Source organism: Chelonia mydas, chromosome 21, assembly GCF_015237465.2.
Source record: "Chelonia mydas isolate rCheMyd1 chromosome 21, rCheMyd1.pri.v2, whole genome shotgun sequence".
NCBI lineage: Eukaryota > Metazoa > Chordata > Testudines > Cheloniidae > Chelonia > Chelonia mydas.
The window spans coordinates 979,346-1,123,524 of NC_051261.2; the positions used below are offsets into that span (position 1 = coordinate 979,346).

Below are 144,179 nucleotides of genomic sequence, written 5' to 3' on the forward strand. Positions count from 1 at the left end.
GAGGGGCTGGGCCTGGGGCGGCCAGGTGGGAGGGGACAGCCGCCCGCGGACAGGCCTGAGGGAAGAGCCTCTCCCCCTCCGCCCCTGGACCGGCCCGGCTGGGCACTGCCCACCCGCGGGGCGGGACCTGGCTCCGGCGCTGCGGGAGAGCGGAGAAGGCCCCGCCTTGCGCCGCTGCCCGTCACGCTCTGTGCCGTGGCCGGGCAGCCTGCTTCCACCCCGCGAAGCTGATTGGCTGCAGCCCCTAAGGGAGCCCATGGCTCAGCCAGTCGGGCTGAAGAGGGGAGCCTGGCGAAGAGGAAAGGAAGCCCCGCCCCTCGTTGCCCCGCCCCTTTCCGCGCCCGCTCGCCGCCGCCGCTGATGCCGAGCCGAAGAGCGAAGCAGCTTCACGGCGCCTCCTTGCTCCAGCCAGGGAGGAACGCTGTGCGCAGGCGCCGCTGCTGCCCAGGGCCATGCCGTACGCGCTCCCTCCAAAGTCGCGGGCACGCCCGGCACGCTGTGCGCGTTCCCTTGAAGTGGCGTGTCGGCCGCGCGCTCCACGCTGCCCGCGCTCTGTAGCCGCGGCGTGTCGGGTGCGCGCCTCGCTCGGCCACGTGCCCAGCCCCGCCTGCTGCGTACCTACCGGGCGCGAGCACGCAGCGTGTGCGGGAGCCCGGTGACGCGGGGCGTGCGGGCGCAGGCGCGGAGCTGTGCGTGCGCGGAGCGGGGAGTCGGGTTCAAAGGAGGAAACATGGCGGAAAACAAAGGAGGCGGCGGGGAGGGGGCCGCGGAGCCCGGCCCGGACGGTGGCGGCCAGGAGCCCGCGGCCGCGTCCCCCTCCGGCTCCGCCCCGCCCGCGCCCGCCGTCGCCCCGCCCGAGGAGCGCGAGAGCCCCGGGGCGGCGGCCGAGAAGGGCCCGGCGGAGGCGGACGCCGCGGCAGGCCCCGGCCCCAGCCCAGTGCCCCCCCTGCCGGCGGCCGCGCCGGGCCCGCTGTCGCTGCTGGACACCTGCGCCGTGTGCGCGCAGAGCCTGCAGAGCCGGCGGGAGGCCGAGCCCAAGCTGCTGCCCTGCCTGCACTCCTTCTGCCGCCGCTGCCTGCCCGAGCCCGAGCGCCAGCTCAGCGTGCCCGTGCCGGGCGGCGCCAACGGCGACATCCAGCAAGGTGAGGCCGGGCGGCGGGGACCGGGCGCCTCGGGCGGGGCGGCGGCAGCCGGCGGGACGGGGCCCGCCTCGCCCGGCGCCGCTGGGGCTGGGGCTGGGGCTGGGGCCGGGCGGGGGCCTGCTCCGCGCCCTGCCCACGACAGGCGGCACAGGTCGGGGTTGGGTTCTTGCCGGAGGGACCGAGCCCCGGAGCCCCGGGCTGGGCATGGGCCCGGGTCCGAGCTGCCGGGAGCGCCGAGCCTCCGCGAGTCCGAATTGTTCCGCGCTCTCTGGGAAGCGGAGCGCCCGCGCCCGGTGTGCGGAGCGACTCCCGCAGCGCTCTCTGCCTTCCCCGGGCACCCCGCGCTGCCGCTGTGCCGTGAACTTGGGGGCCGAGGCGGTCAGGCTGAGCCTCCCTGAGCAGAGGGAGAGTCCCGAATCTGGCATGTGAGCCTTTGGGGGCTTATTAGCTGCAGCTCTCTTGGGAACTACCCACGCATAGTCTCGAAAAATAGACTCGTTTAAGAAACCTAGAGAGCTTCATGGAGCCCTCCCCCAGTTTTGTCTTAATTTAGTTCAGTTTGGAACAGCCTTTGTTTGCAAGTAGTGGTGTAGGATAAGAATTAAAATCTATGTACCCTTATGCCGTTGATTGGATGTATTTTGTTGATTCGATCATTTTAAGAATATGCTCTAATACGCAATACTGATTTTGTGGTAATTTTATGTTTGGTTTAAAAGGTGGTTTGGGAAGGATTAAGTATGTATTTGGGCTACCTTTAGTTTGCCAACCTGTTCATTCACAGTCATGCTAAAATTGCATCTTTGTGTTGTCATCCATTTTGGCACAGTTAGATGGAATGAGGATGGCAAAATTCATGTAATATGTATGGTGGTTTTCTTACGTCTACCTCTTTTTTGAATGGTGTCAGAGTAGCAGCCGTGTTAGTCTGTATTCACAAAAAGAAAAGGAGTACTTGTGGCACCTTGGAGACTAATAAATTGGTTAGTCTCTAAGGTGCCACAAGTACTCCTTTTCTTTTTTGAATGACCTATGTGATAGTTCATATGACACTCATACTGTATGTTCCTGGAAGATGACAGTCTTGGCCTTGTAGTTAAACAGACACTGAAAACTTTCTTGGCTAGTCTTCTCAAATAATTTTGTCTCTGGTAGTTATAATGTGAATGCCAACAACAATTTGGAGAACTTAACTTCATTTGAATCCTGGTTACTACTTGGTTTCTTTCTAGAAGAATCTGCATGTGCATGTTAGAGATGCTGTGTCCATTGGTATAATATTTCCATGTTCAATTGGGATACATAATGGGATTTATTTCTAAACTTGATTAAAACTGAAAGTTAGCATATGTTTTGAAACTTTCAGGTTTTTAGATATTTAAATTACCATTTTAAAAGCAGTTTTTACAAATAGTTATTTTGGATTGGTTATAAGGAACACTCTTGGGAACATTTTCATGAAAGGGCCCCTTTTCCAGTTTTACAACTGTTTAAAAAAATTTGCTCATTTAAATGAAATGCACTTAAATGCAACTTTTTGTAAAACGCTATTTATTTTCATCAGTATTAAACAATAAGAAATAATGTAGGGCTGTCAAGCGATTACAAAAATTAAGTGCGATTAACTGTGCTGTTAAACAGTAATAGAATACCATTTAAATATTTGGGTGTTTTTCTACATTTTAAAAAGTATTGATTTCAGTTACAAAACAGAATACAAAATACAAAGTATACAGTGCTCACTTTATATTTATTTTTGATTACAAATACTTGCACTGTAAAAAACAAAAGAAATAGTGTTTTTCATTTCACCTAATACAAGTACTGTAGTGCAATCCCTTTATCATGAAAGTTGAATTTACAGATATAGAATTATGTACAAAAAAATAATAGCATTCAAAAATAAAACAATGTAAAATTTTAGAGCCTACAAGTCCACTAAGTCCTACTTCAGCCAATGGCTCAGACAAACAAGTTTGGTTACAATTTGCAGGAGATAATGCTGCCTGCTTCTTGTTTACAATGTCACCTGAAAGTGAGAACAGGCGTTTGCATGGCACCATTGTAGCTGGCGTCGCAAGATATTTACGTGCCAAATGCGCTAAAGATTCATATGTCCCTTCATGCTTCAACCACCATTCCAGAGGACATGCGTCCTTCCAGATGACAGGTTCTGCTCAATAACAATTCAAAGCAGAGTGGCCCGAAGCATGTTCATATTCATCATCTGAGTAAGATGCCACCAGCAAAAAGTTGATTTTCTTTTTTGATGGTTCAGGTTCTATAGTTTCTGCATTGGAGTGTTGCTCTTTTAAGACTTCTGAAAGCATGCTCCACACTTTGTCCCTTTCAGATTTTGGACTGCACTTCAGATGCTTAAACCTTGGGTCCAGTGCTGTAGCTATTTTTAGAAATCTCACATTGGTACCACCTTTGCATTTTGTCAAATCTGCTCTGAAAGTGTTCTTAAAACGAACATGTGCTGTATCATCATCCGAGACTGCTATAACATGAAATATATGCAAAAAGAAAAGGAGTACTTGTGGCACCTGAATGCATCCGATGAAGTGAGGTGTAGCTCACGAAAGCTTATGCTCAAATAAATTTGTTAGTCTCTAAGGTGCCACAAGTACTCCTTTTCTTTTTGCAAATACAGACTAACACAGCTGCTACTCTGAAACATGAAATATATGGCAGAAGGTTGGTGAAACAGAACAGGAGACCTACAATTCTCCCCCAAGGAGTTCAGTCACAAATTTAATTAACACATTTTTTTAAATGAGCATCATCAGCATGGAAACATGTCCTCTGGAATGGTAGTCGAAGCATAAAGGTGGCATACCAATGTTTAGCGTATCTGGCACGTAAATACCTTGCAATGCCAACTACAAAAGTGCCATGTGAATGCCTGTTCTCACTTTCAGGTGACATTGTAAATAAGAATCAGGTAGCAGTATCTTTCGTAACTGTAAATAAACTTGTTTGTCTGAGTGACTGAAAAAGGAGTAGGACTGAGTGGATTTGTAGGCTCTAAAGTTTTACATTGTTTTGTTTTTGAGTGCAGTTACTTAAAATAGTATTTTTCAATTCACCTCATAAAAGTATTGTAGTGAAATCTCTTTATTGTGAAAGTGTAACTTACAAATGTTGATTTTTTTGTTATCTTTTTACAGTGCAAATATCTGTAATTAAAATATGAAGTGGACACTATACACTTTATATTCTGTTTCAGAGTAGCAGCCGTGTTAGTCTGTATCTGCAAAAAGAAAAGGAGTACTTGTGGCACCTTAGAGACTAACAAATTTATTTGAGCATAAGCTTTCGTGAACTACAGCTCACTTCATCAGATGTGTAATAGAAATCAATATATTTGAAAATGTAGAAAAAATTCAAAAATATTGAAGAATAAGTTTTAATTGGTATTCTGTTTAATAGTGTGATTAATCACGATTAATTTTTTTGAGTTATTCGCATGAGTAACTGCGATTAATTGACAGCTCTAAAACAGTGTCATTCTTTTCATCACTGAAACTTTTCAGACATTTGTGTTCGCAACTCAAGCTTCTTCTTTTTAATAAAACTTGGTTTGGCCTTAGTCTTCAATCAGAATAAGTGCTTTTGGCAGGTTTGAAGAATTTTAGGTTAGAAACATCATTAGATATTTGTTTATGGTCTGCACATGGTATGAAATACACTCTGAGCTGCAGAGCTCCAGCTATGTACTTATGATCTAAACAGTAATGGTTCTCAATCAGGGTTATGTGTACCCGTGGAGGTACACAAAGGGGTATCAACTCATCTAGATACTTGTCTAGTTTTTACAACATGCTACATAAAAAGCACTACCGAAGTCAGTACAAACTAAAATTTCATACAGACAATGATTTGTTTATACTGCTATATATACTGTACACTGAAATGTAAGTAAACTATTTATATTCCAATTGATTTATTTCATAATTGTATGGTAAAAATGAGAAAACAAGCAAGTTTTTAGTAATATGCTGTGACACTTTTGTATTTTTATCTGATTTTGTAGGCAAGTAGTTTTTAATTGAGGTGAAACTTGGGGGTACGCAAGACAAATCAGACTCCTGAAAGGGGTACAGTAGTCTGGAAAGGATCAGAGGCTCTCAACTACAGTATAAACCAATTAATACAGTAGTTCACCCTTTGTTTGCCAGCTGGTCCACCTTAACCTTGCCTGTTCTTGACACTGCCTATACATCTGTCTCATATTGTTATGTGAAGGCACTAATTTAGCCCTCATTCATTCTATGCTTTGTGCTCTTGCAGAGTGCACAACTTGAATTTGATATCTTTGGGGGATACTGGAAAAGAGTAGAGAACACATCAGATGTTCTAGCAAATGGTATCAGAAGGTCCATCTTGAAATGAAGGTTCATTAAATCTTATTTGAAGGATTCTGACACATCTGTTGGCGTTTTGCTGAGGCCAGATTCTAAATCTTGCATGCTGTATAGGATGTACTGTACTAAAGGATGTAGAAGATTATCAAGCCAAATTTTGCATGCTTTATCTAATAATGGCATGTTCAGATAAACAAGTGTCCCAAGTATAGAGAATTAGTAAAGAGTAACTTCTGCAGAAAATAATTAATTTAAGGATGGAAAACAAATTCCGGTAACATTCTCTCAGGGGCGGCTCTACCAATTTTGCTGCCCCAAGCAGTCGCCGCCGAATTGCTGCTGCTGCAACAGCAGTGGGGCTGCTGCCAAATTGCTGCCGCGCCCGGAAGAGCGGCGGAGCTGCTGCCCAAAAGCTGCGTGGCGGAGCTGCCGCTGAATTGCCGCCGCGGGACACGGAGTGCTGCCCCGTTCTGAATGCCACCCCAAGCACCTGCATGGAAAGCTGGTGCCTGGAGCCGGCCCTGCATTCTCTTAAAGAACACTAGGCCATATTCTGTGCTGATGTAAAAGACACCTTACCTGTTTGACGGGGCAGCTTAGACACCTAACTGATGTGTGAATTGAGATGTGTAAACATCCAGTACTGTGGTTCATCTGACTATGGGTATTTACATTGATGCCCATGGATGGCTCTGAAAAATGCATCAACTGTATGGGCAAGGAAGTATTATAGCCCTGTTGGAAGCTGTGGAGGACAGTGTGCAGCATTGAATGGTCAAACTTCCATCAACCCAGCAGGTTCCCTAGGAATTGAGTAAAACCAGAAAGCTATAGATGTTTGAACAATACTGGTGTTCAATGGACACATATTCCTACAAACTACAGCTGGAACTAGCTAGATGGCAAGAAAATCATGGCATTTGTGGGAATGGAACATTCTTGCACCAGAGGCAGCTACAGCATTGCTGAGCAGTGTGTGGTGCAATCATGGGCAATGTAAACCACAATGTTTAAATTTTCCTGCTTTCATTACTGCCACCTTTGCAGAAGCTCCTTTTCTTTCATATATAATTCTGCAATCCATATGGCCTGTTAGCGTGCCATGAGCAACTACTTTCCCTGTCAGTCTTGATAGTTAGCCATGCCCACTGATACGCCTGAAGCATCCTGTGCAACTGCAGGATACTACTTTCAGATTACATGCTCCATTGTTTTTATTTTACATGTATTTTAATTTACATCACGCTTAGATTATGTTTACAAGATTGTGCACACCTACGCTAAAAGATTCTTAAGGGCGAGTGAAAACTATTGGTTATATATTTTTTTTCCTTAGGAAGAGTGGGGTAGAGTGACACTTTTTTTTTCTGGTAAATTTGTCCTGTTACCGTTGCTAGCTCGTTAATCTCATTTTTCACTCCTTAGATTCCTTAAAGGATCTGGAGTTTTAAACATTAAGTAGGATATAGGCCCATAATTTCACAAATTGGCCACGGGGCATGAGGGAGAGTGGGCTGGTTTTACTCTACCCTGGAGTATAAACAAATAGTGTAAAAGAGCCATTTTCATGTATTTCTGAAAATGACTAACATGGGAGAGTTCCATTTTATTATCTAGATGGTAAAACAATTCTGCTGTATTAAAGAAAGGAGTGCTTTGAAGCATGCTTACCTTTGTCCTTCAAGTGATGCCTAATGCTCAGTGAAATACTTTTGGGGGTTTAATATATTTCACAATTGACAGTGAGTTGAAGATATTTAAATGATGGTTGAGTTTCTGTAGTTGTTTTTACTGTCCAGATGGAGGCAGTTTCCTGCAAGGCTGGGTTACTGGTCATCTGCACAACCGCTTGTTTACGTTCTGACAGTGAAATTTTAAATGTGGAAAAATAGAAACTTTTTTTCAAATGAAAGCTTAAATTGTCAGGAAAGGAGATATCTCTAACACTTTAGGATCCACTTTTTTTTTTCTTGCACCCATGATTTTCTTCTCTCCCTGAGAAGATAGGTGGTTCTGAGAATTTCGCAATATTTCAGTGAGGTATTTGCAATCTGTTAAGGAGATTATCCCACTATGGAGAATGTGCAGTTCTCCTAGCCCCTTATGAACACCACAAAGGGTCAGGACTTCATTAGGCTACTGAAATCTTAGCCAGTGAGCCCACAAGGAGAAGTTTTCTGAAAACTTTAGGAAAACATAGACATAGGGTTAAATGGAAGTGTGCATGTAATCAGATGCATTAATACTTCTTGTGGTTTCAGAGTAGCAGCTGTGTTAGTGGTGAATGCTGTAATGTGCAACATAGCTAAATTATAATTGGTCTAAGAACAGTTACTTTTAATTTCTTCTCTTGTGTACACAGTCCCATTCATAACATTTCATAGACTTTTGCATTTAGGGCATTTATATGACCGTGATGGACATCTAAGAAATGCGTGCAGTATCCTTTTGTTTAAAAGGAAGACAAAAACTGACTGCACGTGTCAAGCTATCATAGTTATGAATGTGATGTGACCCTCAAATACAATGAACTGTTCTGTCAGCTTATATGTAAGCATCATGCATTCAGTAAAGTAAGATGCAAAGTAAAAACTTCTGTTAAATAACAGACTGTTGAAACTGTAGAAGTGGTTATAAATTAGTTTACTCCGTTTATTTGCATTTCATTTAGCTCAGACACTGACTCAAAGTATGCCTGGGTGGACAGACGAGCTAGCTCTGCCTGAGCTAGAGCACTAAAAAAATAACAGTGTGGACCTGGTGGTGCAGGCAAGCCACCTGAGTGTAAGCCTGCCTGAACCCCTAGGGTCATACTTGGGTGGCTAGTCCATACCAGTGCCCTTGCCTCAGCATGCACACTGCTATTTTTAGGGTGCTAACTTGAGCAGAGCTAGCATGTATTTGTCTCCTTGGGCTGGGAGGTAGGTTCCCAGCTGCAGTGTAGACATACCCGCACTTTCTTTCTTGTGCATAATTAGGAAGGTGGTGTGTGCAATGTTGGCTAAACATTCAGTGGAGGTTTAATTCTAAAAAGTGTTCAATGAAATTCCTTCTTTTAGGTTTTGTATGTTTTCTTATACTGGTGAAATACAAATTTCTGAGCTCTTTCAATTTAATACATTTTCATACATGAATCTGATTATTGTAACCTGTGTTGCAAATAATGTCTAAGATTACTGTGAATTACAGGTTCCCATATTTTTTAATAAGTAAGTGTCTTGGGAGCCACCAGTCATCGCATTGATTGATGTGTGGACAACAGCTTCTCCTGTTCACGATCACATAACATCCTTGTGGCAACTGCTTACATAAATAAGTGATATGAGAGAGAATTTCATGTTTCTAAGCGTCTTTTAATGAATTTGGCAACTGGAAATTAGGGGGAGCAGCCAACAGCACGTGACCAGTCAGCCCCCTATCTATTGATGACACTTTGGGAACTTCTGATATAACTGAGGGATTTTTCCCCCCTGTCAGTTTACTTTATATATTTGACAGCATTGTACACCTAGTCAGTTTTGCTATTTTCCATTCGGGTCCTAGCCTCAACTGGGCTTTCTAAGAGCCAATGCGATATCACTTCTTCGCTTTTTTGGCAGGTCTTTCAAACAGTTACAAAGGAAGATAAACCTTTTTTTAAAAGATCAATTGCAATACCATGAATATTGCCAGAGACACTTGGATGTAGAATTTTAAATTACTTTAAATTTTGTTTAGATGTCAAGCTGATGGTGGGACATTCTAGTGCCCTGTGTGGGTTTATTTGAATGTCTAACCAATTCAATTAGCCACACATCAAAATACCTGTGCTATCAGATATGTGCGTTGGATGAGCCTTGAAGCTGGTGAGGGAAATGATGACTATTATTCATGTGCAAAACTACTTACTCATTTTGGCTATCTCAACCAATATATCAAACTTGGCAAAATACTCATTCTTCAGAGGGCTATGTGTATGCCAAGTTTCAACTTTAAAACGGAAGTTTGAGTTATTAGAGAACACAAGTGTTTGAAAATATTTCCTGAAGTGTGTGACACTATTTTTATCATGCTTATAAAAAAGTAAACAACTGAAGGGATTTTTTTTTAAATATTGTGAGGAAAAATTCATCTTTGGGTTGAGAACAAGCATGGGACACTTCAAAAGGTAAATTTTATTACAAAAACTGGTTAAAAATAGAAGCTTAAAATGGGGGCTTTTGGATACACAGCTATAGGTCTTTAGGCCAGTGTTAACTAATGTGGCATCTCCTATGTATCAGTGAAGAATTCTAGTAACTTCTCTAAAGTGAAGGTTCTTGGGTATTTGCTATATTAAGTCAGTCCTGAGAATAGGTCTCTTCCAAAATGTGTGATCTCATTTGTTTTCCTTTTTTTCATTTTCACATTCTTGGGTTTTGGTTTTTCATAAAGTGCTACAATGAAGAAACATACAAAGAAATGTTATTCATTTTAACTTTTGGCTTGTGTGTGTGTGTAAATAATTACGAAGAATAGGTTACATAAATAAGCCACATTATTCAATAAAATAAGAAATTTCCTTACTACATATAAGTAAAATGCATCTTTATGCAGTGGAGTCCAGGCTTGAATTCTGGATAAGCCTTATAAAAGTTACAAAGCTATCTCTTCTGACTGGCCATACCATCTCTGGCTATGATCTCATCTGAATCAGTGCCTAAGCATGATGCTGAAGGGTATGTGTTCTGCTGGAGAACATAAACTTTCTGCCAAGATGTCAAACAAGGCCCTGACCACATGTGACTGTTAAAGATAGTTTCTTTTTGTAAAGAGAAGGAAATGTTAACTCTGTTGTCCTGCCTCAGTTTATCGTCTATTTAGATGTAATAGGTGTAATAATACTGGTATGTTGAGGCTTTATGTTTGTAAAGGATCTTGAGGTCCAGAAATGCAAAGCACTTGTGACAGTGCCTTGCAGTCTTGGGTCCTCTACATTGTGCCTACAGTAATACATCCAAGAACAGGTTGCAGCATTCTCCTTGCCCTTTCCCCAAATGCATACTCTCACTTTACCTTTCTTTGTTTTTTAAGAGGTCAGATGTGTGTCCTTTGAGTGCTCCAGCTGGTATTATTCAGGAATGTAAATCAGTGTCAGTTCTTCTTGGATTAAATAAATTTCTTGTCAGTTTACAGAAAAACACACCTGATACATATGTCATGAAGTTTTAAGTGGAGCTGCATGTAAATTAGAGTATAGGTATATGTTCTATGGTCCAAGGAATATTTCAATTCCCTAGCAGTTGCATGTGTTTTCTCCATGTTGCAACAAAGTGTTGCTCTGCAAGGCTGGATTTTTCCTTCCCGACACTTCTCCCCCTGCTCCCCAAAACCACCAACGGCTGTCTACACTGGCAATTTACAGCGCTGCAACTTTCTCGCGGTGGGGTTTGAAAAAACACCCCCATGAGTGCAGCAAGTTTCAGCACTGTAACGCGCCAGGGTAGACAGTTCACCAACTCTGGGAGCTATGCCCCTCGTGGAGGTAGTTTTTTAACATTGGCAGTGTAGACAAGTCCTAAATAAGTAAATTCCATTGTGGGTGTTGCATACAATAATGTTAAACTAAAAGACGTGTTAAAGTTGGCACTTCCTCTCTGGGATCATGGGTTAGAAATAAATGTCAATAAAGTGATGCTCTTTGGCTTATTGCTGCTGTGGTAAAGGGAGGATCTCAAACTCTGATTTTCCCAGCTGTCCGTTAAATGTTTTTTGATGGAGATGTAACATCAGGTCTTAGACTCTTTCCTATGAGAGAGAAAAATTAGTTCCTTTAATCCTCTGAGTTAGAGGAACAACTTGAGTTGCTCCTCCTCTTTAGGGGAAAACTGACTTTGAATTCTGTTATGACCCTAATTGTGTCAAGAGGGAAAACTGGGAAGAAATTCCACTACAGGTTACTAGTTCATGTAACCATCACTAAATGGCAGTGTCCATCTGTCTTTGATCCAGTTATGCAAAAAATTATTCAGAAAATGTATTCAGTAGGAAAGTGGAGTTCTTACCTGTTCAGTTGACTGAGTCAGACTGACCCATGGGTCTGACTTTTGGAACTCTTTCAAAGCCATGTCCCTCTCTTATGGCACTGAACATTCTGTGCAAGGCTGCTTAAAGCTTGGACTGGCTAATAAGACTTAAGAAGCTTCTGTAGTGGACTGTTCCTGGTGACTGTGAGAGACAAGAACATTTTCTTGATTCTCTTCATCTATTATATTTATGCTTGTTAAGCTTCTGGTGATTAGATTTGAATACTAAAACATAGCGTAATTTTTATGTGGTGAAAGAGAATAATGGATATGTGTAGTTAATTAGTTACTAGGGAAATACTCTTCCTTGAATGCTCTAGTAACGTTAGGCAGTGGCTATAGTACGCTAGTTGGAGCTGGTAAAAATGTGGTATACTTTACCCTGATACTTTTTAGAACAACAAAAGAAAAATGATAAAGGCCATTATTACTGGAAATATGCCATTATATATTTACCTGTATGGTTCCTTTGTCATACTTTGGTTTCTGATTCATAATATACTGCTTTATGCATGTTCATGTCTAAAGTGAATATAACTGCAGTCTGCTATTTCATGTTACTTCATCCTGTTTCAGGAATGGGGAAATCTGAAACATAAAGAGGATCTGACACCATTTCATTAGATTGCAGCTAATTAGCCGTTACCCATTATATTTAGTATTAACATCAAACTTAATGTTGAATTCTGTAATTTAAGCTCTTCCATCAGGGAGCTGTAAACATGACGGGACACCTGCTGTACAAAGTGAGATACAAAAGTCTAGTATTGGGGAACACGCTAGTGAAGTTCATGGGAAGTGCTGCCTTTGCTGCTGTTAGTGAGTGTGAGGGTTTTAAAGAAGGATGGTTCAGTGCCTAGGGCATTAGCTTAGGACTTGGAACCTAGGCTGGGTTTAAGTTACTGCTCCACCAGCTTTCCTGTGTGACCTTAGCAAGTCAATCACTCTGCCCCAGTTGCCCATCTGTAAAATGGGGATGATAGCCCTGCCCAAATACATGAAAGGTGGTGAGGCAATCAGATACTGCAGTAAAGAGCTACCATACAAATACCGAATACATTTATAGCAGGGTGCTGTCTTTGGACCCTTTTTAGGTGCTCCATCTTTTACACCAAATTCTGGCTCAGAGGGTCTGAAATCTGAAGTTCCAACCCCCCTCCTTCCTTCCCCCCATTCTTGCCTTTTCAGCAGCTAGAGCTTTATCTGCTCTCCCATCTTCAGAGCCTCTTGGCTGCTGTCAGAGGGAAGGGAGGAGGTCTCTGCTGTACCTCTTCCTTAGCAGACATTGGAGCTGCTTTCCCAAGTAGCAGCAGCAGCAGTGTGTGAAACTGACGACATCCTTGACATTTTCACTGGTGTTTGAGAGAGAAGCCCTAGGGTTGATCAGAATAAACTTCATTGAAGCAGGCTGTGCACATGCCACATACACTGGGTACTGTCATCATCTAGTGCTTGTATAGGTCAGGTTAGCAACATTTTACAGCTGAAAAAAAGAGGCAGAGTCTTGCCCAGTGCCTCAAGGAAGTTTGTGTCCGTGCAAGGAGTAAAGGGGTTTCTAATTCTTGGTATAGTACTCAAGCCATCAGATTGTTTCTCCTCTTCCATATGTTTTTCATTGGCACTGGTGTAATAGGAGCAGCTGAAATTATTTCTGTAGTGACTCTTTATATTGGACAAAATCTGTTGGATAGAGAAGTTTTGTAAAATGCTTTTTTCCTTTAGTCTAGAATTGTAAGTACTCTTTGGCAGAAGTCTTCTTTTACAAAGATGCGCTGATGTACTGATAATGCAGTCTGTTTGCTGTTGGATCAGATATCACTCTGGCTTGCTGAATCACAATAAAAATAATGAAATACAAAGTTTTGTGCTTCTGTTTTAAGTGGCAGCAGCCTTAAAGGGGAACTGTCACAAAAAGTGTACTTTCCAGTTGAATTTCCAGTGTTTCTGTGATATTTCCGTTATGCTGTTAAACATTTAGTGGAGCTAAAAATTGAAGTCTCATCTAAAAGTAATTAAACTTTTAACATGTACTATTCGTGTGACTCGGATCTCAGTGGTGCCAACTGGCAGAGGGCACAGAAGGGGAGTAGGAATCCCGTGCGTTAGATGTATGCTTAATAGATCACCAAAAGGTGATGAGGTCTTACTGAAAGCCAGTAGCCCACTTGTCGTCATCATTGCAAAATGTATGTATAGATAATATTTAAGTTATGTATCTATATCGAAAATTATGTTCTTAAGGTCTTGGAATTAAGGTAGGTCACCCAGAGGTGACATGCTTCAGAAATGTATCTTTCAGGCAGAGGTAACAGATGCTTATCTCCCTGTCTGGTCATATGTGAATTGTGTATTGTCTGCCTCACAATGGAGGCCTATTTGCATACTGCCTCTGGTGCTAGCCAAAAGGCTGCAAAATCTACAAGAGAAAATCTATAGGAAGAAACAAAAGGGAATGGGGGGGAGGTCTGTGTCCCTCCTGTCCCCTTTATGCATGAAAACAAAGGCTGGGACTTGTTTATCTTGGGAGGCAAGGGAACATGCTGGGTCCTTCACCTAGAACAGGGGTTGGCAAGCTTCTGCACACGGCCCATGAGGGTAATCCACTGGCAGGCCATGAGACATTTTGTTTATGTTGACCGTCTGCAGGCACGGCCCCCCCATAGCTCCCCGTGGCTGTGGTTCGCTGTTCCCAGCCAATAGGAGTGCGGGAAGGGGCGGACCGGTGCTGTGAGCTGTGGGGGGCCGTGCCTGCGGATGGCCAATGTAAACCAAATGTCTTGCGGCCCATCAGCGGATTACCCTGATGGGCCGTGTGTCGAAGGTTGCCAACCCCAGACCTAGAAGGAGACAAGCTTAATTGTGTGTCTGTCTCATGAGAAGAGGCTCACAGCCAAGCCTAGCTGTAAAGTTCTTCAAGGACTTTGGGTATGCATTACTGTAGCAGACATGAGTATCTAGTTAATTCAGACTAGGTTCTACAATGAACGTTATGATTTTTATTTTATATGTAACCACACCTTTGTTTCCAATACTTCTACTTACTTTCAATACTTGGGCTTATCGCTAACCTATCAAGAAGCAGCAGAGCGGGGCTTGTGAAGCCTTGAGGGGAGTGTGCATGTTACCCATGGCCACTAGGGTTAGAGAGCAGACCCCAAGCCCGCACAAACAAGGCTTCTTTTTGCTAATGGCAGGTGGTAGCAAGGTGCCTCACAACCCTGGGTATACCCCAGGAAGTATCACAGTGGCATAGTTGGCAGGAACTACACCCTTGCTGGTTAGCCAAGGGTCACGCTCCACACATTTATATACCAGATAACACAGATACAGAAAGATTTAAAAGTGAGAAGGTTAGAAACAGGTAGAGAAAATGATTTTTGTTTATTTTGGGTAAGGGAAATAGAACAAAGGAGAGGACAGAATGGGTAAGCCAGAGACGCATGCTAAGCATACCAGATCCAAGTTGGGAAAAACTGTGTGCAGACCATGACTTGGAAGCTACAGGGAAAACCAGAGAGGGGATGAAATCTCTACTCATGGAATATGATAAACATCTGGGACAACTGATTAATTCATTGAAAGTGCCTGTGGTTGAGGGAGGCCTTGGCTTAGGAAACCAACGTGGCACAAGTCCCAGTGGGGCAATCCTGCCATTAGAACTGGCCAAGATAGAGATCCAAAAGCTGGAAATAGCAGAGAGCTAGAAAGTGGGGGACCAAAGCTGAGTGCCCAGGACAGGGAGGGAGATGCTAGCAGAGAAGCAAAGGTGACAGCCACAGACCAGGCTTCCTCAAGCTAGGGGCACATGGTAGCAAGGTGCCTCACAATCCTGGGTACCCCCGGGAAGTTTCAGAGTTCAGAGTCAGTTTAAATGGTCTCATCTAAGTGTTTGTATCAATTCCAAACTATACTCTCAATTGTTTTAGTGGGCACTTCACTAATTTTGGATTGGGTTAGTGCTGTGTTCTGAATCTTTTTGTAAGTTTGCTCTTGTGATATGGACAGTATTGCTTTTCACATGGAAAATTCATTACAGTTCCCCAAGTTTAGGTGAATACTGTTGTCAAGTATGTTTAGACCGTAGTTCCTGCTGAACACATAATGGCAATTAGAGTAAACATACATATCTAAATTGTTAAGGATGAAACTCTTTAATAGTAAATAAGGAAGATAGTTATGAGTTGGTCCTCTCTAATATAATTGAGAGGTTTAAAATGTAACAATAGTACTATGTCAACACTTAATGCATCCTCGGCCAGAATTGTCAAGGAGGAAGCATTCGTTACCTAGCACAAGTATAAATCTACTCTGTGTGAAACATAGCCTTTGTTAAAAATGGTAATTATATTGAACAGGATGGACTCTGGTGCAGATGTATGAAAATTATTTGGTGCTCCCTAAATTTGCTGTTCTCTGAGCACTCTGAGTAGGCATTCTGGGAAGCAGCACCTTCTGTTACTGAATCAGTACTGCTAATATGAAATGCATTGTTTGCAGCAAAATTGGCAGCTCTTTTGCAGCCATCAGAGCTTGTGAAGTTCTGAAGCTTAAGTAGATGGTTTTAGCTGAGAACAGTGAAGTTTTAATTTAATCAATGTAAAATGTAAGCCGATCTTTCAGCTTTCTAATTGTGTTTAATTTTTGTGATTATGGGACTTTTTTCCATCTTGGATATTATGACATCTTGCTTATAAGCAAATACGTAATGGCCATTTATTCACATTTCTTTGTTTTATTTTTAGTGACATCATTTTCAATACATTTTTCAAAAGTTTAATCCAAGTTTAAATGTCCAAATAAAAGCAGTTTAGCCAGGCTTATATGCTCAATGTTTGGACTCTGATAATTTACTTTCTACACCCTACTTCTATCAATATAGCAAATAAGCGCATTTTGTAGCCAGAGCGCTTTTTGTTCTAATCTAGTTTTGCTTTTAGTAACAAGAATTTTTTATTTTTGATTCTTCTATTTGCACAGTAAGATGAGTATTTTCCTTAGCAACACACTTAAATACTCCTCCTCCTCTGGGAACAAGCTAGGGTTTGAATTTTACCTTTCTCTGTAGCATATAGCAATGGTTTTACTTTGGGTTGAATTGTGCATTTTGTCTGGTTTAAGTTATAAGTAAAATTAGGTTTTTAAATAGAGAAAACTAGGTACCTTTAAGTTTGACTGACGTTGCTCTCATAATATTATCAATACTACACATTCTGTTGTCAGCTGGATAATCAGTTGGATCAAAAATGAGTCTAGGAGCAAACTTTAAATAAAATAACCAAAGCTGCAAGGGAACATGGGAAATTTATCAATATTGAAATCATCTAGGGAAAAGAGAGGAAATGGCACAGTTCTCATGATCTGTTCTCACAGGAAACAGACTTATGGTGTTTATGGTTGACCAAAGTAATTTAAAGGGAGAATTCCCCTGAACAAGAAATTTGTCAAGGCACATGGTCTTGGAATGGGGGAAAAGCATCAATTTAAAACTAAAAATGGTCAGACTTAACCTGCTAATCTTCTTATACTACATTTATGGTCAAAAGGCTCTACTATGATGAGAAAATTCAGCAATTATTTTCAAACTACTTCTCAAATAATCTTGTGCCCATTAGGCTAAAAGTCCTCTTTGTTCAAGGTCTCCTAAATGTTCACTGGCTAAGTGGGCAACCTCTTTCTGGGAAAAGAATCCTTGAGTATGCAAATTTCTAGTAAAGAGATGAGGAAATCTTGTAATGAATCTTTTTGCTCCAAACTTTTTAAGAGGCTTTTAGCAAAAATTCAGAACTTTTCATGAAACAGAACACAGAAAATGGGATTTTCAGCTGAGTTATCTTTCCAGTGTCCATGAAACAAGACTCTAGAAATCCTACTCATACTGATTATTCTCAAACAGCTAAGATGGTCCTGGCCCACACATTTATTCTTGGACTAGCCTGCCTGAATTGCAGCTTCTCTAGAAATCTTATTCACATTGGCTTTGTCTATGAAATCCTATTTGTTTGCCTTGATTTACAGATTATGAAAAGCCAGGACAGATGTGGTGGCCGCGCGCGCACACACACACACACAGTTATTGGATAAAATGTATTCAAACAGAGCAAGGTGTGCTGGTTTGGATTACTCCGTTTGTGGACTGGAATTCTTTTTTCTTTTTTTTTACATAGTATATATTTTATTCTATTTTTAACCATATATCTATTCTGAATGCTATGTGTTCAGTGCTCTCAAGTGTTACAAATGTATTTAAACTTCCCTAATATTTTTGAATGAATTATAATTCATGATCATGGCTCACATCACTTAGTTTCTGCAAGTGGTATTTTCTGCATTAAAAAGCTATTCCGCATTGAAAAACCCCAAAATGAGTAATTTCAAGTTCCAGTATTGTAGTAGGTTTCAGAGTAACAGCCGTGTTTGTTAGTCTGTATTCGCAAAAAGAAAAGGAGTACTTGTGGCACCTTAGAGACTAACCAATTTATTTGAGCATAAGCTTTCGTGTATTGTAGTAGTTTCAAAATGTTTGTGTCCTTCAGATAAACTTGAATTGTTTGTATCAATTCACTACATGAGTTACAAGGTTTATTCATGTTTGACATGGGTGTCTCCTTTTCGTACAAGTGTTTTACAAATGCCTTAAGTAAGAGCTTGACTCTCTCCTTCTTTTCCCCCCCTCCACCCCAAGTCAGAACATTGTGCTAATTTGATAATGGGCAGGAGACTTACCCTAATAAATGCTGTCTTGAAAAGATTTAGCTAACTTTATCCCACAATACCAAAAGTCTTTGTAGAATTCAGCTTTTTTTCTGGCTGTTTTTCAGATCTTCTAAAGTATTAAAGAAATAAAGAGAACTTTTTATGAAGTCATGAAGAAGGCAGAATCTGAGTAAAGAGTTAGATGCAGTTTATTTAAAAGGACAAAGTTACTTTGAATTATAAATTTACTAAATTTCAAATTAACTTTGGGTATTATACTTGCCACCTCTATGGTTTACATAATTACATTTTTCTATTAAAAAATTCTCTCCCATATTGTGTGAAAGACCCTTGCAAGCAGCCATCAGGGGAATCTGACTATTCTGGGAAAACATTGATGCTAACAAAAGGCAAAATACTCATGTCAGATCACAAAATAAAGTGAAAAATATGGTTAAAGACATTTTAGATGTTACTTGACAGTGGTAGGTAAAATTTCAGATGGGCACGGTTTTTATGTCAATGTATCTTTAATACCTTCCAATATAGGTTAGTGTGGAATTTTAGAACCTATTGTAGGGGTTAATGATCTTTTTTTCACTTCTATGAAAATAGGAATAGTGACTTTCTTTACTGTTTGGAATATTTTTGAGTCCTTCTGTAGTAAAGCCAAGGTTTTAATTTAATATACTTTGAGTTATCAGAGTTATAAACAATTAAAATGGCTCCTTAAAAAGCTTTCTGCATTGACATTCTCTTAATAAAATCTTTTTTACCCCAACAAAATGAATGTGTAACATGAACTCTAAGCAAGACTTGACTTTCCAGCCTTTTTGCAGTTATCTAACAATGTAACGCTCCTGGTGTACAGTAGAGCTACTGCTGCTTGCATCTGTTCCTTCATCTCAAGAAGGCTTTCCTTCATCTGGGTGTTCTGTCTTCTGTTTCAGTCAAGAAGGTGAGGAAGTAACTTCTGTATCTTAAAAATAGCATTCAGATAGCTGAAGAACTGTTAAGATGTCCTTGCTTCTCACTCTGCAGTTTCAAGATTGTAATTCATTGTCTGATTAATGGAGGCTCAAATTCCCTTTCTTGGGTCTGGCAGCTGACTAGAAGGATAGTGACAATTCTTAGAAGGTGACAAGAATTCCCTTCATCCATCCTACTGTGGATTCTTTTTTTGAGTAGTTTTAATTGTCAATATGCAAAATCTACAGAGCAGTTACACAGGACTGAATTCCTTCATTAAACACTATATACTCTAGTTCTTCTCACTCACAGGTGCTTCCTTGACCACACAGTTTTAGGGGCATATTTTCCCACCTTGCCTTCTGCCCATATTAGCGTGTTAGGTTAATTACTCCACCTATTGGGGTCACCTGACCCTTGTTAGGAACTTGTCACAAGGGATCTGGGAGTTTCTTTTCTCCCTCTGTTGCAGGAAACACTCTCTCTCCTGGTGCCATGACAGGGAGGAGTGGCTCATGATGTGAGAAGATGGCAAGTGAAACCTATCTCCATTTGAGTGTGGTTGACAGTGCCAGGCAGGCTTTCCCTACCTGCTGGATTGGTGACTCAAAGCAAATTTTCAGGTAAGAAGTTATTCCTGCTCCTTGATTAGATCAGATTTAGCTAGGGTTACAGGAGAGAAACAAGATCCACTATTATCTGTGGTGCTAATTTACATAGCAGCTGTGTGTTTTTGTGTATGATGAAATGCATTCTTAGTGTATATCTACACTTTAGTGTAAGCCCAGGGTTAGAGGGACTCAACCCAGCTGACCCTGGGTCAGAGAACCCAGGGCTTTAGGGTCTACACTGATTGTTAACCCTACGTTAACAAATTTTCAACCCTGTGCTCAAACCTGGGTTCTGGCATCCACACTGCTGCACGCAGACCCAAGTCAAACCGGTTATATCCCAGACTACCTAGTGGCTTCCCAGCATGTGGCTGCTCTAGCTGTTTGACCGTGGTGCACTGCAGGAAAACTTCACTGACCACCCTGCACATTACAGGAAGTTTGAACAGCCTGCTAACACATTCTGCCAAGCACTCAGTTTGGTCTGTGGTAGTTATACCATCATCAGCTAGTTTGAGTCCGTGTCTGTGTTCTGCTCCATCATAAACTCTGTTAGGTGCCTTGGGTGGATCAGAAAATACCACCAAAATGTCCACCAGCACCTCAGGGAAACTGCCTGTTGCCTCCTGTTGGAAGACTGGAAAGGAAAACCTTCTTCTGTTCTTCTGGCTTCATGATTAAAACATTGAGCCATAGGTAGCTTAACTACAAAAATACACTTGTTTTTCTGTTAATTTGGCTACATGTTGTGGAAGTTTTGATGGTAGTGAGCAGTTCCTCCTGTTCTTTCTTTTCTATAAAATAACACCATTTCCACATTTTTCTCATGCAGAAAGCTTATCAATGATGTTGGGAAAATGGAACGTGGAGTATCAATAGTTAAGATCATGCACAGGGTTACGGGTAGATATGTATTCTGGCTGGAAGAACATGGGACACAGGGTGAAGCATTTTGCGTAATGCACAGGATATATGAAAACCACTATCGAAAATAATGAAATCTGAAAAACAAAAATGACAATGTGCAGGCTGAGAAGATAAACTTTTTTTTTAGAAGGATTCTGTAATCCACTGAGTACATGAGTGCGCTCTTACTCTGGCTCTAATGAACATAATCAGGAGTATAAATCTAGTGTTTCAAGGAAAGTTCTGATATACTCTCCATACCCATTACTTTGGTGTGGGCACTTTATGTGCAATCAGTCACATCTTTGCTTGCTGTACAAGGTCCTTCTTGTGATCTGAAATTGTAACTTGTTTCTACTGTCTTTCATAGGTGTTAAGTTTTTTGTCTCTTCTTTTCAAGACTTTGGCTTTCTGCAGGTCACCCTAAAAATAGTACGAAAATAGATTTTTTTCACATGGGATCTCAAGAAGTATTTGGCTCTTTTTGTGAAAAATCCTTGAGGTACAACTGTTTTTCTTGAGTCTTGTGATATCACCCTAACCAAGATTACATATTTTTAGATGGCTAAATGCTCTAAAAACATTTGATGCTTGTTTACTCCTCCCTCATTTAATTTTCACGGTGAGAGCCAGAGGCTGTTTTTCAAGAAGTGAATTAAAGCTATGGGACCTGACTTCAGAGAGATCAGAGATTTTAGACCTCTGGTTTTATTAGTTTTTCTTCCACTGTCCTGTGGTTAGCCTAGGAGAACAACTGTAGTAAAAACGAGGAGTGATAAGTGATCCGTTTCAGTTTGTCAAGGGGATTGTGTTCCACTGAGAATACTTGTAGTGGTAATTGTTCAGTGAAACCATTTTTTTCCTCTGTATATCTAGACTCTTGGCTTGTTAAAGTACCTTTTTGGAATTCTCACCTGGTTGTCCGTAATTAACAGAATCATAGCTTTTGATATGAAGCAAATATCAAGGCTCTCCTCACTTTGGAGACTTCGTTATATAAATAAGTGAACGCTTGTATACCTAGACAATATGAAACCATTGGTTATTTCTGCAAATCTAACACTTGTGCCATAAATATAAAGGGAAGGGTAAACACCTTTAAAATCCCTCCTGGCCAGAGGAAAAACGCTTTCACCTGTAAAGGGTTAAGAAGCTAGGATAACCTCGCTGGCACATGACCAAAATGACCAATGAGGAGACAAGATACTTTCAAAGCTGGGGGGCCGGGGGGGAGAAACAAAGGCTCGCTCTGTCTGTGTGACGCTTTTGCTGGGAATAGAAAAGGAATGGAGTCTTAGAACTTAGTAAGTAATCTAGCTAGATATGCGTTAGATTCTGTTTTGTTTAAATGGCTGATAAAATAGCTGTGCTGAATGGACTGTATGTTCCTGTTTTTGTGTCTTTTTGTAACTTAAGGTTTTGCCTAGAGGGATTCTCTGTTTTGAATCTGATTACCCTGTAAGGTATTTACCATCCTGATTTTACAGAGGTGATTCTTATACCTTTTTTCTTCAATTAAAATTCTTCTTTTAAGAACCCGATTGCTTTTTCATTGTTCTTAAGATCCAAGGGTTTGGGTCTGTGTTCACTTATGCAAATTGGTGAGGATTTTTATCAGGCCTTCCCCAGAAAAGGGGGTGTAGGATTTTGGGGGGAAAGACGTTTCCAAGCGGGCTCTTTCCCTGTTATATATATTTGTTAGACGGTTGGTGGTGGCAGCAATAAAGTCCAAGGGCAAAAGGTAAAATAGTTTGTACCTTGGGGAAGTTTTAACCTAAGCTGGTAAAAATAAGCTTAGGGGGTTTTCATGCAGGTCCCCACATCTGTACCCTAAAGTTCAGAGTGGGGAAGGAACCTTGACAACTTGCAACAGTCCTGAGTTTGGGTTGATGTGAGATCTGGTCATCCTAGATTATTTTCCTGAAATAAGTGTAGTTGCATATCTACATAATCCCAATTATACATATGAAATGATGGGGTCTAAATTAGCTGTTACCACTCAAGAAAGAGATCTTGGAGTCATTGTGGATAGTTCTCTGAAAATATCCACTCAGTGTGCAGCGGCGGTCAAAAAAGCAAACAATGTTGGGAATCATTAAGAAAGGGATAGATAGAGATAGAAAATATCATGTTGCCTTTATATAAATCCATGGTACGCCCACATCTTGAATACTGTGTGCAGATGTGGTCACCCCATCTCAAAAAAGATATATTGGTATTCGAAAAGATTCAGAAAAGGGGAACAAAAATGATGAGTATGGAATGGCTTCCGTATGAGGAGAGATTAAGAAGACTGGGACTTTTCATCTTGGAAAAGAGATGACTAAGGGAGGGAATATGATAGAGGCCTATAAAATCATGACTGGTGCAGAGAAAGTAAATAAGGAAGTGTTCTTCACTCCTCATAATACAAGAACTAGGGGTCACCAAATGAAATTAGTAGGCAGCAGATTTAAAACAAACAAAAGGAAGTATTTTTCTCACAATGCATAGTCAACCTGTGTAACTCCTTGCCAGAGGATGTGAAGGCCAAGGCTCTAACAGAGTTCAAAAAAGAACTAGATAAATTCATGGAGGATAGGTCCATCAATGGCTATTAGCCAGGATGGGCAGGGATGGTGTCCCTAGCCTCTGTTTGCCAGAAGCTGGGAATGCGTGACAGGGCATAGATCAGTTGATGATTACCTGTTCTGTTCATTCCCTCTGGGGCACCTGGCATTTGCCACTGTCGGAAGACAGGATACTGGACTAGATGGACCTTTGGTCTGATCCAGTATGGCTATTCTTATGTACATCAAGAATTCTGAGGCATGACCATTAATCTTAAACTAATCTGAAAGTTACTCCCTCAAAAGGTAGATATAATAAAGTAAAGTCATGGATTTCAAGGCCAGAAGTGGGGAGGGGGGCATTGTGATATTCTATTTTGACCTTCTGTCGGGCATGGACCATCGTACTTCCCCAAAATAATTCTTAGAGCATAACTTTTAGAAAAACATCCAATCTTGATGTAAAAATCGTGAGTGATAAAGAATCCACCATGACCCTTCGTAGATTGTTCCAGTGGTTAATGTGGTTAGATGTTTGGCTACATGTGTGTGTTCGCCCTGTGTGCTGTCCCAGCTCTGCGCAGACAGCTGGCACAGCGCGCTTCGAGCGAACCGCCCAATGACCACAAGATGCGTTAAAGTACAAAGGCGCCAGGCCAGGTTTATTGTCGACAAAGCACGGTAATAGCACCTGGCAGACTCTACGAGGATGCTAAGACATGTATGCACATGACAATGGATGCAGCTCAGTGAATGGCAGAACTTTCCATTCGCCCCTCAGCTGGACAAAGATTCTCCCTTGGAGATGCATCTTTATACCCTGATACAAACAAGTTAGTACTGCCTCCTGATGTGGCTAATTTTTACCCATCACCTTGTACATGGTGGTTCGATCAAAACATCTCTACTACATACTGTCATTCTGACCTGATCTTTTAGGAGAGGTCAATGTGTTCCTGTTATCCTTGTGGAATGTTTTTATACCATCCTTGATATCGGGATGTGTTTGTGTGAGTACTGTGTGCTTAGCACTTCTAAAGAATGTGTGTTTCTGCAGTATTAGCCATGTTCTTGCTAGATTCTGTGAGCAGGTCCTGCGTCATACCCAGGCCTCTGATACAAGGCCTTATGTCTCAGGCTGTCTTCCTACCACATTCCCCTGCTTTTTGTCTTTTTATGGGGAGAATGTTTACCCTATTTATTTATTTAACCAGTTTATTAAATACTAACACAGCAATATTTAATATTGATACCCAGACACTGAACAAGGTTGTTTTGAATAACATGTGCCTTACTTAGGATGCAGTGTTACTGACCCCAGAGTGTTTCTGGTACTACCAGGGAATTTGTTTACCCAGTTTGTAGTTACTATGTAACTGAATTTTTTTACCAATTTGGGGTTGGGTTTTTTGGCCGTTATGTTGTTTGCTGCCATTTGCTTGTTGATATTATTTGTGTGTTTGGTTAAACAATTCAGCAATGTTATGCACATTGTAAATGGTGTACCACAATGATACGGCAATACAACCAGAATTGCTAGAAATAGGTCATGCTAGAGAACATCTATTCTTGAATTTGGGTGAAGTGTTGTAATGCCCTACAAAGTTCCTGAAAACAGTAGTTTACTAATGTGACACCAAATTATCTAGCTGCATTCCCATTTAGTTTAAATACTGTATCTTCCAAAACCTTGCTTCCAAGTGCTTGGGCTTCTAGGTTCTGTTCCTGATGTCTTTCTGCTGTGGCAGTGACTTAACTGGTCTCCACTGAAATAGCATCATCTTTCCCTGAAGTTCCCAGCTCTGTTAAATACAAATTTGCCCACTTAAATATACAGGACATTTCACCTGAAAATTCTTCCATCTAAAACATGAAATAAAAATATTTAATTTTTTGGATGGTCCTGCCTCAGGGTCAGTGCTTTCTTTAAGTACTAACATTACGTTATGTAGGGGACACATTTAGTCTGCTCTGAGATCTCTTTTCTTTTTCTGGTGGTTTCATTGGCGTTCACACTAATTCATTGTGTAGAACATAGCAAGACTAATAGAGCTAGGGTAATGGCTGGCTTTTGTGCTATTAAGGAAAATGCTGGTTTTGGTTTAAAAATCAAAAGGTTTTTAGAATATCCCCGTGGTACTCTGGTAAATCTTAGTGGAAGCATGTGATTGAGTTTCTGTTGCCTGCAATATTGCAGCCAGGAATGGTCTGCTGGAGTACATTGTAGGCATTTAAAATCCTGAATGTAGTGTGGAATAATTGTATCCATATGACAAGAATTCAGATTGGAGAGTATGGGGACAAAGTCACTTGGGGCATGGCTACACTTGCAGATGTAAAATGCTTTGAGTTAAACCAGCCTTCGTAGAGCACAGAGGGAAAGCGCTGCAGTCTGTCTACACTGACAGCTTCAAACGCACTGGTGTGGCCACATTTGCAGCACTTGAAGTGGCGTTGGGTGCGGCGCATTATGGACAGCTGTTCCAGCATGCAAGTGCATGCAGTGTGCTTTTCAAATGGGGTGGGTGGAGTGTGACAGGGAGAGTGTTTATGTGGGGGAAAAGAGTGGGTTTTTGGGGAGCTGAGAGCATGTCAGTGTTAGGGGGCTCATTCCTTCACCCACTTACTTCCCTGGTCCTTCTCGCATGAACAGAGAGCAACAATACCCGATGTCCAAAGGAGCAAACTATTCGATGTTTATTGGGGTGGACTTCCAGCAAGCATGATTCCAGTTTCCTTCCTTAGTGTCCCCCTTCCCAGCTCTGACACCACAGAGCCTTACACCTGTGTCCCTGTTCCCATTCCTGCCCTTAGCCAAACATGATTTTAATTTCCCCACCCCCATTCCTTGTTCCCATTTCCCCCACCCACACACCCACCCACACACCCACTCACTTCCTGATTAACTGCAGACTATATAGTAAAACCTGAGTTCTGCTTTGCTGTACCTTAACCAGTCATTTTCCTGAAACCAATCCTAACATATTGTAAAATGATTATGTAACCAATTATATCCCACCACCTTAATTAGTTTACACCCAGCAAAATTAATTATACAGCAGACAGGAACAATCACAGAGCCAGACAGAGATTATACAGACAGACAATAGCAAAGTGGGAACTATAATGACAAAACAATACGGAAGTGAGGATTTCACATCCCAGCTATTGATAAGTGACAGGATGCTATCAAACAAAGTTTCCTTTTACATTTTCTAGGCACTTCCCTTTCTCTGGAGGTGATCGGCATTATCAGGACAGGATTGTATTCCTAACAGCCCAATAACACCTTCTTTCAGTGTGACTAGTTTGGAATGTGAGGCTGTGACCATTCGCTTCCCAGCTTATGGCTGCCTCTGCTGCTTAGCCTGAGCATAGGGCCTCAGACTGTCACAGTAAGAGAAGGACCTTACACTGGCAGACAGTGATTTTGATTCTTTCTTTTATACCCCTAACTAGCCAACTGATAAGAATACACCTAAATTCTTAGAGTACAGGCCTGAATATCTATATCCTAACAGTCAGCATGCTGTCTTGTAAGTTCAGACAGCAGCAGACACCCCGACACCCCCTGCCCCCCCTCCCCCCGGACAGCATTCCACAGTAATGGTTGCTTTGTCGTGGAGCAGATAAGCATGCCGGCTGTCAGAAACGGAGCTTTCAAAGGGCATATCCGCGTTCCTACAGTGTTCAAAAATAATGACGAGTGGCCACTTGACTTAAGGGGATTATGGGATGTTTCTGGAGGCTGATCAGAGCGTAGTAACGCAACACCTTGTCCCCACTGGTGCTGCGGCGCTTCAGCGGGGGCGCAGCAAACGTTATTCCAGTCACCAAGGTGGAGTACCAGCAGCGCTGTAGCTGCGGAGTGAGAGCACTCTATGTGCCTTGCCATTGTGGACGGGTAGTGAGCTAGTGTGCCTGGGGCTCCTTTATTGCTCTGCAACTCACAAGTGTAGCCAAGCCCTTGGTCTTAAGGCTGCTTTGACATTTAAATTTGTGTAATGGATCTGAGGTGTAGGGAAGGGATGCAATGAGTAAAATAGTTAACCTTACTTAGAAAGAAAAACCCATGAAGCCAAGACCACATAATTTAACTAAACGACATACTTATACTTGGATCTTGTTGGGAAAGTCTGTGAATGATTGCATCACAATTCATACCAACTGGGCTTGGCCCCCTGAAGGGAGGAAAGTCTCTTTAGTGGTGTTTAGTCATTCATTCTAAAGGTTTGGCTGAAACTTCACCATGTTTGGCCCAGTGTGGGTTTGTTGGGGTGTTGCTATTAATCCTAGAGTCTTGTTTTCACTTACCCAATCACATTAAGCACTCAGAAGATGGTTTTCTTTGTTCATTCTGGTCACTTGTCTTTTAAACCCACTTGATTCTAGCACATTACTGTTATAAATTTGACTTTCATCGTTTTGTTTCTTGAAACCAAGGGAATGTAAAACATTTCTTTTGTGTGTTGCAGTTGGTGTGATCAGGTGTCCAATATGCCGCCAGGAGTGCAGACAGATAGACCTGGTGGATAACTACTTTGTGAAGGACACTTCGGAAGCACCAAGTAGCTCTGATGAGAAATCAGAACAGGTATGGTTTTCTACTTTTCTTACTGCAAGTTAGGTACTATTTGGTGTATGTGCATCTTGTGTATATGTGATTGAGCATCTAAAGAAATAAACACTTTTACTGGACTTTATTTACCTGCATATTAAAGCCCCACAGGGAATTTGAATCTTTGTCAGTAACTATGTTGACTTGTTTTGTTCCTGCTTTTAGGTGTGCACTAGTTGTGAAGATAATGCTAGTGCTGTGGGCTTTTGTGTGGAATGTGGGGAATGGCTGTGCAAGACATGCATAGAAGCACATCAGCGAGTAAAATTTACTAAAGATCATATGATCAGAAAGAAAGAGGATGTCTCCTCAGGTAAGTTTGTTGATCTTTTGCCCAACCCTACCTGTAGCCTAGGAAAAAAAACTACTTGGAGGTTCCTGGTGTGGGTGAGTGTGTGTGCCCATACAAACCAAGAGAGGAAGGATGAGTATGTACTTATCCTTAGTTTGTGACTTCCCTGGAAGGTTTTAGAGAAAGATGGGGGCAAGCCAACATGCAATCAGTGAGCCTTGAAAGTGGAAGAAACTTGTACATGTTAAATAAATTAAAATGGCTTGTTCTGGTAATACTTAATACAGTTAAAAGGATCTGTGAAGGAAATGCATGAGCACAGAACAGAAAAACAGGGAGAGGCTTCTATTTTTGTTTGGGTTTGTTTTTTAAAAAAAGTGAGTGGTGCACCACCTTAATCGACAGAACTGATGTGTGTATTCTGAATCATACCTGATTTCCTTAGTGACAAATGTATTTATTAACACTGCAGAGCTAGGTCAGATATGGGAGAGTGAAAAGGATTTTGTTTTGGCTTAAGTATCAATACAATTACTAAGTTCCAGTTGTAGAACCTTTCTGGTTCTCTCATCGCTAGTAACAGAGCCAAACTACATTTCTAGATCCTAGGATGTATTTTCAGGGCTGGTAGTTTAAAGGGGGTGGGGGTGGAGGGTGTAAAACAGGTGTCAACTCATCTGGTGGAAAGGACTGGAATACACCTTTAATTATGATCTGTGGACCAAGGCTATGAAGCGTGTCATACTGTACCACCCTTTATTATACGCACCAGGGCCCCCACAGGAGGTTTACATAAAGATTGAGCACAGAATATGGCCCTTGTACAGGATGCCAAGTGATTATTGCATCAGTATTACTAAGTGGGGATGCAATTGGCAGCACATGTTCAGGACCATCACTGTTTCTGCTTAGTATCTTTCACCAATTACATATGCAATTGGACAGTTTGCTGGCACTACTGTGGTAACTGAGTGCACAAATTTGGTGTGAAATTGCACATCTAAAGTATTGAGAAATTTGGTCCTTAAATTGTCATCATTAGGCTTTGCAGTTCACAACCTACTGAAATAAATGGGGACAGGTCACTCCTCTTAGAGCTGTTTTCAGGGTATGTAAAACTGCTGCGTTTTCATTTGGAAGGTTTTCTTTGCAAACGAAGGACAAAAGGTTTTTAAATTGAAGCTTAGTTTCTGCAGAATCTATGTCTGTTGTGGGCTGGTCAATTAAGACAGACACAGTTCTGTTCACAATAGTGATATCGAATAAGTTGAGAGTATGTAACTAGGAACCTCGTGATGGCAGTTTTGGTCCCCTTTTAGTGTAGTTGCACTGTAAGTGCTTTCCAGGAACTCCTGGTCTATGCTAAAACTGTATTATTAATGACTTATAATGCTTAATATTAATGAAAATTGGTTTGATTAGTCCAAAAACTTGTAGTTCTAGCAGCAAAATTAAACTTTAAGAGGCTTTTTTATTTCTGCTTTAAATTTGATGTCATTTACTAATTCATAAGGTCTTACATTGGTAAATTTTAAACTTCTGAATCTAAGTAGGTGGCAGAGTGTCCCGGTAAAGCCACAACAGCATAGCTACTTTAAAAATGGCATAATTCTTAATGGAACACCATACGAATATCATGACTTTGTCAGGATGACAATACGGCCAGATTTACCCTTCAACGCTTTGCTGCGAATGTAGTGTGTTAGAAAATATCACTTCTATATTTATGACTGTTTTAATGCAGTAATCGTTCCCTAGACACCGAACCACATAGTGATTCTTAGTGATGTTATCAGCTGTGGTAAATTATTTACTCTTCACGTACTTGGAAGAAATTATCTATTATATGTAATATGTTTGATGGTTTGTTAGGCCATGTGAAATATATCCTGAATACTTGAAAATTTCTTTAGTGGAAGACCCAACTTTGTATTCGTGTATGCTGTCTTTTCTTACAATAACTTGCTTCATGTAACAAGCTTCAGACAGTACTTGACAATACGGGAAAACATCCACTTACTACTTCTCTTTAATCCTTATCTGCTTCATCTTCCAAAAACTGCTTTTCCTCCACAAGTGTCTTCAAAGGGTCATTGGGCAATTTGGAATCCCAGAAAGAATTTTTTTGTTTATCCTTCATTTGCTTGTGTGTAAATTTCTATTATCCAGCCCAACTGCAGCTCAAATGACTAGATGTTGACTAAAATGAAATTCCCTAGTAGTGGTGGTGGTGTTTACTTTGTCAGGTTTTTAAAGAGGTAATTTAGAAGATCCCTGGGTTCTTGACAATTCAAAAGTTTGAGGGGTGTTTGAACCTTCTGACAGTGAGGCGGCGTTAGGGTGGGGTGAAACAACATGTGGTTTTATAATCCAACAAAATAGCTTGATTTGGGGTTTTTTAAGGCAGGGAAGGGAAAGCAATCTCCACCCTTTTTGCTTAAAAGTAACACGCCTGGAAACTTTCTTGATAAACTACTGACACTGTAAATGTTTTAATAAGTACATATTTACAGGAATAAGCACTGACTTATCTGAGAGTAGGTTTATAATTATCCTTGCCTGACTTCTTAAGTCTTACCCAGCATGGCAGTTAGAGATTTTGCTCGTCAAACTTTATTTTAAAATGCAAAAATGGTTTGTTTTTAAAAACAGAGGCCGTGGGAGCATCCGGTCAACGTCCTGTTTTCTGTCCTGTCCACAAACAAGAACAGTTAAAACTTTTCTGTGAAACATGTGACAGACTGACATGCAGAGACTGTCAGTTATTGGAACACAAAGAACACAGGTACAATTATTAACATGTCTTACCTCCTGTGGTGCATTTTCTCAGAGCAGGAGGAAGTGAAATTAATCTCAAGCATTTGTGTAATTAAATATTGCTGTATTTACTGTTGATTAGACTGAAATGCTCTCTTGGTGAGGGGAAGTCACTAGGCCTCCTTTAAGGTCCTGAGTTCTACAGGTGAGTTAGGTCGTAAGTACAAATGAATATTTTAGTCTCATCCTCATCTGTGGTGGATACTTATAACAGTCACACAATGCTACATGACTGGCTGCCTGGTTATGTCTGGTGTAGCAAAGGGTGGTGTGACTTGTAAGGGTGGTGCATTGGTAGAGCTATGTGGGACATCTAGGACTAGATTCAGAGAACTGCTGGTCAGGGCTTGAGGTGAATTGACAGTAGAGGTTAAGGTGTAAACTTGCCTGGTGCTTGTTGGAGCTGCCACTTTAATGTGTACACAAATGAAATATAATAAAACATAAAACTGGCACAAACCTGGATTTAAAAAAGTGGTGCTTTGAATGAGTGGAGGCTATAGTAGTGAATGATGTGTCCGGTAGTAATTTTCTGGAAAGGTCATGTTTTAATATGATACTGTGTAACTTTTAGGCTAAATCACAAAGCTTATATATAAGGTTTGCATCATGGATGAATGTACTTGCCTAATACAGTGGGCTGAAGTTTGATCCACTTGTCTTGGTGTGTTGCTTGTCTGAAACTTACCTAATTCCAGTTAAAAATGGTGAGGCTGGTAACACACAAAGAATTTAAGTTTTCCTCTCATTTTGTATTAGTCTTAAGAAATTATCTGATCCATGGGAGAGAAGGAGCTGTTGAAGAGCATAAAGTCTTTGAAGGCTTATGGTTGTGCAGTGATTTGAACGATGCTGTTTGGGAATTTTGGTAAGTCGTTCTGCAGTGGTGGTGTAAGGGTTCTAATGTGCAAATATATATTTCAAGTCATCTAAAACTCTGCACGTTGGGAGCTTTAGCAGACCATTGCAGAACTGCTTCCTGCAATCTGCCTCCAGACAGCACTTCCCGGGAAAGCTGCTCTCTCCGTGTATTTGGACACTGGTTTGAAACAGCTGATCTAGCCGTTTTTAGTACCTTTCCAGCATCGTCAATGACTTCATAGAACATTAAAGCAGCTTAATAGAGAAAACTTAACTTCTTTAACTTCTAACAGTTACTGACAGTTTTATAATGTAAGGAACTGAAACACATGTCTGGCCCAGGTTTTTTCCATGCTCTTTGATTGTAAATAGCCTCAAAAATACAATTACCAAGAATATTGACATCTAGGATTTGTTGATGAGCTTTTGCTTGGTAGCCTGTCTTACATTTCCACCTGTTGTGCCCTTGACACTAACTGATTAACAATCCATAAATAGATGCATCTTGTTCTACAGTGTATTCTCTTCCATAAGACTTCACTAATAACCTGCTTTCAGGTGCCACTAAATAGAAACTTTTATTTAAAATCTCTTGTGTGCAGCTGTAAATTACAGATGGACAAGATGTCTGCCTTGACTTTCAAATTAAAACTGGGATTTTGTTTATGGAGCTCTGTAAAATGTTTAAGCAAAATCATGGCAGGTGAACACACACTGTTTTTAATCTCCTTCTTATTCCTCACCTGAAATCCTAATCCTTTGAAACACAAGAGGCTGTTGAATCACCATCTGAATAGCCACAGGGCACACTATTCAGACTCCAGAGAACTTTGAGGGAAGGAGCTTTTGTGGATGCTTTAGAAAGCTGAGATTGTCTTGTGGCAATAGACTGATGTGGATTAGTTGGTTTATGTTCCTTCCAACCCAAATATTAGAAATTAGAGTAAAATCCAGTCGTTCTAGATAATTTACCAGGACTGTTGTGCCAAAAGCTTAGCAATAAATAAACTCAGTAAAATCTGTTTTGCTAAAGGTGATTCTCTTAATCTTTTTATCAGATACTGCATGAGAACAGACAGAAAATAGCATGCAGATTGAGTGATTTTTTGGTATCTGTGGGACTTTAATATATATTTCAGGACTCGTTACGTTCTTTTCCTTGTATATGGAAAGTAAAGTTACGCTGATTTTGAGGGAGGAGGCTTTTTTAATTCAAACCTGTCCATTGTTAGTTCAAAGTGGGTAGTATTTTGTCAATACAAGAACAAAATATACTGGTTTAAGTAGCACACTCCTTACTGTGGTTTACTGCAAAAACATAAACCAGAAAGAGTTGAAGCAAGAAATGGGGCTTGTGCATACTTTAAACACTAGATGCAGACATTTCTCTGAATTGTTTAGACAGATCAGTTGCCCTTCTAGATTTCAAATGAGGCTCATTTACCCTTTCAATGGTAGTCTTTGAGCAGAGTATAAATTACTTTTGTTCCATCACTAGAGCTCCCTGACCTCTTGAAGAGTGCTGTAATTGCCTCTAGAGAGGGAGGGGAGAAGCATATTCTGGGGTTCTCTTGGTTAAGTTTCCTAATGCTGTTGCTAAGCTGCACTTCAAAAGCGTGGGATTTATATACAACTAAGCCACAACAGAAGTAGCAAGTGACCCTCTGGCCTGTTTTGTACTATGAAGTTAGGTTGAGGTAAGTAGCCTTGCACTGACCTATTTGTGCTTGTATTGATGCTCAAATTTGTCTCTGTCTTGACATAAGTGCCCTGTTAAAATGATGCATTAAAACCACCTCCCTGAATGGCATACAGCTATTTATAGTCTGTGCGTGCAGACACTGCATGGTCTGTGTTCGCCCTAACAGACCTCCAGCAGCTGTCCCACAATGCTCCGTTCCTTACAACAATGACTGCAGTGGTCACAAGGTTAAACTCCACTGCCCAGGAATCAGAGTCTGGAAGGCATGCCCTTTAAGCTCGCCTGGGTGGTGTTGAAGTACCTTTTCCTGATTGCCCCCCTTGATGAGCACACCTAGCGGTTCACCATTGTGTGCAGCTGCTCTGCTGACCATGCCAGCTCTGTGCAGACAGACAGGTACTAGGAGCTCTCCTGCCTGGAGTAGACAAAAAGTAATGGCTCTCTTGGTCCTGTGGGGAAAAGATGCTGTGCAAGAACAGCTATAGACCAACCACAGAAACGTGAACATCTACTAACAGACTGCACTGGGGATGCAGGCAGAGGGGTATGACAGGGGTCTGCAGCAATGCCATGTGAAAGTGACGGAACTTCGCCAGGGATACCACGAGGCCAGAGTGTGCAACAATAGATCTGATGCTGGGCCTCAGCCCTACCACTTCTACAACCAACTGTGTGTCATACTTGGTAGAGACGTCACCAGCACCCTGTCCATCACTGTGGATACCTTGGAGGATCCTGACACAGAAATCGCTGCCATGAACAGCAAGGAGTAGAAGGAAAAGACAATGTGGGACTCCAGCCATGCCATGAGCCTGGACTAGTTTGAGACTGTACCACAGTCTAGCCAGTCAAGTGCAGATGAGGCTGAGGAAAAGGAAGGGGACTCGGGAAAAGTATGTGTATGCCTTTTTCCTTAAAATGTTAGTTATAGATGGCTTCTGGCCCACCCCCCAAGTTAACAAGATACAGGTATCAACTTTTCGTTGTTTTGCTTGTATGAGGAGAGGTAGATTTGGCATGTGATTATCATTCTCTGTATTTGGTTACCTGGGATATGTAGAATAATTTGTTTAGGTACCTAGGGATGTCCTTTGTATCCTCCTAAGAGATCTCTGTGGAACTTCCATGGAAATGGTCTGCAGTCCTCTCCTGAAGGTTTCTAGTGATGACTCCCTTGTTTCTTCCTCCATGGTAATATGCTTTCTTATGGTATCTGTGATGAGTTTGGCACCATTGCAGTAAACAGGCTAGCAGCACGTGAGCCCAGGCAGCTTCAGGATACCAGTAGCAACTGTGTTTTCTGTGCCTGTCAGCAGTGAGATATTCCCTAAAATCACCACAGCCTGTGGAAAATAGTGCCAATATTCAGTGCTGTTGCCCTGTAATTGTACCCATGGAATAGGGACTGAAATTTTATAACTTCATGCAACAGGAAATCCTTCCATCTCCTCACCCCCCTTTGTCTCTAGCGGACTATATTCACAATGGCCGGGGCTGGAAAGCAAAGCATTGTCGAGGCACTCCAAAGCCAAAGTGTCATTAAACCTGTCTTATTAAAAGTGCTTATGAGAATGAGGGACGGGAGTTTGGAAACTTCTCTCCCTTTCCCTTTTGACTGTAAATCCAATGATACATCTATCTGTTTTTATCAGTACTTGCTGCTGTTGCGGCCTGGAGGGGTGCCCCTCCACACCCAAAGAACACTTCATCTCAGTGAGGTGGAGAAAGAAGAAGACTAAGAGTGATGCACTCTGCGAGAACCTGCAGGGCAGCGCTGCATTGGGCCACAAACAAAGGACTTGGAGCTATATGACCAAGAACATGAAGAAAGACAAAGAGGACAGGGAAAAAGGCCTAGGAGTCCTAGCAGGAAAAGGAACAGGAAATGCACCAGGACATAATGGGTCTGTTTACGCTACAAGTAAACACCTCTGGCTGGCCTGTGTCAGCTGATTCAAGCTATGGGTCTGGTTAATTGCTGTGTAGACATTCAGGCTCGGGCATGGGCCAGACGCAGGTGTTTAATTGCAGTGTAGACATACCCAATTGGTCTCCTCAGGCAGCAAACCCAAATGCTGCAGATCCTGGTTGACCTACATGTCCAAAAATATCGGACTGTCCACCTTTTGCCGTCATTGGAGAACTCCATGGTCACTGCTTCCTACTCTCCCCCCACCCACCCACCCACACAACATACCACATGGCATCACAGGGCCCATCGTCATCACCCTTATCACTCCATGCTGGGGGACAACAAGGAAAACCACAGCTCCACATATGCTGACCTGTGAGGACCCCGGTTGGTGTGTGTAGCCACAATGGGTTACATGTGTTTACTCAAATAGACATAAATGTTTACTTCTATAATTTTAAATTTTCAACCTGTTATGTTAAAAACTTGTATAACACTGCTTCTTGTTCGGGTTTTTTTTTTTTTTTTCATATTGATTTTCTACATTGCTTTTTCTACTCAATAAAAGTTCTATTTTTGGAGAATCAAATTATCTTTATTCCCAACAAATATTGCAGAATGCATTACAGTTGTCAAAACGCACCAAGCATCACATAATTCATAGCTTCAGGAAAACACGCAGTCATATTTATCAATGTATAGTAAGTACTACACAGTTCTTAGCAGCACCCCAAATGTTCACCACTTTGCCTCACAGCTATTATGCAGGACTCAACGAGCAGCTATAGCCATTGGGATATTTTTCTCACCAAGATCCAGTCTAGTGAGCAGATCAGCCAGTGTCCCTTCAGTCTACCATTCTGCACCTGCTGAGCCAGTAGTTTAATCTTTCCTTGGTGCTGTCTGGCTGGCTGGTGTATAACTTCATAAGCTAAGGGAGCAAGGGGTAGACTGGGTTCCATTTCAGTATTGCCAACGGTAGTCTGTTGGCTGGGAAAGAACATCCCTGCTTAAAGCTTTGTGAACAGTCCTGTGTTCTCTAGGATGCAAGCATCGTGCACCTTCCCTGACCAGCCAACACTGAAATCACTGAAGCGTCAATGATGATCCAACAACTCTTGCAGACTATGGAACAGTAGCCCTTTCTGTTGATGTACCCTGTAACCCGATGGGCTGGTGCCAAAATTGGGATATTCCAGCTGTCTGTCACCCCAGTGCAGTTCAGGAACCTCCTTGCTGCAAATCCATCTACTGTGTCTTGCACATTGCCAAGAGTTACAGTCCTACATAACAGGAGACAATTAATGTCCCTACACAGTTGTATGAAAATGTCCCCACTGTGGGTTTTCAACTCCAGAATGACTTCCCACTGACTAGTAGTAATCCAGCGCTGCAAGTTTCCAACATGCAATTTACCACTTCTCCACTGTCCATGCAGTTATTCTGGTGTCCCAGGGCTGGGGCAAGTCTGGCACATAAATCCAGGAATGTCACCTTTTGCAGTCCCACCAGTCTGGGCTCGTTTCTCAGGCCCAGACAAGATATTTCCATAATCTGCAGCTGCTCCCTGAAAGCCATCAACAGCCTTGAATTGTTTTCTCGCTGTGTCCCTCATCAAATTGTCCTTGAAGAAATCCTTGTGTCCTGGATGTTGCTGCACTTAGAATCATAGAATAACAGAGTTGGAAGGGACCTCTGGAGGCCATCTAGTCCAACCCCCTGCCCAGAGCAGGACCAATCCCAACTAAATCATCCAGCCAGGGCTTTGTCAAGCCTGACCTTAAAAACTTCTAAGGAAGGAGATTCAACCACCTCCCTAGGTAACGCATTCCAGTGTTTCATCACCCTCCTAGTGAAAAAGTTTTTCCTAATATCCAACCTAAACCTCCCCCACTGCAACTTGAGACCATTACTCCTTGTCCTGTCATCTGCTATCACTGAGAATAGTCTAGATCCATCCTCTTTGGATCTACCTTTCAGGTAGTTAAAAGCAGCTATCAAATCCCTCCTCATTCTTCTCTTCCGTAGACTAAACAATCCCAGTTCCCTCAGCCGCTCCTCATAAGTCATGTGTTCCAGTCCCCTAATCATTTTTGTTGCCCTTCGCTGGACACTCTCCAATTTTTCCACATCCTTCTTGTAGTGTGGGGTCCCAAACTGGACACAGTACTCCAGATGAGGCCTCACCAATGTCGAATAGAGGGGAACGATCACATCCCTCGATCTGCTGACAATGCCCCTACTTATACACCCCAAAATGCCATTGGCTTTCTTGGCAACAAGGGCACACTGTCAACTCATATCCAGCTTCTTGTCCACTGTCACCCCTAGGTCCTTCTCTGCAGAACTGCTGCCTAGCCATTCGGTCCCTAGTCTGTAGCGGTGCATTGGATTCTTCTGTCCTAAGTGCAGGACTCTGCACTTGTCCTTGTTGAACCTCATCAGATTTCTTTTGGCCCAATCCTCCAATTTGTCTAGGTCCCTCTGTATCCTATCCCTACCCTCCAGCGTATCTACCACTCCTCCCAGTTTAGTTTCATCTGCATACTTGCTGAGGGTGCAATCCACACCATCCTCCAGATCATTTATGAAGATATTGAACAAAACCGGCCCCAGGACCGACCCTTGGGGCACTCCGCTAGATACCGGCTGCCAACTAGACATGGAGCCATTGATCACTACCCATTGAGCCCGACAATCTAGCCAACTTTCTGCCCACCTTGTAGTGCATCCGTCCAGCCCATACTTCTTTAACTTGCTGACAAGAATACTGTGGGAGACCGTGTCAAAAGCTTTGCTAAAGTCGAGGAATAACATGTCCACTGCTTTCCCTTCATCCACAGAACCAGTTATCTCATCATGGAAGGCAATTAGATTAGTCAGGCATGACTTTCCCTTGGTGAATCCGTGCTGACTGTTCCTGATCACTTTCCTTTCGTCTAAGTGCTTCAGAATTGATTCCTTGAGGACATGCTCCATGATTTTTCCGGGGACTGAGGTGAGGCTGACCGGCCTGTAGTTCCCAGGATCATCCTTCTTCCCTTTTTTTAAAGATGGGCACTGCATTAGCCTTTTTCCAATCTTCTGGGACTTCCCCCGATCGCCGTGAGTTTTCAAAGATAATGGCCAATGGCTCTGCAATCACATCCGCCAATTCCTTTAGCACTCTCGGATGCAACGCATCCGGCCCCATGGACTTGTGTACGTCCAGTTTTTCTAAATAGTCCCGAGCCACTTCTTCCTTCACAGAGGGCTGGCCACCTCCTCCCCATGCTGTGCTGCCCAGTGCAGTAGTCTGGGAGCTGACCTTGTTTGTGAAGAGGGACAAAAATAGTATTGAGTACATTAGCTTTTTCCACATCCTCTGTCACCAGGTTGCCTCCCTCATTTAGTAAGGGGCCCACACTTTCCTTGGCTTTCTTCTTATTGCCAACATACCTGAAGAAACCCTTCTTGTTACTCTTAACATCCCTTGCTAGCTGCAACTCCAGGTGTGATTTAGCCCTCCTGATTCCATTCCTACATGCCCGAGCAATATTTATATACTCATCCCTGGTCATTTGTCCAATCTTCCACTTCTTGTAAGCCTCTTTTTTGTGTTTAAGATCAGCAAGGATTTCACTGTTAAGCTAAATGGTCGCCTGCCATATTAACTGTTCTTTCTACACATCGGGATGGTTTGTCCCTGTAAGCTCAATAAGGATTCTTTAAAATACAGCCAGCTCTCCTGGACTCCTTTCCCCCTCATGTTATTCTCCCAGGGGATCTTGCCCATCAGTTCCCTTAGGGAGTCAAAGTCTGCTTTTCTGAAGTCCAGGGTCCGTATTCTGCTGCTTTCCTTTCTTCCTTGTGTCAGGATCCTGAACTCGACCATCTCATGGTCACTGCCTCCCAGGTTCCCATCCACTTTTGCTTCCCTTACTAATTCTGCCTGGTTTGTGAGCAGCAGGTCAAGAAGAGCTCTGCCCCTAGTTGGTTCCTCCAGCACTTGCACCAGGAAATTGTCCCCTACAGTTTCCAGAAACTTCCTGGATTGTCTGTGCACTGCTTTATTGCTCTCCCAGCAAATATCAGGATGATTGAAGTTGCCCATGAGAACCAGGGCGTGCGATCTAGTAGCTTCTGCGAGTTGCCGGAAGAAAGCCTCGTCCACCTCATCCCCCTGGTCCGGTGGTCTATAGCAGACTCCCACCATGACATCACCCTTGTTGCTCAGGCTTCTAAACTTAATCCAGAGACTCTCAAGTTTTTCTGCAGTTTCATACTTGAGCTCTGAGCAGTCATACTGCTCCCTTACATACAGTGCAACTCCTCCACCTTTTCTGGCCTCCCTGTCCTTCCTGAACAGTTTATACCCATCCATGACAGTGCTCCAGACATGCGAGTTATCCCACCAAGTCTCCGTTATTCCAATCACATCATAATTCCCTGACTTTGCCAGGACCTCCAGTTCTCCCTGCTTGTTTCCCAGGCTTTGTGCATTTGTATATAGGCACTTGAGATAACCCGCTGATCGCCCCTTGTTCTCTGTATGAGGCAGGAGCCCTCCCCTCTCACACGCTCCTGCTCGTGCTTCCTCCTGGTATCCCGCTTCCCCACTTACCTCAGGGCTTTGGTCTCCTTCCCCCGGTGAACCTAGTTTAAAGCCCTCCTCACTAGGTTAGCCAGCCTGCTCGTGAAGATGCTCTTCCCTCTCTTCGTTAAGTGGAGCCCGTCTCTGCCTAGCACTCCTCCTTCTTGGAACACCATCCCATGGTCAAAGAATCCAAAGCCTTCTCTCCGACACCACCTGCGTAGCCATTCGTTGACTTCCACGATTCGACGATCCCTACCCCGGCCTTTTCCTTCCACGGGGAGGATGGACGAGAACACCACTTGTGCCTCATACTCCTTTATCCTCCTTCCCAGAGCCACGTAGTCTGCAGTGATCCGCTCAAGGTCATTCTTGGCAGTATCATTGGTGCCCACGTGGAAAAGCAGGAAGGGGTAGCGGTCCGAGGGCTTGATGAGTCTCGGCAGACTCTCCGTCACACCGCGAATCTTAGCCCATGGCAAGCAGCAGACTTCTCTGTTTTCCCGGTCAGGGTGGCAGATAGATGACTCAGTCCCCTTGAGGAGAGAGTCCCTGACCACCACTACCCGCCTCCTTCTCTTGGGAGTGGTGGTTGTGGAACCCCCAACTTTCGGACAGTGCATCTCATGCCTTTCAACTGGTGGAGTCTCCTTCTGCTTCCTTCCCCCAGACGTATCATCTGGGCCGCTCCCCGCAATGGTACCTGTGGAGAGAACATGAAAATGGTTACTTGCCTGTATCCGCGTTGCTGGTACATGGACGTTCCCCCTTCTTCTGGAGGTCACATGTTGCCAGATTTCTTCACTGTCCTCCTGTCCGCGCTGCGCAGCCTGCTCTGAATCTTCAGAACCTTGTGCCTGTAGAAGCATATCCTGACGTCTGTCCAGGAAATCTTCAGTTTCTCTTATGCAACGCAGGGTCGATACCTGTTGCTCCAGACCTTGAACCTTCTCTTCCAATATGGAGACCAGCTTGCACTTTGTACACACAAAGTCGCTTCTGTCCTATGGAAGAAAGACAAACATGGCACATCCAGTGCAGGTCACAACAGTTGAACACTCTCCATCCATATTACCTTCCTACTATGAGCTTCCTCAGGAGATGCAGGAATTACTCAGAGAAGTCGTTAGGCTGTAAGACTCAGTGGGCTCACTTCAGGCCAACTCCCAGGCAAACTCCTGCTGTTTGCTGCTCTGCTGTCCCCCGTTGCTCAGCTGGTTCCCCGCCGCTCAGCTGGTTCACGGAGCGCCGGCTTTTTTAAACAGCCAGGCTCACCTGAAACAAAACACTTAAGGCCTGGAAAGACAGGAGAATCATGCACCCAGTATTTGCAACATTCATGAGGCTAGCTCTGTGGTTCCCACACTTCTGTCAGAGATTGCAGACACTGAAAAGGGCCATGTGGGTTCATGGGATTTTTTTTTTTTAAAGGTGCAAAAATTATGGGCTGTGTGGATGGCTTTATGGGGTGGAGAAAGTTACATGCTGGGAACTTGACTCCTAGCTCTCGGAGATCCCTGGGCACAAGTTATTTCTGTCCCACAAAACATGGCAAAAATGTCCCCCAAAGGCATTGCATTGGAAGGCAGTGTGTATCTCACTGGGATACCTCATGGTGTATTGTATTTTACATCAACCCCAAGCACTTCTGATGAGTACATGCAGCACCAATGCAAACAGCTAAGTATGCACGCACCCAAGTGATATACAAATTCGGCAGGTGTACACTAATGTAACTTACATCAACCAATGTTTGTAGTGTAGACATGGCCTTTGTAATGGGACTTATTAAACAGAATCATGGAGGGTGGGGAGGAAGATACCTTAAGGAGCTTGTTCACCTGATGGGAAAAGATCACAAAATCTTGAAAGTATTTCTTAAATTCTCCTTGCCAGTCTTATATTAAGTGTTCTGCTTTTTATGTTGTCTATCTTATTTTGCCGTGCTCTGCACTAAGAAGTGAAGCATTCCTAGTTTCATCCAGTCTGATATTACAGCTTCTTGTATTCTTTTTAGGTAATACTAAGTGGAGGTGCTTTAGAAGTGGTGTCTGTTCAGTCAGAGATTTGGTGTATGGGGAGTTGTGAAGTAAACAGATCCAGAAGAACCAAACAATTAAGCTGTTAGAATGTAACTGCTTTAAATTTACATTACTGTCACTGAATATGAACGACATAGTGTAAAAGGTGAAATTACCTGTCTCAGGTGGAAGTCTATTCTAGCAGTCAGTATATCTTTAATTTTTGACTGGTCTTTATGCACTGTGCATCTTGTCCAAACATATGTTTTCTTAATAATAAAAGAAAATAACTTAAATTTATTTCCCACAGAATAAACTTTTCAAGGCGTTTTTTTCAAATATTGACAAACGATACAATTGTTTATTATGAGTTTTTCTGCTGTGTTCCGTTTACAGTAATATCCTGTAGCTTCTTATCTTGTGAACAGTAATGCGTCTCATCTTCTCCCAAAGTATAGAAAATTTAAAATGGTGCACAAATGACTTCTAAGGATTCTCTTTCCTTGAGAACTTTATTGTACCATTATCACCACTCAAAAGTATTGTAAATTGAGCAGGTTTTGGCTTAAATGACTACTTTCCACTAATGCTTCCATAATTTGTCACACTTTTACTAGCAAATGTAGGTTTTAATCCATACTGAGAAGTTTTAGTTTCCATGCACTGCTCCACAGTAATTGGTATCTTGTTTTGTGGCTTGAAAAGGTATCAGTTTTTGGAGGAAGCTTTTCAGAATCAGAAGGGTGCAATTGAGAATCTGTTGGCCAAACTTCTTGAAAAGAAGAATTATGTTAATTTTGCAGCTACTCAAGTGCAGAATAGGTAAGTACCTACAGATAATATTCAAGTGTTGATATTGTATTGTGCATTTAATAAAGCCTATTGTTCATACTTTTGTAGGCTCGTAACTCGTTTAAATTCTAGTTGGTCCCTATGTCAGTTATACTGGATTTATAGTTGGAATGCTTTATACTTTATTATGCTTGTCCATGGCACACTGTTGCAACTATATAAATGTCAAAGTAGATGACCCTTTATGGAACTGCTGTACTGTCAAAGGTGTGGCATAATTTATTATAGAGTAAAATAACCTCTACTGCTCTGGTCTTTGTCAGTGAGAACTCTGTGGGGGTTACAGACATACTGGCCATACAGTTTAATATACACATCTTTCAGATCAGAAAAGACAAGAGCTGGAGATATTAAAATAAGAAAATAGAAGCAGAGAATTAATACTTCACACTAATTCAAGCAAAACATGAAAGAGCAGTTAAACATAAAAAGGTGGACAGAAAAGTCAGACAATTAAGTCATCAAATCAGGGTCAGACTTTGTGTAAACTTTCTCCTTTATTTGCCAAGAACTAAATTCTAGACGGTTTACCTGTAGCACTGGGTTAGCAACTTTTTATCTGTTAGGTAGAAAGTAAATAAGCCATACAATTCTGCGTTTATCAAATAACTTTAAAGAAAGTTGCTTCTTTATTTTTTATGGAAGAAAAATGACTGTGTAGTATTTGGAGGCATAGTATAAAGTAATTGCCTGATCATACATTTCTCTTTTTTAGGATAAAAGAAGTAAATGAAACTAACAAACGAGTAGAACAGGAAATCAAAGTGGCTATTTTCACCCTCATCAATGAAATCAATAAAAAGGGAAAATCTCTCTTACAGCAGCTTGAGGTACAGTTAAGAACAAACAAAAAATCAGTTCACAAACTCGCTGTTTCAAACACCTATTGAGAACTTGCTTTCCATACTTGAGTGAGGAGTTTATTCTCCTCACTCAGGGGTTTCAGTGGTATGCCACTCAAGTATGATATGCTTAGAGTTAAATCTCCTGTGATCTTTTCATTGATCTAAAATGCTATGACTTTCTTAACTTGTACATCTGTCGTATAGCCCCATTTTAAACTTGCTCTTTATCATAGATAAATGTCTGGAAAAAGCCGTTTCTGACTCAAAATGCCATGTTCCTACCCTAAAACATACTACTCCTGAAGTCTGTAAACTCTTGTCCTTTTTTAAGAGGCTAATGTGTACAGACTGTGGAATTAACATGACTCATAATATCACTGCTCATTTGCTTGCTTTTTTCACTTCCTCTCCCAATGACTTGTCTAGGAGTCCCTCTCTTTAGAATGTCAGCTCTTAGAGGCAGGGATCTGCCTTAAGTTTTTCAGACAAAAAAAATAATTGGTACTGTATAAATGGCAAATATTTGCTAATCGCCTGTTTGCTCTGCATTTTGTGTGACTTAATGCAGTCAGAACCGGATTCTCCCCTCTCCTTCTGCTCTTGTGAGATGGTAGTGGCAAAGGAGAGGTAGCTCAGAAGACTTCTAAAGTCGTCCTCCTTGCTTGAGGCTGTCCTTCCCTACTTAACCTAACTTGAGCTTGTCAGTATACCTCTGAGTGGATAGTCTGTGGCTGGGTCTCAAATTATTCTCACTCCATAAGGAAGTAGTTGAATGTGGCTGAAATGTGATTCCTCCGTGTTCATAAATCTCCTTGTCTCCATCAGGAAAGCTTGTCACTTCAGCTTCAGAACTCCTATATATGACAGAATGCACTGCTTCCTCTTAAGCTATCTCATAGTTGTGGCTTGTTACATACTTTTAAATTGTGTGTGCTGACAAAAGGCTGTTTGAAAGACACCAATAAATATCTCAATAAATTGTAATGAAAATTTACCAGCCCAAGCAGGACCTACTTGTCTACTCTTACAACTCTGATGGCAAATTAATATTTTCACTCAGGGAACTGTTTTGGGGGCAGAGGGATGCACAGGGAAGGGAGACAGACTAAAAGTAGGATTCTGCTAGTCTACATTGTGTAAGGCGTGCTTACTGCTACTTTGTACTGCAGTAGAGGTCTTAATATCAGATTATGTACCCTTGGAGTTGTGAAAGTCATTCTTCAGAATTGACACTGTAATTCCTAATAACTAAAAGAGCTGAGACATTCCAAATAATGGCTTCAGAAATCTGGTAGGATAGGTATTGCATATTTTTACATAAATGTGTAAAGCACAAATCTTAAATTACGTAGTTTAATTAAACTTTTAAAGCGCATGATGCATTTATAGAATCATAAAAATGTAGAAGTGGAAGGGACCTCAAGTTTTTCCTCCTAATCCAAATCTCCTTTGCTGCAAATTAAGCCAATTGCTTCTTGTTCTACTGACAGTAGACACGGAAAACAGTTGATCACAGTCCTTTGTAATAATCCACCCTGTTATCCAGTGCTCCTGTATCCCCCTCCCTATTTTTTTTTCTCAAGACTAAACACACGCATCTAAACATTTTATCATTTTTGTTTCTCTTCTCTGGACTCTCTCAGATTTGTCCACATCTTTCTCAGGTGCAGTGCCCAAAATGGACACACTACTCCAGCCGAGGCCTCAGCAGTACTGAGCAGAGTGGGACAGTTGCCTCCCATGTCTTACATATGACAGTCCTTTTAATAAACCCCAAAATATTAGCATTTTTTGCAACTGCATCACATTGACTCATTCAATTTTTATGATCCACTATAGCCTCTCTGTCCTCTTTAGCAGTACTTTTGCCTATTAGTTATTCCCCATTTTGTATTTGTGTATTTGATTTTTCCTTGCTAGTGGAGTACTTAGCACTTGTCAATTGAATTTCACCTAGTTGCTTTCTGACCAATTCTCCGGTTCATCAAGGTCATTTTGAATTCTAATTCTGTCCTCCAAAGTGTTAGCGACCTCCTATAGCTTGGTGTCATCTGCAAACTTTAGAAGCATATTCTCCACCCCATTATCCAAGTCATTAATGACAACACTGAATAGTACCAGACCCAAAGAAGACCTACTAGATATGTCCTCCCAGTTTGATAGCAAACCATTGATGATTACTCTTTGAGTACAGTTTTTCAATGCGTTTTTCACCCCCACCCTTAAAGTAATTTCATTCAGACCACATTTCCCTAATTTGCTTTTGAAAATGTCACTTTGGACTGTGTCAAAAGCCTTATTAAAGTCAAGATATATAACATCGACTGCTTCTTCCCATCCACTAGGCCAGTAAACCTGTCAAAGAAGGAAATTAGGTTGGTTTGGCATGATTTGTTCTTGACAAAATCCATGCTGGCTATTTATCAACTTGTTGTTCTCTAGGTCCTTAAAATTGATTGTTCAACAATTTGTCCCAGTATCTTTCCAGGTATTAGGCTGGACTGGTCTGTAATTCCCTGGGTCCTCTTGTTCCCTATAATTCCCTTCTCCAGTTCTCTAGAACCTTACCTAATGGTCGTGAGACTGCTTCAGATAGCTCCTTAAACAGTGTTTTGTATTAATTTAAATGGAATAGATAGGCCCAAAGACTCAAAGATGTTAACATGACCCCTGAAACGGTCCAGCATAAAACAGTTTTTTAAACAAAGTTTTGGATTTGATATATAGAGATCTCAGCCTGCTTAGCACCGTGGCAAACACCATTAAAATCCTTTTTAACCTTTTATTGAAGATACAGAAAGGAAAGAAAAACAGTGATAGCATTTGAAATGTAAAATCTCAAATAAGGCTTTCATTTTAACAACATCCCTTGTTCCCTTTCCCTTTAACCCTTTTGGAAGGAAAAGGGGGAAATAAAAACAGCAAAGATAGAAAATGCAGCTTCTGTCTCTGGTGTTGATTCACTTGCATCCTCACTGCTGGAGAAACACAGGCTGAGCATTCTGTCTTATCAGCCACTCTGAGACCTGGCAAACTTGTACCAGTATTAGGCTGTTTAGGGCATTGCTTTTAGCTGCCCCTTTCTGGTCACAGGCTTGACAACAGTGTTGCAAAATGTACAGCCGTGGCTGGCTGAGCCAGACTCTTAATAGATAGAAGGAAAAAGGAGAGATAAGATAGAGAAGAAATAAGGTAAGGAAGGAAAAGGACACACTGGAGGTGAGCGGGAGGCAGTCTCACATACGAGGTAGTGGTTGGGATTTAACCAGAGCCAGTGGAGGTGGTGATGTCATCTGGCTCCCACTCGCTGGCCCTCTCTGATCAGAATGATGCAGGTAGAACGATGGTGCCTTGGATTCCAGGGTCCCAAAAGACAGCAGGGGTGGCAGCCATGATGGTGAAGCTCACTCCTTCCCCTTTCAGTCAGCCAGTATTGCGGTAGCCTGTGTCCACCTGCATTATCCCCCAAAGTCTTGCTTTTTTAAAGAACCCCAGAAGGGAGTGATGGGTGGAATAGCCCATCCCCTCATTATTTTGTTCACCAGTTAGGCCTAATTTCCGACACACCAATTTTGGTCCATTAATTTCCTGTCCCACACTTCTGTTGTTTACCAGGCACGATCTCAACACAGACCTTGAATTAGATCAGTAGGCCTTTTTGTTTGAACTAATTTAGTCTTTTGCACATTTTCCCATCAATGTTTATTATAGGTTGTGACATTTTATAAACATCATCCTAGTTTTTACAGTTGAGCTCACAATTAGGGTAAATTTTTAGGCCCAGTTATCACAATGGGTACCCTGTGATGAATTTAATCAGGCCCTGCTCACATGAATACATCTTTCACCTGTTTTTTCTCTATTCCGGCTTGTATTCCTTCTCCTTTGTTAAAATTATTAGTGACCTGATGCTGGGACTGCGTGCTGTAGTTATGGGGGATCCTCTGCCGAATGTGGTGCTGAAATAAGCCCCTGGGGCCATTTGTTGCATCTGGGGATGTGGGTTGTTGGAACTGGGGGGAGTCCAGCCTTGTTCTCTCTCCCTCTCCTCCCCCAATCACTACTGTACAGCTCCTCTGGCTGTAGCTTGGCTGGCTGCTCCCTGGGTTCCCAGTACAACAAGTGCTTTGGTGGCAGCATGCTATCAAAATGTTACTGACAAGTCAGGGAACAAAGAGGAAATGACAATTTGCAGTGGTTCATAACTCTGCTAAACCCGAATGGAATTTTGTGGGACCTAAAAGGTGGTTCTTCCAACCTCAGGGCTTTTTCTCTCCTGAATTTTGAACACCTGCTGCAAAGAATTGGCAGTGTTAGTACTTCAAGTGTCTTTCATAAAGGAAAGTGTTAAGTAACGTAACAATGTCACTGCCAGCTCCTCCTATAATGTATATACGTATAATGTATATTATTTTAATTGTGTGCATTTAATTGTCTGATATCAGTCTAGATGATTTTTAAATCTAATAACCTGATTGAGCTTCTGTTTCTTTGTAGAATGTGACAAAGGAAAGGCAGATGAAGCTAATACAGCAGCAGAATGACATCACAGGGCTCTCGCGGCAGGTGAAGCATGTGATGAACTTTACCAACTGGGCCATTGCAAGCGGTAGTAGCACTGCATTGCTGTACAGCAAGCGGCTGGTAAGGAACCCTGCCCCTTCCGGAATTGAGAGTAGAGTATAGCAGAAATTTTGGGATCTTAGTATGTTTGCGCCTCCAACCTTGACAGAAGAATTTTCAAGACATGGTTTAGTTTCTCCAGATCACTTACAAGGAAAGGAGAGCCAGTTAATCACACTCCATCTAAAACTGTTGGCTTCATGATTTAATAGTAATGAAAAAGGGTTTGCCAGCGCAGTGACCTCTCTCTCCTTGCTGAAAGAGTTGGGGTGGATAGTTGTGTGGTGGTTTCTTTTGTAGAATTTTGTGCCATCAGTGTTGTCACAGTCCCTGGGTAAACTGCCCCTTCTTGAGACCCTTTTCCAGTCCCGAGTACACCTTTTGAAGTGGCAGGTCCATGGTTCTAGTTTTTGGAGTGGGATCCTGTGAACAAACCATATCAAGTTACACAGAGTGGTTGCCAGCTGTGATACTTAAGAGGCCCAATGGTCTTGATACGTGTGAGTGTTTTCCTTCAGGAGCCTATAGATGATGATGATCAGTGACACAGAAATGGTTTCTTCAAAACAAAGGATGAAGTTTGCCAAAAGATACACAGCAGTAGAGAAACTAACTTAAAACGAGATACATATAAACATACTCTTACCTTAACTTGGCATTCCCCTTAAGCACTTAGGAAGACATAATTTAGTCTTTCTGCCACGGGTCCTCCTGCCTTCTCTTGGGCACCAAGTTACAGCCTGTTTGCTGCATGCATGATGTGGAAAAAGCTAATGTACTCAATGCTTTTTTTGTCCCTCTTCACAAACAAGGTCAGCTCCCAGACTACTGCACTGGGCAGCACAGCATGGGGAGGAGGTGACCAGCCCTCTGTGGAGAAAGACGTGGTTTGGGACTATTTAGAAAAGCTGGACGAGCACAAGTCCATGGGGCCGGATGCGCTGCATCCAAGAGTGCTAAAGGAGTTGGCAGATGTGACTGCAGAGCCATTGGCCATTATCTTTGAAAACTCATGGCGATTTGGGGAGGTCCCGGACGACTGGAAAAAGGCTAATTTAGTGCCCATCTTTAAAAAAGGGAAGGAGGAGGATTTGGGGAACTACAGGCCAGTCAGCCTTACCTCAGTCCCTGGAAAAACCATGGAGCGGGTCCTCAAGGAATCAATTCTGAAGCACTTAGAGGAGAGGAAAGTGATCAGGAACAGTCAGCACGGATTCACCAAGGGCATCATCTAATTGCCTTCTATGACGAGATAACTGGCTCTGTGGATGAGGGGAAAGCAGTGGACGTGTTATTCCTTGACTTTAGCAAAGCTTTTGACACGGTCTCTCACAGTATTCTTGCCAGCAAGTTAACGAAGTATGCGCTGGATGAATGGACTATAAGGTGGATAGAAAGTTGGCTAGATTGTCGGACTCAACGGGTAGTGATCAATGGCTCCATGTCTAGTTGGCAGCCGGTATCAAGCGGAGTGCCCCAAGGGTCAGTCTTGGGGCTGGTTTTGTTCAATATCTTCATTAATGATCTGGAGGATGGCGTGGATTGCACCCTCAGCAAGTATGCAGATGACACTAAACTGGGAGGAGAGGTAGATACGCTGGAGGGTAGGGATAGGATACAGAGGGACCTAGACAAATTAGAAGATTGGGCCAAAAGAAATCTGATGAGGTTCAACAAGGACAAGTGCAGAGTCCTGCACTTAGGATGGAAGAATCCCATGCACTGCTACAAACTAGGGATCGAATGGCTCGGCAGCAGTCCTGCAGAAAAGGACCTAGGGGTTACAGTGGATGAGACGCTGGATATGAGTCAACAGTGTGCCCTTGTTGTCAAGAAGGCCAATGGCATTTTGGGATGTATAAATAGGGGCATTGCCAGCAGATCGAAGGACGTGATCGTTCCCCTCTATTCGACATTGGTGAGGCCTCATCTGGAGTACTGTGTCCAGTTTGGGGCCCCACACTACAAGAAGGATGTGAAAAAATTAAAGTGTCCAGCGGAGGGCAACAAAAATGATTAGGGGACTGGAACACATGACTTATGAGGAGAGGCTGAGGGAACTGGGATTGTTTAGTCTGCAGAAGAGAAGAATGAGGTGGGATTTGATAGCTGCTTTCAACTACCTGAAAGGGGTTTCCAAAGAGGATGGATCTAGACCGTTCTCAGTGGTAGCAGATGACAGAAGGAGGAGTAATGGTCTCAAGTTGCAGTGGGGGAGGTTTAGGTTGGATATTAGGAAAAACTTTTTCACTAGGAGGGTGGTGAAGCACTGGAATGCTTTACCAAGGGAGGTGGTGGAATCTCCTTCCTTAGAAGTTTTTAAGGTCAGTCTTGACAAAGCCCTGGCTGGGATGATTTAGTTGGGGATTGGTCCTGCTTTGAGCAGGGGGTTGGACTAGGTGACCTCCTGAGGTCCGTTCCAACCCTGATATTCTATGATTCATGCCCCTAGGTCTGTCACTCTTTTAACAGAATATGGTCTTTTGATCTCCAGATTCTCAACGATGGCAAAACAGCTGTGTCACCAGGATTGTATCTCAGGTGTGATCATAGCTAAAAACTTGACTGTTGTATACTCAGGTGTTTTCTAGGACACTTTTTATATTTCCTGTTTGGTTTCTTTAACAACCCCTTTTGATCTAACTCTATGCATTCAAACAGGGTAATATCACACATACACAGAGGCATATATGTTTATAAAAACTAATATAAATATTTCCCAGTTTTCCACAAGAATCATGGATCTACATTTTCTTCAGTAGGAAATGCCTACTTTCTGACTGGAAAACAAGTTATTAAATGTTGGCTTTGGGAATTATGGGACAGTATTGTGTTTAAAGTTGTCTTTATGAATGAAGAAAGTCTGGTTCTGCTGGGAATTCATTTCCTAAGTTTGACTAAAATTATGTTGTGCTTTGTACTAGATGCTAAATTATTCTTGCTATTGGAAGATCAGATGGCTAAATAACATGAGAACGGCCATACTGTGTTAGATCAACGGTCCATCTAGCCAAGTACCCTGTCTTCTGACAATGGCCAATGCCAGATGGTTCAGAGAGCATGTCTTTTGCTAGATACTCTTCAGATTCTTTTTTCACCTGCCTAATTATACTTTTACACTTGACTTGCCAGAGTTTATGCTCCTTTCTATTTTCCTCTGTACAATTTGGCTTCCAATTTTTAAAGGGCGCCATTTTGGCTCTAACCGCTTCTTCTACTCTGTTTAGTTAGGGTGGCATTTTTTGGGTCCTCTTACTATTTTTTTTCTTTAATTTGGGGTATAAATTTAATTTGAGTCTTTAGTCTGGTGGTTTATATAAAGTGTCTACAGGTTGCAGGCATTTCAGTCTTGTGACTGTTCCTTTTAATTTCTGTTTAGCTTTGTCGTTTTTGTGTCGTTCCCCTTCTTTAAGTTAAATGCTACTGTGGTCGGCTTCTTTGGTATTTCCAACCCACAAGGATGTTAAATTTAATTATATTATGGTAGCAATTACTGAGCGGTTCAGCTACATTCACCTTTTGAACCAGATCCTGTGCTCCACTTAGAGCTAAATCAAGAATTGCCTGTCCTCTTACGGGCTCCAGGACTAGCTGCTCCAAGAAGTCGTCATTAATGGTGTCTAGAAATTTTATCTGTGCATTCTGTCCTGAGGTGATGTGTATATGGGGATAGTTGAAATCCCCCATTATTATTTTTCTATTTTTATAGCCTCTCTAATCTCCCGGAACATTTCACAATCGCTGTTGTCATCTCGGTTAGGTGTTCAGGAGTATATTCCCACTGCTATATTGTTGTTCAAGCTTGGAATTTCTATCCATAGATATTCTGTGGAACAGTTTGATGTATTTATGATTTTTACTATATTTGACTCTGCTTTCTTTCTTATATAGTGCAACTCCCCCACCAGCATGACCTACTCTGTCATTCCTGTATATTTTGTATCCTGGAATTACTGTGTCCCATTGATTATCATCGCTCCATCAAGTTTTTGTAATGCCTATTCTATAAATATCCTCATTTAATATCAGACACTTAAGTTCACCAATCTTCTTATTTAGATTTCTAACCTAATGGCAGAAAGCATATCTGCTGTTTTATTGACTTGAAGAGGGGGAGATGCTGTGGAGCGCACACCTTTTTAGTCCATTAGCATTGGAGTAGGAATTTCAAGGTGAACTCATTTATATGAATTCCCAGAACTAGTTCTGTGTAATGTTATTAAAAGTTGTATTTTCTGATGCTATCAAAGGGTTAAAGTTCTTTAAATGATTCAACTGAAGATAGTTAGAACGTGTTGAGTTTAGAAAAAGTTCAGACTAACTGGCAGTATTCTAAGTAATTGTTACAGATCATCAAGCTGAATCATCTGGATTTATAATTTAGCATAATTTATTTCTAAAGCAAAGAGATGCGTACATTTTACTTACAAATGTGAGTAATATTTTCTAAGAGCAGAATACAGGTGAGTCTCATCATATGCACATTTAACTTATGCGAATTCAACTATACGTGCTCGGCAAAAAAAAAGAAGACTAACAAGATACCTGTAAATAGTGTGGGCGCTTCTGCCCACCATTCCACTCATTGAGTGTATGCCCCGGAGTGAGCATGAGATGGAAGACATGAATCTGCTGTTCCCTCAGGCGGACTCAGTTCCCGTGTGCCCCTCATAGTGTGAGCATCTTGCCGCGCTGAGTATGATTCTAGTGTTCAAAAATACGTATTTTTCGTACAACGTGGCCCCTAAACGCAAGCCAACTACTTTCATCTGGTGCTCAACCAAAGAAACAGCGAAGAAACGCTGGAGGAAAAACTGGCTGTGTTGGACTTATTGCGAGACGGTATGTCTGTCTCCAACGTGGCGTGTAAATATGGCCGCAACAAATCTAGTATCCGTGCCATCAAGATTTGAGAGAGAGAAATTCGTCAAGCTGTGGCATCAAGTGCTCCAATAACTGCTAAGGTGACGAGCCAGGTGCGTGATAAGACTTTAGTGAAGACTGAAAAGGCATTAAACTTATGGCTGGAAGACATGAACCGTAAATGTGTGCCTATCAATGGCAACACGTTGCAAGAAAAGACTCTTAGCCTCTACGCGCTGTTCAAACCTCCCACCGAAGAGGGACAGCCTTCTGATGAGAAGGAATTCAAAGCCAGCCAAGGTTGGCTTAGTAGTTTTAGGAACCGCTTCAACCTCACAAACGTGCAGACTACTGGTGAAGCTGCATTTGCCAACGAAGAATGATTTAATTTCTGAATACAATCTCTCTATGGAACGAAGCCTCAAAATCACACGTCGTATTATGGACTATTTGAGACCATATCAAGAAATGTTTGAGCAGCTCAAGAGACAACAGCGACAGTTGCTGATCATGTTTTTCAAGGAAAAACAACCAACAGCAGATGAGTCTGCGCAATCAACTTCTCGAGCTGAACCAGAGCCAGCCACTTCATCTACGACTCGCTCTCCGACACCTCCGTCTCCTGGATCGACATCAAGCCCTGATGACCCCCTGTAATTACCCCCCGTAATTAAAAATACAGTACTGTAAAATTATATTTTGCATATGTACTCTTTATTATATACTGTACATTACTGTATACATTATACATTTATACATATTACTGTATAGGGTTGTATACACAAAATGATGTACAGTGTACTGTACTTTATGGGCGATTCAAGGGATTTTCAGTGGTAATTTTGACTCTATGCGATTTTAGCCTTACGCACTGACTTTAGCACCTGACCCCCGCGTAAGATGCGACTCCACTGTATAGTAGCTATGCCCACTAACGAAATAAACCCTCAATCCTTGTGAATTGTATTTAAGGTTTCCTACATTATGATAAAAGGGAGTAACTGTTTTTAGACAAGCTTTTTCCCTTACAAACATAAGAATTTCTAAAACAGTAGTTGGATTACACCTTTATTATATAATTGGGTAGAAACAACTAGTTGAGAACATTTCCTGAAAGTAGGTGAGCAAACTTAAAGGTTAGAAATTGGACAGTACTTTGTAATATTAGTTTTTTTGGTTAATCATTACTAATTAAATCCTGGATTAATGCAAAACCAAGGGACCAGAATATGTTGCATACTATCAATCTTGCATTCAGTCAGCACTAAACAGACAGTGTAGTCTGCTGGAAAGCTGGGAATCTTAGTGAGGCAGGCCGTGAGACATCTGAAATCACATCATTCTGATTAGTGTTGTTCTCCTTCATGTGTTTAGCATTGCCGATATGTGCTACGAAACTGTATGAAGTGAGTTGTATGGTGGATGCACTAACTTTTCATGAATAAGACTCTACTTGGATGATTAAGAGGGAATGCTATCCAGCAATAGTTTTCTTTGGCAGTGACCTAAGTGGCTGTTGAAAGTCATAATTTTATGTGGTAACTGGCAGCTCTTTGCTGAACTAACTGTATGCTTCTCCTTAACATGTTCACTCTTTGCTCATACATTCAGTGTCATAATCAATCTTAATTTGTTTTGTGTCCCATCAGATTACGTTCCAGTTGCGACATATTTTAAAAGCACGATGTGATCCCGTCCCAGCTGCTAACGGAGCAATACGCTTCCATTGTGACCCCACATTCTGGGCAAAGAATGTAGTCAATTTAGGTGAGAAAAAAACATATAAAGTGTTTCTGGGGATTGTGTGGGGAGTTTTCAATGTATTACCAGCTGGTATGAAACAGAATTAAATATTTTATCTTTTCTGTAGTCAGACCCTAAGGCAGTCATGATGGAAACAGCTTTGGTCACTGAAGGAACACAAGTTGACACTGAGTAGAGTCAAGCATGAGGATTTATTACACACAGCACTGGCGGAGTGTCACTTCGCTTATTAGGCTCAGTGAGACACTGCTAAACAATTGATTACAATAGATTATATACGGTGTCAGTGGGTGGAAAGAAGCGATGGTGTGGGAGTTTCCGAGCGCCTGGATAGGTTCTAGCAGCAAGCTGAAATTAGCACAATAAACCAATAGTCTAAAAGATTATATAATGGCTCCGCCCATAGCTCATGTTAACATGTTTGCTAATACACAGGTATTATCCCTCAAAATTCTCCTCTTGCAATGTGTAAATTAAATCCTGATTTCAGGTCCATAGAAATGACTGTGGCTTTTTCCAGACAGGTTTGGCCCACAGGTACATTCCTGGAGGGTTTAAAGCAAAAAGAACAGTAAACAGTACACAGCAATGACTGTTTATGGTTACCCCTGCGTTTCTGCGAGCTGGGGTTGGCATCTGTGAGGGAGGATGCATCTGTGCAAGGGAGGATGCCATAACTCATGCTATCAAGTTAGGCCTCTCCCTGAACTCTGGTTGGCATTTGGGGAGTATGTACCATTATCTTCTTCCTGCACCAGGAAACAGACTTTAAGGCTCCTTTCAGTGAGTTGTGTGCTTGTAACTCCTGATAAGCCTCCCAATTACTGCTCTCCACCTGGAGTTATGCTGTCTCATCTTATTTTATGTATAGTAGAAACAAACAAAGTTGTCTCCTGTCCATCCCAGCTTTCTTAGCCATGTATTGTCCATTGTTAACTAAGCCTCATGCCTCAGACCAAGCTGTGGAATTTGGGCCTATGTGAAAGTTCTTAACAAAGACTGTGGTCAAGATCTTACATACATATTATTGGGATTTTGGCCCTTCAGTCACTTTGTATTCCATTTTAAGTATATGGTCACTGTAGCTGGTCACATTGATGCCTGGTGTCTTCTCTTCTTGGGCTGACCTTGCTTGCCTGTCCATTGATACAGGATCCCTCTTTTCCATGCAAGAGTAAGAGTCTGTCCAGTTTTGGTATGATTATCCCTTCCATCAAGATTTGCCTGCCATTTGGAGATTGAAATGCCCAAAACATTTGTGATGTGACACACTGTCTGATGGTGCCTGCTGGCTTCACTCTGTTTTCCCTTTACCAGCTGATGGAGAACCTCTTCTAATTGCTGAACCCAGACCTTTAGTTTGTAATTTTTAATAGACTTGTTCTGCAAACCTTTTCTTTTGGCAGGATTACCTAGTTTTAGATTAGGTTAAACTTGGTCAAAATAGTGAAGCCTAAATACATTTCTACTAAGTGGGTTCTCCACATTTCTGGTCTATTTATTTGCATATTTACCTGCCAAAGGGGCCTTATAAGGATGAACTCTTTGACCTTCTTAATTAGCTCTGTATCAGGAATAATATTAGATTTAGTTTTATCCAATCACTAGATGTTTTACTGTGTTTAATATGGCTTGAGCCAGTGTAACTCTTAAGAGGACTGGATGACCCAGATAACCTAGTTGACTGGTTCCAAGCTAGCCCATTAATTAATTAATTAATACATACACAAAACTTTGTAAAGTAATTTTGATCGCTACCCATACAAAACCACAGGCAAAGAAATGGAAAGTTAAGCTTCCTGATAACATATAGCTTGTGGATGAAGGACTACAGGGTTGACACCTTATGACTACACCGCAGACCATGCACTGCAACTGTAACTTTGCCCCATTTTCAGTCATTCTTCTAACTGCACCCAGTTGCTAGATTTTTTTCCCCAGCACTATTAGTTGTGGATGTTTGATGTGATGGTTGCGGTGAGAGAGAGTAGTTCGGTAAAGGCGTTATGTGTAAAAGGGTTTAAGAAAGGTTGGCACCCTTGAGGGGCTAGAGTTAATGTTGAAGTGCATGGCGTATGGGGTCCATTAGTTGTGGTGGTAAGGTATCTGCTTGTGGATCAGAGTATGGGCTTATGTACTGGTAAATGGCTTAACTTTCTGAGTTGTCAGGTGTCGGGAGGTGGGTGTGGCAACACTAATTACTTACAAAAGTTTTTCTATGATTAATTTCCTAATTTATGCTGTTCTGGGGGTTGGCTTTAGAGCAGGTGGGCACAGGCCTGAGGGGTAGAAATTCAGCAAGCGTATTTATAGGTCCATGCAGCTGCTGATCATTCTCTGTTGCGGGACAAAATCTGACAGGACAGTGTAGCTCTTCATGGTGAAGGTTTTGTGGGCACCCGCTACCCACACCCCCAGCCCCCCATCAACCAACCAAGTTTGTATGTGCCCAGCCTCAATCAGGTTTGTGTGCACAACAAATACATTGTTACAATGTGAAAAATTGGTAAAAGTTACCCGTAAAAAAACTTTTCCCCTTATACCAGTTCTCCTCAGGGGCTACCTCTCAGCCAGGTTTTGTGAAGATTAGTCATCAATTAAAAGGGCTATCAAAGAAAATTTCATCCAGAGCCCAAATTCAGAGGGTTCCTATTAACACTTTATGAAGAGAAGCCAAAGAAAGCTGCACAGAAAATTCAAAGAGCATAAAAACTAATCCTGTGTGAAATTCAACATTGATAAAAAAGCAGGAATTTATATCCCATTTTAAACTCACTTTAGAGCAGATCCCAAACTATTGAGTTACCATAAGACGCCTACATAATATTCTTTAGACTGTGTGAAGTGAGTTGATGGAGTTCAGTACAGTTCATGGTGCATAAATTTCCACAATGTAAAAATTACTATCATATTGGTAAGGCCCTGCCAAATTCAAAGTCCGTTATGGTCAATTTCACAGCCATAGGATTTGAAAACTGATAAATGTCTCTTCACATGTTTACATCTGAAATTTCACAGTGTTGTAACTGTGGGGGTCCCAACCCAAAAGGGGATGGGGGGAGGGGGTGTCGCAAAGCTGTTGTAGGGGTGTCATGGGATTGCCAGCCTCACTCCTGTGTTGCCTTCAGAGCTGGATTCTGAAGGAAGCAACTGCGGCACTTACTGCAGTCGCAGGAGGTTCGTGGAGGTGGGTCTGAACCCGCTCACGGCATGGACAAGTCCTGTCCCTCCCCATCCCAGCCAGAGCTAGGATCCCCCTGGCTGGGGCGCTCCTCAGTGCAAGGGGAGATCAGACCCACCTCCCCAAGCCGCCTCCAGCTGCAGGAACCGCTGGGGCTGCTGTCCAGTCGCAGAGCATCCTGCAACTGGGGGAGGCACCTGGAGGTGGGTCTGAGCTCCCCCCGAGAGTGGCTGTGCAGGGCACTCGTAGCAGCGGGGGAGATTGTGACACGTTTTCCATTGCCTTGAAATTGGTAGGGTCCTACATATTTGTTAGTTCTCAGCAGCAGCCAAGGATTTGAATGGACACAGAAGAATCTACTCTTGTATCTAGAGGCAATCTCTCCAAAGCAGAGCCAAGGCTTGGTCTACACTTGATAGTTATACCAATGCAGCTTTCAGGGGTTTCAGTTTTTTAGATATAGTTATATGGATACACATCTGAGTGTAGATGGAGTTATAGCAGTATAAAAGAGGTGCCTTATACCAATATAGTTATTCCCCTTCCTGCACAGGAATAGCTATTCTGGTATAAAGCACCTTTGTGCTGAGATAATTGTGCTCACGCTAGCAGGATTGTACTGGTATAGTTTGGTATAACTTTCTAGTGTAGACAAGTCCTAAGGCACAACAGATAGTGCCCATTCTGCCCAAAATGTACCTCTTCCCAAAATAAATGTTAAGACTTCAGTCTGAAAGTCTTTTACCAAGCCCCAGTCTGTTATAGAGGATATAATTGGGGGGAAAAAGTTTAGTGGTATAAATTTGTAGGTAACTTTATCTGACCTGCAGTCATTGTGGAGTGATGCTGCTTTATCCTGCCCTAGCGTAAACACTAGGCCAGCGGAGTAACAATACAAGCTCCGCCCTGGCTAGCCTGCGTTTAGACTAGATCAGAGATACTTGCAAATGGCTGTCGAGGAATTCACATTTTAATTTAGACTTAAATTGCTTCCTTACTTTAATGTAAAATACTGAGGAAATTGAAGTAAAAAATTCAGAGATTTCTGTTTTGAATCTTTATCAGCCATTGAGTTAAAGTGGAAATTTTGTAGTTCACCAGCTTGCTTTTTCTCTATTCCTTAGGTAACCTTGTTATTGAAAATAAACCAACCCCTAGCTACACTCCTAATGTAGTAGTTGGACAAGTTCCTCCAGGAACAAACCACATCAACAAAGCCCCTGGACAAATTAATCTAGCACAGCTGCGGCTCCAGCATATGCAACAGCAGGTGTATGCACAAAAACACCAGCAATTGCAACAAATGAGGATGGGACAACCAGCTGGGCCCCTTCCTAGGCAAGCAGGCCCTCAGATGTTACAGCAACAGGCAAGTTTCCTGAATACCTTACCTTACATTGCAGTATAACGCTAAGACTTAACTCTGCTCCTCTCTGACATGAGCAGATACCTACTTATATTGTACAGAATTAAATTAAAATGTATGAGCAGTCTAGTCTTATGAAATTTGACATGCTTTATTTAAATAGGGCAATGACTGGCTTTTTCTAGAGATTATGGAAATCAGTAATTGCATCTACTTCTATGGAAAAAGATTTGCTTCTCGTTTTCTTGTTAACAGCAGGAATTTTTTAAAAAACCAAACTCTTGTAGCCTCCTAGGTTGATCAGCATGCAGACCATGCAGAGGGGTAACTTGAACTGTGGGGCTTTCCAAGCACACCAGATGAGAATGGCTCAGAATGCTGCTCGTATTCCAGGAATACCACGCCATAATGGACCACAGTACTCCATGATGCAGCCGCACCTTCAGAGACAAGTATGTACTATGCATACTTTTTTTGTGCCCCAGCATACTAACCTTTAACCTTTCATTTAAAAGCTTACTTGATTCACTGATCGCTATCTCCAGATTTGTCAGTTCTCATATAGATAAGGAAGTGTGTGTGTGTGTGTGTGTAAATACATGAATGTGTATATTTCAGCTGTCTGTGAACTACACTTGTGAGTGGCTAACCCTTTTCATGTCACATGCTGGCTGATATTTCAAAGTTACATAAGTGTGAAAAATCTAATAATTTTCATTGTTTTCATTCTGCATTTTCGTCAGCTAAGAAGCTGAACCATGAATGACTCGTTGCACTTTGTGGTGGCTGGGCAGCTGCTGAGTTTCTTTTTCAAATTATTGCATGAATAAAAACGTTCATGATTTTTGTAAAACATTTTCTAAACTAAATGTTGGTCCTGAGCTACAATGGCTGTGACACTATATATCTGCAAAAAAGTGATGCAGACCTTTGATAAACATTCAGAATAAAAATATCTGTAATAATGGGAGTTTGCTCAGTTAGAAAAGCAGAAGGGAAGAATTTTTCAAAAACATAACCTGTTTATTAATGCTTTTAAAACAGCACAACGATGAATATTGAGCAAATGCAGTTTCTGCTAAAGTCATCCCTGGATTAAAATGCTGCATTTCTAAGAAAATACCTCTCCCCCCTCTCTTCCCCCATTCCCTCCCCCTCCCCCCCCATGTGCAACGGTAAGGAACTAGACAGGAGGCCATGGGAACATTGTACACCAGTATCTCTAGCGATTCAGAGTTGTTGGTTGTCTTTTTTTCCCCGTTCCATTCCAATGTTCAGTGCTGGTTGGTTGTTTACATTGCATTAGATTGTAATTTTCATACAGAAAAGGGACTGCATATTTCCTGCAAACATTGCTAAACTAGATTGAGACTAGCTGGTTGGGTGTCGGGGACCAGCATGTAGTTTAAAGTCCTATAATTTTGTACCCAAGGTGAATATTTTGCTGCCTTTAGCCCTAACACAATAGTTGTCTATTTTTCCTGACTTTTCCAACAGCATTCTAACCCAGGGCATGCCGGGCCCTTTCCAGTTGTTTCAGTGCACAACACTACTATCAATCCAACTAGTCCTACGACAGCTACCATGGCAAATGCAAACCGTGGTCCGACAAGTCCGTCTGTTACAGCAATAGAACTTATTCCTTCAGTCACAAACCCAGAGAATCTACCTTCCTTGCCAGACATTCCACCCATACAGGTTAGTGCAGAAAATCCGCTCATTCTGCTATAGATGAGGTGATCACTGACTTTCCTTCATTAAAATCTTTTTTTCTTCATATGTTTTTTGTATTTGCACCATTACTTGAAGACTGTAATAAGGCTGTTATGTTTGAGATCATTCTAAGTAGTAAGAACCGGAATTTGAAGTCTCGTGTTGGATATACCAACTGTTGAATCATCCAGCACTGATCTACTCAGCTTTTAGATACAGCATACTAATGTTAAATTAGGCAGCGCTTTATGGAGTGATGTAATGTTTGATATAAAAAATTGACACCAAGGCACACTTGGAGTCACAAGAAAATGTCAGTCTTAGGTGGCTGTTTTCAGTTTCTTATGGCTTGTCTACACAGGAAAGTTATACTGGTATAATTATGCTGGTATATAAACCAATAGTTATTTAAATGCCCAAAACTTGAATACAGAGCTAAGGTTGCTAATGGTGCCTCATGTCTTTCCAGAATGTGCAGAGTAGCTAAAAACAAACTTTGAAAAGAAGGAAATATTGAGTTAAGATTGCATGGTGGGGGTTTATTTTAACTCTGTCATGTTTGAGCCAAGCCCTAACACACCAAAAAAACATACTCATCACTGTGCCCTCACAGATGCTAGAGAACATGTAACCATAGTATGTCCCCTTCAGCCATTTCATTACTGTGACAACAGACTGCCTGGAAACCCTCTTGCTCGAACAGACCCCTAATCTTGCTGCACATGTACGTTTCACTCTTTTAGGTATGTCAGTTTGGCACACACTGATGTGGAATTACAAACGTTACCATTAACTTTTTCGGTATGGCTTCCCCAATACTACCTGAGAGAGATCCTGAGCAACTGAGATCAGTTATGGGAGGATCATCGTTACAGTTTAAGTCCAGTTGTGTGCAAAAAAAAAAAAAGTAAAAGATCATTTTGTAAAATGCTGTTATGTTTTTGGGGGGCTGTCTCAGGATCCACTGGCTCAAATGACCCCAGACTTGGTCAGCTAACACTGTCAAGCACCTCTGAGACAGCAAGCTTCAGACAGCGAGCACTTGGATTTTAGAGCACTTAGAATAGACCACCTTTAAACAGAAAGCAATGCCGAACCTTAACTGTAGCAAAGCTGGTGCTCTAATACTGGTATAACTCCCGTGTGGTCACTCTCACTCCAGTATGGGTGGCTTTTTTCAGTTTAGCTTAAACCCCTTTCAAAATGACCTAAACTACATAAAAAGGCACTCTTATAGAATGAGAGAAATGTAGGGCTTGAAGGGACTTCAACAGGTGATCTAGTCCTTCCCAATGCTGACATAGGATTTAATGTACCCCCGTGCAGGGGGATAAGCTATATTGGTATAACTATATCCATTTAAATTCCCACCTTAGCTTACTTCAGAATAGCTTTTCCACATAGACAAGCCCTAATTTAACTAGAGCCTATTTTGCTATTGCTCATCAAATCAAGTAATTTACTTACCTAAAAGCATATCAGGAAACAGAGAAATGTGCGAAGGCTCAAGGACACCTATGGCACATTTTTGAGGTGGTTAAATTGGTCTGCAGCGCTGAAGCTCATTATTGTTGAGCCACTGGAAAAGAAGAGCTCACTAGACTATGGCCTTGCAGTTTTAAACAAATTTTATGGCCACCAAGATAGAAGAGTCTGGTCATAACACAAGCTTAACTGGGTGACTTCGGGGTGTTTTGAAAATGTAAAGTCTTGTATAAATGCTACGTGCACCTCTCATTGTGTTAACCTCCAACAGATCTTTCTTCCTTTAGAGAGACAGGGTATGAAACTACTGTTTCCTAATTCATGACTACTCTTATAAATGTTGGCTTTAGTCCGTGGTTCTCGAACTTTTGTACTGGTGACCCCTTTCGCACAGCAAGCCTCTGCATGAGACCCCCCCCTTATGAACTAAAAACAATTTTTTATATATTTAGCACCATTATAAATGCTAGAGACAAAGTGGGGTTTGGGGTAGAGGCTGACCGCTCGCAACCCCCCATGTAATAACCTCGTGACCCCCTGAGGGGTCCCGACTCCCAGTTTGAGAACCCTTGTCTTTAGTGAAACTCAGGGTGATGATAAAAAATAATTTTTTAGTCAAAATAGATTTTTATTTACGTTACTAGGTTTTTTTATTTTATAGTTTTAAATTGTACTTGTTCTAATTTTCCTGTTAGTAAGAATTCAAATTTTACATAGGTCTTTTTTTCTGTTGAAGTTTTCACACTTCATTATTGTGTCTGCTGAAAAAGAGAAGTCTAGTGTGTCATTAGCATCCTTATTGTGAGAACAACACACACTCTTACAATATTGATAAGCAAATAGCTGGTGCTATATTTTTGTAAAATTCAAATAAGATAAATACTGGGAGGATAGCATTTTTTAAAAGCATTTATAATTTAATCATTATATATTTATAATCTGAAGTTGTAATATAAATTTTCTAATGGATTTTACAGTCTCAACCTGATTTAATCAAGGACCTAAAAAAAAGTCTAATGAATTATATCAGTCGATTTAAATTGCTCCACTATGGTGAAATGAGAGTTTCTTTCTTACATGGTGAAGACATTTAAGTGAATAATTGAAAGGCCAATTTAAATACCAGGCCCCCGAATATGCTTGCCAGTGAGTCTTGACTATTAAGACTAAAATTAAAGCATATCCGAGAATCACAAATTCTGGTACTGTTTTTCTTAGGTTTTGTCCATTGTTCAGCGTTATCAGGTGTAAGAAATTAACTTGCAAGTACAGAAGTGTTCTCTGAATGGAGGTTGTGATTCTTAGAAGATGAGGATTCAGAACATATTGTGAATCAATATTGCTTATCTTTATTAAGTGGTAGTAATTGTGTAAGTGTTTCCTCATAAGTACTGGTGAGTTACACTGGTAGAAAACATTTTCAAATTTAAATTTGTTAAAACAGTTCAGCTAATCTAGTATGCATGTATATTTACATGTGCATATAGATGAAAAACTGTTAATGGTTTAATCTCATTTGACTTCCCCAGCTCAAATTTGTTTTTGTTTGATTTGTTTTCAGCTGGAAGATGCTGGTTCAAGTAATTTAGATAACCTACTAAGTAGATATATCTCAGGCAGTCACCTACCCCCTCAGCCTACAAGCACCATGAATCCTTCCCCAGGACCCTCAGCCCTGTCTCCAGGATCATCAGGTAAGCAGGAATGAGGGTGGTAGGTATTTTTGATATTTTAGGCTTAAAATAATTGGCAAGTGATTTCCCCAATGTACAAGAAAGTAATATTCCTCTCCTTTTTTGGTACGTTCACCCAGAGGTTCTCTCAGCAATGTTTTTGGTGGCTTCAGAGTTTGGCCACCAACTCTTGCTGGTGGCCGCTCTGACAATTTTTCCTAAAATACTTACTTAACTTTAGGAAAAACAAACAAATATGCACATATACATGTCCAAATCATTGTAATTTATTGAAGTTGATTTTTTTGCAGACTCAATAATAAAAAATAATGTACAGTTGTCTCTGTTCTTTACTGGACCTAAACAGAAACACAAATAAAGTGCTTTACATGTTTTGCTATTTTTAGTTGATTTTTTTTTTTTTTTAAGACTTGCTATCTAGTAAATCTGCTCCTGTGAAAAGTGATATTTGTATATTATCACTTTTCACAGCAGATTTACTTGGCCCCTGCAAGCTGGGGGACAAATTAAGCCAAAGGTGGGGAGGGAGGTGGAGAGGACCTGTGGGGGTGAGCCCGGGGCTGGAGCCCAAAACACTGCAGCTGGGGGAACGGAGCCTGCTGCCGCATGGCCGGAGCCACCACCTCAGGGCTGAAGCCGGAAGCCCAAGCCCAACTGCCCCTGGGGTGGTGGGGAACTCTCAATGGTTGCCTGCTGCTAGTGTTTGTGGCTCCAGAATGGGGCGGGGACCTGGCCCTGCTGGTGGCCCTGGTGGAGGGGCTGCTGCTTTGCGCCCCACCCCCCCCATCACCACCAAGCAGGCTGTGGCTGCAAGAAAACCCCGTGGTGGCCACATTTGAGAAACACTCCGCTAGACTTTGGTCATGAACTTGCCTTTCCGTGTAAATCAGTCCATCTAGCACCCTACCCTTTTTTCCCCAAACGATGTTTTTATGGGAAGGAAGTGCCCAAAAGGGAACACAGTATTCCAGAGGCCCAGAGAGGGTCCAGCACGGTTCTGTGCTGTGACGTTAGACCTCTCAATGTTCCTCAAAAGTCCATTGGACCTTTTTGTTACCATATCACCTTGCAGACTTAGCTCTGAGTCCACAGTTCAGTTGGAATGATTTGACTTATGAAGCTCCAGTCCATTCCAGGTTTTGTGAAGGGAACTTACTGAATTTCATTAGATACTCTGCTTAGGGAGAGATCCAGACTTACGTAAGGAGTTTGCTATTTGTGCAGTTCTTTTAGAAGTACATATAATTTTGAACCAAGCCTTTGTTCTGCATCTGAACAAATTACATTACTGAAATCACCTAACATTCCATAATGCAAATGGCTATTTAAGAAATACTGGACACAAGAAAAACAGGTTTCAACAATTCCATACAGGTCTTTCCATCATTTAGTTCTTTCCCTGCAGCCTTCCAAGCTTACTTGGTCTGAATTGTGAGTTAGTGTATGCTTACAGTATAAATGTATTTTCTCTAAACTCACATACAAAACGCATGCCGTGGGTCTACCTTTCTGCTGAGTTTATTTGCAGTAGCCAACAATCCAGCTGTTTTAAAACAGATGAGTAGAAAGTTGGTCCTGAAACATGGGTTGAAAATAAGACTAAAACTTAAAACACAAGTGACAACTTTTGTTCAGAGACTAACATTTATTTGCAACATGTGGTGGTGATGACCAGATCAGGATAATTCATAGATGATAAAAAGAGGCATTTAGGTCAAGAATATTGGTCTCTTTTATATTTGTATTAAATTAAGTAGTTACTGGGATTATAAATGAAAAGGCAATTGACAAACTAACGCAAACAATCCAGATTCTGTATCAGATCTGCTTTTTTATGTTTGAGCCAAGGACTAAACTAGCAGTGGTTCTCAACCAGGGATACATGTACCCCTGGGAGTACACAGAGGTCTTCCAGGAGGTACATCAAGTCATCTAGATATCTACCTAAAGTAACTCCTCGCTTAACATCGTCCCAGTTAACGTTGTTTCATTGTTACATCACTGATCTGTTAGAGAACATATTCATTTAAAGTTGTGCAATGTTTGCTTAGAACGTTGTTTGGCTGTTGGGGGCTTGGAACCAGGGTGGGCTGGCAGCACCCCATCAGTTCCCCTCCACACACATACACACACCCCAGCACCTCCATCCGCCGGCGGACCCGCAGATCAGCAACACCCCCCCACCCCCCTCCTGCCTGCAGCAATCGGCTGTTTCACGGTATTCAGGAGGCTGGGAGGGAGTGACGGGCGGGCCTGGGGCAGAGCCAGGGTTTTAGCACCTCTCCCTCCCCCCCAGCACTTTGGAAAGAACAGCAAGAGGAGCAGCCAGACAATCCACCCTCTGACTGCACCACATCAGCCAAACTTCACAATCAACACTGCTGAGTAGTTTAAAATTGTTTAGAACTTATACTGCATATGTATATGTCATCTTTTTGTCTGGCAAAAAAAATTTCCTTGGAACCTAACCCCCTTATTTACATTCATTCTTACGGGGGAAACTGGGTTCGCTTAACATTGTTTCGCTTAGTCGTGTTTTTCAAGAACATAACTACAACGTTAAGTGAGGAGTTACTGTAGTTTTACAACAGGCTACATAAAAAGCCCTAGGGAATTCAGTACAATTTCATAAAATTTCATACAGACAGTGACTTGTTTATACTGCTTTATATACTATACACTGAAATGTAAATACAATGTTTACATTCCAGTTGATTTATTTTATAATTACATGGTAAAAATGAGAAAGTCAGCAATTTTTCAGTAAAGGTGTGCTGTGACACTTGGGATTTTTGTTTGATTTTGTAAGCAAGTAGTTTTTAAGTGAGGCGAAACTTTGGGTACGCAAGACAAATCAGGCTCCTGAAAGGGGTGAAGTAGTCTGGAAAGGTTGATAGCCAGTGGACTAAAGGATCACTGACTTGCATGAATCACTGACTTATTCCATTTAGCATCACTTTCAATTATGTTGTTATAGAATACTAGTTACATGTAACCTACGGTAGATATTTATGAAAAGTGATTTATACTTTTTCAGGGTTATCCAATTCCCACACCCCTGTGAGGCCACCCAGCACCTCCAGCACAGGCAGCAGAGGCAGGTGAGTGTGTTCTTAGTTAACAGTGTGTGGCTGAAAAATCAAATGTAAAGAACACGTTAAAGTTTAAACTAAAATCAACAGCAAGTCACTATTAGCTACTGTTATAACTATGACCTCTTAATTGAAGTGAATGCATATACGAAAATAATTATTGAAAAATTATGTTGCCAGATGTCTGTCCTTATATTTTGTAAAATGTAGGCATCAGAAAATTCACAGTAATAGCTTTGGCTTTGAAACATTCACTTAAATTGTTTTAAACATGGAAATGTAGGACTGGAAGGGACCTGGAGAGGTCAAGTCCACGCTGCGCTGAGGAGGCAAAACCAAGTAAATCTAGATCATCCCTGACTAGTGTTTTGTCAGTTTCAATTGCAGCTAATCTTTCCATGTACTCTTGTCTTTCTAGCTGTGGTTCATCAGGCAGAACTGCTGAGAAGACTGGCATTAACTTCAAGTCTGACCACGTGAAAGTCAAGCAAGAGCCAGGGACAGAGGAAGAGATATGCAGTTTCTCAGGAGCAGTGAAGCAAGAAAAAACAGAGGATGGCAGGAGGAGTGCATGCATGGTAAAGTTGCCCTGTGCCCAATGGCATCTTTAAGAATTTGGAAATCCATAAAGGTGCCTCACAGCCCTGGAGACAAAAGGGCAAGATACCAACCCCTTGTAATGTCTCTGAACTCTGTTCTGTATGGGCCAGTTGGAGAGATGAGGGCATTTCAGTTTCCTTGATACCTCTGCTGAAACTGCAGCTAAGGCTGCCAACAGTGTTGATGGGTGTAGTGAGGTGGACCTCAGTCTACTGGCAAAAAGACTAGGATTCCCACTTGTTTGATGCATGCCCCCATACAGACATCAGATTGTAGCAGTTTTGTTCGCTACTGAGCTGGGCTGGATTTGACCTGGTATCTTGAGCAAGGCGTCCTATCCTACCAAGTGTTACATATGTTGCTGTCAGGTAATACAGCAGTGAAAGCGGTACAGTAGAAACAAATCGGAGCTTAATCTCAAATTGGCATCTTACTTAGGACTTGATTCTGTCCTTTGGTATACATTCTGAACAGCTGATGCATCGAGCCAGAGGCAGGCTAGTCCCCCAGCTGGTGCTGTCTTTGGGATCTCAGTAAAACTGCCATCAAGGGTTTAGTATGTTTACCGTTTTTAATCTCTAGCTAATAAAAGCTTCCGATAATTCACTGGCATGTTCTCTCAGGATCAATCTACTGAATGTTTGTAACTCTATTAAAGTCCTATGCAATTTAGCATAAAAAATAAGGTATGCTTGTTCTCCATATAGTATGTAACTCAAATATCTGACAATGAATTGCCAATATTTGTTTGTTTTGGGAAGCATTTTAATTTGAAGTGCTAGTAAGCAGCAGATGGCTTCTGATTCCAACCATATGAGGAAAGATGAATTTGTAAAACTGATCTTTTTGCAGATTTTCATGCAGTAATTTTATTTCAGCTTAGCAGTCCTGAGAGCAGCTTGACACCACCTCTCTCCACTAACTTGCATCTGGAAAGCGAGCTGGAAGCATTAGGAAGTCTTGAAAATCATGTAAAAACTGAACCAACAGATTTAAGTGAAAGTTGCAAACAGTCTGGACATAGTCTTGTAAATGGGAAATCGCCAGTGCGAAGTCTAATGCATCGGTCAGCTAGAATTGGAGGAGAAGGCAACAACAAAGAGGATGATCCAAATGAAGACTGGTGTGCTGTATGCCAAAATGGAGGCGATTTGTTATGTTGTGAAAAGTGCCCCAAAGTGTTTCACCTCACTTGTCATGTACCAACACTTCTCAGCTTTCCAAGGTACCAGAAATTAAAATAATGTTTCTGGTGCCCAAAAAGAGTTTTGTGGGCTTATTCACACAGTGAAACTCAGAATTGGGAACATCAGTGCCCATGAATAGCATAAAAACTTCCCTAGCATGTATATTGTCTTTGTTCTTAGGATTTAATTTGCTTTATAGCTGTTCTGTGCTGATTCTGTCAATGTCAGTATTTTCCAGTGATTTTTAAAGTGGTGCGCAGAGTGTTTGGTGCATACATGATTTAACACTTACACCATGATAAATTCTACACTAGAGGAGTCTTTAATGCTGTACAACTTAACTTTTGAAAGGCACAGAAGCTGTAGAAACGTCATAGTGGTCATGTAGTAGACGTAATCTCTGGTGTCAAGTATCGGGGGGTAGCCATGTTAGTCTGTATTCACAAAAACAACAAGGAGTCCGGTGGCACCTTAAAGAATAACAGATTTATTTGGGCATAAGCTTTCGTGGGTAAAGTGTTTTTTTACCCACGTAATCTCTGGTGGATTCCTGGACTAATTGTCTCTCTTCCTATTTAGTGGGGAGTGGATATGTACATTCTGCAGAGATCTAAGCAAACCTGAAGTAGAATATGATTGTGACAATTTGCAACATAGTAAGAAGGGGAAAACAGCACAAGGCTTAAGTCCTGTGGACCAAAGGGTATGTGTCAAATACTGTAGGTATCTGCATCTAAAAACTGTCACCTTTGACTTGATTGATTGTTACTGGGCATCCCTATATTATCGCTGTACTTGTCCAGTGGGTTAAAATTTCTGTGAGCACACAACTAATAAAATTAATTCACATTTAAAAGTTAATTTTAATATACCTTCTACAAGTTTTTAATTGGAAGCTCTTTTGTGGATTTAACATGGATGTTTTAACCTACCTACATAACAATATGTAAATTTGATGCCTTAAATTCATGGGGAGACATGCTGATAGGTATTTCTAAGAGCATGTATATGGCAAAATGTCTTGACTGTGTCCAAATGATTTCTAGCTCTATATATGGAGAATCAGGAGTTTTGAATCAGCAGTCAGAATAGTCCTTAGAACTTCTTCACCATGAATAAATTCTTCAGAGAAACTTACCAAAAAATTGAAATAAGGAAATGTTTGAGGGGAAATATTGAAAACAATTATTTGAATGAAATTTCAGATTTTTCATAAATCCAGAATTAAACAAATAGTTCAGACCGAAGGGTAGTTCAGTTGCATTTAACAATATGAATAGTAACAGTGTCATTGAACAGTTGCTGTTCTAATTTGGTTATTTAATGTATTGCCTTGTTCTGCAATTTTTGTTTTATTAACCCCAGCTTTCTTTTGGGGAAAGGAAAGCCAAAAAAAGGAGTCAAGAGCTTTTATATTAAGTATATTGTGCTAGCCAAAGTAAAGGCACTCTTTCCTTCTCCTCCAACAATATAGCACTCTATAAATGTTACCTTTTACACTCTTTGAATGAAGAGGCTTCTAGGCTTGTAGGACTTCATTTTCTACTATTGAGACTACATAATCTGAACCTATTTAAATTAGTTAAGTATCAGTTTTTAGACCTGAGGATTAAAAAGGGATATTCACTTGAAGTTTTTTGTTCCTTTGCAAGAAATGTGAACGTCTCCTGCTTTACCTGTATTGCCATGAGCTGAGCATTGAATTCCAGGAGCCAGTCCCAGCCTCGGTGAGTCTCCTGCTACATGAAACTGTGGAAAAAATAAAATGTCAACAATGTCACCAAAAGACCACCATCATGACAAGTTTTGTTTTTTTGGAATGAGTTGATTGTTCTTGCCATATTTGTCATTGAGATACTTCTGGAGTAAAACCAGTCTGAAAATGTCACTGGTCTTACCTAGCATGGTACTTCTGAACCATTAAACCCATTAAAAAAATCCTTTCCAATAGCAATAACTGAATGAACTGGAGAGGATTAGGGATATCTTATAAAATGCAAAATATTGTACCATTTATGCTTAGCAAGAGGCTTTAAAAGAAACATTTGAATTAAACCAAAAAATCTGATCTGCTTGGCAGTTTTGTATTTTGAGATGTAAAACAAGTTTATTTTAATTATTCTAGAAAAGATAGCGATGGTCTAATATCTTTATACACAAGTTTCTCTCCCGAATACTAATAATCGGCACTAAAATATAACAAAATACGTTGTGTTAATAAAACCTCCGATTGCCCTCTTTCCTTCCTCATGAACTGAGGTAGTTGCTTCTGATTGTTCCCTTGTGTGTACATGCTATAATGGGGTTGGCTGGATGCTATTTTGATACTCTGATAAGTAGCTTTAATTCTCCTTTGTGAAGTATAAAAATTGCATATCAGTCTTTTTTGGTGGTTTGTGATTAGATGTATGCTTTCTTCACAGATACCAAACTACTATAAAATTATAAAGAAACCAATGGATTTGTCTACAGTAAAAAAGAAGCTGCAAAAGAAACATTCCCAGCACTACCAAACTCCTGACGACTTTGTGGCAGATGTCCGGCTGATCTTCAAGAACTGTGAAAGGTTTAATGAAGTATGTTAACTTCCAAACTGTAAACATTTTTGGGCTGAGATTTATTTAGGCCTGATTCCACAGCTGCCTCACACAGAACTCCAGTTTTCGAGTCTGTGGGAGTTCCACATGTGGAGCAGATGCAGAGTCGGACCCTTTATAAGTAAATACAAACCAAGTAATGACAGATCTTGCCTACGGTTTTAGTTAGAAGAGGCTATAAAGTGCACTGAAGGAAAACTTTTACATGTGTTTGTGGGAAGTCGTGAACTCTGCAATAGCTGTACTTAGGGATTAAATTCGTGATGTGAGGGAGCAGTTATTTGCTAAGGCGTTCTGGCTGGCGCATCTTGACTGGATTGTGGCTGTTGTTGAGACCTGTGGTGTGGCGTAAATTGGGCAGTCCTCCAAAATATTCCAAATGGAATATACCATTAATGCTTATCAATATTATGCCATAAACTTGTACCGCTAAGCAAAAAAGCATATCTAGAGAGAACCCCCTACTGGTTGTCTCTTCCTGAGCTCCCAGAATCAGGCTTTCATAACTGTAAGCAGAGCCCCAAAAGTCTTTCTGTTAGTCCCCAAAAGATCTGGCAGTTCTCTCTCCTTGTGGCTCATAGATGTCTAGTCTGGCACAGAAGCAGACCTTAAATGGGTAGCCCACACAGGGATGTAAAACTTTTCTGAGGAATGTGGATAGATGCTCCAGCAGCTATGGGACTTTTGCTCAGTTACTGAAGAACTCGCTCACAGGAAGAGCTGAAGAGTATGAATCCCTAGTGGGGAGGTACCACTTAAGGTGGTGTAGAGAGTATAACAGTAATAAAGTGGAACAAAGAAAAGGAAAATTTAATCTGAATGACACAGAAAAGTCCTTGGTGCTGAGCCCCCTGGAATAGTCCTGGAGAGAAGTTGGGGGGAATGACCATCTCTGGAACACTTAAAGCAAGATCACATGAAGGCCTGCAGAATGTACTGTAGGGAATGGTCTTGCATGGGCCCTAGCGATGGTGAAATGACCTTGATAGTTCTCCTCAATGTGTAACTTCAGATTTCTGATGTTTAAAAAGCATTTCTGTCCTCTGCACAGAGAGAAGCCCTTTGGAGCAAACAAACCTATGTTTAAAACTGACTGAGCCTCATGTAAAATACTGGAATAGTGAAAATAACAGTTAAAAACAAGTTTCAGAATGAGGCACTTTTGCAGAATAGACTTAAACACACACATGCACTTTGAACTTGACCTCTTTATAACTATCTGTCAGGTGGAGGTTAATGGGGAATATGGAAAAAGTGCATCTTTCAAAGCTGTTTGATCTAGGGAGTGAATGAAGCCTCTGCTCTGGAGGAAATCACTTCTGCTGATCTTAAGAAGTATAGTGTAACAAGAGTAGCAGGAGGCTCCAGGGAACTGTGGTTCTTTAAAAGGACTCTTTAAACTTAGCTGTTTGGAGTCTCACTTGGTGACTCTTATTCTGGAAGCTGAAGTGGTCCGACCACTCATGACTATGGATACAATTTTGTTACAGTAAAATTATGCATAATTCACAGCACTGTCACAGTTTAAAAAGGGGGGGGGAGGAGAGAATTTCATGCTATAATCGCGGCCACCTTGTGGACCCTCCTCCCATGCATTAACAGTTTTAGTTCACATTGATGTAGTCCTCTTTGAAACAGAACTAGATCAAAGCAAACTAACCAACTTTTAATGTAGGGCAACAGGGTCCACATGAAAAGTTCATTAGTTGGCTTTAATCTAGTCTCTTTCAAAGAGGACTAGATCACAGTGAACTAATGAACTGTTAATGTGTGGCAGCACGGTCTATATAAATAGCAAAATTTACAGTTCCATGATAGTGGTGACCACCATCATATAAACCAGATCCTTACTCATGACACAGGTTCAGATATAGTTCCTGCATTTTTATAGCTTGACACATGAAGGTAATCAAAGTGGAAATGGATCCACAAGAATGCACTCTCATTTCTTTTATAGAGAAGATTTATGCAGGAGCTCTTCTGTTATGATTGAAACATAGAGCACTTACTTTCCATGATAACATTCTGGGCAACTGAGCTTTATAATAAAGGAATGTTGTCATGAGCGTTTATTATAATGTGTTTTAACATGACCAGGAGCCGCTTATTATACGATGGTTTCATATCTTGCCAAAGGTTCACGAACCATAGATTTTTGAACGAGCCTTATAAAGAGGGTGACCTATACGACACTGAATTTTAGAACTATACTTATCTGGTCATAACAATCTGTTTTTCCTGTTATGGCTAACTTTAGTCATCCAACCCTATGAAATCTCATAACTTTAGAAAGGATTATAATTTCATTTTTTTTGACTCTGGTATCCTTTTTAGATGATGAAAGTTGTTCAAGTTTATGCAGAAACACAAGAGATTAATTTGAAGGTAAGCGTTTCAGACCACGCACACTTGGTGAAGGGATGTGCATTACCAACAGGTGAATATTCCTTTTTTTTTTTTTTTTATTTGCAGGCTGATTCAGAAGTAGCACAGGCAGGGAAGGCAGTTGCGTTGTACTTTGAAGATAAACTTACAGACATCTACCCAGACAGGACCTTCCAACCTTTGCCTGAATTTGAGCAGGAAGAGGATGATGGTGAAATAACTGAGGACTCCGATGAAGATTTTATACAGCCACGTAGAAAACGTCTAAAATCAGATGAAAGACCAGTGCATATAAAGTAATCTGATGATATGGACCTAAACCTATTGTAAAAACTGTTATTTAAGTGTTCCTGGAATATCATCATGCCTTCAGTGGTCATTTTGAAGAAGCTGATAGCTTTTAGACAGTATTAGATTACAATAAATGTGTACAGAAACATTCTTGTCAAAGGGGGGAAAGTTCGGTTGTAATTTTTTGTGGGGTTGGATTACTTGGAATTCCCTTTTCTTTTCCCGAGGACACTCTTGGCATATTTTCACAGTTGGAGGTGAGTGAATGTTGATAAAGATGCAGAGTTGATATAGGATGCTCCTTGTACAGATAAGTGGACTGTCATGCTGCTTAGTGAACTTTTCTGCAAGACTGGACCAATACAGCAACTGTATATCACTTTCATGATGGACTGCTGTCTAAACTGTAAGAAACTTTGCTAAAAAATCCCCTCTTGTGTGAACTTATAAGTGTGAATTGCATCATTGCTTTTATCACCTTCTCATTTAAGTGATGTTGTGAGTAACTGATCTTCTGTGTTAATTCAAATATCTAGATTCCGCTTTCTTTACAACATTTTATGTATAGAAACATTACAAATGATCATTAAACTGTTCTAAATTGGCAAGTGCAGGAGTGTGAGTTCTTAATACACGGAGGACTAGGCCTGGCTGCAATGAATGCTTTTCAGTAGGGTTCATACATAGTTATTAATGGAGTCCTATACACAGAACACTTAAATTCATTTCTTGTTGGAATTCTTAAGATTTTATTGTCTCTTCCAAATCCCCCTGCAGAGGCAGATAGCGCCAATATTAGTTATATAATTTTCTGTACTTACATATTTAGGCTGAGAAGATAACTGGTGATTTTCCAGTCTTCCTGAATATCAGTTTCTGATAGACCACTATTGGCAAACAATTACCTGACTACCAAATGTGTAAAATTTTCTGTATTCACTTTGTCTTATTTGTAAATAGTGGACTGAAATTTTTTGCAGCTCAGCAACATTTGCTGAGCTGTTTTTAAGCTTATATGTATTCTTACTAATGTTCCTATCAAGAACAGATTTGTAATATATGCTGTCTATTTCTAACATTGCATTCATATTGAGGTTCTATCTAATTTTATTAGAGAACCACTCAGAACTTTCTTCAGAAGCAGCTTATGAGTGAAATATCTAGAAAGATCAGAATAAACCTGTTGGAATTGGGTTACTTATCCAGCCACAAAACGGAGCACTTGCACAGACCAGGGTTTGAAATTCTGAGTGATTTCTGATTGAATTCTGAAAATAGATCAATCCCCATCCGAACTCTGTATAAAGTAGGCACCTCTGCTATACCTTCCCATTGAAAACTCCCTTGAGTGCAGCATTTGTGGGTAGACATACCCGCACGATGAACTGGTTAAACTTCCTCTACTGGCCTGATCTGCAAGGATTGGCACCAAGAAATGTAATTTTTAGCCTTTGTACAGATGAATCTTTTGTTAGAATAAGATGAAACAGTCCTTTGTGTGAACGCAGACCAGATCAGGGTGACCAGAATGTAAATTTGACATGAAATTTTGCTTAAATACAGCAGATCTATGGCAAATGATTTTTTTTTTAACATTCAGCATGAATGATTCATATGACAAACTTTGCATGTAAAGAAAGATTTAACTTAACCATAAAGTAGAGGTAAATATTTTTAGCAGAAAATGTATTGAATCAACATAAATGATGCTCTAAAAATTCTTTATGCAAAACACTTAGGATTAATTTTCTATTTACATAGAAAAAAATAAATTCACATGTGACTAAATCCCCTCTAAAATAATGAAAGGGATTTGAAGGCATTTATGGCTTTGTCTTACTTCCTTAGGTTACCTTAACGTTACACTTGAACAAAAGTGTTGGATCCTTTTCTTTTATTTTGTTCAAATGATGTTTTCTCAAAGGATTTTGTCCCATTAAATGTAATCATTATAAACCATTTATATTTGAATGCAAAAAGTAGTTACTCAACTTCTTTAAAAACATACTTATGTACATTCATGTAGTGACACTTTGTTAAACCTTTGAGTGTCAGAAGAGAAGGATGGGAAGTATACGTAGGAAATTCTAACCTTTTGGTAAGATTAGATCACTTAGTGACTACACTCATCACCTATTCCCTGTCAGTTTCTAGTTTATCTCAGAAAAACTTGTCAATTTGAAAAGGAATATTCACTATTGAATTAACAGTGGAAAATGAGATTTCGTGGATTGTCTTCAGTTTGTGTTGCCAGATTTTATGGCATTTAAACACTACGTTCTGCAGATGTCTTAACATTTTGATATAACCTCTCAGACACTTTAGATTTGTTCTTCTCCATATAAACAGGTAGACTCACTATGAGGAATTTTGTTAAACTTTAAAGTAGCCTGTATTCCATTAGTTCCATCTACAAAGCACAGTTAGTGACATTGAACTTTGATCCTGGTCACAGTTCAAGTTTTATTCTTGCCCGTTATCCAGTTTTTCCTTTAATCTCTGCAGATGACCATAAAGATTATTGCTATTGATTATATGACATTTGAACTGTTGGCAAGAAATCTTAAATTTTCTTAACTTGTGTACAACAAATTAATGAACAGTCCAATCAAGTAAATGAGAATGAAGAACAATTCAATCAAGTAAATATTTTTTCATTTTTTCTTTCCCTTTTGGTACTCCAAATATACTAAATCAGAGTTACTTTTCGGAATTAGCTAGGTTCCATTCATAAAGGATGCTGACGGATATATAAGCTACATTAATCTGCTGCTTCTTCCCTTAGACTAGGATCATAAATTTATCCTAGAACTGTTCAGAGTTCACTCAGCCAAAATGTATTTGTGCCGGGTTGCATATATTTTACTTAATAGCAAGTTGATTAATTTTGTATTAACATCTGGACACATTCGGAGCGGCCTCTGTTTGGCAATTGATAGGTACTGAAGGATGTGTGTGCAATAGATGCAAATAAAAGTTGTGAGCTACATTGGAATTTAGAACATGCCTTACATTAAGGTTAAGCCTTGTAGCAGATATTAGGGTGCACTGTGCATGCATCATAGTTTATCTGCACAGTTGCAATGTTCTAATGTGATAGCAAGAAGATATTTTGGCATGTGATATAACTATATGCTCTGATTTTTAAATGCTCCTGTAAAAAGATCATTCGCATCTCACTTTTTGTTGTAAATGGTTCTGCAGTTTAAGTTAATCCAAAAAAGTAAAAGGCAACTTGCTTTGAAACAGGAGTGAAAAGTGTACAGTGTGCTAATTGTGGACTTCTCAATTACCTCAGCAGGTATCCTGCCATGTAATTACTAGTGATTAGTGTTAATTTAACCAGCTACATAGGTTCAGGTCTCTTACTTAACTGTGCCCTGGAATTAAATGGCCTACCATGCAATGTTAAGACTGAGTTACTATCCAAAAAGGTTGTTCCTCTAACTTTTAAAAGTACAAATGCTCTGTTAAGTGTAGATAGCTTGTTTCTTGTGAAATGTCACCATTAATACTATGTGGTATGGCACTGATGGTATGTCAGCATACTCAACACTGGATCAGTGAAATGTTTTATAAACATTTCTGCAAGCTACCAGAACTAACTAACTGAGATCTTTAAAATTAACCCAAACTTACCATTTCTGTTGTATAACCTAGTTTATTAGCTGATCCTATTTAAGCTTAGGTAATGGCAACAGTGTTTTAAAGTTTCGTGTATGATGTACTGGATGTAGGCTATTTTTCTTGTTTTCTTATTCTCTTCCTTGGAAAAAGCAATAAAACTGCTTTGTCTGTTGCCTATTAGCATGACAGGAATCCTTTCCTTTGGATAGTGGTTTTATAGGAAAGTTTGTATGCATATCACCAAGTCTAGCTTTTAAAACAAAGTGTGCAGGAGTTATTGACAATATAGTGTGGCATTTTATTTTAAAAATTGGGGAAAGTTACATATTTTTTTAAAAAGTAGGTGTTTGAGTAAATAATGGAGGTACTTTTTTAAAAAATGTATATGCCACAGTTTACATAGACATATTTCAGACTAAACATAGACATTGTAACTTCAGATATGGCAATTTCTTTTACTTTGTCAAAAATGCATGTACAGTAACACTTCCATCTTAATTCCTTGGGTTTGCCTACTCGGGTCCTCCTTTATATGCTTTTTAATGTATCTGAATCAAAATAGTTTTCAAAAATTGCAGTTAATTTGGGTATCTTTATTGTAACTAAACTATTAAATGTATGAAATGCAGTTTTGCCCTTTTCTATTGAATGATCTTTACAACCGAAGGCTGCTTTCTTTAAAATTAACTGAATTTATACAAGGAAAGGTACTAAAAGAATTTTATAAGGCTGACTTACTATAGCATTCCCTCTAGAGTGTGACCTAAATTTAAAGGAATAAAAAAATAAAATGCATGTCTGGTAATGGTCTGCGAATGTGAACATTTCTTAAGTTCAAAACATCACGAAACATGTATATAGCCTATAAAGATTTGTGCAATTGCAAGCCTGTTTTAATTTTATATGTAAGCATACTCATGGAAGGGTTAACTTCACAGCAATCTCAATAATTTCTTGTTTCCAGCAATTAAACTTTTTTGCACATAGTTAACTTTGGTCATCCTTCAGTATGATTCTTCAAAAAGTGCTGTTTCTGTGATATTGTATTATCTGAATAATCATATTTAACTTTAACAGTTACAGTTTCTAATTGTTCTGTTCCTGTGTTTTTTGCTGGTGTGTAATAAAGGCAAGTTTTTTCTTTTCATGGTTATTTAATACATTAGCTGCCTGTAAATATTTCTTGTTAAATGCTCTGGAATGTGGTGTAGAAGTTGTACTAGATCAGTTTAAAGCATTGTTTGAAAACCACTTTGTTTTGGTTATTTCTATTAAATTAGAAAAATGCAGAATTTTTCAATTTGAGTTTCTTTTTTTGCAAATCTGAACTAGACCTTTAGAGGGTACAAATGTATTTTGATAAGTCATTTTCACAATAGTGGGTAACAGTAAATACTTAGATCAAAAGTTTGTACAAATAAAAGTAAACTCCATTGTTGGGCAAGACTGTCTATCAAATAAAGAAGAGAGCAGTATCTGGAGCATGAGCTAGAACAGGACAAGGTGTAAAGCGCATTCCTAGCATGATTTTTGTCTAATGGTCCTTGTTTCTCTCCCTCCTTTGGCTTTGCTGTTGCCACCCATCTCTCCATCATGGTTTGTGTATTTACTCATTTTAAAATGAGACTAGACTGGATAGTACCAGAAGGTGCATTCTTGGCTTGCCCAATTATTGTTTTGGAGAGGGCCGTCTCTGAATGGTAGCTAAATGGTAGGAAGTTATCTAGAACTTTACTTCTGGGGAGTGTGAGGGAAGGAGGTTGCATGGCTTTGAAAGTTCTTCCTCTTGGGTTGTTGAGGCTCTCATGTTTGAATGCTATCTGCATGAGCGCTTGTAGAAAAGTGTCTGACGTGTGCGCACATACACCACCATGAACACTTCAGCATGAGTAATAGCTGCTTGCTCATGACGGTGGTTGAGCCAGATAGTTTGGCTGTTATACCTTGCAGTCAGCTCTGTCCTATTTGTAGAAGAGAGGTCTTGGAAAGAGGAGAATTGTTTGTCCCAGGTATGACCACAGGCCTTCTGACATGCAGAACTAAATGCAAAACCACTCCTCCTCAGGTGTGCCCTATTCAACCACAGCTGTTAGTTTTAAGCAAGAATTCTGGTAAGTCCTGTGGTTGTGGGTTCTGCAGGAGGTGAGACGATCACAACAGTCCCTTCTGGCCTTAGAATCTAGGATGGGGAAACACTTTGGGAAAGCCAAGTTTTCCACACGTAACACACCATCGCTCCTGCACACTAAAGCCCCACTGACTAAGTCTCCTGTGTGTGGGATGGAAAGAGATTGATTTCTTCAAGTGCTTGGGTGGTGACCAGGTACCATGCAACCACCTAGATAGAAGGTGCTGCATCTCTAGCACTAAGCAGTGTTAACTTAAGATTTTGCTGAAATACGAGGTGTTACTTCTTGCAAACACATCCATTGAAAATCTGTGCTCTCAGCTGAGCACTGTCCACAAACACATGTATCTGTGGTGGGCTGTAGCAGAAAGCTGGATGGATCTGAAAGCAAACTGTTGTCTTTTGGGTGAGAGTATTTTGCTACCAGCCCTAGCATTTGTCTTTATAGAGATGACGTTTGTGTCCACCGTGATCCCTGTTCCCACAAATGCATCTAGAAAGGTTTCCAGTGCTGCACATTTTGAGATGCTGGCTCTGTAATCTGCCACTGGTTGTAGAACTGTGGGATTAGACGGGACCACAAAGGTCATTTAGCCTAGCCCCCTGCCAAGATGCAGGATTTGTTGGGTCTAAACCAGTAGTTTGCAGTGAGGGGTACCCATACCCCTGGAGAACAGACGTCTTCCAGGGGGTACATAAATTCATCTAGATATTTTCCTAGTTTTACAACACACTACATAAAAAGCACTAGCGAAGTCAGTACAAACTAAAATGTCATACAGACAATGACTTGTTTATACTGCTTTATATACTATACACTGAAATGCAAGTACAATATATTCCAATTTATTTTATAACTATATGGTAAAAATGACAGCAATTTTTCAGTAATAGTGTGCTGTGACACTTCTGTATTTTTGTCTGATTCAGTACTGTACTAAGCAAGTCGTTTTTAAGTGAGGTGAAATGTGGGGGTAGGCAAGACCAATCAGACTCCTGAAAGGGGTGCAGTAGTCTGGAAAGTTAGAGAACCTCTGGTCTAAACCATCCAAGGTAGATGGCTACCCAGCCTCCTTTTGAAAACCTCCAGGAAAGGCGCTTCCACAGCCTTCCCAGGCGTCTGCTCCATTGTCCCACTGTTCTTGCAGTTCGGGAGTTTTTCATGAGATTAAATCTAAATCTGCTAAAACCTCCTGCCTTAAACAGGCACTCCCTAAGTGCTGGGACTTTGGGGTCCAGGGGTAACAGGCCCATGGGAGCTCTGGGGGTGGAGGTTTTATTGTGTGCATCTTTCAGCTAGTCTGTAAAGTTGAGTGCATTCTCCCCTCTGCATATTGAACACAGTCTCAGCCTTGTCAGCACTTTGGCCAGACCATCTGCTCCATCTCCTACTGTGCTGTTCATCTGGCCTGCCCCTGTGGCTGGACTCTCTTCTGTCAGTTTCAGCACCAACATGTCTGTCTCCATTCAATCTGCTGGGAACAGACTTCCTCTTTCATTCTAGCTTGTTTCTCTTTGGTGACCTTTGTCCTGGCTTGCTTCAGCGAGATTCAGAATCTTCCCTACATCAGAAAGGAGAGTTTGGTTTCCAGCTGTCAAGGTTTAGGGCTTTTAACCCCTTCCCCCGTACCTCCAAAACACCAGCAGTTGAAGACAGCCACTTAGCCCTGTGATGAGGAAAACTAAGTTTGGAACCATGGCACAGTTACTGCCACTGGCCGAGACACTCCAGCATTAGCAAGAACTATTTCCATGGAGAGAAAATGCGATTTCAGAATGCTCTTATCCCAGGGTGGAGATTAGCTGGTGTCTGCAAAGTGCCTTCTTTTAGTCATTCCCCTCTCCTTACTGCAGGCCGCAATTTTAGAGATCAGCGTGGTGTTGGCAGTTGAGATGGTTGAGTATTCCAGTGCTTGAAGGCCTGTATTCAGGGTTGGGTTGTGTGCCATTATGCTCCTGTTCACTCTCTCCCATAATACAGGAACAAAGCATGTTAAACCAAACTCCTCCTGATAAACGGAAGTACTCTATGTAGAATTAGCCTGTGTAGCTCACCACCACAATGTATCAGTGAGGCTAATTCCTTAGCAGGCTTCAAAAATAACTGGACAATTACATGAATCAAAAAAACACCCAGTAGGTGGGAATTAAAAAAAAGTATATAAACCCTTCTGCTTGAGGCTACTTCTCTGCTTTACCATGCAGCCTTTCAGAAGGGATGTGCCAATTAGTGCTGCTGTGATCCACACTACCAGAGGGGCTCTGTATTGCCCTCTAGGGTCTTGACCATATACAGAGGTTTGACTCTGCTGGGGCTGCCCTGGCTTTGTCCCTGCAGGTGATCCACATGGGCCCTGTTATAGTTGTCAGTGTCTGACTAGTAGAGCAGAAGCTGTTCACAGTGCCAAAAAGAGAGCCCATGAATCCCAGTGCCCAGCAGCCCATGGTCCTCACAAACGGGAGTAACTCGCTGGCCATGCAATTTGCCTTGCTGCATGGCCTGGTCCATAGCGGGGAGAACAGCATAACTAACCCCTCCTCCCATTCGTGCCTGTGGTGCAACAGGAGATATGTGCTGTGCAACTGAAGGGGCCGAGTTCAAGGCAGTATAGGAACCTCAATGACAGTATTTAGCAGTGAAGTTGGTCATTTTCTAATATTTGTGCGTGAGGCTGAGCACTAGGAGATGGTGCCTGTGAGCAGAGAACAACTGACTTCTGGGAGTTCCAGCACCAGTGTGTGATTGAAGCTTCAGGCCGAAGGCAGAGCAGGAGCAGAGACAGGAGCCTGAACCCACCCAGGTGGTGCTAATGAGCTCGGGCGCCTTCCAGCTGCAGGGCAGCAGTTTGTGGCTGGCCCAGCTCTACAGGGGTTAAAAGTGGTCCCCATCTAGCTGGTGTGTGGTTGGCCCGAGATGACCCAATTCCACCTCCTACTACTGCTGCCTCTCTGAGTCCAGGGTTGCTGGGGGTTGCTTGTGTCTGAGCACACCTTCAGGCTCCTGACCCGGAGTGCTTTCTTAAAGAGACAGCACACTCATACACTCGGGGACACATTCTAACTCTCTCTCTCTCCCCAACACACACCAGGGCTCCCTGCATCCAGTCACTTTCCCCACCTACGCTGTGCAGAAGCTGCTGCTCTTCTGCCCTCCCCTTCTACAGCCCACGGGGAAATTGACCTGGATGCAGGAAGCCTGACATCGCTCCTTGCTCTCCCCTCACAGCCCCCTAGGGCAGAGGAGCAGCAGTCCAGTGGGGGAGTGAGCAGCACTGCCAGCTATTTTGTGCATCTAGGTCAGTTTTCCCATGTGGGTGCAGGAGGGGGATAAAACGGTTACCTTCTCGTAACTGTTGTTCTTCGAGATGCGTTCATGTCCATTCCAATCAGGTGTGTGTGTGCGCGCATGCACGATGGCCAGAAGATTTTTCCCTTAGCAGCATCCATCAGGTCGGCTTGGGCGCCCCCTGGAGTCACGCCCTCATGGTGCCTAATATATAGCCCTGCCGACCCAACACCCCTTCAGTTCCTTTGCTGGCTATTCTGACAGAGGGGTAAGAGGGTGGGTATTGGAATGGACATGAACAACACATCTCGAACAACAGTTACGAGAAGGTGACTAACTGTTCTTTCTTCGAGTGCTTGTTCATGTTGATTCCAATCAGGTGACTCCCAAGCAAAATTAGGAGGTGGGGTCGGAGCTGTCCACTGACTGGAGTACTGCTCTACCAAAGGCTGCATCATCTCTGGCCTGTCAAGTAATTGCATAGTGTGCGGTGAAAGTGTGTATCGATGATCACGTCGCCACCCTGCAGATTTCCTGGGTGGGGACTTGGGCCAGGAAGGCTGTTGATGAAGCTTGTGCCCTTGTAGAGTGCGCTGGGATCCCTGCTAGATTGTAGCACTTGGTAATGCAGGCCACAATCCATGATAAAATGCGCTGTGTTGAAACAGGCTGGCCCTTCATCCTGTCCGCTACTGTGACACACAGCTCTACCGACTTCCTGAATGGCTTTGTCCTTTCTATGTAAAAAGCCAGCGCTCCGCGGACGTCGAGAGTGTAGAGTCTCTTCTCCCTGCTACTCGCATGAGGCTTGGGATGGAACACCGGGAGGAAAATGTCCTGGTTGATGTGGAACTGTGATACCACCTTCGGGAGGAAGGCCGGATGGGATCTGAACTGAACCTTGTCCTTAAAAAACACGGTGTATGGCGGCTCGGATGTTACAGCCTTAAGCTCAGACACCCTCCGGGCTGAGGTTATTGCCACCAAGAATGTGACCTTGTAGGAGAGGTAGAGCATGTTACTAGAGGCTCAAAGGGGTGCCCATGAGCCTAGAGAGGACCAGGTTAAGGTCCCAAGCAGGAACCAGTTGGCAGACGTGCAGGTACAACCTGTCGAGACCCTTCAGGAGGCAGCTGACTGGGAGTTAGTGAAAGCCAAGCAGCCCTGTACCTCCGGGTGGAAAGCCGAGATGGCAGCTAGGTGTACTCTTATAGAAGACAAGGAGAGACCTTCCTGCTTCAGGTGGAAAAAATAATCCAAGGGCCCACGCTCAGCGACTTCTTCAGTCGCCTGCCTCCCACTGTACATCCGCCCTCGGCGCCGATGGTCCCGATGCCCTTTCCTCTGGCACCATCGTCAACTTCGGCACCAGCCTTCATGACGTCGCCACAGCTGTCTCCGATGCCTGCACTGTTGTCGACCTCGATGCAGGCACCTACAACCCAGGTGCTGATGTCAGCACCAGGCCTCCCGACCCCAGCGGCTCCTGTGAGGTGCTGATGCAGCTCCCTCCTGTGAGGCTGATGCTGACGCTGGCTATGAAGCCTACGGCCCTGGCACTGTCATCGGTACCTCCTCCAACGCTGCCCCGGGAGTCACGTGACCCATCTGGGGCAGAGAGCAGGAAGCTTCTACCACCGGCGCATGCTTCCTCCTCCTTGTCACAGGACGAAGCATTGGCAGGGATGTCCATAGCCCCTGCCGTCCTGTGCATAGCGTGTCTCAGCCCAGGGGGAAAGTCCAGCACAGATGGCAGGGCGGCTTGCTGCGAAAGGGCCATCTGTGCGCTGACCGGCTGCCTGCACCTAGCCGTCACCTTCCAGATGGCTGCCCTGCCAGGGTAAGGGGAGGAGCTGTCACACCTGCCCCCCATGGCACAGGACAGGACTGTTCAAAGGGCAATCAGCCACGGACTGGAACACGAGGCTTTTGGCTGGACTCTGGCAAAGGCTGGACAGGGGGAAGCAGAGAGAAAGTAGGCAGAGACAGGGAGACCTGGCCCTTCCTGACTGAGGCCCTGCCTCGCAAGGCAGTTTCCATGGAGCCAGCCTTGGCAGCCCAGCACATTATGCAAATCCATTGGTGTTCCAGTGTCTGCAGGTGTTGACCCGTCAGTAATTGCTTCCCGCAGGCACAGGTTCAGCAGGGCCCAAGTGCCACATGGCCTGTGTAAGTGCTAGAATCACTGTTACCAAAGCGGGATGCACCCGCCAGCCACACCCTGCAGAGAGGCACCAGCTGCCAGGCCAGGAGCAGGGGCTGCATGGGCTGGTGGTTGCTCCCCCAGCAGGCTGGCGGTGGCTAGCAGCCCAGGACCACAAAACACCAATGCTTTTCTCCTCAGGGTTGATTTTGACAGCAAGCAGGTCCATGGTGGTGATTGGAGCCAGGCTGAGCCCAGCTGGGTGTGCAGGCTGCCCCCAGATGGAATGCACACAAACAGGGCCCTGCACTGCCACGCTGGGCTGCTCTGTCTGCAGCCTGGGACTAAACACCAGCTCCTGTCTTGGCCTGAGGAGAGGCGCAGCTTGCTCTGTTGCCCCTACCGCACTTCGGTCCCACACTGAAAAGGGTGCCATGGGGGGAGGGATAGCTCAGTGGTTTGAGCATTGGCCTGCTAAACCCAAGGTTGTGAGTTCAATCCTTGAGGGGGCCATTTAGGGATCTGGGGCAAAAATTGTGGATTGGCCCTGCTTTGAGCAGGGGGTTGGACTAGATGACCTCCTGAGGTCCCTTCCAACCCTGATATTCTATGATTCTATGAATACCCTGGCTGCGCTGGCCTCCCATGGGGGCACATAGCCCTCCTGTGCCGGCTGTTTGACCCCCCTCACACTCGGTAACCCTGCCCCCCCAGCCCTCGCATTACTTTGGCCATGCTTGGCCTGTGTACTGCAGGGCTCCCTCACAGCTTGATTCTTTGGCCTGCTTGGCTTTCATGTCAGGGGCTGGGGTGCAGGTGGGGAGCTTGAGCAGGGATAACCTGCACCTGCTAATAGTGGGGACACAGTGTAAAGGTTTGGCTGCCCCCGCCCCCCAAACAGCTCAAGTCACCCTTCCCCCAAGGCTGCCCCTCCCCCTTTACCCTCAGGCTCCCCTCCTAGAAAGCAGCGGCCCCTCCCTGCAGCTCCTAGCTGTTGCTCCTGCCTCTCCGCACAAAGCTCTGGCTCCAGCAGCTGCTGTAGGGGGTGGGGGCAGCCGCACCATGTGACTGAGCAGGGCTGGCAAACACTGGCAGAAATCTTGGGGGACGTGACCCCGTGTCCTTCCCACGCTCCCCTGCTGGATGTGGTGATACAATAAAGACACCACAGAGACTCAGGCGGCTGGCTCTGGAAAAGCTGCACCTGTGTTGGACTGCGCTTACCTACCTTGGCGGCTTGGTTCTTTAACTCTCTGGCTAGGTCAGGTCTGTTCGTACTGTGGGTTCAAACCCTAATTTATAAAGCCGTCACCAGGCAGAGATGGGGCTACCTCCGAGACTATCCGATCATCTTTGATGTGTGACCATGTAGTAGTAGGATTTTGTTTGTATTTTGTATGATTTAGAATTAAGGATAAATAATAATGTGGCATGCATTAAATGTATTGATGTATGATCTGATCATATCCTTCCAGCCGCCCTTTCTAAAAGCAGAAAGGAATGGCCTAGTGTGCCATTGGTAAAGATGCATCAGTCAGAATCTTGGGACTGAAGCTGATTTCAAGGGAGAGACAGACCGTTAGGGATACCACTTTGTTGTAGGTTTAGCATTTAGCAAGTAAAAGAATGCAATGATTGTTTTCTTCTGCATTGATATTTGATGTTCCTGTTCATATGCTTTGTGTAAATCAATCCTGTTTTGTGTGTGAATGAGGAATGTGTTTTCTTACAAGATAAGTGTGAAGGCCATCACCAGACCAGATGTTCTAGGCAGGAATCGAGGACGGACATAAAGGCGCCAGGAGATTGCAACACGCCCCTACTGAGATGTCAGAGGAGGGCGGATTGATGACTCTAAAAGATATGGCAGGCACCTGTCAATGGGGACAAGATAGCTGTGATCAAAACCAGCATGGGGTAACTCCCTGAGAGACTGATGAAAGAACAAGATAAAGGATAAGAAGAATAATCTAAGAAAACAAGCATTCCTCAAACGGCAATTGATTACAGCATGATGGTGCAAAACTCATTGGTCCTAGTGAAGGAAAATCACTCTATAAACAGGGTGCTTTGCCATGAAACTTTGGCAAAGGTGGTTCATCCTGCCAAGACTCCCCTGGAGCATCGTGTCACGACCGACAGAACCTGGCTCCTACCTACCCGTGATTAACCTAGCTGGCCACTATATTGATCCGGACTCTCGACTGGTAACTATAACATCAACTGGCGGGACTGTGTGTGTGTGTGTGATTACTGTATCTTCAATAAATGCGGCATATTGCCTCTTCCTGTGAAAAAGATCCCATGTGCTTATAAGCATAACAACCATGTCTGAGAGTTTCTGCTCGTGGCCTTTAAAACTGCTCACACTGTAGCTAATGGAAGCAGGCTTAAAAATGACAGGTTACTGATAAACCACAACTGAGATTTCATTCTGGTTTGTGGGATGGGAAGAAATCATTTTTCTTTTCCGAAAGCTAGGGGGGAAATGAGCAATGTTCACCAAGTGTGTGCATGTCACTAGTCTTCCCTGAATGTGACCAACACCCAGCTCCAAAACCCAATAATCCCAGCAGTACTAGATGTTCACATTGGTTTTACAAAGCGGTGGGGCTGGGAGCAAGCCATGGAATGCCAACGGGCACAGAGACACACAGGGTGCCAGTAGTGTTTCTCTTTAAAGCAAACTTTAAAAGCGCTCTAAAGTTCATGGACAGAGTCAGATTGGTTTGGAAATTTGTTATGTTAGAAGAAGGCCTTAGGTACCATTTGGGATGCCAGTTCGAGATCATGATCAAAGAAAGGGCTCCTGAAGTACAGCTCCCATCCCCTCCCAGCACTGACCTGTGTTAATTTCTAAGTGCTCTAAAATGCCAAAGCAGAACCAGATTGGTTTGAGAACTGCTATGCCAGGAAGACCCAGAAAGAATCATAGAAGATTAGGGTTGGAAGAGACCTCAGGAGGTCATCTAGTCCAACCCCCTGCTCAAAGCAGGACCAACCCCAACTAAATCATCCCAGCCAGGGCTTTGTCAAGCCGGGCCTTAAAAACATCTGAGGATGGAGATTCCACCACCTCCCTAGGTAACCCATTCCAGTGCTTCACCACCCTCCTAGTGAAATAGTTTTCCTAATATCCAACTTAGACCTCCCCCACTGCAACTTGAGACCATTGCTGCTTGTTCCGTCATTTGCCACTACTGAGAAGAGCCTAGCTCCATCCTCTTTAGAACCTCCCTTCAGGTAGCTGAAGGCTGCTATCAATGTCTGAGGTACATGTTTGGGGGTCTTCTGGTGAATCAAGCCTTCCTTTTACACTTTGATTTTACAATGGGGTGAACTAGCCAGGCAACTCGAGCAGACTGAGCAGAACGCTAGGTGGAAGTACAGGCAGTGCTGAGGCAGCAGGCATCCAGTGCTGAGCTGGGGAGTGAACTGAGCCTGACTGTGCACAGTACATGCCACAGGCACTCACACAGAGTTACAGGGGAGCCAAGAATGGTCACACTTGTGCCACTCCGTTGGCACACAAAGCCAGATCCACACAGGGAGTTATGTGCTGCCAAACTCCTGCTCAACTGGCGCCCACGCTCACTTGGCATCAAAGTTTGCGGCAAAAGTTCAAAAAAAGGGATTTGAACAATAGTGGCTTTCTGGTTGAAGCTGTTCCACTTTAATTAACTATTAATTGGCCCAAAGGAAGCTTCTAGTAGGGAAAGCCCTCTGTGGTGCAGTGGTGAGGGTACTCACCTGGGCTATGGAGTTCCCTGGTTTAATTCCATTATCTGCCAGCTGTAGTAAAAGGATTTGAACAGGCAGCTCAGCTTTTCTGTTGAAGCTGTTCCATTTTAATTAACTATTAATTGGGCCAAAGCAAGACTCCATTGTGGGAAGCCTTCCATGGTGCAGTGGTTACAGTGATCACTTGGTCTCTGAACTATACTGGTTCAGCTCCCCTGGCTGTAAACTGGGGATTTGAGCAAGGAGTTACCCTGGCTTTCCTGTTGACGTGGGTCCACTTTCATTAACTATTAATTGGGCCAAAGCAAGGCTTAAGCCCAGGAACCTGTCTATAGTGTAGTGGTTACAGCCCTTGTCTGGGATGTTGGCCTACTTGGTTCAAGTCCATGCTCTGCTGGCAAAGGCAGTTCATTTGAACAGGGAGTGCCTCAGGCTTACCTTCTGGAGCTGTTCCCCTTTACTAAAGTATGAATTGGGGCAGCACAGAACTCCTGATCACTCTATAGTTGAGTTCTTGGGTGCTTGCTTAGGAAAGGGTGATCCTTGGATTTCCTAGTTTGAATCCTGCCTCTACCCCTTTAGAAGGGGTTTGAATGGAGAAATCCTATCTGCCAGGTGATGAAGAAGGTAGCAGATTCCTGTTTAGGGACCCCTCTCCTTTACAGGTGCCCTTGTCTTCCTGGGAAAACCACGTTCAAAACTCCCCTCATTCCTCTTCTAAAAAACACGATGAGCCACTCCTTGGGTGTTTTTAAGCCAAACTTACAAATGACCATAACATGGCAACAGCTTCTGTGTATGGGGATTAGAATACAAGAGAACAGCAGCTACCATTTAGTACCAACAGAGGGAGCCCCTGGCATTCAAATCCCAGTGTGAAGCCCAGAACTGCTCTGACTGAGGGCCCAAAGAAATTAGCACAGGTCTGCAAATGCCAGGCTGGCAACCATCAAGGCTGGGCACGTAAGACACTCTCGTAACACCCCCTGCAGGCCTCCGCCTCATTGCTCAGGGTGCTGCTCTCCCCTATGCGTATGTTCTGAGAAAGCTGCTCCTTTCCCCGACCTAGAACATGCCCATGGTGCTGAGCCTTTAAGCGAAGACTGAGAGCACTAGCGGTGCCCATGTCCGCCAGCCTCGTGTTGGGATGCACGTGTCATTTGCAGAGTAATGTTTATTTCAGGTGCAATAAATATGTAGCCACAGCAAGTTTTTCTCTAAAACTGAGGGACTGTAAGGGGTCTCCCAGTGTGGGGACTAAGACTGCTTTGTCTTCAAAGTCCAGCAGCCCACATATGTGCCCTGTCCCTCTCTCAGCAGCACTTGCCTTCCCTAGAATGAGAGAGGCACCATCCCGAGAACATGCTGCCTTGATTTGCATTGCCCCAGCCTCTAGCAAACCACAGCCACGTCGTGAACCCCAACAACTGGGGAAGGGAATCCCACTGCAATGTACAGGGGGAGACTGATATGCGGTTAATGAGGAAATAAACCCAGAACACCTTCCGGGAGCCGAGCTCTGTATCCCATGGAACTAATGACGACTCCTATTCAGTGAGCTGTAGGCCCAGGGTTGTTTGGAAACTCTGTGAGGGAAGAGCAAAGAGTGGGCCAAGCAGCAAAGAAGCTGCTGTAGTAGAGGGTAAGCGTCTAACACCTGCTGTTGTCCCAGCCCAAATCTCATTCCTGAGCTGCTGATGCAGGAAATGGAAAGGTTCCAACCCTTCCCAACACAAATTAAAATATAAGAAGCAGAAATGAAGATCCCTATGAACTGCAATACTCCTTTCTATGGGCTGCTGGGGGGGCACTAGGCCCTGTGGCCCTTAGCACAGGGACTGCCTCTTGATTGGTTTGTACAGCACCTAGCACCAGGGATCTGGACTGGGCCGGGTAGGGAAGGCTGTGCCTCCGCAAACAGCCTGGCCTCTGTCACCATCCTCCCCCCCACACACTTCCTGCCCCGATTGCCCTCCTCAGAACTCCCGACCCATCCAACCCACCCCTGCTCCCTGCCCCCTCCTGGGACCCCCTGCCCCTAACTGCCCCGCTCCGGGACCCCACCCGCTATCCAACTCTCCCTGTTCCCTGACTGCCCCGACCCCTATCCCCACCCCCTGACAGGCCCCCCGACTCATCCACCCCCCTGCCCCACTCCTTGTCCCCTGACTGCCCCCTTCCTGTCCCTAACTGCCCCCCTAGGACCCCACCCACTATCCAACCCTCCTGTTCCCTGTCCGCCCCCCCTTCCTGGGACCCCCGACACCCTATCCAACCCCCCCATGCTCCCTGTCTCCCGAGTGCCCCACCCCACAAACTTCGGCCCCATCCAACCACCCCAACTACCCCCCAGGACCTCCTGCCCCTTATCCAACCGCCCCTGCCCCCTTACCATGCTGCTCAGAATGGCAGGACAGGCTTATTGGAAAGCCTGGGAGGTGGGCGGGCGCAAGCCATGCTGCCCACGCGGCTGTACAAAAGAAGGGAGAGCGGGGGAAGGGCTGGGGGCTAGCCTCCAGGCCGGGAGCTCAGGGGCCAGGCCGGCCCGCAGGCCATAGTTTACCCACCTCTGTAATAAATAATTACACGTTAGGAGGTACCAAGAAGAGCTGCAGCAACCCTGGATGAGACGCTCCCTGTTACAGTAGGATGTGCCTGGGGATCCGTGTACTGTGAGTGCCGCAGCAATGGTCAGGCTGGTTAAGGATTGTTTTAAGAAGTGGCTCTGGCTGCTTGCCCTAAGGCTGGTGGTAGTTATTTGTATGCAAACCTCCAGGGAGGGAAAAATTCTCAGTGTAGTTTTTTTATCGTAATGTGCTGCGAAGCGAAGCAATGCTGCCTTGTGAGCATTACTGTGCTGGGCGACTGAGTCTCAGGGCCTAGGTGTCACTTCTACTGGAGTGGGGAGGGGACTGTTGGAGTTTCTGCAGTTAGGCTCCATCGCTACCGCTGGGCATTTAGAAGAGCAGCTTCTTTACCCAAAAAGAACAGGAGGACTTGTGGCACCTTAGAGACTAACCAATTTATTTGAGCATAAGCTTTCGTGAGCTACAGCTCACTTCATTGGATGCATGTCTCTAAGGTGCCACAAGTACTCCTTTTCTTTTTGCGAATACAGACTAACACGGCTGCTACTCTGAACCCTTTTTACCCAAGACTCACCAGGTCTTTGGTGTGATGCCTGGTTACTAATCGCAGGCATAAAACCGGGTCTGTGCTGACAGAGCCTCGAGAGCGGCTGGGTGGTCATGTTCTCACTCTGTGGCTGGTCCAAGGTTTGTGGAATGCTTTATTTTATTTGTCTTTTTATTGTTTTTTAGCAGCATCCAAAAGCCCCAAGCTGAGCTCAGGCCCCTGCCCTGAAGACCATACAGTCTACGTAGGCAGTGGTGGATGAAAGCACGAGCCCACAGGGCCCGTGCCTAGATGCCCCAGCCAATTTGGGGCCCCCCGTAAAAGCACCAGAACCTATTAAGAAGTAGGGGGGGCCACCAGTGCCAGAACTATAGCCCTGCCCCTCCACTTCCTCCCGAGGTCCTACCCCCTGGCCAAGCTGGAAGCCAGGCTGTGGAAAGAGCCACCCTGAGAGGCCAGACATGCTCTGGGTAGGGGGCAGGGTGCTCAAGAGCAGTCCCCAGCCTGTGTTCCCGCCCCCCGGGGTTACTTCCCAGGGCAGGTAGATGGTCTTGGGCTCCCCACAGCAGCCCGGACTGCCTGGGAGGCTCTTATTTCGGCCCAGCCTAGCCTAGGAGGAGCAGGGGGCAGGGCCCTGTGGTGAGGGAGGCTAAGGCCCACCTCAGCCCCTCACTGGGAAGAGGCTGGTGCCTTTAGCAGGGGTTGCGCTTCGTGGGCCGGCAAAGGAGCTGATCAGCCCATCACGAAGCGCAGCCTCTGCCACCGCCACTCCGTATCTGCCCAAGGCTACTATGCTCGTGTTAAAAAGTGGGGTGTGCATGGCCTCCCTGGCCCTCCCAGCCCCCCATGGTGTGGGGGGGGCCCAAATATTCTTTGTACCAGGGCCCCAATAAATCTTAATCTACCTCTTTATGTAGGTGAGACAGACAATGGCTGGGAGGGGAAACAGAGCTGCCTTGTTTTGGCCCCAAAGCAGAAGAGACTTGAGCTCTCCCAGGCCGGAGTTCGCTCTACTAGAGCACTACCGCACAGTTCTATGCTGAAGCACCATTTGTGTTTTCCAATGATCAAGGGAACTTAACTCCCGACTCTGGCCCTGAGGGCATGACTACACTTGCAGATGTAGAGCTTTTGAGTTAAACCAGCCTTCGTAGAGCGCAGTAGGGAAAGCGCTGCAGTCTGTCCACACTGACAGCTTCAAGGACACTGGCGTGGCCACATTTGCGGCATTGAGAGCGGTGCATTATGGGCAGCTATCCCAGCATGCAAGTGGCTGCAACGTGCTTTTCAAATGGTGGGGTGGAGTGTGACAGGGAGTGTGTTGTGTGTATGTGGGGGGAGAGAGACTGGGTTTTGGGGGGCCTGAGAGCATGTCAGCATGCTGTCTTGTAAGTCCAGACAGCAGCAGACCCCCCTTCTCCCCGCCCCCGTCTCTCTCTCTCTCACACACACAGCATTCCACAGAGCTTTCAACAGGCATTTTCGCATTCTTACAGCTGAGTCCAAACAATGACACTTGACTTAAGGGGATTATGGGACATTTCCGGAGACGGATCAGAGCACAGTAAAGCAACACCGTTTTCACACTGGCGCTGTGGCGCTCCAGCAGGGGCACAGCAAACGTTATCACACTCGCCGAGGTGGAGTACGAGCAGCACTGTAGCCGCAGAGTCAGAGCGCTTTATGTGCCTTGCCAATGTGGACAGGTAGTGAGCTAGTGCGCCTGGGGCTCCTTTATTGCGCTGTTAACTCACAAGTGTAGCCAAGCCCTGAGTGCCTGAGCTCCACACCTGTCTGCATTGTGCTCTGCTTCTCCCAGGGATGTCAGCAAGGGTACAAAAGCCAGAGAAAAGTGGGTAATAGGCCCTCTTTTGCTCAATTAACAACCCAGTTCTCACAGCTGTGAATAATAAATGACAGCAAAGGCAGAGACTCCTCTTTTCATTGGAGCTCACTCCACAAGCACTTTAACATTACTGACTCCTTAAAGCCAGGCAAGGGGGAGAAAAGCAATGTTCAAGCTCAGAGAAAATATTAAGCCAAACCAGTGTGGGTAGCTCTTGTCCATTAGACAGCTTCTGTCAGGATTATAACTGGACTGAACCAAAAAGGTGGAGCATGATTCCTGTTCTGGTTTATGGCACTGTTTGACTTCCACATAATCACATGAATGTAGGAATTGCCAAGCTAATCTGCCCAGGGTCTATCTAGCCCAGTATCCATCTCAGATGGGCAGCTTTGGCTGCATCGCAGAAAGGTGCATGAAACCCCCTGGGGGGATTATGGAACAACCTGACCATAGGGGTATTGTCTCCAAACTCATACCTCACTTAAAGATTGGCACCTGTTCTGAAGCACAGAGCATCTTTCCTGGACACTTGCTGACAGAAATGAAGGAACTTGGATCTTATATCTCCACAGAGCAACCTACATAGGTAATCAAAGTCTCAATAACTAAGATGTGGGGTTCTTCATTTCCTGTCCTAAATGTGTGTGTGTATTATGGCTATATGTTGCTTACATAGCTGCCATATTTCAGCCCAGAGGTGGCTGCAGTTAAGTAGTGGGTATGTTGACACTTGTACATATGGCCAGAAGACTGTAAAACCGGTTGAGATTAAAGGCTCTATGAAAAAAATGTAGAAAATTGTTAGAACTCAGATCAGAGCAATAAAACCAACTGACTGTGAAGAGCTGGAGCAAAAGGTAATAAGAGATTTCCTGAAAGGCCTGATGCACACAGTGCCTTATTTTGGTAACCTGTGCAGTTACATTCAGCTGCAGTTCTGTTTTGTTAGTATTTGGAAGGCCTCAGTGGCTATTGAGTAGGAACTGAATGTTGGGATTGCCCGTTTAAAAAGGTATCAGGCCATGTTATTGGATTGTTACAACAGATCCATTTATTCCATTCCCCCAAAGCTGCAAAAACATTTAACTTTTGAAATAAGGGACTTTAAACCTTCCTTTTTGCAAGTCTAGTCTGATGTGCTAGGGCTGCTGTCAGAGGGGGAAAGAAAGGCTGGAGTCTCATGACAATGGGAACTGATAGCTCCTGAGAGAGATGTACATCACAAACCACTCATAAAAACTTGCAGTGTGTGGAAAGTGCTTTTCACTCCTAGGAACATGTTGGATTGTAAAGTAAATTTGCTCAATGCACAGAAGAAATGCTAGAAATAGTCTGAGGAAATAGCTTTCCAGATGCAGAGCTGCTTCATCATTAGGGAAGTGGATGTAATCTGTTGTCAATGAAGATGATGCTTTGTAAAGATACTTGGACTTCAGTGCTCATCTGAGCTGAAGAAACCTGCAAAGCTCACGTGATGGATTTTAATACCTTTTGGTGTCCATGTCGTTGGTGAATATCTTTTTTTTTTTTTTTTTTTGATTCTACAAGCTGTTTGCCTTGATGAGTTTGAAGGGATAATAATTTACAGTGTATAAATGTGTAAAGTGTCTCCTTTTCTCAGTTTAATTCCATTGGGCTTGCCTCTGTATTAGCAGAGAGGGTAAACAGGAGCCACCTGACTTACCTTCTCTCTATCACTCAGCTTGCTCGCCACTGTCCTGACACCCTTTCACTTCTCTCTGAACAGTCCAAAACGTTTGACTCCCCATCTCATGCAGAATTTTTTCCAGGTGGATACTCATTCTTGTCCCCTGTCTCCAAACCATCTCCTGTGTTTACTGTGCTTGTGTGAGACAGGGTGATCAGAGCTGTACACAGTGCCCTGGGTAAGGGGAGAGCTTTGATTTATAGATGGGCCCCGCAGGGTTTTCAGGATCCTTCCCCACCCCATTTCGTACTTAGCCTCACATTTTGTACTGTTCTGACTGCAGTTGTTGCACACTGAGTGGGGTGGGATGTCTCTGACCTGCCCACAGCGATGCTCATGACTCTTCCTGAGTGGTTACTTTTCATTTAGAAGCTGGCAACACGTGTCAGTCAGTGAATCTCTGGAACTAGGGACAGTGCTGGGTGCTGCACCCCTGGTGCAGTGTGGATGGAAATGGCTTATCTCAGTAGATGAACGCTGCAGCCCTGCACCAGGAAGTTCTGTGGCTGTCGTTAGGAGGCATCTCAATGTCCCCCTGGGATTGTCTGGGCTCAGCTCCCAGAATCTGTCTCTGACCCTGAATTTTGGCCCTTGGGCTCTACTGGCAACAGGGCCTAGTGTAATGTCTGTGATGAAGTGGAAATGTCTATACAATTGATGAATTCTGTGAGATTATGAACCTTGTGTGTCTGGATCAGGCTGCAAACTCCATTTTGAATTGCCTTTTGCCTTATCCACAGCCTGTTTGTCTCCATTGGGCTGAAAGGAGGAGGCAGGAGACAGGCAAAGGCAGCAGACAGTATTTGACTCTAAGTACCCAATGGTTGGACATGATTCACTTTGGACAAAAGACTGGTTCCTGCCCAGAGGAACTGGTTTAGCAGGGGATTGGTTTAGCCCCTGGGCAGCAGTCACATGACAGGGGTGGGTGCTCATGTGGGGAAGCTGGCTGGGGGTCTTTCACCTGCCACAGGGGACTGGAGGTTTTAAAAGAGCAGAGGCTGGTCTGCTCAGGGGTCTCTCTCTCCAGTCTAGGACGGAAAAGCAACCCAGGATGTATCAGTCTCCTGGGGCAGAGGTCCTGGCCTGCTGTCCTGAGCCCAGATGGCCCCAATGTGGACTGCGCAGGGAATGCCCTGGAGTGGTAAGGAAATCGAGGTATGGACACGTGTGTGGGGTTATTGTTTTATAGGATCTGTACTCCTCTATGCTTTACATGATTTAGTATAAAGAGCATAAAGGTGGTAGGCCCTGCGCAGGGTCTGAGCATGTGCTGACTGCACACCCCTGCTAGGTATTAAACTGGAACCGGAAACTTAGCTCCTTTGGGTGAAATTCTGGGAGAGGACGGTATGTCCGGGGGTCAGTGCTGGTTTGGAGGCCTAGGACAGGTTGCTGACGAGCCCCGTTTCCAGAAAGGGCAGCAGACTGAGGGCCAGTGCCCAGGCCAAGGGAGGAACCAGTGCTGCAGCCTGCTGAGACTCAGGAACTAACACAGTGCAGGGGGGCCAGGGCAGAATGGGGGGTGCTCACTAGCATCTGGGACAGCATCTGTTTCCTGTGCCCCGAGGTGGCCCTTGTGTATCTGTGCTCGGGCAGTGGCTGCTCACTGATCTGGGGACAGGAGCCTCCCCAGCCCTTGGCAGCCAGGGGCAGCAGCTTGAGAGCAGGATTGTTCGTTTTGAAATGTGTTGTGAGTGACCTTGGGGACCAGGGTCTGGTGGTGGCTGAGGAACGCGCTGAAGGGGCACTGGCCAGCTCATGGTGGGCCTGGCCTCCCTCCAGTGCCAATCACTGTAGTGGTTACTTTTCTTGGCCCATTTTTGCTGCATTATTCAGCTGCAGATGGGGCTGAGGTGGCCAACCCCAAAATGGGCCGTCCCAGCACAGACTCTGCCATTGCAACAGCCACTGTCGTGTGGGGCTGGGGAAGGTCCATAAGACCTTGCTGGCTCCTCACAGTGAGAGACCTGCCTCATGCATGTACAGACCTGGGCTCCAACTGGTCGCTAGAGGGGATCAAGGCGCTGGCGGTTTGCTAGCGCGTCCTGGCTCAGAGGCTGGTGTGAGCCACCCAGCAGCATCCCTTCAGCCTGAAGGGGCTCTGGCTGCTGTCCCCTGCCGGGCAGGCACCCAGTGACCACAGGGAGCAGAGAGAAGGCACAAGCCACCTGCCAGACAGGGCTAGACATAAAGAGAAGCCTAGGCCGCAGCCATGCAGAAGGCCCTGGGGGAGGTGGCTGAGCCCTGGTAGACAGGCCACATCCCTGAGGCTTCACAGAAAGTCCTATTGTGTGGTTAGCATGGGGATCCCCTGGCACAAAGCCTCCTTCACTTGGCATTAACTCTTTGTTGTCCATTTCTGTGGCTGAGCCTCCCAGGGCTCTCCTGAGCAATGCAGCCCACACGCTAGCCAGCAGTAGCACATGAGAAGAGACTTTCCAAGCCCCACAGGGGAACACAGCAGGACGCTGAGCAAGCAGCAATGGCGCCATTATTGGGCTGCTAGGGCCAGCTCAGAACTCCTGACCTCAGCAGTCTGGGGATGGCCCAGGTGGCCTTGGCTGTACGTGAAGCAGCAGCACTGTTATTTAACAGCCCCTCTTTGATAAAATGATGTGCTAGCCCCGAATCACTAGGGGCCGTAGTCATGTCCTGCAGTCACTCAAACCTGCACAATCTGAGTTCTGCCCTGAGTCTCGCTTCTGATTATAGCATTGGGGACCTTCTAAAAACTGCAGCAGGAATTAAAAAGAGCAGTTAATCTGGAGTGTAATTTCCTCAAAGCGCTAGTTCCACAATCTCCCCGATCAATGCTGGACCGAGAGGCTCGTTACAGTTGCATCGATTCTGTTCACAGTCAGATGCTCCTGTCAGAAAGTTTTTTGCCAATCCTGCTTTATTAGCCATGAAAGGATTTTCTTTTCATTCATTATTGAAAGGCCTGAGTTCAATAAAGCACAGGGTTTAAAAGGAATAGAAATGTGTGCCTTTGCCTTAGTATGGCAGAGGAGGAAACCTCCCTCTAATGGAAATCTGATGCTGGCTGAAGAGAAGAGTGCTTAGACAGATTCCTGAACTTGGGGGAAACATTCTAGCAAGAGGCTGGAATGGCTTCAGGGGAAGCAAAAAAGCAGAAAGATGTGCTTCATGCCAAACTATCTGGTGTTAAATGTAGCAAGGAGGGAGCCTGGATATTGAGCAGGTTCTCACAGAATGCTGGGCGTTGGGGCCAGAAAGGAGCTTCAGCAAGCCCAGCCTGCTGCCCCTCCTGACCAGGGTCCTCCCCATGGCTGTGTGCTCCACTTTCCTGCTCCCACAGCTATGCTAACCACTCTCCCACTGAGCATTTCCATCAGTGCTCCCAAGGGAAGGTTCCTGGGCTTTGGCAGTCACCAGAGGAAGAGGCAAAAGCCCTGCTATTCTCGCTAACAAAAGGCTTGGGGCCATCTGTGCAGGAAGCGATGGTCTGAAAGGCCTTTTCCACCTGTAATTTCTGTCCCTCAGATGCATACAGGTCTCACTGACATTCCTGAGGGCTGAATACACCTTGCTCATCATATTCCTCGCTTAGCACCTTGATCAGTTTAATATAACTCACTGCATCCAAAGACCTCCTTATATGAGGTGCTTCTGACTCTGTCTTCCCCATAATTTCTTGCTAACCTGATAGTTAACTTTCACCGTTAAATTTTATATTGATTTTATTGCAATGTAATATTAATTCCTTAGTGAGCTTGCTTGACTGACTGATTTCTGGGGCTTGGACAGAGTTCGGGCTTTGTACGCAAAGCCATGAAAGGTCCTGAGTGGCTGGGTCTGTCTGGATTCTTGTCCTACACTGATCACCATAGTAACTGAGTGTCTGTGCAGGGGCATTGCACAGTTTAGCCAGTTACCCCCACTTGGTTACCATCCATCCTTACAGTCTGTCTTGCTCCTTTTCTCATAACCTTTGGGATGTTCAACAATTTAGAAAACTCAGATTTTTAAAAATCCCTGAAATGAGTCACCCCAATGCATTCTGGGTTGAGTATATTAATTGCAGAGACATGCACTGACCATTCAGAGCAGGTAATGCTTGCTGGATATAGCAGGGCTGGAGAGATGAGTGCTACTTGATGCTGGGATCCTCTGGCTCTTCAGTTATCACCTTCAGGCCCAAATTACAACGTGTGAGGAGTGACTTTAAACCCCCACGTTGTGGACTACCTGAGGAAACTGGGGGACTCCCTGTTCCCATTGGCTCTGACTGATGTGCCAGCTCACCCTGCTGAGGCCATTTCTTGCCATTTGCCTTCAATTTAAGTATCTGGAAGGCCTCTTCCTATAGCTGGATGTCTATAGCCAATCGTCTGCTCAGCAGATTGGTTGAGGGTAGACGTGAACAGGGACCAGGCAACCTCCACGTCGTCTGGCAGATTAGCTAGAGCCGAGAATCTGTTGCTGACGTCAATACAAAACCTGTTGGCTAAACCTGGCACACGGAGTGCATCGATGTCAAACTTCATCATCGCAGAGGGCTAACCTGCTCATTAGAGCATCAACACCATACGGGTGACCACTAGATGGTGATCTGTGTTCGCTGCACATTCTGCATTGCAATATACTCCACAGGAGGCGAAGAGACGCCTATCTCATGTAATGATGTGGTCCAACTCCTTCTGAGTGATGCCGTCCTGAAAGATCCATCCTGAGAGAAATCTCCTCTGAGACACAAACCAAGTTAAATAAACACAACATACCTCCCTCTTTCTGCCCTGCCCCTCTTGGAGTGAAACCTCATGTGTCTGTACTGTCAGAAAACCACCTTCAGTATTTTCACAGCCTAGAAGACACTAAGCAGGAAGCACGTGGAAAAGTAGTGCTCAGTCCAGGAATGAGATGAAGCATCACCCAGGGAATGGTGCTGTCTGCAGAATCGATGGCTCAGCTAAGGGCTTTAAAGAGCACAAGGGCTTTGCTTGGTAGCAGAGGCTCCTGTTTCCATTGACAGAAGCCCCAGAAAACAGATTTTGTGAGTGCAAAATAACTCTCCAGTCCAGGCAGCTCGTGGCCAGTGCACAACTTGTGACTTGAACTGCAGTGCTCCTGCTCAAATAAATCAGCTCCCTTTGCAAAGCAAAGGGCAGGCCACAGAACTGAGACCAACCCCCGGCTTAGAAATAACCTCTTATTGTGATGACTTCAGCCAAGCAACAATGGCTCCACTCCTGGACTGACTGTCACCTCCCTGGCCATGAGAGCACCTGGTGTAACTCCGTGCCGTGTGTGCACATGCACAGCTCACTCTCACGCATTGTATCGCTGCAGGTCCAGATACTCCTCCCAGCGTCCATGTGGAATGGAAGCATTATCCACTGGCAAGACAAATCTGGTAGCATCAGCCCGGTTTCAGAGCCCAGCTGCTTCCATGCAGCCATTTCACATACAGTACAACTCCCAGTGTAAAAAGGTTAATGGACGTCACCTGACCCAAGTTCCTAGGAACATCACAGATACCTCCTGCCTGTGTCTGGTTAGGTATGGAGCATGGGGGAGCAGTCGGTGCTCAGGCTTTTCCCAAGTGAAAAGACAGTACCCAGGGCACACATACAGAGCAATGCACTTACACCTGCCCTTGATTTTCTCTAAGATTTGCATATTTATCTAGAAAAGGAGTACTTGTGGCACCTTAGAGACTAACCAATTTATTTGAGCATGAGCTTTCGTGAGCTACAGCTCACTTCATCGGATGCATACTGTGGAAACTGCAGAAGACAACCGATGAAGTGAGCTGTAGCTCACGAAAGCTCATGCTCAAATAAATTGGTTAGTCTCTAAGATGCCACAAGTACTCCTTTTCTTTTTGCGAATACAGACTAACATGGCTGTTACTCTGAAACCTATATTTATCTAGGTTTGTATTGCAAAGGAGATTTGCACTGAGTTCCCCGGTGATATTTTAGCAATAAATGATGGCACATTATGAACATCAATGTGTCAGATAATTACAGTGGAAGGTCCTTAGTTCCTCTCTTCTTACCTAGTCAGGAAGAGTCCTATGTGGCGTAGGAGAGAACGTCCTGATTTCAGAGAGGTTGGCTATTTCCCCGCACAGGCCTGCGTTTTCAAATACGGGTGCCTAAAGACAGGCTCTAAATCCACATAGAGACCCATAAATAACTTGCCCATTGTCTTGAGGGGCTGGACACCTGCCACTCCCATTGCCTCCCCGACTGCTTTAGGGGATGGTTCTCTCCCTTGCAGCTCCCGCACTGCAGACTCATGGGGCTGGCTGTACTGCCTCTCTTCCCAGAGAGAATTGTGCCCCCTCTATGTTATGTATCTGTCTGTTGTTGGGCTGCTGGTGTTTGCATGAAATCAGCGTGACCTGGCTGGCACTGCTTGTTGCTGTAATTCGAGGGGCTATTTAGGGACTATGAGACTGGCCTTCCCTCATTGCCCTGCCTCCCAGGGTGCTGAGCATGCTGGGGGGAGATGCTTCCCCACCCTGCAGTGCGTTTCGGCTCCAAGTCCTTGAGGACTCAGTTTGGGGAGTCCCCCTTGGGAGTCAGAGTTCAAGTTTCTGAGTGCCTCATGCTAACATAGCAGGAGAGCTCTGCCCTGCCAGGTGTGGAGCGGGGCATGAACGACCCAGCCTCAGGCTCTGCCGCTCGACAGCTAACTAGAGAACAATGGGCTCAAGAAAGGATGAGGGGTTGGCGTTTCTGCAGATTGCCTGGGCTTTCCTAGCCGGAGGGCAGGCTAGCTGCCCAAGAGGTGAAGTCAGGTGACACCAGCTTACACTGCTTGCCCCTCACCTCACAATGGCCTTTTCTGTTCTCAGCATTTGTTCACCTTATTACAAGTCCCTTTGAATAGGTGTCAGTGGGGGAATGGTCCCGCCATCGTGGGGAACTTCCATGGCCTATACACTACCCTAGTGGAATTGGCTAGCGAAAGGATCTGAGAGCACCACGGCGGGGGGGTCTCTCCGCCCCGGCCACGTCCCTGACCCACTGCTCATTACATAGAGTGGTTCAAAGCAAACACGACTGATTAAACAGCAACCAACAAACAAAATAAGGACAAATGGGCCGGTTAAAGGAAACCACGTCACCCCCTCGGTGGGCCGGGGACACACCACCAGCCGCCTCTGGCTGCAAGGGAAGGTCAGTCCGTCCCTCGCACGTCCCAGGCCCTGGCCGCGCGGCAGGGACGCCGCGGGTGAGTTGCCAGGTGTCCAGTTTTCACCCAAACACCCAGCTGAGAAAGGGCCCTCCCCAGCCCGGTGAAACGGAGCGAGTGGCGGGGGGAGATGGAGGGGGCGGGGCCTCGGAGAAGGGGCGGGGCAAGGGTGTTCGGTTTCGTTCGGTCAGAAAGTTGGCAGCCCGGCGGGTCGGACACTTGCTCTGGCCGGAGCCGCCCTCAGGCTCTAGGTGGCCGGGCCCTTCCCCCAGGGTTGCCCCCTCCCCCCGTCGGGGTCACGGCCCCCCTCCCGGTCCGGCCTGTGAGACCCCTGGGCTGGTGACCTCTCCCTGCGCTGGGCCCTCGGCCTGGGGTCCCCCTCGCAGTCCCCAGCTGCTCACCGCACGCGGCTCCGGACGGCCCCGGCCTCAGCGCGGCTCCCCAGGCGCCCCTCCGGCCGGCGCGGCTCCCTCCCGGCCCCGCCCTGCCCTCTGGGCTGCTCCTTTCTGGCTCTGCTCCCGGCTCAGCTCGGGCCCCCGCTCCCCTTAGCTCGGCCCTGCGCCGCCTCAGGCAGCTCCAGCGCACACGGAGGACGGGACCCCAGGCTCCTGACTCCCTCATTGGCCCGTCTGCCCTGTCAATCGGGCTGACCTGGAGGTTGGCCCCTCCCCGTTGGCCCTGGGGACCGTCAGTCTCAGGCTCCTGATTTCTCATTGGCCCTGCCCCTTTCCTTTGGCACTGGGCGAAGACCCACCAAACCCCCCACTCGGTGTCAGCGAGGGGCCGACGGTCTCCTGAGCAGGTTTCTCAGCAGCCTGGCCGCGAAGCTGCCTGAGGTCGGGAAGGCGTCCCAGAGGGGCTGCCCTTCTGGTAGGGAGCTTCTGGGGCCTGCAGTGTTTTGTATCATGTATTGTAAACAGCGTGTTTCAATGGGACCGCGTGCCTGGGCCTGGCCTTCCGTCTGCTCAGCCCCGCAGCTGCTCTAACGAGTGATCCGACTCTTCCCTTTAGGCCTTTCTAAATGGACAAAGCAGCAGTAATTTTTACCGTCACTGTAACTTTCTCCCGCTGCCCCCCTAGAGCACCGAGCTCTGGTAAAGAGCAGGAGAGAAGTTCCCCAGACCTGCCCTGATTGGGATGTTGGTTGGGGACCAAGATCCTGACACTGAAAATGTCTGGCTACGTCAGAGGCCCCCGAGTGAGAACACAAGTTCTTGGGTTGCAATTTAAAGGGGCTACACAATTATGACCCTGGGAGACTTCCCCTGCAAAGGCACATCTGTTACTGGGGATGGAGGAGGTAAAATTGGGCTCAGCATCAAATCCACCAACACTCCTGAAAATGCCAGGCTTGCCCTGCTCTGCTGTGCTGACTGGGTAGCGCTGCTACCTCTCTGATCAGACACTGGAGTGTATAAATGACAATACAGGCCATGCTCCCATTTGAAGCTTAAGCACTCTTTTGCCGGAGGACTGATCTGACCTCTTGTCAGCTTTATGGGCACAGACTATTTCATGCCAGCCTGCTCCCCCGACGCTGCAACCTTGATAAATCCTCCACGCTCTTAACCTCCTACACGATCTCTCACTCTTTTGGTTTTCTTCTCAAGGATGCAGGCCAAAGGGATTGTGGAAATCAGCCCCAGTGACTGTGTCCAGGTGTGTTCTCTGGTTTGTGCTGTGATTATGTCTCTATGGCCTTGGGGCATTTTATAACGTTATAACATATCGGACTTGGAGGAATCAGGCCAAATGTCATTTAAATGACAGCAAAAGAACGTTAGTGGCCTGTTTCTGAAGAAACATGGAAACTCCATGAATATTAAAGACACACGGTGGGAGTAACTGTGATAATTGGAAATTAGCTGCCTTCCTCATCTCATGGGAACCATTTATTTTTATAAACTTCTAAATTGTTTTCAGGAAGTTTAAACAAATTGATGTTAGAAAACATGAAGGCAGCGAAGCCTCATTAATATTTCATCCAGCTCTGAAACTGGGATTTTATTGAGGGGAAAATCTCTGCCCTGTTAGAGAGAGAATATTGCAGACAGAATAATTTAGGGAATCCAGGGACCTTAATAACTATCACAGGAGCAAACAGGAGTTGGCTAGAGTCCTAGCAGCCCCGTGCTTGTTCTGGGGAAGAAACAGCAAATGCATTTTAGACAGAATTGGTTTTCAGTATTTATAAAATTTTATGTCTGTTGCTGCATGTGTGGAAGAATGGCTTCCCCATTTGTGCTGGATGTTTTCTAGAGCTGGTTGTGCAGCCCTTTTTGGGGTAGAACATTTCCGAAACCCAGGTGCTGGATTTTTGCTAAGTGTTGGGCAGAGTTAAAGCTGCAGGAAGGGGGTGGTTTTTAGTGTGTGACATTGGGAGCCACTGGGGGGCAGGAGAGCTGTTTTTTCTTTAGTTTTGATAGAGCATCTATTCTAAACTTTCTCCCTCCTGCAGATTCTCTCCCCCAGCAAAACTGCTCCTGCTCCCCTCTTAGCATGGAAAATATATACAGCACCTCACTACGGCATGTCACAGGCACCTAGCAACATTCAAAAACCAAAACACCAACAAAAGTGCAAACAGAAAGACTCCTGGGATTGTGGAGATGCTGGTGCAAGAACCTCGCCTAGCTGCCTCATGTCACATCTCTCTTCCTTCTTTCATGTAGGCCACCTGTTTTACTGACTGGGGATTACGGGTTACAGGATCAGAGTCACCCCACTGACTTCAGTGGGACTAAATTTGCTTAACTCTTTTCTTATACCATTCCAATCAGCATGGTACCTGAGTGAGCATCGCAGGGTAAGAGCTGCAGACTGACAGCTCTTCGGGGCGAGGACATGTCAGACACTTAAGAAGATCTTGTGCCCTGAACCCTTATTGTTCTACATCAGTAACAACAACAACACTCAGCACCACAGATGTGACTCCCTAGACAGAGGCTCTAACGCTGGTGTCCTGGGTATGTTCCAGGACTTTCCACCTCCCTACGTTTCCCAGTCCTTTCAGTTGGGTTCTGTGCTCTTCTTTGCTTCCAGTCCCAGATCGTTGTGTTGCTCTGCTGCCCATGGCAGCTGCTTTGGCTTCATTCTCTTGGCCTTTTAACTCAGAGAGTTTACAGAAGGTGAGAACTCAGCAGAGACTGATCTCTCCTTTCTACAGGGTTTTGAGCCACCCTATAGAGTTCTCCCTAGAGCTCTGTTAAATGTCTATAGAACCTTATTGGTTTCATCTCTATTAAATTCACCAGGACTTATCTACTGGAAAAACATAACCACTTACTGCTGTATGTGGAGTCAAAGTAACCAAAGCTATCAATGCTGCACCAGACCTTCACATGGAGTCAATTGACGTGGCAGTCAGTGAAGAGGGAGACCATATTTCCCTATGCTCAATACAGAACACCTGGTAAAATTACTCGTATTCAGGCGAGTTCAATGGCAATCAGAACTATACGGTACAAACGTTCAAATTAACACCAAATTGACTGAGCCCCTGTTAAAAAGAAATACTGCAAAGTTGGATTATTTTTATTTACCTTTTTTTCTTTAAGGCTTTAGGGTTCACACAGGGAGAGGTGACACACACACACTCCCGTACACCTCTCTCACGCGGGCGGGTGGGGGTGGTGACCGACCAACCTGACCCTCCCTGCCTGGCGCTCTTCGCCCTCCATGCCTGGATGGGCCCCTGGGATGGACCTGCCTCTTCTGGTACCTGGCACCACATCTTCCCGAGGCAATATGTGGGGGACACACAAGGTCACATACCCCCCTCCACAGATTTATCTCAGGGTTCACATCAGAATAGGGTGACCAGATAGCAAGTGTGAAAAATCGGGACAGAGGGTGGGGGGTAATAGGCACCTATGTAAGAAAAAGCCCCAAATATCTGGACTGTCCCTATAAAATCGGGACATCTGGTCACCCTACATCAGAATGTGTCCAGTAGCAGCCTTTCGGCACTGTGCGGGAGGGAAGGGACAGGAGCTGCTTCCAGCTGCCGGGGAGGGATGACCTGGCCCATGTCTTTCTAGAGTTCATCTCTTTTCCCACTCCCCTGTGGCTTGTCCCTTCCTGCCCGCACAATGTCAAAGGGCAGCTAACACCTCCAGGCTGCTGCTGGCCACCAACATAACCTAGCTGCCTCCTGTTCCGCCCCCCGCCCCTCCACCAGCTACAGTGTGTGCAGGAAGGGGTTAAGCCCTAAGGATGCATTGTGCTCCAGGGCAGTGGTGAAAGGGGTAGATGAAGAGGATGCAGAGCCCCTGGCTGGGGGACTGCTGTGGAGCCTGCAGGGTCAGGACGCAAACAGGCTGGAAATCGCTTTCCCCCACTCACTCCAGAGCTTAGCTGAGGGGTGGAGAGGCTTCCCTGTGCCAGTGCTTTGTGGGGGGGGTTGGCACATGCAGGGCTTGGCTCCTTCTGGCCAGCACCCTTGGGCTTGGGCTTTCCCGGGGCACTGGCCCAGCCAGAAGCAGTGGGAGAAGGAAGGAGCCTGCTAGCCAGACTGGTGGTGAGCTGAGATTTCCAACATGGGGCTGGTTTTCCACACAGAGCTGGGAGTGGGACATGCCCCACCAGGGAGGATATGGAGGAGCAGTGGGGCTGGGTGTGTGAGAAGGAGCAAAGCAGGGAAAGGACAGCGAGGGGGGGAGCATGTAAAGGGCCGACGGGTGGGCAGCAGGGGCAACACATAACCGTCCGCTGCCTGGTGCCTGCCCACACTCACCAGCCGCCACAGCACGGCAATTCAGCATGTTTGCAATCCACACGTTTCAAGGGAGAATTAGCAATGGTCTGTCATTTTTAAAACCTGCGCTTGCCCAGAAGAGGCTCAGATACGTCTGGGTGAATTGAAAAGCATTAGAAGTGTGTAATCCCTGTGCTGATTGATTACGCCGGAGTGCCTCAGCTATGTGGACACTAGCAGCAGTTGAACTTCAGGATAACGGACAAATAAAATGAATCAACGGCTAGTCACACTGAATTAAAGAGGCTTTGTTGTGAAATAAACTGCTGGAGGAGGCATTCTCATAAATATGGGCCTTTCCTTAGTGTTAGTGTCAGTAATTAGCAGATATGGATAGGAGATAGGCAGTGTATTAACATGATTTAAATGAACGGTTTCCACTTAAGGCAAACAGCCAATCAGATTTGAGATTTATTGCTTAATTGAAAAGAAACCCAGACAGGAAATCCCAGAGTACTAGACTGAAATGAATAATATTTACTTATTGGCCCGGTTGGAATGTTTAAGTGCTGATATGTTGCTACATTGCATGAAGTGACTGCTTTTGTATTTTATTATATTGGCTATTTCATGTCAATTTTTAAACTTGGGGGTCATAAAAGACCACATTCACATGCTAATAACCTATAGAACATTCCGATTTCACTCTTACCGATGACTTACTGTTCTGCCGTGACTGAGGAACTTCAAATTGAGGCTTATTGAAGACGATAAAAAGAGTGCCTTATACTGGAGCTACTGAGATTTTACAGAAATTGAAGCAGGAGCAGTGAGAGTTTCGTTTCTATCAGCCATTCCCCCGTGTCACCATTCCAAGGGGGAGAATTCTGGTGGGACGGAGTGCTGAGGGCACAAGACTTCAGAGACGGAAAAAGCCTCTTCGGTCATTCTGACTTCCTCTCCTTAGGGGCCAGAGCAAGACTGATCCTTACGATCAGCCCGCTGCTTGGAATCACAGCCTCATTTTAACACCTTTCCCTCCCAAACCACGTGCACTTACTAAGCTGTAAGTCTTCTGCAGAGCCAATGACATGCACACCTCTGAATAACTCCCTCATGCCTAAAAAGAAAAGGAGTACTTGTGGCACCTTAGAGACTAACAAATTTATTTGAGCATAAGCTTTCGTGAGCTACAGCTCACTTCATCGGATGCATTCATGAAGTGAGCTGTAGCTCACGAAATCTTATGCTCAGATAAATTGGTTAGTCTCTAAGGTGCCACAAGTACTCCTTTTCTTTTTGCGAATACAGACTAACCCGGCTGCTGCTCTGAATCCTCATGCCTGTGATCCTTGTGGACAGCTAGCCCCCGGGAGGCTGTTGGGCAGGTGGTCGTGCTGTGCGGAAGACTTTCTCCAGACTTTCTCTTCAGTTTCCATGTTATCATTTGACCCTGCTACTATGTGCAGGCTGAACAATCATGTGGCTGCAAATGGGGAATTGCACACTAGAGGGGAACCCTTTGCTGGTATGAGTCCGGGGAAGATCAGAGGCTCTTTGCTCATAGCCAGGTGAGTTGCTGACATAGCTGTATGTCCAGGGATGGGGTGGAGGGAGAGCTGGCCTCTCTCAGGATTATGGCGCTGTCCCACAGCACTGCGTTGCAGACACACGGGCAAGGGCAAGTAATGCCTAGCGTAAGATCTGTTTTTCAGAACTGGGAGCAGGGACTCCTCCATTCCACATGCCTGGCATGTATAAAGAGACTAGGATTGGCCCCACTAGCCAAAGGAGCTGAATGTGATACCTCTTCCCACAGACAGCGACAATGACAGTGCAGAACTCCCCTTCCCATTCTGCCATGGATAATCTGCCCCAGTGGCCTGAGGCAGGCAGGCAAACAGGCCCCTTGCCTGCAGTGAGCTCTGCTCCCATGCACTGCTGACCCTGTCACTCCTGAGTGCCACGGGCAGAGGCGTTCCCTGGCCACTTGAATTATCCACTGGCTGCAGGCCTCGGGGAAGGGGTGGGGGGTGGGCTGTACATGACAGACAGAGCGGCAGAGCCAGGCCGACCAGGCAGTGCAGCAGGGTCCTGACTGGATTTGATGCCATGGAACTGAGTTCCTTGCACGCACTAATGTGCATTTCAGAGACACAGGGCTTGATTCTGGGGCTCTGCATTTGCACACCTACACAACTGACAGCTCTCTGAATAGCCCCCCTCACACATTTTGCATTGAACTTCTCACACCTCTGGGGCACGGTACAGCTGGACTGGCACCCAGCAAGGAGAGGATTGCTGAGCTGTGCCAGATGTATGGCAGGCTGCATGTCAGCTGCAAATGAGAGCAGGATTTTAGGGTCCTGATTGGAGCAGGATGTCCACAATGCCAGGACTGTAAATTGCCTGCCCTGACTGCAGGGGAGGGAGTTTGCAGATAGAGGCTGATTCTTTAGGAATGATCACAGAGATATTGGAGAGCTAGATACATATGGCGCAGGGCCACAGGGGCTGGCCCTGAATCTTTTCCTGCTGATAGTTCATCACGTTTGAGCAATGACGGCTCCCTGGCTCTGAATGCTGCGGTGATTCATGAGGAAATCAGTCAGGAGAGCACATTTCATAGGTGGCCTTTAGTTTAGAATGAGCGGACTGTATAGAAATCTGGTTCCTCAGTGCGCTGGCTTTGGGGTTCCAGGATCCAGCACTGAGTTATGGCACATTATAATGGCACCATCTAAGTGCTCCTCTACAGCATGGTCTGGGAACGTTTGGCTAATGTATGGCTGCTGTGTGTGGACTGCATTAGGCTTATAGAACAGACAGAAAATAGCTTCCCTGCTAAAAACCAGCTCAACAGCTTACTCAGTCAGAAAAGCTGGAACTAAGGTGAGCTTGATTTACCTTCTTCCCAATGCAGCCCCCTCCCCGCAAGGTGTTTTGGCCTCCCTGTTATAATGTTTAATTTATGGAGCGCATTAAATCATAAAAGTCTGTGTTTCAGTCAGAGGCAGGGAAAGCCAGGGCTCAGCTTTCTTTGCTGCTTTGTAATCGACTTCAGTAGCAGCCTCTAGTTCTGCAGGAAGGAACTCAACCACTCCGCCAGGGGAGTGAGCTCTGATTGCAGGCAGCAGAACCGAGCACAATGGGACAGCTGCGGACTCCGAGAGCAGCCACTGATGGCATGTAGACCGTGCGGGGCGGGAGGCACGGCTGTTCAGCAGGCATAGTAGTTACTGCGGTGGCAAGTTTGTAGTGTAGATGCCCTAAATCTATCACTTCGCTCACACAGCAGAGACCTAGGTGGAGATGGAACTTCATGCCCGTGCGATTGGATGGGTGCTGCAGCACCAGCTGACATAGAACAAAAGACAATGGGGGTGATTTGGCCGAGAAAGTGACCTGTAAAAAGGCTCAAGCTCTGAACATGGTGACTTCAAATGCTCTGCTGCGGAGTGATGCAGCTGCTTTGTCAAAGCTATGGCAGGGACCTGGGTCCGGAGACAGGCAGGCCAGCACTGGTTTCTGTGGTATGCTGCTGCTGTTGATTAGTAATACAGTGCTACAGGGAGTAAAACTCCCCTGACTGCCTCCGGACCCAGCACCCTGCCAGAGCTGGGCTAGTGCTGAACAGCCTCTGGAGTCCCAGTCTTTTCTGGGCTTAGTCCTAGGAAATGAGGCTGGATGACAAATAGGGTGAAGTCAGGAAGCTCCTCCTCAGCCCTGGTGATTGTGGTGGATTTGGGGTGAGGTCCCCAGGTGGGTAAGTGAACAGAATATGCTCGCGCATCCCCATACATGCTCCCCCCACATGTGACAATTCACCAGCAAGGAATGCCCTTTAAGACAGTTCACCGGCAGGGAATGCGGAGCAATGCAACACTCTCATAATGTTGGGAAACCCAACAGCAGAAAAAGGCATTTAGAAGGTTTGGACTGAAAGGTTGATGCTGGAGAACTGGAGCTGAGGAACAGAACAGCGGTGTCTGAGTGGGCTGTGCCGGGGAATAGAGCGCGGTGAAGGAAGGGAATCTGCCCAGGAAGAGGGGTGGGAGGGCACTAGCACTGGAAGGGGAGGAATGAGATGGACAGCGAACAGAGGGGATGGTAGGAAATAGGTCAGCAACAAGCAGCAGCAGGATTTTTGCTCTCTGTGGAGAGGACAAGGCAGCTGCCAGGATACACAGGGCCAGGACAAGAGATGGAAGCACCCTCACTCCATTTCACCTGGAGGAGAGTCAAGGGCAGGTGACCCGCCCCTCTCTGCCTGGTGTCTCTGCATGGCGCATGCCACATGACTACATTATTGTACAGCATCTGGGGTAGGAAGCTCCCTTTGCCTAAGCCTGGGCATGGGACAGCGGGACCCCCCATTATTGCCTAACGCAGATCAGTAGCGTTCCGGCTTTGGATGGAAGACAATAGCAAAGAGAAACCACGTGTGTCCTACATGCTTGGGAACATGTTGTATGAAGCACTTGGGCTCTATGACAAGTTACCTGACTGCAAGCTTGCGCTGCACTGTATCCACAAACTAGATTCCAGGGATGCCCTGGGCTTAGTGTAAAGCACAGCATGGATCCTCGCAGGAGGGCTCTTCTCTGGCTGTTTCTGATCAGGATCCAGAGGGGACATTCCTAGGTTGTTACAAAAATCCCAGCCTGGGTTAGCAATATTTTTGCTTGTGAGGAGGGGAGAGCTGCCATATTTCCCATCTAGTGTGAGTGTGTGTGAAGGAGGGAAGTGTAAGTGTGGCTAGAGGAGCGCATGTAGCGTGGAAATGACTATAAAAAGTTAGGCTGTAAAAAGAAATAAAATCAGAAATTAGTGGCTGTGTTGGGAGTTCTCTGTGGGCTGGGAAATGACGAAAATACCATTGCTACTGAGGTAAGAGCAACAGCGCCATTGCATGAAGTTGGAAACACTTGGAAGAAGTGCCAGCTTCAGGAAGGGAGCATGGCTTCTTGGGAACTCAAGTTAGATCCGGACATTGTGGAAACCACCTTAATCTGGTGACCCGCCGTGCAGAGAGCAGTACGGAGCACACACTCAGATGTACAAAGACCTAGCACAGACAGGACATTTGCATACCTGGGAAAAGGGGCTCTCCTGAGACGTCAGGCAAAGCTGAACGCAAGCCCAGTACCCAGAGCAGTTTCCCTACATGCACGAGGAGCAGAGCAAGCTCCTTGCAGATGATGTTCTCCGCTGGCTGAATGTTGCTTTGTGTAGCCTAGGGAGGGAGGCACTGCAATTTAACCTGGTTTCTGAAAAACTCATTGTGTTTGAGTTTCCCCATGACGATATTTTCAGGTCCAAAGTATGTATCGCCCCCACCCCCCTGCCCAGTAGCTGCACATCAAAGATTATTGGGGAAGCAGAAGCAGCATGTCAGCCTTCCCATTTTGTTCCCACCAGTGTTGCTCCATTACTCCTGCCTCACACCAGTGCAAGAGACAGCAGAATCAGGCCTACAGAGAGCACGCTACCATACGGACTGATCTGAGCGCAGCAGTGCAATGTGAAGGACCATGTGCAGCTGCTCCCTACGCTACCTGCTCAGTGAGTAACCGACTGAGGACAGCAGCCCACATTCAAAGGCCATGGCGCTCTTGGGTGGCTGAATGGGAAACCAGGAACACCCCTAAGTGTGTGCTCTGGTGGCATTCCAGCTCCACGTGCAGGGACAGTGCTATGGACAGGGTACAAACGTGCCATGGCTCTTACGAGCCAGATGATGACTGCTGATCCCACCCCAGCCAGCTGTGACAGTGCTGGGCAGCATTGCATCATGGGTGGAGACTGTGCTTCCCTGGTACAGACTCAGATAAACCTGTGCTTCCTGGTGCACAAGAGGCAGATGGCTGGGAGGCGCCGTCATTTGGTTGATCAGCCCCTGCAAGGGAGCCAGTGACTGTCCCAGTAAGCTGTGTGCGGCATTCCAGCTGGTGGGAGATCTGCTACCAGCCAGGAAGCAGCTATTTGTGCTACAAATGCAGCTGCTGCCAAGGCAAATTGCACAGCTCATGGAGGTGGGACAATCTTGGGATGGGGGGACAGGTCTCTGCACTAGCTCTTACTTTTCATTAGTGACATTAATTTTCATATTGGACAAGTGGATCCACAGCCAGGAGATGCTAAGCCAGCCACACACTCCAGCTAATGACTGAGGGCTTGGAGATAATTGCAAATCTTCAGGAAAACGTTGTGCTGTTCTTGGCTGAGCAGCCCCTGGGCACCAATGAGCCTGCAGTTTCTGTCATACTCTGGCTGTTTGGAAGCTCTGAAAGCAAGAGTTTAACATTCCTTCACTACAAGTGTTGAAGGCAGATGTCCTGCACCCACAGCGTGAGGCCCTGTGTCTTCAGGGGATAGAAGGGGGGAGAGAGACAGAAAGGCAGCTACTGGCATGGAGAAGCAGCAGATGAGATCAAGGGAAAATGTTATTGCCCCCCGCTCCCCCAGCATGGACTGATCCCCCACCCCAGGCCCTGAGAGGCTGGAACAAAGGCAGGTAGTTTACTGGGATTCTTCTTCTTATGGCTGATGTAAATGGAGAGCAATAACTATAATTTTACATTCAGATGGTTAAGAGAGATAATTGCATCTGGAGTAGCAGTGTATCGCTGTGATGCCTCTTTCATATTTGTGAATCGGTCATTGAGTTGTTACATGTTCCAGGGTCTGGTCTGGGTGACCAGTCACACACTGGAGAGTCTTTAATTTTCCATTTGTGCAGCAAGTATCCACATCTGCCATGGTTTGTGCGGATGCACTTAGGGTTGCCCATGAGCTTCGTGGGAGATCGAAACCAGGGATCTTCTGCATTGGTTCTTTTACTAAGTGTTTATTTGTAACTTCTTACAAACTCCATTTGGCTTTCCAAGCTTCACGAGGGTTAAAGTTGCATTGTTGAAGGTTAAACGTGTGGGTCCAAAAGAGCTTACGTGACCTCAAGCGATGGTGTGAGACGTTGTTAAGGTCCTGGTGGATAGGAAAACATTCGTTTTCCACTGGAATTCCTGAAGGGCTGCAGCATCTCGGCGAATGGATGCGGAAGCAATGGGATAACATGACCGAATGTGTGGATGCTGGATTACAGGGCGGGGTGTGTTCTGGGGGGTGGCAAGTTATCAGGCTGCTGTCGCAGATGAGCACAAGGAGTCAGTGTTTTGGAATCTGTACATCCCCAGGAGCTGAGAAAGGGTGTGTCGGGCAAAGCTTTGCTTTGTTGTGAAATAAAACAAATAATCATAATAAAAATGCACCAGCCTGAGGTTTGTCACCCCCCACTCTGCTGACAGCTTTCCCCCAGGCTTTGTCTGTCTCGCCAGGTTAGACTGGCAGCGCTCTGGGGCAGGAACTAGCTCTATACTTGGGCACAGCACTTAGCAGAAATAGGCCCCTATCCTGTTCAAAGATCTTGTGGTGCTGCTGGAATAGACACAATAACTAAGAAGTAACCAACCGGCGCGTTTTTGCTGCTATTAAAGTGAGTGGTGAATATTTTCTGACAAAAAGAAAAGTGCTGGTTAGCAGCATCCAGGGTATCTAAGCAGCTGCAAGAGAGATGGGCTATCGAACAGTCACAAACGCTTCCACCGGCATTTACTGCCCTGGGCCCAGGGCCTGATCCTGCAAAGGGAGCCAATCCTGTGGGCCAACCTCTGGGCACCACTGGGACAGAAATCAGTCTGGGGGTTCCCCTTGTTTTCTGGGCTGATTCAGACCTTAGTGGATAAGTGCAGAAGTCTGGTTTTGTTTCATAGATTCTACAGCCAGAAAGGACATTGTGATCATCTGGTCTGACCCCTGTGTAACACACCCCAGAGAACTGCCCCACAACAATTCCTGGAGGAGAAAAACTGCCAACCTGGATTGCCAAGCACATTCATCAGTTGTAAGCTATCTATCTGTTTTGTTTGTGACTTGGGGCCTTATTAAATCTTACTCCCAAAGCTTTGCAGCTCCCCTTTACACCAGTTGGATTTATTAACATACAGGGATCTTCCCATGCCTCTGATTCCCTTAATTCCTTATGGCGTTAATCCTTAATGAGTTTACTGGAGCGGGCTGTAAAAATTTATAATTTATAGACCACCTGAAAGTGCCAGAAAACTGTCACTGCTCTGCACCCTTCTTCTGAAACGTGGCTGGATTCCAGATCTTTGATGAGCAATTCACTGCCTGCCCTCATTGGAATGGAGATGAGGAAACCAAAATGGAATTCAGGGGCTCATTGGGGTGTAAGAGTAAACTTTTATTCACAGGCTCCAGAAGTAGCAGGGCAGCAGCTCTGCAGTCACTGCACAGCATCAGATCCCTGGCATAGCTCCATGTGAGCAATGCAGCTGAATTAACTTGTCACTAATTAGGCTTTGAAATTTAATGACAGGTATGGCACTAGCGTAAATATCTGTATCTCCTGAACAGACAGCTTAGCTTCTTCTGGCTGTTGTGTGTCTAACTGTCTTGTTTTACAGTAAAATAGCCAGCTCCCAAGATAACTCAGTCTCTGCTATGTTGATCATGTCCAGTGTCTTGTTTCTGGTTGCAAAAATTGGGTTGGCTGCTGCTGTATTTTATTTATAGCACCCTCTCCCCCCCCCGCCAAAGAAATGGTAGGTCACAAGGAATAAACATGGTACTTTTACACTATTCCCCTGCCACACACAAGGATCAGAAATTGGTCCGGTTAAGCTCTCCAGGAACTAGCAGGCTGCTGAGGGTACCCCGTACAAAAGGACGTTTGGAGGGGAACTCCAGGTGGCATGGAATGGTTCAGGCAATTGTACACTTGGTACATAAAGTATCGAGGCAAAGACGACTCCCTTTCCAGACTGAAAAATTCATCACAAATTCACACACACACCCACCTCTGAGTTAAGTGGTGCTTTTGAGCCAGGCTAGCTGGCCTTGCTGGGGGGTGGGGGCAGTTTAGAGCCCAGATTCTGCATTCACTCAGGCTGATAACCTGCCCACTTTGCAGTGAGGACACAGGCTGAGACTCCTCCAATGCCTTCCCACAGTTGTCTGTCATTCTGTGCACATGGCGAAAAGTTCTCCCACAATGCTAGAGCGGCTCAGCTCCCTGCAGCCCAAAGAACCATGGGCTATGCTCCCGGGGTCCTGGTGACTCTTCTGGGCAGGCGCAGCACCAGTGAGGATACAGTAACTGAGCTAGGGCTTTGCAGCGGGATAGCTTGCCCCTGGCTAACCATGGGCTCAGACATGGTGCTGATCACCCGAGTTATCTTTGGGTGACTTGTCTGAGGTCCCGCATTGAATCCGTATCAGGGAACCCAGGTAGCCAGACTCTTGGTTTCAAGAGAGCTGCTCCCTGGAAGAGCCGTGCTCTGCCTTCTCCTCAGCTGAGTGGCACATCCCGCTGCGAGACAGGAGAAAAGGCCGAAGGGTGGCAGGAGGTGAATGGAGCTGATGCAGAGGCTGAGCTGGGCTCTGAGCTGGACGAAAGGGCCCCTGGCTGTTCTCACTCCACCTGTGGCGAGGGAGCAGATTCCTGCCAATGCCCTTAACAACCTTCAATTGCTGCGTCTCCAGGAGAGGCACAGCCCGCAGAGCACAAGGCAGAATCCGGAATCTCTGTTGGGGCTTTGGGTTCTTCTGGCCTCCGCCACTGGCACGTTGTTGACGCATTAGTGACCAGCCAGCAAGACACCTTATCCTCTCCTGTCTTTGATCCTGCCCATTGATCTCCTCTTGCGTTCGTTTGGAACCTTTCCAGCAAGGTCGATGGCAGGGACAGACTCAGTGGGCATTGCTGGCAGTTGGCGCTGTGTGTATCAGGTCTGGCCCAGCACAGGCACAGCTTCCTTAAGAACCTTCTTCTTCCTCAAATTAATTTGGGGCTGAGAAGCAACTGGACAGTCCTGGAGACTGAGGGTCTCAATTTATCCATAGCACTGGCAGAGCCTGGGCTGTGGCCAGCCCATTCCTCCACCCGGGCCCGCACTCATGGAAACACAAGCGCATGCAGACACACATATGTGCACCCCACACACTTGTTGACATGGATGGACCAGAAGGATGTCTGTCCTTCCTGGCCCAGCCATGCCCAAGGTCAGGGAGTTTAGTGGAAGTGCCCAAGAGATGGGAAATGGTTTCTTAGCGGATCATAATGTCCAATGTCTGTCTATTCTCCATTCTGGATCTGCTGCCAGCTCTGCCTGAAAGCAGCTGTAATATGGGCTCTGACAATGACAACAGCCCAGACGTGCGTAGTGTTTGAAACTTCGCTCCAGGGCTTCCGCAGGCTTAGCAAGATGAAATTACCCCAGCTGCTTCCAAGAGAGCGCTTGGGATTTGGAGAGAGGGAATTATTCTGACTCTAATGATAGTTCTGGATTGTAAAGCCCAGGCAGAGCCGAATGATGAATTTGCAGAGCTGGGGATTTCCTGCCAGCACATATATTTTAGCAGAATAAAAGTAACCCTTCTGCTGCCATCGGAGTAACTACTGGCTGGAGAGTGGCTCTGGGCAGGGGGCTCTGCTGGGGCTGAAGAGCAGCTCCCAGGTGGCAGGGGTCTGGCAGGTCCATGGGCTAACACTTTCCAAAGTTGGCCCAGATTTTGGGCACCTGAGCAGAGATGCTTGGGGCCTGAGCATCAGAGGGACTGCGCCCCTGTGGCCCTCACTGACTCAGCTGGAGCTGTGGGAGCTCACTCAGCGGCACGGGAAGCAGGTCTCACGCTCAGCCCTTAAAATCTGGGGCCACTTTGGAGAGCTGAGGCCTTGATGTCTACATGGGGCAGCTAAGATCCTTTCCAAACCCAGCCCTTTGGGGGTGCCTGCCAGGGGCCAGGGCACTGGGATTGTAGGGCTGCTGGAGGCTGTTTCATTCCCTCACATCCCAGCTAAGAATGGATGCCGGGAAGGGACAGATCTTGGGGCACAGAGAGACATGAGGCTCTAATGTGTAATATTAAATCGTACACAAATGTCTGTTCAGAGAACGAGTCCAAGACTCAGAGCCCGGAGAACTGCCAAGATGTTGGGAACAGAAAGAGCTGAGACAGATCTTCACTGCAAAGGGCCTCTCTGCCCTCTGTAACCAGAGGAGACAGCCTTCCTGTGTCCCTGTGCCTCTGTTGTGATGGATAACTGGCCACTTGGGGTTTGCCAGCTAATTATACCTACTGTCAAGGTATTTAAAGGCATTAGAAGCAGTTTAGTTGTTTGACAGTAATTACTGCTAACTGGCTTTGGTTTGCAACATGTGCAGCCTTGTTCCTGCATTGTCAGGGCCAGGGAAATGGGCCCTAATAGGGCTCTGGATTGGCTGCAGAGGTGCTGTGAACTTGTGAGCGTGTCCTGGGCTCTGCTGGGTGCTCTGATTGCCTGGGAAGTTAAAAAGAACCACTGTGGGAAGCTTGGAGTGGCACAAGCTGGGCGTGATGTGGCAGGCAGGCTCCTGAAATGAAGAGCGGGGTTACTGTTAATGTTTCCAGGCCAAGGTTCGGGGGGGAGCGGTGCCTGCCTGTGAGAAAGAACAGGGTGCGCTAGCTTAGCTGTCTGGTCCCAGGCTGATGCTTTCAGAGCCCTGTAGTTGCAGCGATATGTGCTGGCTTTATAGAGCCCACTGTGCGAGGGGCCATTTATTAAGATCCACCCCACGTTTCCCGGTAACAGGAGCTCTTATGTTCCAGGGGCTGTGAGTATTCCTATTGCTCTTCCTTTCCCTCTGTGCCCTCTGTGCCCAAACCACTCTACCCTTCTCCTGTGCTAGGCCTTTCTATGTGGCTTGGAGCTGCCTGGGAGACAACTTAGTGCAATGCAAAAGGACTGCAAGCAAACGGTTCTTCACTGCAGCCCAGGCTGGCTCAGAGAGACTCTGGCGCTGTTTCCATTGGGGCTGTGAGAGGAAGTCAGCTGCACAAGGATGCCAGGGGTGCAAGCAGAGGCTGGGAATGATCCAGGGCTTCTCTCTAGTGCTCCCCGCCGGGCTAGCCAGAGTGAATGCAGCCCCTGTGTGCTGGGAGGGCACGTGGCAATTTCCTCCCTCCCCCAGTGGGACACTCTAATAAAGTGATCTCCCAGGGGTTGTTTTTTTCTATCACTGAAAACTCACTTAGCAGCAGGATCAAATTAGTGAATGTGCACAATAGCAAAGCAACAGCATGACCATCCGGCCCTATTAGGGAAGCAGAGAATGGACTGGGAGAAATGTGTCTGTTTGCTTTCTGAAATGAGCAAGAACAGTGACTAGAGCTGGGAGTTTGGCATTTAATTGCTTCCAACTTTCCATTTGCTTCCCTAGATCTGCCATGTGCAAACACTTGAGTCACGTGATCTCCTAGACACTGACCTGGTTCTGAGGTGCAAAGGGCAGGGCCTGTGAGCTGTGCTGGGGCTGCACCTCCTGGCTTGAAGCACCCTAAGGCTAGTTATTTCCAGGCCTGCCTGGCTGCTCCTGAGGAGCTGGGCCACTTGGTGCCTAGAAATTCTGTACTGGAGTTTTATATTGTGCTGAACTTTCCAGGGGGTGAATGTGACCAAAATGAATTGTACAGCCGACGTTTGCAGCACAAACCTCTTCAGCACATGGCAAATGAGCTTGGAGTCTGACAGCTGGAAGTGTTTGGAGATCATTACCTGCATTTGGGGAAGAGAGACAGATTTCAGCAAATTTTCTGCCGCATGTAGTAATCAGTCCATCCCAGTCTGGTTAGCTGCATCCCTATTCATGTGCAGCACAGAGGCCTGGGTGGCAACACTCCTGGGAACTCAGAGTAACCCCCAATTTCACATCCAAAAAACTGATCCTGAAACCTGCCTCTGAGTTGTCATTTCCCAAGACACAGTGAACCAGTGTGACGGGTTGGATCACAGAAACCCCCTGGGGGCTGCCACCTGATGTGCCAAGACTACTTCTGCTCCTGCTTTCTTGCCCTATCAGCTTAGGACTTCAGTGGCCTGCGTGGTTTGAGCCAGACCCGCTAGCCTACTGCAAACCCAGACCCAGGTCTGAACCACGTCCCCTAACAGCCAAAGGCTTAACTGAAAGCAGCTTACAGAAATGTTCCTGTCTTTGACACTCAGATGCCCAACTTCCAATGGGGTCCAAACCCTAAATAAATCTGTTTTACCTTGTATAAAGCTTATACAGGGTAAACTCATAAATTGTTCACCCTCTATAGCACTGATAGAGAGATATGCACAGCTGTTTCCTCCCCCTCAAGTATTAATACATACTCTGGGTTAATTAATAAGTAAAAAATGATTTTATTAAATACAGAAAGTAGGATTTAAGTGGTTCCAAGTAGTAACAGACAGACCAAAGTGAATTACCAAGCAAAATAAAATAAAACACGCAAGTCTATGTCCAATCAAACTGGATACAGATAAAAACCTCATCAGTTCCAGTAAGCTTTCTTTTACAGACTAATTTCCTTCTAGTCTGGGTCCAGCAATCACTCACACCCCCTATAGTTACTGTCCTTTGTTCCAGTTTCTTTCGGGTATCTTTGGGGGTGGAGAGGCTCTCTCTTTAGTCAGCTGAAGACTCAATGGAGGTTTAAATAGGCTTTCTCTTGTGGGTGGAGACCCCCTCCTCTCTCCTATGCAAAGCCCAGCTACAAAATGGAGTTTTGGAGTCACCTGGGCAAGTCACATGTCCGTCCATGAGTTCCTTACCAGGCAAGCCACATTCCTGGGAAAGCCCAGATGTGGATCGGTGTCTCCAAGTTTATTGTTGGCTTAAGGGCTTCTTGATTGGGCACTTACTGAGAATAGTCTTTTCTCAGGAAGCTGAGAACTTCACTAAAACCTACTTAGAATCAGACAAGTATACAGCCAATATTCATACCTTTTGAATACAAAAATGATGCATGCATACAATAGGATTAATAGATTTAATAGATCATAACCTTTACAGAGATATGTTACATGGCATATGTAGCACAAAAAACATTCTAGTTATGTCATATATACATTCATAAGTATATTTCCATAAAGCCTTATGTGGGGCACTGTCACAGCCAGAAAAGAGGAAAGGAGAAAGAGGTGAAGGGCGAGAGGAGAACAGAGGGAGGAAATACACCCGGGTCCAGTTACCTGGGGAGCTAGGGAGGAAAATGATCCCCCTGGCCTGATGGTGCAGTGGTGATCTCTGTGTAGCGGCCAGTCTCCCTTGCAGCTTCTGGGGTGGGCTCAGTTGCTGCTGTTTTTCACTCTCTTCACTTCAGCTGTTTATTTCCCTTTATCTGCAGACTCCCCACTAGTTAGTTTATATGAGTTGGTGGCTTAGAAGTGCTCAGGTTACTGGGTAGGTACTTGCCTTGCTGAACTGAAATGCCAAGCAGAACAGCAAGTGTGTTCTCCACAGCACACACCAGGTGGCACCCATGGCTGCAGTTTGTTGGGCTGCCTTCTAACCCCCCTGTGGGTTGTAGGAGTTCATAATGCAGGATCCCTGCATGGAGAACAGAAACAGAATTCTACAAAACCAGAAGTGCGGATACTTGCTGTAGTGGTTACTGGGGGGCTGCACCTCTCACCCCTCTTGTGTGTCTCAGCACGCCCACTCCAGGTCTTGTCAGCTGGGTCTGAGTGAAGTCACACCATTCTCCCATTCTCTGACTGGGCCCTGGATAGCAGCCCCTCAAGCTGACACTGCAGGGAGGACAGACCTTTCTCCTGGGAGCTCTTTGGGGCAGGGACCAGCATTTTGTGTTGTTTGTGCAGCACCGAGCACGCTGGGACCCTGGCAGCCCTGGCTGACCCTAGCATGCTTTGCTTCCCCTGAAGGCCAGCCACAGGCAGATGTGGGGTCAGCAATACTGACACTGCAGCTGCCCCCTGTCTGTGGTACCCTCGAGCACCAGGCACCATGCGTGGAACCACGGCTGTTGCCCTGCTCACACTGGAAGGTTTGGTGCTGGTTGTTGCTGAGCTCGGTGTTGGGATAAACGGGAGAGGATACACAGGGCATCTCCTACTGAGATGGCGGTGGGGAGTGGGCGGTGGAAGCTGTGTCTCTGCTTAAGCTCTCTTTCTCCAGCTGCGTGACTCTGAGCTCTCTCCTATGTATCTCCCTGGGTCCCATTCTTGGCTCTGCCACAAACTCCCTTGTGTGACCTTAGGCAAGTCACTTAATCTCTCTGGGTTTCAATCCCACATCTGTACAGAGCGGATTACATCCTTCCTTCCTCCGTCCCTCACTCCCACTCTTTGTCCATCTGTCCACATGGCCTGGAAGCTGTTTGGGGCAGGGATTGTCTCTTGCTAGGTGTCTGTGACATGGGGCCTGTCAGTGCTGCTGAAATACAAATAAAGGCTCTGTTTAGCTGGGGACGAGTGCATGATAACTGCCCTGAGCATCTTCTGTGTTCAAACCGCTTCCCAGGCATGAGCTAACTTCTTCTCGCTCCCCCCGGGCACAGGTGAGTGCATCTCACCAGCCCAACTATACACACGGGGAAGGTAAGTCAGACAGGTGCTGGGACTCACCCAATCCCCCAGCTCCCCTTAGGCTGAATGCTTTGGGTCTTCACTAAAATAACCCTTTACCCCACGTTTTGGGGTGTTTTGATATGAGAACATTCACCAGTTATTATGCTCAGTGCAGAAGCTAATTTCTCCATTCATGCCCCATGAATGTCATTAGAGATCCTGTAGTGCAACGAGGACCTGGAGAGGAATGAACTACAGGTCTGTAATGGTTTTATCAGGCTGTAATTGATTAATGATTCCCATGAACAGTGGATCCGAGTGATGCGAATGTGCCGTTCACTGGGATCATGTTAGCAGATGCTTGTAATTTATTACCTATTTCTTTTTTCATCAAACGAATATTTTTAAAATTCTCAAGTGTTTGATCCTTTGTTAATGCTGGAATTTGCTTGTTTGCTGTTTTGTTTCAGTTACAATAGTAACCAGCTGGATTTTCAGCAAAGGAACAGATGGTTCCTGCTACTCAGCCTCAGCCAGAGTCCCTCATACTGTCTGTTATGACCTCACCAGCATGGTTTGGCACCCCACTAACCACAAGGTCACCTCTCAACAAACATCTTTGTTTCCTGACATGACAAGTTCAGTGCATTTCCTGTGAATCATTCGGTTTTATCCCCAAGGGACCAATGACACCAGCATCCTTTCGATGGTGCAGTAAAAGCCGCTTGCTGCAATCTCACATCACTGGAATATTCTCTCTGATCTACGTGTGTTGACCTTAGATGATATAACGATGGGCTGACTGCACAAAGAACTGTGCCAGTTCCCTTTGTGATGGCCATGTGTTATTCTTCCCACCCATTGGTTTTGCTGCTGTCTGACATGCCATGTCCTTGCTGTGTTGCCAGGAGGGGTGCAGTAGCAGATACCTTCCCAAAGACACCTCTCACACTGCCTCTGGGAGTGATGCCCTGGCTGAGTGAAAGGTGGGTCCAAGAGATCTGGTCTCAAGCCCAGCGAGGGCTTTAGAAGTCTGCAGCCAGGTGCTGCGGGGAAGCCAGTGCAGGGCACAGAGCACAGAGCACAGGGGGATATGTTTGCTTCAGTCTTTGCTGCCCGTGTGGTGCATGCTGGGGTAACTGCAGCTTCCTTCAGATCTTCATGCTTAAATGGTTATTGGCTGCATTGGCTTCTAAGCCCAACTAGACAAATTGTCTTACCCGCATCTGAGAGACCTGCAACAGTCCCACTTTGCTGGGCTCCCTAGAAACAGTCTTTGCATCTCATTCCCCTGGAATTTCAAATACTTAACAATCATCCCTATTCCTGAAGCCTAACCATGGCATGAAGGAGGACGTATATTGTCTAGCACCAGGAACCCAATCTATATGCTTCTTGTGTGCCATCCCCTATAAATCTCCCTTCCAGAGCCCAGCACTGGCTCCTGGAGATGTTTGGTGCTACCTGCTCAGTGCACACGCTTCCCATCGCTGTGCGGTCTCCACCCAGCCACCAGGCAAGCTTGGGACAGCAGCAGCTGCAGTCCTGCAATGCAATGATACTTGTAGATGCTGCATGGGAAATTTTCCATGGAAGACAGGAAATCCTGCTAGCGTATGTGTCTTAACAGACACCGGGGAAATGTTATGTGCTAACTACTTATGCTAACCAATCTGTCACAGCTTGTATTTAGCTGGGATGCTCTGTGCACCTTTCCCAGCCCTGAGGAAGAGCGCTGGGTGGCCCGAAAGCTTAACTCTCTCCCCAGGAGAAGCTAGTCCAGTAAAAGATATTCCCTCCCCTGCCTCGTCTGTTAATAACAGGCTGCCCATGGCACAATTATGCTCCTGGGCCAGGCTTGGTTTAATGTTCAGCAGAAGCTCTGACACCTCCCGAGCACAAAAGCAGCAGGGGTCTGGGCTGGGGACACTGCCTGAAGGAGGCAGGGAAGTGGCTCCCGCCCCTCTCCAGAGGTTCGGTGCCCACTGAAATCATGGAGGGTCTTGGCAAGCGTAGGGGATAAATGTGAGTTCGGTAGCAATAGTGTCACAGGGGAGCCACTGTCTCCTCTGTGAGCACAGACCCAAGCCTGGCTGAGGGACAGGGAGACCACTTGTGAGGAGGAGGAGGCAGCTCAAGGGTTAGGACATCTCTCCAACATGGAGGGAGCAAGGTTAGACCAGGAAGCAGAAGAAGAGGAGGAACCAAACTGATCTCAGCCTACTCTCTTAGGCTCAAAGGAAAGTCAGTGTTGGTCCAGAAGAGCCCCAGGCAGCACAGCTCCCTCCCCCTGTGCTGCTGAGCACCACAGTTTTGCTCTGTCCCTAGCTGCCCTGATCTAATCTGGTGTAGGCGGCATCTTGGAGCATGCATGTGAGGATCATAGCCCAATCTGTAGAGCTTTTCCTAGGGGCCCGAATGCAGAACATGAGGATTGAGCGCACCTTCACTCTGAATTTCCTTGCTTGCTGACCAGCCTGTGCTGACCCAAACACAGCAGGCTGCTCTTCCCTGTCCTTTGCATTTGGTGAAATTCACTCTCTGAAAGTTGCCTGGCCTATTACAGCCTCTTGCTTCATTTCACCTCCTGCTTTAAACTGAACAGCTCAAAAAGTCCCCACCACGAGACTATCGCTGCACTGAAAGGCTGCTGGATAATGCGTTGCAACGTGCTCTGCTGAAATATGAAATAGATAACAAGATGGGCTATAATTTCTGTCTCCAATGTACTCTGTTTTGTTTGCACATCCCAGGCAGCAGCTCCTGGAGACTCAGCTGTCTGAGTCACCAGAGCCTGGAATTAATGGGAAGAAATTTTCTCCCATTTGAGAGAAATTCTGAGCCTTTCTGTGAATATAAAGATCTTGGGCTGATGAGGAGTTGTGAATACAAGATGGAGTGAGGCTCCATGTGGGCCGTCTCCAACTGCAGCCTGGTGCTTTTGTTCTACACTTACAATATGGTTTGAATGTTCAGCTGTGTAGCAACATGAAAACATTCCATGGCCCCTCAGGTGGGAGCAGAGCCCAGGGCAAGTGTGAGGGGAAAACCCTTCTGAGACCTTCTCGTGCAGCCAGAACATAGGAATCATAGGAATGTCAGGCTGGAAGGGATTTCAAGCCGTTAGCAAGTCCAGCTCCCTGCACTGAGGCAGGACCAAGTAAACCTAGACCATCCCTGACAGGTGTTTGTCCAACCTGTTCTTAAAAATCTCCAATGATGGGGATTCCACAGCCATGCTTGGAAGCCTGTTCCAGAGCTTAACTACCCTTGAGGTTAGAAAGTTTTTCCTAATCTAAATCTCCTCCCTTTCTGCAGATTAAGCCCATTACTTCTTGTCCTGCCTTCAGTGACATGGAGAACAATTGATCCCCGTTCTCTTTCTAACGGCCCTGAACATAGTTGAAGACTGTTATCAGGTCTCCCCTCAGCCTTCTTTTCTCAAGACTAAACATACCCAGGTTTTTAACCTTTCCTCATAAGTCAGGTTTTCTAAATCTTTCATCCTTTTTGTTGCTCTCCTCTGGACTCTCTCTGATTTGTCCACATCTTCCTAAAGCATGGCACCCAGAACTGGACACAGAACTCCAGCTGACGCCTCTCCAGTGCCAAGTGGAGTGGGACAATGACCTCCCATGTCTTACAGACAACACTCCTGTTAATATACCCCAGAATGACATTAGCCTTTTTCACAAGTGCATCACCTTGTTGACTCGTGTTCAATTTGTGATCCACTCTAACCCCCAGAGCCTATTCAGCAGTACTACCAGCTAGCCAGTTATTCCCCATTGAATAGTTGTGCATTTGATTTTTCCTTCCTCAGTGAAGTACTTCGCACTTGTCTTTATCGAATTTCAGTTTGTTGAATTTAGACTAATTCTACAACTTGTCAAGGTTGTTTTGAATTTTAATCCTGCCCTCAAAAGTGCTTGCAACCCCTCCCAGCTTGATGTCATCTGAAGATTTGATAAGTGTACTCCATTATCCAAGTACTTAATGAAAAATTGGAATAGTACTGGACCCAGGACTGATCCCTGCAGGACAGTGAACCATTGATAACTACTCTTGGGAGTATAGTCTTTCAACCATTGTGCACCCACATTACAGAAATTTAATTTAGACCACATTCCCCTAGTTTGGTAATGAAATGAGATGATCATACCTGGCAAATTACAACATTTTTGCAGATACCTTACATGGCATATCTGGCATAACTCATTGCAATTTTACAATATTGGTATTCATAATATCCTAAAATGTCACACCTTCTCTCCTGGGAGCTAGTTTTCTCCCCTTCTGATTCCCAGCTTTCCACAGATGCCTGCTCACGAAGAGAGGATGTGGCACATATCTGTCCTGAGAGCTTCCCTGTTGAGGGATTGTACAGGCAGGGAAGGGGGTCTGCTTCCCACTGATCCTGACACCTTTCCCAGCAGGGAGTGGTGGAAGGTGGAACAGGTTTGGAGATGTTCCAGCCTCTGCTGTAGAGGCAGGAGGTCCCCATCTGGCAACAGTGGTGCTAATCAGCATCCTTCTCTGAGAGGTGCACAGCGCCAGGAATGTCAAGACAAGCAACAGCTGTCTGACTTCCTTGCCAAGGAATCCACCCCCACAATGCCGGCCTGGGGTTCACCAAGCAGGGCTCTCTGGGCTATTCATCTCCTCGGCAGGGTATGTGGGTGAGATGTGAGAGCTGCTGGCACCGGGAAGATGTCCAAGTTAAACTCAAATGCAGGCTAGCAAGGAGCCGCAGCATCCCAGAACAAAGCGCACTGTGCAGAGAAGTCTGCTAGCAACATGGGTACGGTCGCACCATTTACATGCAGAGGGAGAAGAAAACCACCTTTTCTAAGCCACACAACACAGAGGCCTTAGGGTCTGTGGTGTGCATACTAGTTGCAGTGTGGCTCTCATCTGCAGGAGTAACCATGCCATGCCATGCTCTGCGAGCCAATAGGCTTGTGCCAATGGACAAAGGAGGGAAGTTTGCAACCACAATTTTTAGTTGATCCAGAAGGGGCATCAGTTTAGATAGCAACCAACCATGGCTGTAAATGCAGAGCCATGATAGTAAGTGTGTGTGTGTGTCTCTGTGCATGGAAGATATTGACTTGACTGGTGTGTCAATAGTGCCAGGGTTCATGCCTTTGTTTTTGGTAGAATAATCTAAGCTACCTACCTGCTTGCAGTATGCCCGACTCTGTGATCTCCTCTCTGCTATTGCAACCTTGGCTCAAACAGGATGGTAATTGTGCATTCCTGGTGTTAGCCGTATTACAGCATGTGACGGGGACTTGTACACCACAGGGGCGCTTCCTTCTGGCTTTGCATGCCATAGCGCTCCCTCACCATATGGCTCCCGCTACTGATGGTCACTCCGTCGCTGTGGTCTCTCTTCCCATAACTGAGCTCTCCGGCTAGGTTGCGATGTAGTCCAGCCCTGCTGGGGTAACAGAAAGTCGAGCATAAAACAGTCCATTGTCCTCACAAGAGGGTCTTTGACCCCCAGTTCTGGGCCCCTGGTTCTCACACCTTTGCCTCAGGGCTTTCCAATGTCCTTGTCACCTCCTCCAGACTCATGCCACCTTGCCAGGGGCTGGTGGCCCTCCCACTATACCAGGTTGCAACCCAGGGACCCTGTGGCCAGCAGCCAACTTATCCCATTCAGGGCCTTTGTAGTCTACATAACCCGTCCAGTAGCACCGAGAATCCCCACTTGGATCGGGGCCTCGCTGTGCTCAGTGCTGTACGAACACCTCATCAGGCCTGGAGCAGACAAGACAGATGGGGTGGGAGGGAAAAGAGAGGCCCAGAGAGGGGACGTGACAGGCAAAGTTCTCCCAGCTGGGAACAGAAGCCAGGCCTGTTGAGTGTCCTGCATCTCTCAGCTTAATGCATGTGGTGTACTGAGAGCGAATGGACGTGACAAAGGGCCCACACCTGTAAGGAGGCACCTGCTCTTTGAAGGAGATGTGCCCTGAGCTGCTGGAGGTGGCTCTGCTCCTCCCACTGTCATTAGCTCCAGCTGGAGAGAATGGTGCTGCTGCAGCTCCTGGAGGGACTTGCAGTTATCAAGCTCAAAGTGCAGAAAGTTATTCCAATTGAAACCACCTCTTCCCTGGGGGGTGAGCCAGGTCGAGACAGCAGAGGTGGGTTGGGAGTCAGCAGTGTGTCTTCTCCCAAAGGTCAGGCAGCCAGGCACCTGTTGCCAATGCCCTGTGTGTGACCTGAATAACAGTGGGCAATTTCCCAGTGCGCCTGGGCTCTCCAAATCCCCTCCCCTGCCACGGAGCACAGATGAAAGTGGAAGTTCCAGGCTCCAAACGTCCCCAGCCGCAGGGAACTCTCGGACTCCTCCAGAGCCTGGTGCACCCCGCTGTGCTGGAGCCACAACCTTCCTTGCCCTGCAGTGTTAATTAAGCTGGGAAAGGTCAGAGATTCATAATTCATGACAGGCTGCTTAAAGGAATTCTTCCAGCACAACAGTTGGGTCCCCCCAGTTTAAGGGAAGCGTTTTCACCCTCCCGCAGTTCTCGGGACTGACTTTCTGCAAATAACATTGTTGGGGGAATCAGAGCAATGCAGAACGTCAGCTGGGCTCTGGGACCCCTCTCGAGAGGAGCCGAGGGCCAAATAGGGAAGAGAGAATATTTACCTGCAGTCACTACTGCACAGCAGAATGTCCGCTCAGCTGAAGAGCTGCCTGATGACACGGGAGTTGGCTTGGGTATTGGGGCCAAACAGTCGCTGTCTGTGGCATGCTCCCCCTTTGCCTAGCAGGGTTTGTGAATGCCATCTCTGGGGTGTTTTCTTGGGGGCATGAAGGCGATGAGCCAGGCTTGGGGGAAGTCACAGGACCCAAGTCAGGGTGCAGAGAGAGGAGCTGGCTTTCCTCGGGGTGTGGTGCAGGTCGAGATCCATGTTTCTAGGCTGCTATTTTATGACTCGGGCACGCTGCGGGGCATGAAGCATGAGGCCGAAGGCCTTTAATGGCTCACCGCTGAGCCTGCCGCTGTGCTCCTTCTCCACGGCAGGTGCCGAGGCAGGAGGTGGCTGGGCCTCAGGTGGAGCTGGCAGTGACACCTACCCTCTTCGGCGTGGTCTCTCTACAGAGGGAGACGTTTAGTTCCTGGGACCAGAAAGGTGGATTGACTGCTCTAGTTGCTGCAGAGCCTGAGAATTCCGGTCCCGCTGCGAGACCTTCCTCTTGGATAAACGTCCCCCATTCTACCGGAATGACGTTACAACAGACGTTGTCCCCATCTCAGTGTTCCCCCCTGCTTACCTGAGCAGGGGCGTCAGCACCAGGGGAGAGAGGTAAGGAGAAGGGGCCATGGAGCCTCATAAGGACCTGCTGCTCCACTACAGCATTGCCATTGGCCAGGCCGCACATATATTGGGAGGAAAGGGAAATGTGCATGGCAGATAAATATGGACACTGAGTATTTCCCCCATGGTTGGTTGATGCATGTGACATGACGTGTCACAGGGAGGACATGGACCGGTCCTGAGTTCTCAGAGATGGGGCACGTGATGGGGGTAGGTGGCTAGGGATATCTGCTTCCTCCAAGAGACAGGGTGTCTCTTCCAGGAAGGGACAAGACTATGCAGTCCTGGGGAGAGCAAGTAACAAGGCTCTCTAGGAGGTTTCTGAATCAAGAGCACCAAAGTCCCATGATGGCAGGGACACGCTGAGGTGAGATGAGATGCCATAAGAACTCTCATGATGTTGGCAAAGCGCTGCTCTCTGCACTGTGTTCTCCTGGCCTGTCTGCAATGTCTCTTTCGGCTGCAAGCTCTGGGGGCCATCCTTGAACAGTGTGGCCCAGTGCTTCCAGTTGCTACCGCAGTGCGAATAACCCTCATCGTCCGAGGTGTTGAGTGCTCTCGGATTGTGTCGCCAGCACTGGCACCACCATCGCCCTGGAGAGTGGCAAGCTGCTTCCTTAAAAGCTACTAAAAGCTGCTTGTCCCTGAACCAAACAAGGAATCTCGGTGAGTTCCTAAAGCCGCACAAGGGTCTTTTGTTCTGAGCTTTTTAGGAAAAGACATTGCACCAGCCGTGAGGTGACAGGCATTGAGCTAACGCTGCAGATTGGGGATCGTGGTTCCTTGGGAAGGTGGGAAGCTGTCAAAGTCTCTCTCTCTCTCTCTCGCTCCTCCCCTCCTCCTCTTGCACTGGCATTCTGGAAAATTGTGCCAAGTCAAGATTGCTGGTTTTATATTGGACACCGAGGGCAGCTCCAAGACTGCATGCTCTTTGGCTTAGCTGCAGAGGTAGGGTTTTTAGTGCTCTATGCATACTGCCAACTATACTCCCATTTTCCAAAGATTTAAGATCAATTTGTTCCAGACTATTTATGATCTTTAAAAAAAAATTACACTCTGGGATTGTAAAGGGCAAAATAGATCAGGGACAAAGGTCAACGAGATGCAGGGCCAATCCCATGGGGTGTCAAGCGCCCTCAGTTCCTGGGGCGTGCATTGTAGGGTTGAGTCTTTTTAAAGCCAGAATCATGTTTTGTTTTGGATCCGTGGCATAATTGGTGCCATAAGCTTCCTAGCTGTCTAGGGAAAGAGATGGAATTTTGTTTTACGAGCAAGACCAACAGGATGACTGTCTTATTGTGCCAGATGTTTAAGACAAGCCTGTAACATTGACATAGGGCTGGATCTATCGCCTCTACTCAGGCAGGGCTCCTAGTGATGGCCTACTTGGGAGGTACATCTATCCCTTTATGTGAGCAGCAGCAGATTAGCTAAACTAACCTGGGTCAGCTTGTGAAGGGATCTGTCTTTATGCCATAGGAGAAAAAATTAAACTCTTGGACTTCCCTCTATTTTGATATTTTACAATTAGGGCCTTTGTTCATTCAAGAGCCTTAAACCATCACACAATAGAAGAATGCATGGGCTTGGAAAACGTCTTATTTCTGTAAATATCACTGAAGCATTTAGCATGTATTGTAGAACATATGAGATATATGGGAACATCAAATTCCTTGTTAAATTACAGGTGAAATGGGTTGATGGAAATGTATTGCTGCATGTGTGAGACATACTGCTTCTGATTTAACAGAGACTACAGCATAAAATTCACTGTGTGTCATTTACACCCGCTAAATTAACATAATACTGTTACAAAAACGCTAAGTGCTGGCATATGTGCGGTAATGTGCCTGCTAAACCAGGAGACATGAGCTTGGCCAGTTCTGACTCACTATGCGGAAAAGATTAAAGAAAGAAAGATTGAATCTATTACTGGGGAAGGGTTAGTTTTGATATTATTGTAGCCATTATTGGTGCTGTGCCTGGAAGTGGAGTTCCTGGTTATACAGAAATTTTACTGCATGCCTCATTACTTGCAGATTGTTCTGATATGACCTGGAAGAAAAATAATGGGGCAAGTTTGCCATCTCTCTGAAGTGAGGAAAAACATGTGACTTTGTCAATGTGGACAAAAGTGTTGTTCTTGTGATGGTTTGGTGCAGGTTTCTGTTATCAGACTGTGCCAAAGACATGAGTTTGACCCCAATAACCCTAAGATACTAGGTGCCTATTGCCTTGCACACTAATAAAATGTACTAATTTCCAAGAGACAAGGTATGTGAATCCAATAAACAATATTCCCTAACTTCTGTTGGTGGAAGGTACAAGCTTTCAAGCTTCACAGAGCTCTTCCTTAGGTCTGGGGAAGAAACCACAGTGCCTGAGCTACATACAGGTTGGGCAGATTGTTAAGCATAAGGGTAAACACGTTGTAGGAGACCACTTAAAATGAAGTGGGCAACTGAGAGCTGGACTGGTAAACAGAAGAGAGTTGGTAAACATGTTGTAGGACAAGCGGGTAATTAAGAGTTAGCAAGCAGTGGTGTGTGTTACAAATTGTTATAATGAACCATAAAACCAGAGGCTCTGTTGAGTTAATGGTTTTTAGTGTCTAGAAGAGTTATGAATTTAAGTTTCCAGGCTTGCCTTTTGTATTGCTCAGACTCAGACTTTAAGATTGTGGCAGTTTCCTTTGAGGATGAGGATTCAGAGATCAGCTATGAAGTGATTGCTTTGTGAAAAGTGTTCACGCACAGGTGATAGTGTGTTTTTGTCTTTTATTATTTTTCTGTCTGTTCATTTGAGAGCGTGTAGTTTCACTCACAGAGTTGTTTGATGCACTGGATGAGGTATACCATATGTTGTGATAGGCATGTGTAGGACCCATGGAGCTCTGTGAAGCTTGAAAGCTTGAACCTTCTGCCATGTAGAACCCATGGATCTTGGAAGGTGTGTTGTGGGGGTATCGATCACCGTAGCAGTAGAGATATGTCTGCAGCTTTTGGATCTGTTGTTCCAGCGGAGTCGAGCAGTCTGGATCTGTTCTGGCAGGGTCTGGTGCCACTTTGAGTTGGTGGGTCTGGTCTGTGGGGAGCTTGCTTCTGATGATGAGCATGGCGACGTTGGGGGGTTGTTTGAAGGCCAGAAGAGGGGGTTCAGGAAAGATTTCTTTCAGGATGTGGTGCCCATAGAGAATGGGTTATAATTGTTTGATTATCCCTGTACAGTAAGCGTGGGATGATAAGTGATAACTAGGGGTGTGCACTCAGTGGTCTCCCCTCTCCCCGCTCCCCCGTGTTAAAGCAGGTTCTACCAGGGTATTTGGGTGGCCTGTTCCGTGGTCATTTAAATAAACTCGAAGCTATCAGCAGCCTCCTGAGCCAACACCTTGCTACAGCAACTGACAGTAAAGTCCCATGTTTGGGGAAGAGTTAGGCAAAATCTTGCAGTCATTCTCCTGCATGCAGCTCCAGCTCCTGCAACGTGGGAGTCAATAGGCGTTCCCATTGTTGACTTCAGTGGCAGCAGGATAAGACTGGAAAATGACGAGCTGTAATCTGGTTAAACCCAGCCACGGCAGCAGCCCTAGCCTGAGACTGGGGCCTAAATAAAGGGCCTGGAGAAGTACATAGCAGGAGGAGCTATTCTGGCTTTTGAAAACAGAATTCAGTGGCTGGACTGAGAGTCTGTGCTAAGTGATAAGCAAGGTCTTGTGTGCGTCCTTCTCTCCCCAGAAGGGGATTAACCCCCTCTGAGCAGGCCTTAAATGTAGATAATTTCTTCTTTGCTCTCTATCCTAGTGTATTTGCAAAGGAAGGAGCAATAGGAGCTGTAAGTTGGTAACAGTCACGCAGCACAGACAGTACCCATTAAGTGCACATTGTAAGAATCCAGTCTGTTGCTTTAATGAGTGCTTCAGGGAAATTTACAATTACTTAGAAGAAAATTGATGTGTAGCCCCCAAAGCAGACTTTCCCGGTGTGGGGGGGGGGGGGGAGGGTCTAATGAGACACTGCTGGATTTACAGTTTTGTCATTTCATCTTTTAAATGAGTAGCATGTTTCCTGCCCTGTGCCTGTTTAAAGTTATGATTATTTATTTTCGTTAAGCTTCCCCCTTTTCAACCTATATTACTTATCGCTTGCTCTTCACTTGTGCTATCCATGCAAGCTGCAGTGCCACCTTTATCACAGCCACTGCAAACAACTTCCTATTTATGGAGAGTTTTAATTTTAATATTCTTTCTTCTTATGCATTTGCATAATTATACATCATTTTTATGAAGCAATATAAAATGTACAAGTCTGCCTCTAGGTAGTTTTATCACCTAGCCTCTTAAATCAGACATTTTTGCTACACTGCATTCTGGGAATTATGAAAATTCGGGAATGAAGATAAGGTATTGTTGTGACACAATCATGTACAGTGAAGTAATACTTCAATAGGAGCTGGGGCCCGGGCGTTCACTGGGTGAGAGCCTCGCTGGGGGACAGCACTCCTTGAACTCTTTCTTGGTGAATGAGCAATGGATGAACTCTGTTCTGATTCCGGAAAGCATCCCCATTCAGGACAGCATTTACACTTGAAGTCCTTGGGGATTAAGTTCATGCTTCAGGTTGAGCATGTACCCAGAACTGGGCATCTTTCTGGTGGGGAGAGGAGCCCCAGGGCATTAGACAAGGAGTCCACAGCTTCGGATTCCAGGCCCTTGGGATTTAGGGTTCCCAAAACGTCGGGATTTAGCGATCCATGATATCTCTGCTGCTGGGGGTCCCAGGCTGTGGCCCTGCAGCTCCCACATTAACCCAGACTTGGCCTCTGATGCTCTGGAGGCAGGTTGAGGGACGTGGCCAGCTGTGGAGGGCAGCGGGAGGTGCCTGACAGTCCTAGAGGCTAGTCATGAAGTCGTAGTGCTGAGCAAGGCCTGAGAAGTTCAGCCAGCAAACAAGAGAGAAGCGGTTCCAGCTAAGGCTCTTGGGCTAAATGCCATGAAATAAGTGGCTTGTGTGCAGGGCTGGCTCCCGCGCTTTTGCTGCCCCAAGCGGCAAAAAAAACAAAACAAAAAACGTTGGAGGCGGAGTGACGGAGCGGCCGCCGAATTCCCGCCGCCGCCGAGGGCGGATTGCCACCCCAGAGCCCGACCCCCTTCTGCCCCTTTACATTTGCTGCCCCAGGCACCTGCTTGGTTCGCTGGTGCCTGGAGCCACCCCTGCTTGTGTGTTACCCGTGACCCTCCTTTGAGGACATAGACTGAGACGGTGCGCAACACTGTGTTTTCCAGGCAGAGAAGCAGATGGACAGGAGCCCAGATGAGCGATTGCAGCTGTCTCTTAGCTCTTTTACTGGTATCTCTGAAAAAGCTCTTTGCAGGTCTGGACTATTTACTTCATATACTAACTTTGTCAAGCAAAAGATATAGTGGTGCCTCCTAAAAGCAAGTGCCTTAGTGTAGTTTGTCTCTAATGACCCCTAATTACCCCCTTTTCCTTCTCTCCTGTGGAACCGAGGGACCCTGAGTCTGATTTCCTTTGCATTTTGGCTCGTGCTTTGAGCTTCACAGTTTCCTAGTGAAGACATGTTGCTGCACAGAAGAGTGACATTCCTAGGGGTCTCTAAATGGCCAGTGAGAGGCAGGTGCCCTGGCAACTCAAGTAGACAGCAAACTATGAACATGTGGCAGGTCACAAATCCTCCAAATACCTAACAATACACTCTGCCTTTTCCCCTCTCTAAATGGTCAAATATCAGCTGCTAAATGAAGACAAAAAGAAAAGGAGTACTTGTGGCACCTTAGAGACTAACAAATTTATTTGAGCATGAGCTTTCGTGAGCTACAGCTCACTTCATCAGATGCATTCAGTGGAAAATACAGCGGGGAGATTTATATAGACAGAGAACATGAAACAATGGGTGTTACCATACACACTGTAACGAGAGTGATCAGGTAAGGTGAGCTATTACCAGCAGGAGAGCAGGGGGGGGAAAAAAACCTTTTGTAGTGATAATCAAGGTGGGCCATTTCCAGCAGTTGACGAGAACGTCTGAAGAACGGGGAGGGGAATAAACATGGGGAAATAGTTTTACTTTGTGTAATGACCCATCCACTCCTAGTCTTTATTCAAGCCTAAATTAATTGTATCCAGTTTGCAAATTAATTCCAATTCAGCAGTCTCTTGTTGGAGTCTGTTTTTGAAGTTTTTTTGTTGAAGAATTGCCACTTTTAGGTCTGTAATCGAGTGACCAAAGAGATTGAAGTGTTCTCCGACTGGTTTTTGAATGTTATAATTCTTGACATCTGATTTGTGTCCATTTATTCTTTTACGTAGAGACTGTCCAGTTTGGCCAATGTACATGGCAGAGGGGCATTGCTGGCACATGATGGCATGTATCACATTGGTAGATGTGCAGGTGACGAGCTTCTGATAGTGTGCCTGATGTGATTAGGCCCTATGATGGTGTCCCCTGAATAGATATGTGGACACAGGTGGCAACGGGCTTTGTTGCAAGGATAGGTTCCTGGGTTAGTGGTTCTGTTGTGTGGTGTGTGGTTGCTGGTGAGAATTTGCTTCAGGTTGGGGGGCTGTCTGTAAGCAAGGACTGTCCTGTCTCACAAGATCTGTGAGAGTGATGGGTCGTCCTTCAGGATAGGTTGTAGATGATGCGTTGGAGAGGTTTTAGTTGGGGGCTGAAGGTGATGGCTAGTCGCATTCTGTTATTTTCTTTGTTGGGCCTGTCCTGTAGTAGGTGACTTCTGGGTACTCTTCTGGCTCTGTCAATCTGTTTCTTCACTTCAGCAGGTGGGTATTGTCGTTGTAAGAATGCTTGATAGAGATCTTGTAGGTGTTTGTAGCTGTAGCTCACGAAAGCTTATGCTCAAATAAATTTGTTAGTCTCTAAGGTGCCACAAGTCCTCCTTTCTTTTTGTGGATACAGACTAACACGGCTGCTACTCTGAAACCTGTCATAAATGAAGACAGATTGTCTCACAATTTGAGGTTTAATCAACTCAATACAGCAGGCAAAGTGCAGGTAACTCCAAGACCTGCAATATCTTTATTAGGAAGCATGGAACATTCAGAGGAGAATAAATCTTTTGTAGACAACAGCTCGTCCTGTTTGCGTGCAGAGATCTTGAAATGTAGACCATGCTCCAAACTGGGTAATTTATTTATTTATAATTTCTTAGAAGAAAAATGATTTGGATATTTAAAAATATATTATTATGGCAAGAGGTGATGGTCCTGTTACAGTTTTCCAAGTTCTCTTTCATAGTATGTGAGCAAATGCTCTGTTTTAGGAAGACATGCTGTGTTGTTGTTAGTTCTGGGTTTGTCATGGATCCATGGTGTCTGGTCTATGCTCCAGCCTGTAACTAGTCCCTTGAGAGTGACCCCTCTAATGTGCCAGGCCCCAAGAAACCACACACTTCCACAGGGACAGGCCTGTGGCCTCCAAAACTTGCAAACTGGGCCTTTGGGCACCAGCAATCCAAGTCAGACTCCTACAGAAGCTTGTACTGGATCCCTTCCAGGCACACTGAGTATTTGCAGCAATATAAATTAACAATCAACTTGTTTGTGAGGTTGGAATCTCACTGGCCAGCACTTGTGTTGCTAATTACCCCTGGAGATGGGGCTGGGGCTGGGGGTTCTGCTCCTCAGCCTCATGGATTTGAGGCTGGAGTTGGTATTGGGATGAGCCATGAGCTGAAGAGTCTCTGTGACCCCAGCTCTCCCTGCCTCCCCCAGCGCTGGCTGGAGGACACCCTGTCCAGACTGGCTGGTGGCTCTGGGGCTGTGGGCTGCCTGTGGGAGAGGGGGGTTTAGATCTTCCTGTGCTGCTCACACAAGGCCAGATGGGCTGTGCAGAGGGCGAGGTGCTGGGCTCACATCCTGGGTTCATGTGTGAGCAACACATGGGTACTGAACCCCCTGACCCCTAGGTGCTGCGTGTCCCCCCTCTAGTGCTCTGGCTCTCCTGCACTTGCCTCTCTGGGCTTGAGTCCCAGCTGCCCCACTCGTGTTCGTTCAGCCTGCCCTGTTGTGCTCCCCGACCCTGCACAAGCTGGGACCCCACGTGCTGAGCAGTCACTGCTCAGGGCAGACCAGACCCAGAGCCAGCCCCTCAGAAGGGCAAAGCAGGTGGGAGGCTTGGGGAAGCTTTGTCCTTTCTTTGTAACATGCCTGGTTTAGGGTTGGGGAGTTGCTCTGAATACAAAGCAGCGCTTGGGGGACTCGTGAGAGAGCATGCACATGTCAGTGCTGGTGCTGGGCCTCTGAGCTAAGAGAGTGGGAGCAAAGCTTCCCAAAGCAAAGTGGGGGCAGAGCTAGACTCCAGGGAGGGACAAAGCAAAATCTTTGTCCCTTTTCTAAAGGCTCTGCCCTGCAGGTGTAGCCAGCTCCCTTCACCCCTGGAACTCTGGTTCCCGGGGCTCTGCATGCCAACGGGGCTCCAGTACAAACCTGCCAGGGCAGAGTCTCACAAAGCGGGAGTGCCACGCTGTCACTTGAGGGCGACCCCCAGCACGTCCCACACAGCAGCGATGCTCCCCAGTGCCCCAGCATCTGGAGGCATTCGGAGGCAGCTGATTTGTGCAGAGCCTGGGAGAGGTGGGGGTGACCATGCTGGAAGGGACAGAAAAATCCCAGCGTAGCAGCAACAAGCCCAAATGCACAGAGGCCTGCAGCCACATCAGTATGTCCTGGTTGTGTGTCTGTGATCCCCAGGCCTCCTGTTCCATCTGGGTTCTTGTCAGGCAGGGCAGGCAGAACCTTCGTGCTGAACAGGGACATGCCTGGCCCCCAGGGATGCTGTGGTGTCGACAGTCCCAGTAGCAGCAGTTTGACCTGCCATCTGGGCACTTACATCCCCTGTGGGCAAGATGGCACAATCGAGGGGTCGTTTTGGGTTCATCAGTCCCCCTCCAGTCTGTGGTCTAGAGAATGGCACAGCCTGTAGCTGGGGCTCAGGAGACCAGAGCTCTATGCCCAGCTCTGTGGCTGGCCTGCTAGGTGAGCTGGAGCAAGTCATGTCACCTCCCTGTGCCTCAGTTTCCCCATCTGTCCAATGGAGAGGATGCTAATTCCCGTCTTTGTAAAGCACCTGGAGAGCCTTGGCTGCCAAGTGCTGTCAGACAAGTGCACAGTGATGGATTTCTGGATCTGGTGCAGCACAGCGCTTGGGCTCTCAGCATGTATGGGGGCTGGATGCTGCTGCCTCCTTATGCTCTCTCTGCTGTGCCTGAGACCAGTGTGGGGAGGTTGAAATGCCCCTCAGACATTCGGTGCTGACATGCATGGTGATCAAGCTCCTTTGCACCTGAGCGTGGAGTCACCTGCGGGCATTCAGTATGCGTGCTAGGCAGCTGCATTGCACTCTAGTGTTTGCTGAAGTTTTGTTGCTTTAATTCTACACAAATCAGAGATTAAGACTTCAGTGCTCGGACGGGGCTTCTTCAGTGCTGTCATTTGAATGAATTTTGGCATTTCAGCAGCCTACCTTTGCAGCAGAGCAGCCAGGGCTCAACACAGTGAGAAGTCTCACCAAGCCACTACAGAGAGAACAATCACGTGCTGTGATGCTGAGAGCGGTGAGGCCTGAGCAGGGGCCTGGGAGACAGGAACCCTCGGGATCTAATGTGTGGCTGACACTGGTTCTTGGACGGGTCATGGGAGGACCTGCATGCCAGAAGTGCTGAGCACCCACTACACCAGCTGTGGTCTGAGTCAGACCCATGCCTGTGCTGCAGCTTTCCAGCCGTAAAGTGAGAACTGGATCGTCTGTGCCCTACCTCCTGGGAGCCAGGAGAACAAACTAGTTCGTCCCTGTGAAACATCAGCTTTTTTTGCCTCTGTTTTCACTAACAAGGACAGCTCCCAGACTGCTGCGCTGGGCATCACAACATGGGGAGTAGATGGCCAGCCCTCTGTGGAGAAAGAGGTGGTTAGGGACTATTTAGAAAAGCTGGACGTGCACAAGTCCATGGGGCCGGATGAGTTGCATCCGAGAGTGCTAAAGGAATTGGCGGATGTGATTGCAGAGCCATTGGCCATTATCTTTGAAAACTCGTGGTGAACGGGGGAAGTCCCAGATGACTGGAAAAAGGCTAATGTAGTGCCAATCTTTAAAAAAGGGAAGGAGGAGGATCCTGGGAACTACAGGCCAGTCAGCCTCACCTCAGTCCCTAGAAAAATCATGGAGCAGGTCCTCAAGGAATCAATTCTGAAGCACTTAGACGAGAGGAAAGTGATCAGGAACAGTCAGCATGGATTCACCAAGAGTAGGTCATGCCTGACTAATCTAATCGCCTTCTATGATGAGATTACTGATTCTGTGGATGAAGGGAAAGCAGTGGATGTATTGTTTCTTGACTTTAGCAAAGCTTTTGACACGGTCTCCCACAGTATTCTTGTCAGCAAGTTAAAGAAGTATGGGCTGGATGAATGCACTATAAGGTGGGTTGAAAGTTGACTAGATTGTCGGGCTCAATGGGTAGTGATCAATGGCTCCATGTCTAGTTGGCAGCCGGTGTCAAGTGGAGTGCCCCAGGGGTCAGTCCTGGGGCAGGTTTTGTTCAATATCTTCATAAATGATCTGGAGGATGGTGTGGATTGCACTCTCAGCAAATTTGCGGATGATACTAAACTGGGAGGAGTGGTAGATACGCTGGAGGGCAGGGATAGGATACAGAGGGACCTAGACAAATTGGAGGATTGGGCCAAAAGAAATCTGATGAGGTTCAATAAGGATAAGTGCAGGGTCCTACACTTAGGATGGAATGCACCGCTACAGACTAGGGACCGAATGGTTAGGCAGCAGTTCTGCGGAAAAGGACCTAGGGGTGACAGTGGACGAGAAGCTGGATATGAGTCAGCAGTGTGCCCTTGTTGCCAAGAAGGCCAATGGCATTTTGGGATGTATAAGTAGGGGCATAGCGAGCAGATCGAGGGACGTGATCGTTCCCCTCTATTCGACACTGGTGAGGCCTCATCTGGAGTACTGTGTCCAGTTTTGGGCCCCACACTACAAGAAGGATGTGGATAAATTGGAGAGAGTCCAGCGAAGGGCAACAAAAATGATTAGGGGTCTAGAGCACATGACTTGTGAGGAGAGGCTGAGGGAGCTGGGATTGTTTAGTCTGCAGAAGAGAAGAATGAGGGGGGATTTGATAGCTGCTTTCAACTACCTGAAAGGGGGTTCCAAAGAGGATGGCTCTAGACTATTCTCAGTGGTAGAAGAGGACAGAACAAGAAGCAATGGTCTCAAGTTGCAATGGAGGAGGTTTAGATTGGATATTAGGAAAAACTTTTTCACTAAGAGGGTGGTGAAACACTGGAATGCGTTACCTAGGGAGGTGGTAGAATCTCCTTCCTTGGAAGTTTTTAAGGTCAGGCTTGACAAAGCCCTGGCTGGGATGATTTGATTGGGGATTGGTCCTGCTTTGAGCAGGGGGTTGGACTAGATGACCTCCTGAGGTCACTTCCAACCCTGATATTCTATGATTCTATGATCTGGAGACGAGGGCTAAGTCATGTTACTGAATCTCTTTTTATTCCCGTCCTTTTAGAGTGAGGCTTGAATGTGTTGCTGATTTAGCCCTGGATCTTAGTCTTGCCCCTGTCTAGAAAGCGGGCGCATGTTGTTCCTCCATTGATTATTGCCCAGTATCTTTATTTAGTCTCCTTGAAGGTGATTTTCCAGGGCACCAAGTTTCCCCACACCCATGACTTTCAAACTGCCATGTGCCATGAGCACCCAGGCCCATGGGAAGCTAATGAGACACTTAATTGCCGTGGGTGCCTTTTAGAATCTCTCTCTTTTTCTCTATCGAGCCAGTCACCTTCCTGTCCAAGACCAGAGTCTAGCTTCGTGGGCCCCAGCCTGCTTGCAGCCCTGAGCACTGCTATCACACAGATAATAAATGCTGCTAATCACCGGGGAAGGCTAGAGTTTTGTTACTATCAGCTCTTCTCTTTTTATGACCTGTGTCTGCTACACGGGGCACCAGCAGAAATTCTGAAATAGAGAAGAAGGGGGATTTCTAGCCTAAATAAACAAATGGAGCTGAATTCCCTTTTGGAAGGACAGCATCTTGGACAGCGGGCAACTGAGTCAATGAGGTCAAGGAGTTTCAGTTATTCCTTTGACAGTTAATTGGAGCCCTAGGAGTCCTCTTGGCAGCCTGTGCTTCCGCAGCCACTGCCGAGTGCCCCTGATTCGTCGCCTGGGTGGGGCTCCTTTCTCCTCTGCTGAACACGATTCATCAGAATGTGTCCCCAGCATCTTTCCTTGGACAGTGTTTTCTCCCCCAAACTGGTGCCCTGAGCAGAGGAAAGATTTCTGTGTTGATCCAGGATCTGCCAGCCCCATTCTGCATCAAAGGATATAATATTCACCACGCTGCCTGCTGGACACGGACATGTCAAATTAACTTACTCCTCCACCCAGTTACAATCTAATCCTCCTCCAGATACATGCAGAGCTGGCATCCTTTTAATGTCTGAGCAGAGCCTGGATGTGTCAGGCCGCCTTATTTGCTGCTGGCAATTGGAAACTAGGGTCTGTGGAAAAGAATTCAATAATGTTACTGCTGGATCTGGAGATGTGGTCACCCTGCGCCCCTGCAGTAAGCCTTCCCCATCCCGCCCTGCCTGTGTGAAGAACACAGCGACGGGCCTCCCATGGAGGAATATCTCTGTGTATCTGTCTGAGACAATGACTCGGCAGTGCCCCATTCTTGGCAGTGGAACAATATACTTGGATTGACACCTGCTGAGGGTCTGCCCCTTGATCGGTTATTGAATGAGCTGCTGCTTCCTTGAGAAATGATCGTCCTGCTCTATTGAAACCAAACCTATTGCTGTGCATTCTCGGAGTTCAGTAAAATTCCTTTGTGCTGCAGCGTGTTTCTGACAGGGACGGGTCTGGCAGCGCAGAGGTGAGGTGAGCAGCACAGTGTTCTCCATGGGAAGGTTGACCACATAGTTGGCAGTGCCTGATGAGAACGCCCCTGCAGTGACGGAGACTATCCTCTGGTTGGCCGCGGTGACGGGGGCAGAGGATAAGGCACTTCTGTTTGGCCAGTTCCTGAGTCCATCTCCTCCTTGATAACTATGTGCCAGCAATTGCCCCCTCTGCTTCCCTCCTTGCATCAACTTTTCTTTCCTTAGTTAAATGGTTTGATATCGAGGCAGTTCTATGGCACTGAACTGCCACGGTGATAGGCAGCAAACCAAAACCCAATCAACAAGAAGATCCTTTCCCCAACTCTGCAGCGGCACCTCCCGCGGCTTGGGTTAAGCCAGGGGTTCTCAAACTGGGGTCATGAGGTTATT

General features: G+C 45.2%; 1 protein-coding gene across 2 annotated transcripts; it reads left to right on the top strand.

Moving 5' to 3' along the window:
* Positions 1 to 684: 684 nt before the first annotated feature.
* On the top strand, positions 685 to 79,537 carry TRIM33 (tripartite motif containing 33). Of its 2 annotated transcripts, XM_037884807.2 has the most exons (20): positions 686 to 1,142; positions 27,760 to 27,878; positions 28,068 to 28,215; positions 30,847 to 30,979; positions 42,786 to 42,902; positions 43,648 to 43,762; positions 48,275 to 48,421; positions 54,913 to 55,030; positions 59,333 to 59,577; positions 59,862 to 60,026; positions 61,072 to 61,272; positions 64,334 to 64,466; positions 67,504 to 67,567; positions 67,977 to 68,136; positions 69,037 to 69,383; positions 69,925 to 70,048; positions 70,998 to 71,072; positions 71,769 to 71,921; positions 74,277 to 74,327; positions 74,415 to 79,537. In XM_037884807.2, the coding sequence occupies exons 1-20, from the start codon at positions 731 to 733 to the stop codon at positions 74,625 to 74,627; spliced, it is 3,240 nt and encodes a 1,079-aa protein (XP_037740735.1). In that variant the 5' UTR covers positions 686 to 730; the 3' UTR covers positions 74,628 to 79,537. The 2 variants fall into 2 exon arrangements, with proteins under 2 accessions (XP_037740736.1, XP_037740735.1); XM_037884808.2 differs by lacking the exon at positions 74,277 to 74,327 and having other exon boundaries at positions 685 to 1,142.
* Positions 79,538 to 144,179: the final 64,642 nt, after the last annotated feature.

Bases quoted from the DNA above. Each gene is read 5' to 3' on its own strand.
- TRIM33 (XM_037884807.2), top strand. From the start codon at position 731: ATGGCGGAAAACAAAGGAGGCGGCGGGGAGGGGGCCGCGGAGCCCGGC. The intron at 55,031-59,332 runs GTGAGAAAAAAA...TCTATTCCTTAG, and splicing joins AAAGAATGTAGTCAATTTAG to GTAACCTTGTTATTGAAAAT. The intron at 59,578-59,861 runs GCAAGTTTCCTG...AAACTCTTGTAG, and splicing joins CTCAGATGTTACAGCAACAG to CCTCCTAGGTTGATCAGCAT.